The 139,347-nt window shown below is 41.9% G+C and overlaps 1 protein-coding gene across 10 annotated transcripts; it reads left to right on the forward strand.

Annotated features, from left to right (window-relative positions):
- The first annotated feature begins 4,553 nt into the window (after positions 1 to 4,553).
- On the forward strand, positions 4,554 to 121,039 carry COBLL1 (cordon-bleu WH2 repeat protein like 1). Of its 10 annotated transcripts, none has more exons than XM_077272808.1 (15): positions 4,554 to 4,712; positions 6,983 to 7,095; positions 83,102 to 83,287; positions 83,643 to 83,850; positions 84,972 to 85,200; positions 88,396 to 88,434; positions 88,598 to 88,686; positions 92,521 to 92,760; positions 96,004 to 96,178; positions 97,486 to 97,557; positions 100,221 to 100,491; positions 102,151 to 102,215; positions 105,487 to 107,255; positions 111,292 to 111,447; positions 119,826 to 121,039. In XM_077272808.1, the coding sequence occupies exons 2-15, from the start codon at positions 7,034 to 7,036 to the stop codon at positions 119,910 to 119,912; spliced, it is 3,648 nt and encodes a 1,215-aa protein (XP_077128923.1). In that variant the 5' UTR covers positions 4,554 to 4,712; positions 6,983 to 7,033; the 3' UTR covers positions 119,913 to 121,039. The 10 variants fall into 10 exon arrangements, with proteins under 10 accessions (XP_077128923.1, XP_077128925.1, XP_077128919.1 ...); XM_077272810.1 differs by having other exon boundaries at positions 4,572 to 4,910; XM_077272804.1 differs by having other exon boundaries at positions 4,576 to 4,712; positions 97,483 to 97,557.
- Positions 121,040 to 139,347: the final 18,308 nt, after the last annotated feature.

Below are 139,347 nucleotides of genomic sequence, written 5' to 3' on the forward strand. Positions count from 1 at the left end.
GTCCTCCCAGGTGTGTGCAGTGTACAGTGTGTGTCCTCCCAGGTGTGTGCAGTGCACAGTGTGTGTCCTCCCAGGTGTGTGCAGTGTACAGTGTGTCCTCCCAGGTGTGAGCAGTGTATACAGTGTGTCCTCCCAGGTGTGTGCAGTGTACAGTGTGTGTCCTCCCAGGTGTGTGCAGTGTACAGTGTGTGTCCTCCCAGGTGTGTGCAGTGTACAGTGTGTGTCCTCCCAGGTGTGAGCAGTGTACAGTGTGTGTCCTCCCAGGTGTGTGCAGTGTACAGTGTGTGTCCTCCCAGGTGTGTACAGTGTACAGTGTGTGTCCTCCCAGGTGTGTACAGTGTACAGTGTGTGTCCTCCCAGGTGTGTGCAGTGTACAGTGTGTCCTCCCAGGTGTGTGCAGTGTACAGTGTGTCCTCCCAGGTGTGTGCAGTGTACAGTGTGTCCTGCCAGGTGTGAGCAGTGTATACAGTGTGTGCCCTCCCAGGTGTGTGCAGTTTATACAGTGTGTGTCCTCCCAGGTGTGTGCAGTATGTGTCCTCCCAGGTGTATGCAGTGTACAGTGTGAGTCTGTGTGTCCTCCCAGGTGTGTGCAGTGTACAGTGTGTGTCCTCCCAGGTGTGTGCAGTGTACAGTGTGTGTCCTCCCAGGTGTGTGCAGTGTACAGTGTGTCCCACCAGGTGTGTGCAGTGTACAGTGTGTCCTCCCAGGTGTGTGCAGTGTACAGTGTGTCCTCCCAGGTGTGTGCAGTGTACAGTGTGTCCTCCCAGGTGTGTGCAGTGTATATAGTGTGTGTCCTCCCAGGTGTGTGCAGTGTACAGTGTGTCCTCCCAGGTGTGTGCAGTGTATATAGTGTGTGTCCTCCCAGGTGTGTGCAGTGTACAGTGTGTCCTCCCAGGTGTGTGCAGTGTATATAGTGTGTGTCCTCCCAGGTGTGTGCAGTGTACAGTGTGTCCTCCCAGGTGTGTGCAGTGTATATAGTGTGTGTCCTCCCAGGTGTGTGCAGTGTACAGTGTGTCCTCCCAGGTGTGTGCAGTGTATATAGTGTGTGTCCTCCCAGGTGTGTGCAGTGTACAGTGTGTGTCCTCCCAGGTGTGTGCAGTGTACAGTGTGTCCTCCCACGTGTGTGCAGTGTATATAGTGTGTGTCCTCCCAGGTGTGTGCAGTGTACAGTGTGTGTCCTCCCAGGTGTGTGCAGTGTACAGTGTGTGTCCTCCCAGGTGTGTGCAGTGTATATAGTGTGTCCTCCCAGGTGTGTGCAGTGTACAGTGTGTCCTCCCAGGTGTGTGCAGTGTATATAGTGTGTGTCCTCCCAGGTGTGTGCAGTGTACAGTGTGTCCTCCCAGGTGTGTGCAGTGTATATAGTGTGTGTCCTCCCAGGTGTGTGCAGTGTACAGTGTGTCCTCCCAGGTGTGTGCAGTGTATATAGTGTGTCCTCCCAGGTGTGTGCAGTGTACAGTGTGTCCTCCCAGGTGTGTGCAGTGTATATAGTGTGTGTCCTCCCAGGTGTGTGCAGTGTACAGTGTGTGTCCTCCCAGGTGTGTGCAGTGTACAGTGTGTCCTCCCAGGTGTGTGCAGTGTATATAGTGTGTGTCCTCCCAGGTGTGTGCAGTGTACAGTGTGTGTCCTCCCAGGTGTGAGCAGTGTACAGTGTGTGTCCTCCAAGGTGTGTGCAGTGTACAGTGTGTGTCCTCCCAGGTGTGAGCAGTGTACAGTGTGTGTCCTCCCAGGTGTGAGCAGTGTACAGTGTGTGTCCTCCCAGGTGTGAGCAGTGTACAGTGTGTGTCCTCCCAGGTGTGAGCAGTGTACAGTGTGTGTCCTCCCAGGTGTGTGCAGTGTATATAGTGTGTGTCCTCCCAGGTGTGTGCAGTGTAAAGTGTGTCCTCCCAGGTGTGTGCAGTGTACAGTGTGTCCTCCCAGGTGTGTGCAGTGTATATAGTGTGTGTCCTCCCAGGTGTGTGCAGTGTACAGTGTGTGTCCTCCCAGGTGTGTGCAGTGTACAGTGTGTGTCCTCCCAGGTGTGAGCAGTGTACAGTGTGTGTCCTCCCAGGTGTGAGCAGTGTACAGTGTGTGTCCTCCCAGGTGTGTGCAGTGTACAGTGTGTGTCCTCCCAGGTGTGTGCAGTGTACAGTGTGTCCTCCCAGGTGTGTGCAGTGTATATAGTGTGTGTCCTCCCAGGTGTGTGCAGTGTACAGTGTGTGTCCTCCCAGGTGTGAGCAGTGTACAGTGTGTGTCCTCCCAGGTGTGAGCAGTGTACAGTGTGTGTCCTCCCAGGTGTGAGCAGTGTACAGTGTGTGTCCTCCCAGGTGTGAGCAGTGTACAGTGTGTGTCCTCCCAGGTGTGAGCAGTGTACAGTGTGTGTCCTCCCAGGTGTGTGCAGTGTACAGTGTGTGTCCTCCCAGGTGTGTGCAGTGTAAAGTGTGTCCTCCCAGGTGTGTGCAGTGTACAGTGTGTCCTCCCAGGTGTGTGCAGTGTATATAGTGTGTGTCCTCCCAGGTGTGTGCAGTGTACAGTGTGTGTCCTCCCAGGTGTGTGCAGTGTACAGTGTGTGTCCTCCCAGGTGTGAGCAGTGTACAGTGTGTGTCCTCCCAGGTGTGAGCAGTGTACAGTGTGTGTCCTCCCAGGTGTGTGCAGTGTACAGTGTGTGTCCTCCCAGGTGTGAGCAGTGTACAGTGTGTGTCCTCCCAGGTGTGTGCAGTGTACAGTGTGTGTCCTCCCAGGTGTGTACAGTGTACAGTGTGTGTCCTCCCAGGTGTGAGCAGTGTACAGTGTGTGTCCTCCCAGGTGTGTGCAGTGTACAGTGTGTGTCCTCCCAGGTGTGTGCAGTGTAAAGTGTGTCCTCCCAGGTGTGTGCAGTGTACAGTGTGTCCTCCCAGGTGTGTGCAGTGTATATAGTGTGTGTCCTCCCAGGTGTGTGCAGTGTACAGTGTGTGTCCTCCCAGGTGTGTGCAGTGTACAGTGTGTGTCCTCCCAGGTGTGAGCAGTGTACTGTGTGTGTCCTCCCAGGTGTGAGCAGTGTACAGTGTGTGTCCTCCCAGGTGTGTGCAGTGTACAGTGTGTGTTCTCCCAGGTGTGAGCAGTGTACAGTGTGTGTCCTCCCAGGTGTGTGCAGTGTACAGTGTGTGTCCTCCCAGGTGTGTACAGTGTACAGTGTGTGTCCTCCCAGGTGTGTGCAGTGTACAGTGTGTGTCCTCCCAGGTGTGTGCAGTGTGTGTCCTCCCAGGTGTGTGCAGTGTACAGTGTGTGTCCTCCCAGGTGTGTGCAGTGTAAAGTGTGTGTCCTCCCAGGTGTGTACAGTGTGTGTCCTCCCAGGTGTGTGCAGTGTACAGTGTGTGTCCTCCCAGGTGTGTGCAGTGTGTGTCCTCCCAGGTGTGTGCAGTGTACAGTGTGTGTCCTCCCAGGTGTGAGCAGTGTACAGTGTGTGTCCTCCCAGGTGTGTGCAGTGTACAGTGTGAGTCTGTGTGTCCTCCCAGGTGTGAGCAGTGTACAGTGTGTGTCCTCCCAGGTGTGTGCAGTGTACAGTGTGAGTCTGTGTGTCCTCCCAGGTGTGAGCAGTGTATATAGTGTGTGTCCTCCCAGGTGTGTGCAGTGTACAGTGTGTGTCCTCCCAGGTGTGAGCAGTGTACAGTGTGTGTCCTCCCAGGTGTGTGCAGTGTACAGTGTGTGTCCTCCCAGGTGTGTGCAGTGTACAGTGTGAGTCTGTGTGTCCTCCCAGGTGTGTGCAGTGTATACAGTGTGTGTCCTCCCAGGTGTGAGCAGTGTACAGTGTGTGTCCTCCCAGGTGTGAGCAGTGTACAGTGTGTGTCCTCCCAGGTGTGTGCAGTGTACAGTGTGTGTCCTCCCAGGTGTGTGCAGTGTACAGTGTGAGTCTGTGTGTCCTCCCAGGTATGTGCAGTGTACAGTGTGTGTCCTCCCAGGTGTGTGCAGTGTACAGTGTGTGTCCTCCCAGGTGTGTGCAGTGTACAGTGTGTGTCCTCCCAGGTGTGTGCAGTGTGCAGTGTACAGTGTGTGTCCTCCCAGGTGTGTGCAGTGTACAGTGTGAGTCTGTGTGTCCTCCCAGGTGTGTGCAGTGTACAGTGTGTGTCCTCCCAGGTGTGAGCAGTGTACAGTGTGTGTCCTCCCAGGTGTGTGCAGTGTACAGTGTGTGTCCTCCCAGGTGTGTGCAGTGTACAGTGTGTGTCCTCCCAGGTGTGTGCAGTGTGCAGTGTACAGTGTGTGTCCTCCCAGGTGTGTGCAGTGTACAGTGTGAGTCTGTGTGTCCTCCCAGGTGTGTGCAGTGTACAGTGTGTGTCCTCCCAGGTGTGAGCAGTGTACAGTGTGTGTCCTCCCAGGTGTGTGCAGTGTACAGTGTGTGTCCTCCCAGGTGTGTGCAGTGTACAGTGTGTGTCCTCCCAGGTGTGTGCAGTGTGCAGTGTACAGTGTGTGTCCTCCCAGGTGTGTGCAGTGTGAGTCTGTGTGTCCTCCCAGGTGTGTGCAGTCCCCCTTGGACTTTGTACCTCCCTCCCAGCTGCAGGAACACAAGACGCTTTTTCTCCTCTGACGGACGGGAATGTGCGGGAGAGAAGACAGAACGTGGAGAATGAACAAGACCCAACTTGCATGCTAAGCTCCAGCACAGAGTGACTGGCCTCGGAGGGCGGGGGCACAGAGGCTGGCACAGCGCGGGCGCCGCACACACAGGCGGCCTCTGTTCCCAGGGAATCTCTCGGCACAAGGTTGGTCTCAGGTTTCCTTTCCCCCTTGGAGAAAGTGGCTGTAGTTTGTTGGTGGAGCAGGGGTGGACGGTGAGGTGGCCCCTGTGCAGCGCCCGACCACTGCTGGCTCTGCTGGTGCCATATGGTTGTCAGGGCAGAGCCGCCGCCACATTGTTGCCTGTGCTGGAACCAGTGATCATCACATGGAGAGGTGAGGAGGTGAGTGCTGTCCTGTTACATGGTGGCCACACTGAGACTGGGCATCCAGTAGCCGAGTGTGAGAGGGATGGCAAGCTGGGCACTGTTAACTCCTTACTTACCCGACAGCTGAGCTACAAGTCCCAGCATGCCCACCAAAAAGCTGCTGTTACACTCTCCCATCTGCCATTATGTTGCACTATTTATTATTTGTTTGTAAATATTAGTAAATAATAATGTCTGTTATCAAAAATGTGGTCTGGGTTGGCGAAATCTGAATGCGATGCCATTAATTATTGTGTGCACTGCCCTATGGTGTATGGACTTTCTAAGGTGCCAGATGGCTGTGACAAAGTGCTGGTCACACCTTGGGAACCACAAGTCCCAGCATGATAGTGCAGACAGCTCAGCTGGGTGTTGATTTTAGCTCACATGCTTATGGCGTATTCAGATAGTGTTATGCATGTGTTTTCCAGGTATGTTCTGAGAACAAGCAGAAAGTTGGGGTTTGACAGCTTTTGTTGCCAAGAGCAGGCTTCTGATTTTGCATGTGATAGTGGAATTTTTCCAAACTTGCCTGTAGACATGTGCGCAGTGTCAGAGCTGTCTGCTGGTGAGTCAGTGTCAGTCCAGGGGCAGCTGACACCAAGACCTGCTGGAAAGGGGGTGACCTGATGAGGATGGGGGGATACACTGATGATGTGGGGAAGCAAAATGGTGAGGGGTGGGTATGATAAGAAGGGGTGACACAATGAGGATGGGGGGATACACTGATGATTTGAAGGGAAATGGTGAGGGGTGGGTATGATAAGAAGGGGTGACATGATATGGATGGGGGGATACACTGACGATGTGGGGAAGCAAAATGGTGAGGGGTGCATATGATAAGAAGGGGTGACATGATATGGATGGGGGGATACACTGACGATGTGGTGGAGCAAAATGGTGACATGGTGAGGGGTGCGTATGATAAGGGGTTACAATTTGTGGATTGGGGTGCACTGATGTGGAGAGGTGACACGGTGAAGACATAGTGACATGTTGAGAGTGGGTAAAATAAGAAGGGGGTGACATGATGAGCATGAGGGGATACACTGATGATGTGGAAAGGCGACATGGTGACATGCTGAGTTTGGGGATGATAAGACATGCTGTGCTGATAATGGGGATTCATGACGCAAAAGAAGACATGAAGATATGGTGTTATGGTGAGTGATAGGACAAGGAGGGGATAACATGGCGTTAATGGGGGGATATGCTGATAAGGGAAGGGCACGAAGATAAAATGGGGTAATGCTGAAGGTTTACATGAGTTTCTCATAATAACAAGAGGGTGACATGAAAACATAGAGGTAATACGATGAAGGCTGGCTTCAGGAGAACCTGTCACTAGTTCAGAAGTACCTGTCACTAGTTCAGAAGTGACCAGTTTTTGCTCTTACTTTCTTATTTTATTCATTCTGCTATCCTGAGTATTCTGCTTTTTTTCTATAAATTTTAATACGGCTCCAGATATATAGAACTTTTTATTTAATGCTTCTTTTGATGTTGTTTTCCGAGGGGATGGGGTTCATAGATCGTCTCGGATGTGTATTTAGGCTGCTCTGTATTATTAGCCTTTGAGCACCACCCATTTGTTAAATAATAGAGCACACATGTCTGGAACAGTATGGTAGATTTAAAAAGGAAAAAAAAATCCTGATAGAGGAGGTGATGTGAAAGTCTAGAGGGTAAAACAAGATGAAGAGGAATACCATAGTATTAAATGAGTGATAGGATAATGAGGTGACAAAAGACAATGGTAAGATAATTGTATATAGGGGAAATGATAAGATAATAAGGTGTGACACGAGAAGGAGGGATGAAACACAAGGAGGGGCTGACAGGAGGACGGAGTGATAGGATATAACATTGGGTGTACTACTGAAGACTGGTAATGAGAAGAGGAAATCATGGAAGGTGAGATGCAAGAGGACACACAATGGAGACATGATGAAGGGTCAGGGGGAGGAAAGGGGACATGCTTATGTTGGTAAAGAGGGTTTTTTTGGGTGATTTGGAGCCGATACTTATCCCATTATTTTGTTACACAGCTGCTGAAATAAGGACGACTCTTCTCAGCACCCAAGGGACACTGCTGGGGAATGGACGATTCAGGATCTTGGTCTGAAAACTCCAGTCAGGACGCTTCCCTGCCGCCTACAGGGTAAGAATCATCGGAAAGTGCTAACAAGCAAATCCGTGTAAATCAGACCATGGACTTCTGACCTTGTTGTGCAAGCTTCATCTCAGGAAAATATACCCATAGCTGCAAATCGTACGCAGAAAACTAGGGAAAAGATGTCAGTGCGGAGTTCTGCTGCAATATTTCACTTTCACCTGATTTTCTGATTCTGCTGGAAATAACTGAATGTTCGTCCAGAATCTCTGAATATCTAAATTATTGCAGATAACGTGTAGTCCTGCAGATTACTAACATTCTTTGTGCTAAAGGGGTTGTGAAACCTTTTATATAGATTCATCGTCATTTGCAAAATCCCTGTTCTCGACCATGAGCTTCCTAGTAGCGAAGATCCGGTCTGACTCTAATAATGCAGATCTTTCCTCTCATCTCTAGTACATGGAGTCCGTTTAAAGCTCTAATCACACTCGCAGTTTTTGATGCGTTTATTTTTTAGCTGAAGCAAGGAGTGGATAGTAAAGAGAAGAAAAGTTGCCCATGCTTTATACTTTTCCTTCCTTTTTTTCATCCGTCCCCATCCTTAGCCATCCCTATTATCACGCCTGTGCCCCGATTTGCTCCTGATTAACTTCATACACTGTATTTAAAGGGCATTAGTATTATCTTAGAGATTGGTGGTGTCCGTTTATACAAGAATGATAATATCTGGACTTCCAGCTCCTAGTTGGGTAAAGGTCAGGGTCTGGGAGATTGTGTTCTTTGGACTGTTCCTTGTTGCTGAATGCAAAACCCGACACCTTATGTCATTTATGTAAGGTGATAATTTAATTTACAGCCAACGAGGAAGAAAATCATCATAGATGTAAAAAAAAAATTGCATAAATTCTTAGAACCTGGTTCACAAATTGTTGGGAATTCTCTTCTGCCAATTTTTTTTTACATATTTTAATGTTTATAGTGCTTTTTTGCCACTTTTTCCTGCTTTTTCTCCATGCCTTTTATTTTAAGATCAGGAGTGTTTTTTTCAGGAAAGCCATTCCGCTATGCAGATGGTGTAAAATCTGCTACACAATTAGTTACAAATTAGTGGCTTTAAACTGAATGAAATCTATTACTTGCAATGTGACAGTTTTATAAAATTAGCACATATTACGACAAAGCACATACAAAAAAGTGGTTTAAATGACAATGATAAATCTCCCTGATAAGAACTCTGGTCTCCACTAGAAACAATGAATTTAGGGGAGAATAGCTCTGACTTATGGCGTCTGATTAAGCATGCAACGTGGTATGGTATCGTCCTATACATAAACATTTGCAGAAGTGTTCACGTACCTGAGGCTGCAAAGGTTTATATCCCTGGAGTCCTGTATTTATCCAAACGATGTGTAAAAAGTTCCAATGTCATAACAAAGAATAGATTGCCTTTACAGTGGATCTGTCACGTGCCATAAATATGTAATTGTTTGAATGTGATGTAAACGTTCTCCTGAATCTTGGGCTGTTTTTCTTTTGTTCCTAGGCCTTTCGGTTCCTGAGATGTAATCCCCCCACTTGTATTTAAATCTAGTTATCCAAGTGGGCGTGATCCTCAACTTTTCTCTGTGGGTGTCATCTTGAGAACCTCACACCCACTTGGACAACAAGGCTGGAAGAGGAGAAATCCAAGAACCAGAGCACCTGACATCCTCCTTTTGGTAACTTAATTAGTACAGAAAAATCACAACCTTTCGGCCGCGCAGTGCCTTTATCAAGCCATAAAAAAGAGAGATATTCATTATTTTATGGCTTGATAAAGGCCCTGTGCAGCCGAAACGTTGTGATTTTTCTGTACTACCAAAAGGAGGATGTCTGGTGCTTTGATTCCTGGATTTCAATGTATTGCTATAACTTTGTGGAGGATTGCGCTAAGTGTGCACAGGCAGCAGAGTAGTGTACGGGACTAATCTATTGCAAATATCAGTCTATAGAAGAGAAGGTCATACGTCAGGACTGGAGAAGCACAGGAATTAAAAAAAAAACCAAGCATCAGATTCAGAAGAACAGTAGCATTTATACCGGGTAAAAATATCACATAATTTTGGCAAGTGACAGCTCGTCTTTAAATCAAGTTCCCTCGACGATGACACATTTTTTCTATAATGGTGAATGTTCATTCTTTATGTTTCGCCCAGAAATCCCCTGTTACGTATTCACATTTATTTTGGCGGCATTTATCGGAGATTAACCATATGAGAACATATTACTCATCTTGACTCTCCTTCCCCCGAATCTTCTCTCCCACCACTAGATGTTCACATCTGCTTTTCTGTTGAATTCTCCTTTCTTGTGGTTTTGCTGTTGCACAGTGGTGGGAGATGGACAGCCCCGCAGACATGAGTTGCAGATGTATTTCTACGGCTCGTGACATCTGGGCGGTTTATGAATTTGCTTGGAAAGTAATGGACTATATGTGACAATATTAGCAAGTGTTTACTGTAGGTGGATTCACTGTATGTGAGTCAAAAGTCAATACGACCTTCACTTTGACGGACAGTTAAAGAAGCCAGGCGGTCTGTCGATGAAGGTCAGAGGTTGGCGCACAAATCTTTACTGCGCAATTTTACATTCTCCATCCACTGGTACAGACACTGGTCACATTGTAGCGCTGTAGAAATTGGCACTTGGCACCCATTAATGACGAAGGTTGGACTTTGCTGCAGACTTCGCTAACTTCTGTGGTGCAGTCGAAAACTCTATTTGGTCTGTGCAGCTTCTTTTATGGGTCGGAGTTTGAGCTACAATTTAGTAAAGGACTAAAAGAGGCACGTTCATAATTACAAGCATTACTATTAACGACAATGATCTCAGCTATTTACAGTCTGTTGGTCCTTATGAGTCACACAGGAGATCTCCCTACTCAAGGAGCAGAGGAAGGAGACTCCTTATTCTTCCATACATTTTGTGCTCCCACTGCTGCAGTCGCCATCTGAATCCTCACTTTTGGCTGGATCCTTAGTGACATAATTTCCTCCCAGGTGACATCTCTCGGCTATGCTGCTCTATAGAGACATATCCACTGTTGCCATGACCAAAGCCAGTGAGTGCATGTGGCGAGGGTGGGAAAATGGGTTATGGCACACATTATGGGTTGCATCTGTTCTCTGACCAAAAATGGCACCTTCTGGTACCTTTACCTTATACCACCTCACTAAGCAGATTATATGACTCTTTTTTGGTCATTATTACTTCCATTATGGCCGTCTACTGGCTGATCACTTTGCCCCTTTTAGTGCTGCCTACCCTTCTTCCTAAAGAGCCAATGATGCCCTAACTAAAAAGAATAGAGGTTTTTCCATCCTGGATCCTAAAGGAACTTCAGAGCTGAAATCATGGAGTGATTTGTTCCTTGGAGGAGATGCAAGAGCTGTAATACGACCTGTACACTCACTGGCCACTTTATTAGGTACACCTGTCCAATTTCTTGTTAACACTTAATTTCTAATCAGCCAATCACATGGCGGCAACTCAGTGCATTTAGGCATGTAGACATGGTCAAGACAATCTCCTGCAGTTCAAACCGAGCATCAGTATGGGGAAGAAAGGTGATTTGAGTGCCTTTGAACGTGGCATGGTTGTTGGTGCCAGAAGGGCTGGTCTGAGTATTTCAGAAACTGCTGATCTACTGGGATTTTCACGCACAACCATCTCTAGGGTTTACAGAGAATGGTCCGAAAAAGAAAAAAAATCCAGTGAGCGGCAGTTCTGTGGGCGGAAATGCCTTGTTGATGCCAGAGGTCAGAGGAGAATGGGCAGACTGGTTCGAGCTGATAGAAAGGCAACAGTGACTCAAATCGCCACCCGTTACAACCAAGGTAGGCCTAAGAGCATCTCTGAACGCACAGTGCGTCGAACTTTGAGGCAGATGGGCTACAGCAGCAGAAGACCACACCGGGTACCACTCCTTTCAGCTAAGAACAGGAAACTGAGGCTACAATTTGTACAAGCTCATCGAAATTGGACAGTAGAAGATTGGAAAAACGTTGCTTGGTCTGATGAGTCTCGATTTCTGCTGCGACATTCGGATGGTAGGGTCAGAATTTGGCGTAAACAACATGAAAGCATGGATCCATCCTGCCTTGTATGGAGCATCTTTGGGATGTGCAGCCGACAAATCTGCGGCAACTGTGTGATGCCATCATGTCAATATGGACCAAAATCTCTGAGGAATGCTTCCAGCACCTTGTTGAATCTATGCCACGAAGAATTGAGGCAGTTCTGAAGGCAAAAGGGGTCCAACCCGTTACTAGCATGGTGTACCTAATAAAGTGGCCGGTGAGTGTATTACTCATGGAGATCGTCCTTTCAGAGCCAATATGGTCCTTATAGTAGTATATAGGCTTTGGAGCGCAGATGAATTGAATGGGGACATCAATGTTGGGGGAAGTAGCTAGCTTCTCCTCCTATTTATAGAAGGAAATGCAATGAAATAAAAAAAGCCATTACTGACCTGATAATTTCTCCACTGCTCCAATGGCGACATTTCCTGTTAGAAATTTTCATTTTCCGGCAGCGAAAACGAGCCGTGCATCCACATAACCACTGCAACAAGGACAGGGATTACTAGGGCGGCAGCTGTAGATTTACCAGATGATTAGTGTTTTATTTCTCTTAGATTAATTTCTTTAAACCCCTTAAGAAGAAGCACAATATTGGGTTCGGTGGATGATTACCGTCAACATCGAGGTCAGGCTTTATAGATATCGCATACAGATTTGAAGGAGACATTGTATTGTTCAGACAAAGACCGGACGGTGAATTAAAAATGCCTTGAATGTGAAAAGTGTGTTTTTAGGTTAGTAATCCTTAAATACAAGACGATGGATTGTATTTCAGTTGGGTTTGGCAGGACCTGCTAGCTGTCACATCAATAACTGTGGAGAAAATGTGCTCTCTGTTTAGTGTAAAAAATGTGCAAATTCCACTGAACACGTATATTCGTAGAGAGTGAAGTCTGAAGTCTTAAGAAAACCATGACTTGTTCAGAAAAATCTATTGAAATCATATCTTCAGGCCCCCTGATACGGGGCAATTACCGTACCAGATTCTATTCTCTTCTCACTGTTGGTTTAGTTCCTGATACTTTGTAATCTTTCTGTCTTCAATGTGATGAGGATCAGCTCTTTCCATGACTTTCAGATGAACTTGTACATGACCATTACTGTTGCACGTAATTTAATGGAATCTGAGACCAGATTTTCACATACTTAAAGTCCAGGAGCAAGGCACTTAGTAAAGTTGATGGTGATTAGTTGGCCCTCCATGACATGGAACCCCACCAATATTATATTCTAATAGTCAGACGATCTGTCATAGGCCTTGTCTGTCCCTAGGCCCAATTAGGGACCCTTCTCTATAGTTTCCCTCATTAGTCTTAATGCTCATCATGTAATGCTACATATTAGACAAGTATGATGTTCCCTCCTGTTTATAACATATCAGAAGGTTTATTTTGACCAGATTTTAATATTACAGCTCATGCAGACGAGAGTATTATCCGAGTGGGATCCTACAAAACATCAGATCGCACTTGGACCAATGTTACTCTATGAAGCCGTGCACATGTCTGACTCTTTCCTTAGACAGAGAGAAGAAAAAAAATCGCTTTATGCCAGAGTTTGATTGACCTGATACACGGATCGCACTTGGCCATGCAAGTCAATGAGTGCGTGAGAAACATTGGACTACACTCAGAAGACATTCGATTTCCGCGGCCTCACAGTATGGTGAAGATGGAGACATTTTTTTCCATCTTCTCTCCATCCGAAAGAATCAGATCACACTCTGATTATGCTCTAATCAAACTCTGATCAGACTATGAGGAGCATAATTGGACTGATTATCTTGGATGAGAGAATACATCTCTCATGTATCTCATGTATCAATGTCATCTCTCAGACGGGTCGCCTGCACCTGTCCTTGGGACTACTCCAGTAATACCACGTACTCACCCTTTCACTGTATAGATAATAACTGCTCGGATGGTGGTCCAACTGTTGAGACCACGACCAATAACCAGAATGGGAGTCCCATGTTCTTAGTTTGAGTGGTCGTCCATTTGCATGGCCATTCCATTCAAAGTCTATGGACTGACGAAGATAGGTTGGGGCCCACACCGACCTAGTAGTTATTAACTATCCTGTGAAGAGGTATAATTTGTGTGCCAAAACCAGGAATGGAACTTACAGACAAAAACTATAACTGAAAGATTTACATCTGTTCTGTGTTTTGGAGACACTCCTGGTTTTTGGCATGGAAACACTGATCAAACATTCTAATGTGTGAATAAAACCTTACGGCAGGCGAACCTGTGAGTGTAATATGGTGCTGTAGAAATTCCTTGCATCTTCATATCAGTTCCATGGTTGGCTTTGCTACATTCACAAGTCTTTAACAGGATTACTACCTGGGTTGTTGAGTCAGTAGCCAAACTTTTATCTCCAATTCCTCATTTTTCCAGACTCTGATTACAACGGATTACAACCACTTTCTCTCGGTTTTTTTTCTTCCTTTTCTTCCTATTCTTTATAAGGTAACCTATAAAGTAAGCAGTACCTAAGGCTTCTTAAAGACATAAGATTTTAGGTTGGCTCTTTCGAGAGTTTTATGGGGTCCACCAGAACATAGATGTAACGGGATGCTTTGTTTTGTTTTTTTAACTTTTCATCTTTTTCTCCATCTTTTTAAAACACATGAAAGTTTGACAAAACAAAAAGTGTGTACTGGTGGGAAGTTAAGATTAATGGCCGTCACCAAAACTATTGGTCAGCCGTCTGCTGGTTCGACTGACAGATCGTTGAATGATAGATTCCCTAATTGGTTTTGCAACTTTCTAAACCCTCTCATGTTGCTGCTACAGTAAATCCTGTCTTGTAGCCTTAAGGGTTATTTCCATGGAGTAATTATTATTTTAATCTGAATTATAATGAGCGTTTTAAACAGTAATTGCCATGTGTAACAAGTGAAGAAATCAAAGACGAGAGATAAAAGAGAAGGATTATCATCAAATGGGATCTTCCTGTGCAAAAAAAAAAAAAAAAAAAAATTTGCCCATGACGTGTTGTTTGCTTGTGTTCTACAACTTAATAAATACCAAACGAATTACTGGAGAAAGCAGGATCAAGATAAAATATCGATATTTATTGGAATTACATAATAGAACAAATTTATTTTTCAAAAATGTGTTTTACAAGTGCACATTATAAAGGTTGTAGAGATGTCCCCATAAATATATAATGACAATAAAATGACAATATAATAATACTATATATAATAATATATAATATATTATAATAATATATTACATCATAATATTAATATAATATTATATTATATACTGGTAATATAGGAATTGCAAAAATATTTAACTTGTTAAATATATTTGTTTCAATTTGTTATTTTCACCCAATATTTCATACTTTCTATTTCATTTTTATCATTCATTTACTAAGGAAGCAGAGAGCTCTGCAAGGCAGCAGCGGTGGCTTAAAATTTGCAGCGCTTACAAGCTTTTTCCTATTGAGCTTGTAAGCGCTACACTGACGTTGGCAGAGAGTGACTGCAGACTTTTCAATTTGAACCAGACAACCCCTTTAACATTATGTATAGAAAGTAACATTTTGGATTGTTAAAGGGCTCCTGTTATTATGATAGTCTCATCTTTATTTTCATTTATTGTGTTTTGAGAACCTATCCATTTTGCCTTACTGGCACGTTTCCATCTTACATACATACTACTCATTTTTGTATGTATGATTTTTACCTCTTTCATATTTTAGTGATGTCACAGACAAGTCTACTACCACAATGGAGAAATCTTCTTGTGTTTTACTGCCGATATTCTTTGTAATGGAGAGCACCTGCTGTTATAATGGGGTCTGTGTGCACTTTTATAGATCTGTTCTCCACATTCCTGACTTTGCAGATATTTACGAGCCAGGCAAATCCATGGTGTCTGGACTTCTTTGAGTATGCAAATATGTTCTGTGTTGTGATTTTACAGTGTGCGCCTACAACCTTCTCTGTCCGGTACGCTCACTAAGGCCGGTTTCACACTAGCGTTTATGTACGTAGCATAGGGCTGCGTATTCTTACCTTCAGATGCGCATACATCCGCATCCGTCCTGCATACCTATGTTTAACATTGTGTACGCAGGGACATGCGTGGTCATGTGTTGTATGCGGATGCGTCCTCGTGCGGCGTTTCGATGTGCCCACCATGTTGCGTTCGGCGGGCACATCAAAGCATTGCACGGGGACGCATCCGCATACAACTCATGACCATGCATGTCCCTGCGTACACAATGTTAAAGATAGGTATGCAGGACGGATGCGGATGTATGCGCATCTAAAGGTAAGAAGTACGCAGGCCTAATTACTGAAATGTTTGTATTTTTTAGTGGTGGTTTCTATAGCTGTAGTATATAGCAGGCAGTTATGCACTCGCTTATATTGACTATAGTGTGCTCCAACATACTCACCTGTGTCCCAGTGTCGGACTTGGGTGACAAGGGCCCACCAGTAACCAACTCCAGGGCCCCACTTCACACCTACATACTGTACAAATGTGACATTAGCCTCAATCACAAATTTATATAACAATCAACTGGGTGGATTGATAAATGAATAAGATGCCGCCTCTGTCTGTACATAGTGAATCAAGTATATTGTGTCAGGCATTGCTTATCTAAGAGGCCCTCCGGAGGATTCCCCTGTTATCCCGTGGGCCAGTCCAAGCCTGAGTACGTGATAATATTATATGTTAACTTATGTACTGATTGATATGATGTGCGGTTTTCTCACTTAATTATAATATTCTGTAAATCATTGACTTACAGTATATTTATTGTGGGGCATTGTGCTAGTTTGCGATAATATGACAATTTTTGTAAAGTGAAAGTTGGTATACCGGTTTTTGTCTAGTGAGCACTAGTGTACTTGTCTAGCGTGCAGTTATAGGCTTGCTATGTGAAGATGCAGTAATGTTCTCACTTGTGTCTGACATGTGATAGCATGCTTATGTGTGCGTAGTGTATGCTAGTGTACTCAGTCGTGTATATGGTAATATGCTCACATGTATACAGCTCTGGCAAAAATTAAGAGACCACTGCAAAATGTTCAGTTTGTCTGATTTTTCTCTTTATAGGTATATTTTTGAGTAAAATGTAAATTGTTCATTTATTCTGTAAACTTCTGACAACATGTCTCCGAAGTTCCAAGCAATAAATTTTGTTTGATTTTTCTGAAAAGCAAAAATGGTCAAAATTAAAAAAAAAAACCCCAGTGCTTTCAGACCTCAAATAATGCAAAGAGAAGTTCATAATCATTTAGAAACAACAATACTAATGTTTTAACTCAGGAAGAGTTCAGAAATCAATATTTTGTGGAATAACCATGATTTTTAATCACAGCTTTCATGCGTCTTGGCATGCTTTCCGCCAGTCTTTCACACTGCATCTGGTGCAAAAATGTAAGTGGTTCTTCTTTGTTTGATGGCTTGTGACTATCCATCATCCTCTTGATTACATTCCAGAGATTTTCAGTGGGGTTCAGGTCTGGAGATTGGGCCGCCCATGACAGGGTTTTGATGTGGTGGTCTCTTAATTTTTGCCAGAGCTGTAATGTGCGGTAATGTGCTCACTTGTATAGTCCGTTAATGTGTTTGTGTACAGTGTGCAGTAGTGCACTCGCTTGTATATATTGCCCATTAATGGGCTCATGTGCTGGCTTGTGTACAATTTGCAGTAGTGCTCACGTGTATATTTTGTCTGTTAATATGGTCGCTTGTATATATTTTCGATTAATGTGCTTGCTTGTGTATAATATGCGGTAGTGCGCTCGCTCACTGTAAATTGTGCTGTCAGTGTATTTGTAATGTGTATGACAGTGGTTCTCAGCACTTCCCCATACTTTTTAGGAGTGGTCCTAGATCCTTTGGGTCAAAAATATTCCTTGTGAGAAGGCCATTGCTATAGGGAGCAGAGATCTGTCTGCCTGGAATCAAGTTACCTCCTTAATATATAAATATTAGCATATACCTCAAATTAAAAATGTATAGTTTTTCTGATTAGCCATGTCTCTTTCCTTATGTGCAGGCATTACAGGACCTTAGGTATCCATGGTTACAGCCACTGATATAGTGACAGTTAGCTAGTTGCAAGTGGTCGTAACCATGGATACCTAAGGTCCTGCAATGCCTACACATGAGGAAATAGACATAGCAAATCAGAAAAACTACACTACATTTATAATTTATTATTATTACACCTACTACATATTGGGAAAGGATCTTGGAGATGGGAATACCCCTTTAATTCATGCATATTTGAGTTCTGGCAGAAGATGGGAAAATAGCAGACATAAGTTAAGACAAATATGTCAGCTATTGAATCTATGAGTTCAGCATCAGCTTTACGTTTAACCCAGGATTTTTTTCTGTGCCAGTTGGCAAGCGCGAGTGAGATTTTCACATATTTGACGAAGAGAAATTTAGTGCTGTGCATTTTTTGGCCCCGATTTGAGGATATCACATACAAGCTAGAAAAATTCAAGGGTTGGACCAGAAGAGATTGATACGTTTCTTTTGCCGCCAGTAATCATTTTGGATTTATTCTACATTTTACATGTGTTACGATCATAAAAGGGGCGAGCTAGGATTCTAATATATCAAATATATGGCTGCTGAATCTTAGAGGATGTTTGGCAGAGACTCCCCGAGTCCTATGTAACGTCTGTATGATCTCCTGGCTGACGATCTATGGGATTCTGAGGTCTACAAGGTCCTTGAGAACCAAACCCCTCAAGATTCCAAATCAGTTTGCAGTAATCTAAGCTCTTCTTGAAATGTTGCCATGTCAGGGAAAGAATTAGCTCTTTTCACTATGTTTGATTTCATAGGACTGGAACATAGCAAACAAAGGCACGGACTTTGAAATATTACCTATTCCACCTTTTCGGACTTTCATTGTTCCTATTCAGCGGTGTAATATAATAAACAGTGCTTGAAATGAAAAAGATCCTACACCCACTAAGGGGAAAGGATTAAAAAAAATTGCATTTTCAAGGTTCTGTTTATACGTTTATCATGGTGTCTGACCTTTTCCCGAGCAGAATGAATTGCACAGTTGATGTTTTTTCTTACGGTCAATAATTAATAGACGTTAAAGGGACTCTGCCAACAGATTTTTGCTAAGTCACCTGAGAGCAGCCAATGTAGTGGCAGAGACCCTGATTCCAGCGATGGGTCACTTACTGGTTTGCTTGCTGTAGTTTTGATAAAACATTCTTTTATCAGCCGAAGATTATTACATAGAGGACTAACAAACCTGCAACAATGAAGTCTATTATGATGAGACTAGATGGTGGCCCGATTCTAATGCATCGGGTATTCTAGAATATCTATGTATGTATGTATGTATATAGCAGCCACATAGTATATAGCACAGGCCATGTAGTATATAGCAGACAAATACTACGTGGCCTGTGCTATATACTATGTGACTGCTATATACATACATACATATTGTAGAATACCCGATGCGCTAATACAGGCCACGCAGTATATAACACAGCCCACGTACTATATAACACAGCCCACGCAGTATATAACACAGGTGACGTAGTATATAAGACAGGCCAAACAGTATTTAACACTGGCCACGTTATATATAGCACAGCCCACGCAGTATCTAACACTGGCCACGTAGTATATAGCAGCCACGCGGTATATAACACAGCCCACATAGTATATAGCAGTGTGGGCACCATATCCCTGTTAAAAAAAATATTTAAAATAAAAATTGTTATACACTCACTCTCCGGGATCCAGCGAAGCTGTGCTGATGCGCGCACGGCTGCCGCCATCTTCCTTTTCCAGGATGCATTGCAAAATTACCCAGATGACTTAGCAGTCTTGTGAGACCGCTAAGTCTTCTGTGTAATTTCGCAATGCATCTCTGGGAACGGAAGCCAGCGGCAGCCGCGTGCGCCTTGGCGGACTACGGAAGGTGAGAATAGCAGGTTTTTTGTTTTTTTATTATTTTTAACATTACATCTTTTTACTATTGATGCTGCATAGGCAGCATCAATAGTAAAAAGTTTGGGACACACAGGGTTAATAGCAGCGGTAACGGAGTGCGTTACCCTCGGCATAACGCGGTCTGTTAACGCTGGCTTTAACCCTGTGTGAGCACTGACTGGACGGGAGTATGGAGCGGGCGCCGGGCACTGACTGGACGGGAGTAGGGAGGGACTTATCGGACCGTGCTCATCGCTGATTGGTCACGGCAGTCAGGACAGACAGCTGGGGAGACCAATCAGCGACGTGGGATTTCCGGGACAGACAGACAGGCAGACGGAAGTATCCCTTAGACAATTATATAGTAGATTTGTCTACCCCTTCCCCACCCTGCATCACTGGATGTTTTCTGTCTCTGCTCAGTCTACACAGAAATCTGTCAATCAGTGGTGTGGTCAGGTTATACAGAGCTCAGTATTCAGAGAACAGGAAAATCTGTATCAGGTGAAACAATGAATTTATCAAAATGACAGCATGCGACCCAGTAAGTAACACCATACTGGAATCAGGGTCTCTGCACCTACATTATACGCCTGTCAGATGGGGCAGCGAAGACCTGGTGACAGATTTCCCATTTTTACAACTCTACAAATAGTCTTCATTTAAGTACCCATAGTTACAGACTACAAACAAACCCTGATTAGTCTGATCCTTAATGATGTAGTACTCCATTGCCTACTGTTATCTTTTTTGCTAACTTACTGTACCTGCAATGGAAGAGGGTTAGAAGAGGTGGAGTAACATAAAAACCACAGAATTGGAATACGCGGAGGAAAAAAAAAGGACTACAAAGGAGCTGTATACACAAACAGTGACATGAGTTAGAGCTGCTTCAATTTTTTGTAAATCATTGGAATTACATGTACTATTCATTGTACTGGTTCCGTAGCTATGTAATGGCTTCTTTGAGTATTTGATATTGAGGACACCCATCACTACAATTGATCAGCTCTTATTATCTTCTGCTGTGGCCAGATGCAAATGTTGAACAGAGCTGAATAGCTTATCACCTTTAATAAACTGTTTAAGTGAATTCCTTTTGGAAAAGGTGACCTGTATGTCTACAAGGAAGGTGCTGCAGAACAGCTAGTCAATACATATTGACCAGAGCCAAGCTGTTCAATGATTACATATGGCCATTCCTAGTAACAGCTGATATGTGGGGTTGTCTGGTGTCGGAGTATAAATATCATATGTTCAGACAACCTTTAACTAAGAGGATACGTTTTGGAAAAGATGACCTTTATGTCTTACAAGGGAAGTAGCCAAGACATCATGGACGATCTCCATCAAAAGCCAACCGAAACAGAATCGGAGCAATTGCTCAGAGAAACCAGATTACAGCTAATGTTTCTGAAGCCCCCAGAAAATTGGAGATCTAATTGGTTGCCGGGGGTAGCTTCTACACTTTTCCTTGGGACCAATTTGATAAATGTCCCCCAATCTAAACTTCAGATTCATTTGTCTCCCCACAGTTAACTATTACGGTATATCAATCAGATGTATCAGAAAGGTGAAATCATTTCTGGTCCGGCAGCCGATACTTCTCCCAGTTTAAAAAAGATTTAAAAAAAAATCACTGTCTTATTTTCAGTAGAGAAGAGTCTCCTTTTAATTGTCACCCCTCAATCCAGAAGAATACATGTTAAGACAACTGGTGAGGTTTCCATAACTTAATTTCAATGGTACTCTATCAAGACTAAAAAAAAAAAAAAAAGAGAGATTTTCCATACTTGAGGGTGTTTTGGACCTACGGGTAGGAATTACCATAAATGGCGCATTTGATTGACTTTTCATAAAAGTTATATATGGGGAAACCCTTGAAGTTATTACAAAACTTAAAAAAAACTTTGAAACTATACACAGTGCACTTTACTTTTCAGTTAGTAAACTTGTTACTGCGAGAGATGATCGGTTAGTGAACAATCAGCAATAATTAAAGGTAGACTGTCAGCACAAAATGACTGTTCAAACCAAGCACAGGCGCTCGGCGCACCCTTGGCTTGGTAGTTCAGTGCACCTTCCCACCTCTTGTTTTCCATCTATCTCTGTTTTTTTTTTATGTCTCCTATAAGACCAGAGCCATCAATCAAGGAAGATAAGGGCAGAGATAGATGGAAAAAAAGCAGCTAGTAATGAGTACCTGTGCTTGGTTTGCAATGTCATTTAGTGCCAGATTCCGTTCAAGTTGATTATAACTGATCATATCTTGTGACCTTAAAATTATTATTGGCCGGCAGTAGAAATGAGCGAATTAATAGCTAAATTAGTATTTTGTGGCTGCTGGACGAAAGCCCTGCAAATCGTCTCCCACCTGACAGCATTCCCAGCTCCTGCTTTGATTATCTGGCCTGTCACAATATCTTTTTGGCCTGTCACGACACAACAATGACACCATGATTTGCAGGGCTCCCTCCATCAACCACGGAGTACTGACCTGACTACTGGGACCAGGGTCCTGCGCCTTAATTTGCTCATCTCTAGTCTGCAGTCCCATGTAAAAACTAATGGTGCTGTTAACAACTATGTAAAGAGTTTCGTAAAAATGGAAAAAAAAAACAAAATCAATTTTACGCTTATTGCTTCGCTTATTGCATCGCATAAGGGCAAGTGCAGACGGCGTATATTCTCTAATCTGATTATGCAAATCACACTCTGATCAGAGTGTCAGCATAGTGCGATCTGTTTCCATCTTGGCCACTGAGTGAGGCAGCGGAAATCAGACTGCGCTCAGATGTCATCCGAGTGCAGTCTGATGTTTCCCACGCACTCATTGACCTGCATGGCCAAAGGCGATCTGAATTTTGTCGGATCGGACTCGGAACGAAAATATGACAATGTCCACGAGTCCTAAGATGAAGAAGACGAGCAGTTATTCTTTTAGTGTCAATTGGCTCTTATTTACGGGCAGAGCAATGAGTAAAATGATCCTTACAAGTGATGAGCGAGTGTGCTTGGATAAGGTGTTATCTGAGCATGCTCGGGTGCTAACCGAGTGACTTCAACGTGCTTGAAAAATATGTTTGAGTCCTCGCGGCTGTTAGACAGCCACAACGCATGCAGGGATTTACTAACATGCAGACAATCCCTGCATGTGTTGCTGCTGTCTAACAGCTATGAGACATGCAGAGGTGAGGACTCGAACATAATATTCGAGCACGCCGAAGACACTCGTTTGGACCAGAGCATGCACAGATAACACCTTATCCCAGCACGTTCACTCATCACTAGACCTTACTGAATGCAGAAACCTTTATATATGAGGCCGCAGACAGGCTAATACTTGCAGTACACGTCCATTCTGGAGACTGGAGGCAAAACCTCATAAAATGAACTCACACAATAGTTGTAAAATCAGAGTTTTATGTGTAATTATCTAAAAGGACTCGTTACACTTCACTTTACATGAAATGCTCCATTAAAATCTTATAAAGAAAGAATGTTATATTAGTTCCATATTTATGATATAAAAACTCATGTACGCACAATATTAGAATTCGTTTTTGTGTTATAAGCACAACTTGTCACATTGAGCGACACTGCTCAGCTAAATTCATGTTCTCTGATAATAAATACAACATTACAGCCTGTCCAAAGAGTTAAAAGACAAAAAAAGTCTTTGTTGCCCATAGCAACCAATCAGAGCACAGCTTTTATTTTACCACAGCAGTTTAAATAATGAAAGTTGAGCTCTGATTGGTTGCTAAGAACAACAAAGACAGCTTTAAAAAAACAAATATGCCCAATGAGGCACATTTACGTCATTGTGTAAAAGATAAACTGCGTCTTTGTTGCCCACGGGAACTCATTAGAGCTCAGCTTTCATTTCATGTGAATTTCACGTGTTTAGTGGGGATAAGAGGACATACAATACAAATTGTTGGCCTTACTTCATGGAGCTGGGTTTTGATATATGGGTGGAAAGGTGCGCTCATTATTTCTCCATTATGGCCCTTTTTATGACCATTGGGCCTATTCACTAATTGTTTGTCAATAATGCAGTTATAGGTGTTTTCCAGGACGTTACAACTGATGAGAGATAAAATACCGGGCAGCGGCCCCTCGGCGATGTACGGGGCTCCTTGGTACTTACCTGATTGCCGCTGGAGTGGATTTTAACTGATCGGTGGGGGTGCCGGGTGTCAGGCGCCCACAGATCTCATACTGAGGACCTCTCCTACAGTCAGTGGGGAATGGGAGGTAATGGCCCCCAAACACATTAGACTAAAGTCGGCCCACCTTGCGGATATTGGCAGGAGTGGACAACAGTCTAATGTGTATGTGGGCCTCTTCCCCAATAGATGATGTTGGGGGAGATAAGGAACGGTCAGCTCAATTTTCAATGCCCGATTATTTATTCTTCAAGGGATAAGCTGCCGCCAGAGCCTTTAGGCAGCTGCTTTTTCCACTCTACCCATTGAAAGAATATGGCCCTTCAGCAGACCTGAATGTTCATGTGCATTGGGGAATTGAGAGAGGTAGCTGACAGCCAAACGAGCGCTCATCTGTGAGCCATCGTATGTGTATGGCCAGCTAAGAGGACTATTCTCATGCCCTTTGTTCAGGACCACACCATTAAGAGGACTATTCTCATGCCCTTTGTTCAGGACCACACCATTAAGAGGACTATTCTCATGCCCTTTGTTCAGGACCACACCATTAAGAGGACTATACTCATGCCCTTTGTTCAGGACCACACCATAAAGAGGACTATTCTCATGCCCTTTGTTCAGGACCACACTAGTAAGAGGACTATTCCCATGCCCTGTGTTCAGGACCACACTATTAAGAGGACTATTCTCATGCCCTTTGTTCAGGACCACACTATTAAGAGGACTATTCTCATGCCCTTTGTTCAGGACCACACTATTAAGAGGACTATTCTCATGCTCTTTGTTCAGGACCACACCATTAAGAGGACTATTCTCATGCTCTTTGTTCAGGACCACACTATTAAGAGGACTATTCTCATGCCCTTTGTTCAGGACCACACTATTAAGAGGACTATTCTCATGCTCTTTGTTCAGGACCACACCATTGTTTTGCTTCCTGGCTTTTGGGTTTCTGAAGATTGTCATGTTAGATCAATGACATGGTTGCACCATTGGCCTGCACCGAGCTCTCTCACATAATGCAAGCAGAAGCGGTTTTGGAGCAGCCCACGGGCACTGCAGCTGGCCTGATCACTGGGTCTGGCTAGCTTCAGTGTAGTATTGCATGCCGTACAGTAAAGAATTTGTAAGTGAGCCCTCCTTGTCAATGAAACCATACACTTCCGCTACACTGCAGAAGTGGCCGGTAACCAAGGCAGCGACTGCAAACTCTTAAATTAAAAATCCCTCCTTTCTTGAGAATATAGTGGATTTTAACTTGCAAATGTACTTGTTTTTACAAGCTCTTTGCAGTTTTAGATGAGACATCCCCTTCTTGCTGCTACGAGACATTTTTGGCAACAACTTATCTACCCTAAAAACATAAAGATTTACAATGAAGCTGCTCAAGTGACCCTTCTCTCCCCGTACATTGTCTGTTAAGGAGTCCCCCCATACACATTAGGTGGTTGGTCTTGTCCCACCATAATAGTGGACATTATAAACTGCGGTAGCATTTGCACTTTGTTAAGAAATACAAGATGTAAAATTTGGAAGCTCTTTACACCTCCTAAAAAGGCTACAAGGGTCGAATATAAACAGCCCAGCACAACAATAAAGGCATGGAACAAAATTATGTGAAAAGAAACTGAGCAGAGGAATTTGTTTGAGCGTAGAGGGTGTAGAGACACTGATCTTTTGTGTAATGCTAGAGAGGCATTTCCTTGGAGCATGTCGGAACCTGCTCTTCTGTACATTGTCTCTGAGAACATGAAGAACTATTTGCTTAGAAGAGCAGCTCAGACACAATGAGGATCTTCTCGCATTACTCACCCATAGTGTGGTCGTTATCTGGCCGCTGTCCCAATCCATAGTGAAACATTCTCTTTTCAGATGAAATGTTTGGTATTTTCGCATTTGGTTACACTGTCAATATATTGAGAGGAGGAATCATTCACACACATGTAAAGTGCCATGGAATAAATGGCGCTATAATAATAAATAATAATAATAATTTAGCTGCATCACAAAAAAAACCCAACAACCTGCAGGTTTAATAGCATTCTGAAATTGTGCAGCCGTCTGAAATGGAAATGAACTTTATTCCTCCTGGCGGCTTCCGGCTTTCAGTCATAGAGGTGCGACCGGCGCGGCTTCAGTTACCGTTCAGTACATAGTGGCAGCTGTAACCGCACCTCCAGCACTGACTGACAGCCAGCTCTTCGGTTCATCATTGTGACTTTTGATCATAGCTTTAATCTGGTTTCAATTGGATTTGGAAAGTACCAGATTATTCTAGATTATTAGAAAATGCAGAAAAATTCACTTGTAAAGATAGGGACTGCAATCTATAAAGGAGTTATTGGGCTATAGGTTACAGCGTAGAGTGACTGCAGACTTTATCACTTTTTAGGCGAATTTCGGAGAGGATTTTTGAAAAAATGTCATGTGCACATGCCCTAATTGGTCATTTCTGTTCAGTCTTCTGAAATTCTGCATTCAGCACAAATGTTGGATTATCAGACTTTTTGGATTGTAGATTGCCAGAATAAAAGAATTGCATTGGATCAAAATTAAAAGATACATTTGTCAAGGGATTGTCCCATCTGTCGACGACAGGAGAGTATTACAGTTTAAATAAAAGTTGACCATGAAAAGCCCTTGATCCCTTCTAAGCAAAAGTCCAATTTCTAGTTGCTTTCTACTCTGGATCACGAAGGTTATGTTCCCAAACAGCGTATACCCCTTTTTTAGTATATGTGTCCTAATTTGACATATATGAAGGTGTTGTTAAAATGGAAATGTCAGAGAGCAGGATCTGTGCTCTTAGATCTCCTACATGGACTATGGAGCCTGTTCCATTTTGCTATGAACCTACTTGCTATTTCTATTGTTGGTGACTCATTTGGGCAAAACACCAAACTCATATGCCATGATCTTTCCAGCTACAAGATCTTCTTCCTAGTTTACTCATATATTTTGGGAAGTGAAGTAACCATAGTTTTTAAAGGGTTAGTCATCTTTGTACAATCCGTTTTCATTAAACATTTGCCGACCATAGCAACTTATTAGCTATCCACAGAATAGATGAAAAGTTGATGATTTGACTCTGGGGATTTGACTGCTGGGACTACCACCAAGAAAAAAAAAGCTCTGGAGTCCCCAGTTCCATTGACAATAAACTAGAGTAGTGCTGATGCTCGACCATCGGAGTGGTCCTCGTGCTCAACCATCGGAGTGGTCCTCATGGTCAACCATCGGAGTGGTCCTCATGCTCAACCATCGGAGCGGTGCTCATGCTCAGCCATCGCTTCACTCAAATAGAGAACTATAAAGCCATGTTTTCGGTGGTAATTTCAGGAGTCAAACCCCAGCAATCACAAACTCGTCACCTGTTTTGTGGGAAGAACAGATGTTCTAGAGAAGCTATCTAAAAAGAAGGGAAAAAGCACCATCACTTTCACTTGTGCTATGTGTAAGGATGGACCCCATAGGTCAAAAACGCATCAACCAAGTGACTGTTTTACTTATGATAAGCATATTGAAGGCTTTTCATTGAATTTGATAAAAAAAAAAGTGTTCGGGACTTATCATATAAGTTTAGGTGGGACAACCCTGTTACATTTCCAAAATGACCAAATATAGTAATTTTGAAGCCCCCTTTTGTAGCATGAGGCAATTATTGTATATACTACACCAATGCACATGTTTACAGATTCTTAATGGGGTTGAATGAGTAGAAGACAATCCCTTTCACTTTTCAAAATGGTGGTTAGTAGCAATCAGACTTTTTATTTAGCATTTGTCAAGGAGGTGTTGTAGGAACGACATAAATAAAGCAATAAAAAAAATTTGCATGGGGCTGAAGACGTAAAAAAATTCCCTAAATTTACACTTACTGTATAGTTACGTAGTTAATAACGGTGAAAAAAAGACAGAAACTAAAGTTCATAAAACTCATAAAATTAATCTGTATAAGGGCTAAGTTTACTGAGTTTGTATACATTAATTTAATTAGCTAATATAATGTGTCCTCGGACAAGTTGACTTCACCTCTTAGCCTCACCCAGCCCATGGTACAAGCCTCCACCCAGGGGCGAGCCTGTGCTGGTGAGTCTTTCTATTGATGTCTACGTTTCTCATTCATTCTCCCAGGCCGTATCCGTCAGTCACATGAGCGCGGGCGTGACGGCATCCGTGCAAGTTTTTGTCACTTTCACACCTTCCACATAATAAGCCTAAACAGCACATTATAAAAATAGTAACATTTTTGCTTTTCTGTGAGGTTGTGTTATTCTTAGCTACAACAATAAACGATAAGGTTGGCTTCACACGTAAGGCTAGTATTCATTTTCTGGTTTACAACTTTTTTTTTATTAGTCTGAGTTTCTGTGACAATGATGGAAAGAAAAGCGCAGAGACGTTAATGGGAACCTGATGGATCCCATTTACAGTCAAATGAATCATCAGGACTAGAGATGAGCGAACCGTAAACTTCGGGGTTCATACCGGGTGCTGAACTCCAAACACGGACTTCTCCTTGAAGAGATGTTTCCATCTCCAAAGTTCGGATCCCCATTGATTTCAATGGGGTTCGAGTACAGTTCTGGTCCCAGAACCGAACTTTGGAGTAAAGTTCGGTAGTGTACCAGAACCCGAACTTCCACAGGTCCGCTCATCCCTAATTAGGACTTATTGAGATTCACTTAAAAATCATGTATGAAGAACAGAAGCCCTAATTGTAGTGTGAACAGGACCTCACAATTTATCCTAAATTTTTAAAGGGATTTTCCATCTTTAGGGACATTTTTTTTTACTTATTTGCATGCATTTGTGAAAAAACACTGAGGCTTAAAAGAGGCTAAAAAATGACCCTTTACCAAGGTCAGTATATAGTATACAGATGCTAACTGATATTAAGGTTTTGTTCACACGTTGTGTTTTTGCTGCGTTTTTTTTTTGCAAGCAAAACTTGCTCTCTTGGCAGTAAAGAAGCTGCTTACAAAAAGCAGGTTTTGCGCGTTTTTTTTTGCCACATTTTTGTTGTCTCTTGTGCATGCTGATAAAGTTTAGTGCCCCCTCAAATATCATGATGCAACATCCTTATGGATTTTGCACCAAAAACACAGCAAAACCTGATACCTGCATTTTTAGCTGCTATTTTGCAGTTACTCATTGCCTTCTATGGGGGGGAAAACGCTGCAAAAATGACAAGCAGCAGTTTTCCAAATTAGTCAGAAAAAAAAAATGTCTGTGCATGAGATTTCTGAAATCTCATAACGTTTGCTGGTACTGTAAAACGCAGCTTAAAATTTGCAAAAAAACGCAACGTGTGAACATAGTCTAATCTAATACCGCAGTAAATTCCTGTACTATACAAGAACATTTGAAAATCTTCTGCATTTCCTATCCTTTGCTACGTATATGTTTGATTATTGTTACTTTGATACTATGGAAAAAAATCTGATATTTCAGCAAACTTCCATGAATCACACAGGAGAGAGCTGTCCGGAAGGTTGACTAATACTTCCTTGGCGTGATCAAAGCTACAAAAAGAGGTGTTTTTTTTCCTGTACCGGTAGTTATTTTTGTGCTTTAGTATTTAATGTCAGTAATTACCGAACTGCAGCAGCTTATTTAAAGCAAACCTTTCCAATGTATGCTGCAGAAACTACAGTTCTGTGTATTCATGCGGTCATAACACTGAGGCTGCCGTCACACGTTCAGTATTTGGTCAGTATTTTACATCAGTATTTGTAGCCAAAACAGGAGTGGAGCAATCAGAGGAAAAGTATAATAGAAACATATGCACCACTTCTGCATTTATCACCCACTCCTGGTTTTGGCTTACAAATACTGATGTAAAATACTGACCGAATACTGCTAGTGTGACGGCAGCCTTAAAGGGATTCTGTAACCAGGTTTTTGCTGCCTAAACAGAGAGCAGCATAATGTAGAGACAGAGACGCCGATTCCAGCAGTGTGTCATTTTCTGGGCTCCTAACTGTAGTTTTGATAAAATCCCCATTTTCTCAGCAGGAAATTATCATTAGAGGACTAGTAAACCTGCTGCAATGTATTCATGAGCTTTGTCTAGAGGTACCGTCACACTAAATGATATCGCTAGCGATCCGTGACGTTGCAGCGTCCTGGCTAGCGATATCGTTTAGTTTGACACGCAGCAGCGATCAGGATCCTGCTGTGATGTCGCTGGTCGCTGAATAAAGTTCAGAACTTTATTTGGTCCTCCGATTGCCGTGTATCGTTGTGTTTGACAGCAAAAGCAACGATACCAGCGATATTTTACACTGGTAACCAGGGTAAACATCGGGTTACTAAGTGCAGGGCCGCGCTTAGTAACCCGATGTTTACCCTGGTTACCAGCGTAAAATGTAAAAAAAACAAACAGTACATATTTACATGCGTCCCCCGGCGTCCGCTTCCCACACTGACTGAGCGCCGCAAAGTGAAAGTGAAAGCACAGCACAGCGGTGACGTCACCGCTGTGCCCTGCTACTGCCGGCGCTCAGTCAGTGCAGGAAGCGGACGCCGGGGGACGCATGTAAGTATGTACTGTTTGTTTTTTTTACATTTTACTCTGGTAACCAGGGTAAACATCGGGTTACTAAGCGCGGCCCTGCGCTTAGCAACCCGATGTTTACCCTGGTTACCCAGGGACCTCGGCATCGTTGGTCGCTGGAGAGCGGTCTGTGTGACAGCTCTCCAGCGACCAAACAGCGACGCTGCAGCGATCGGCATCGTTGTCACTATCGCTGCAGCGTCGCTTAATGTGACGGTACCTGAACCCCGCCCTCACCAATGATTGGCTGCTTTCTATGTACACAGAACTGCATTCAGAGATCTGCTAGATCTGCAGCAGAGAAAACTGTTTTTATCACAATTGCATCAAGCAACTAAATAAATGACACATAGATGGAATCAGAGTCTCTGTCCCTACTTCACACTTCTCACAGATGGGGTAGGAAACATCTGGTGAATAATTCCCTTTAAGTATAAGGCGGGTTGAACACACAGTATTCTTCTGAAAAAAAAAAATGCCACTGTTTACACCATCTAAAATTTACAATTGTTTGGCCATGAAAATGTTTTAAAAAAACTTTCCAGAATTCCAAAAGTAACAAAACAAATGAAACCTCACCGTACTGTTCCATTGGCTGGTATTGTTCCAATGCTTTCTGCAACGCATGATCTATAATGTACTTCTTGTTTGGTTTGGCCAGACATGTGACTGCTGTTGCACCCAGTGATTGGCTGCTGCAGTCACATGTTTACCTGGATGGAAGAAGAAGTGCAGAGATCGGCAGGGGACCCGAGAGGTGCCTGAAAGGGAGTTTTCTAAACCAGAGAGTTCGCATGACCATGCATTCTCCATGGATTCTGACTGACCTTGTAATATCATTTGGACCAGACCACGAATGTGGCAAGATCTTTACACGTGTGTTTTTTCACTGATTGTTCTCCTTTAACGATCACACAAGACCTTTAGATCATCATCGAGGATGCCTAGCACATTTATTCGTCATTTACTCTCATTTTTCACCTTTTCTTCTGCCTTTTGGCAGAAGACGGAAACCAATAAAAATATCAGTGCAGTCCTATGTAAAGCCATTTCCCAGAGCTTGTTCAAATATGGCTGCCAACATGTCGGAGATGCCTTCAATGGAGGACAGGTGCCAAGTGAGTTGAGGCTATAGTTCTGTGATGGCGGGACTACATTACTACAGATTAGCGCTGTGCTGGGCTGTGGTGAAGACAAGAGCTGACCGAAGAAAGGAAAGAGATAGAAAGTGTATAAATATGTTCTTTGTGTTAAAAGAAACATCCATGGAGATTTGCACCCGCTGTCCACTGTACGTACTCCTTCCTATGTTATTGCTCAGACAGTTTTAGAGTGGTGGTCTCCTTCATTGAACTTTACAGCATCTGGTCCTGGCCAGCCAAAGTCACCGGCATCATGCGATCTGCAAGGGCGTAGCACCCCAAGAGTTAAAGTCCATACACCCCGCCAGGACCCCCATTTTCATGTAGCATGCCGGGGCACAGAAGACAAGGACCTTGCCCACGGCTACCGCCCCGTGCCAAGTTACACTGCCACATTGCAGCATAATTCACGTGAATGGGGTCGCACTGCAATCCACAAGGTACTGTGACCATGTCAATAAAAACTTTTTTCTTTTTGTGCCTCCCTTGTTGCAGGAGCTGAACCTTACAGCAATCTTTAGCCTCATGATCTAGGTCAAGATCAAAAATGCCGTGTAGACCAGCATTAGGCCCATTCAGACGTCCGTACAAATCGGTCTGAGATAGGACCGCAATGAATGGACTAGCCGCGGGTCTCCCGACTCTTACAGCTTCTTTATAACCCCACCTCCCACTACTAATTAGCAGCTTTCTGCCTATGCACAGAAAAGGTGCTAATCAGTGATGTGGTCGGGATTATACAGCGCTTAGCATTTAAGGCTGCTTTTACACTTACCGGGGTTTTTGCGGCCTATTATTGCGGGCCTTTTTGGCGAGCCGTACGCCGCAATTTTCAAGGTCTACCGCAATATCGCACAGCAAAAAACTTGCAGATCGACGTTTTTCAGGTTCCCAATACTATTTCAAAAGTATTGGGAAAGAAAAAAACAGCGGTCCGCAAAAACGGAAATCACGGCACACCTTCCGTTGTTTTTGCAGCCCCATTGATTTACAATGGGGGCCGTGTCCGTAAGCCGTGAAAAATATCGATATTTTTTCACCGCCCTATATACGGCCATACGGAGTACGGCGCTCCTATGATTTTTCGCAGCCGGTGTTTGTGGCCCCATAGAATTGCATTGGGGCCGCAAAAACGGCCCGAAAAACACGGCAAGTGTGAAACGAGCCTAAGAGAACTGCAGCAGATAAACCAAGAATTTTATCAAAACTGCAGCAAGCAACCGATTAAGTGATAGATCACTGGAATCAGTGACCCCTAGATCATGCTGCTGTCATAACATAACATAACTTTACTAATCAAACCGAGTTAGTGTTGATCTTTGGTTCAGGCATTGCTTGTTTTGCTATTATTTTTGTAAAATATTTTTCAATTCTTCGTTTGGAGAAACTGAACTATAAAAAAATTAAATAAAAATATTTTTTTAGCCTCTTGTCATGTTGAGTATTACCGGTAGTTTAGCCCTAGCGTAATGTGTAGGGCTTTGTGATGATAATAAGCAGTCGTCTACCCTATATACTGTACATCCCTACTAGTGACATATGGTCGAGGTCGACCAGTGCGTCAGTTGCAACTGACTTTTCTGCTCCATCACAGCCCGGCTCATTGTCTTAGTTTCCAGCTTGTCAACAGCATTTTACAGCAGTCACCCTGACATCGGACTGGAGGGTAAACAATGGAACAATGAGATTTATTTGCTGAGCTGTAGGTGGAATATATTATTAGACTCACTAGGTATGGAGTTAATTGTATATGGCCTCAAGTCTGGGAAAACGTTAGAGCTTCCAAGGATATATTCTTTGTACTACATTTTTCTGTAGGTTAGTAAATCAGATTTATTGCGTGTCCATCTTTTAGGATCTTGCTATACCGGGCTCCAAGCCAGAATGATTTTCCTTTCTCTAAAAATAGTTACCGGTACCTGTTAAGACTCCAGTGATGGTTTACCGTCCTGCGATTGTATCTTACACCTGTATCATTGGGAGAGGGTGGTGTTATAATAATCGTAGAAAGTGCATATGGTAAATCAGCCTTCATATAAGCCAAGGAAATTACAAAATGGTGCAATAAATAGATATATAGATAATAAAGTGCTGTCTGCCAGATGTGTTGGGGCTGAGCAATATTTCTGCTGCGGTGTTTTATGGGAAAAGTGAATATTTGCTCTTAGACAGCTGCTCACAAAGAGATGGGGGAAGAAACATTTTATATTTTATTGAAAGAGTCATTTTGAATGATTTAAAGGGGTCCTCCTCACTTATTAGTTATGTAGCTGATATAGGTAGTATTCATTTTTTTATGGCTTTTTGGGCCACAGTTGATAGCGGGTAGTGTTTTATTTTAGATACATTTCCATTGTTTGCTGTGTGGCCATATTGCAAGATATCGGGAACATATGAAAATATTTTAGATGCATATGTTTACTATGCACAGGCGCTTTACTGTCCTATATGAGTACCAAAAGTTGCATGAATAAATGCACTAACTGCGTTTGTGTGTGGGGATACTAAAATAGATAATGAAGCAGATATACGTCAGTGTTGACATTGTGCCTACCTGTGTGGACGAATTGAAACATGTGGAGTCTATGTGTCAAACCGCCGGGATGGGAGGATTCTTCTATTGTCGGTAAAACGAGAGGTCCATGAAGATCCGAGGTAGGTATGTGAGGTCAGTGAATGCAGCAGTATTCATATACCTACCTCGGATCTTCATGGACCTCTCGTTTTACTGACAGTAGAAGAATCCTCCCATCCCAGCAGTTTGATCCATAGCCTTCACATGTGGACGCATAATCATCAGATGTCTTTATCAGGCAACACCTTTCATAATTCAGTTTTTTTTTTTGCTTGTTTTCGAGACCTGTTTATGCTGCTGCGACTTCTGGAGTGGGAGGTTCCATAACAAAAAGTAAAGGCGCCCATACACTTTAGATTAAAGTTGTATGAACCCATCAATTTTAGCATCTAACCATCTAATTTGTATGGAGGCTTCTCTTCGATTGTTCCTCTGTTGACAAAGACCGGCCAAACTCATTAGATGGTTGTTGGCCAAATGATCATTGGGCTGACAGCTATCTCAGCTGACTCTCCCATACACAGGAGCGCTCGTTCGGCTAGTGTGCCTGTGTTCTATATGAGAAAGCCGCCGACTTACACGTTGACCGATGCCTTATCTCATGGATAGCAGTGCTAATCGGACGTGAGCAATCGACCTCTACTCCGACCATCATTTGGCCAGCACCCCCATACACATTAGACCGTCGGCTGAACCCATTGATCTCCACGAGTTTGGCAAACATATGTCTAATTTGTATGGCCAGCTATAGGGATTGGGCGATTGGAATCCATTCACCAGATCCTCTTGTTCTGTGCGCTGCCAGATGACAATGAGCTGATCAGCGGGATGTAGTTTAGAGACTGACTGGAGACTTTGCTGGGAATCCCTGCTTTTCTAGAGGCAGGAAAAGCTGTTAACATAGCTCCTAAGTGCTAACAGTATGAATCCCCGAAAGAAAAAAAAAATCTTAAAATTTTACATGGAGATGACATAAGCTCATGTACACAATGTATGCATATAGTTTGTTTTTCCTAGAAGCACATTAGTTTTGCATGACCTTTGCTTTATATTAACCTTCAAAAAAGGCCACTTTTATAAATAGGCTCCAGATATTACCTACTTTTAGAAGTATTGCCACAATGTGACCCTTGTGCGATTTTTTTTTTTTTATTTCAATCAAAAGGTGGTTTGCAAGCTGTAGATCTAGATCTGCTGTGGGTGGTAAATAGTAGTAATAGAGAGTTGGCGCCAATAATGTGCCAGTGGTAGAAAATTCCAAATCTTGCTGTGAGATCCTATTAAGTCACATTCCCGCACTGGCATGTAGAAGAGAGATGTGAAATTCATTAGTTACCGCTCTCCCCGAAATTAACCAGTTGACAGTTTGTTAATAAAGATTGTTTTCACTTCCATTGTTCCTTGAAGTTCCCTGCTCGGTGCTTAATTAAAATTCTCAATATGACACATCGAAGAATGAAACTTTCTATGAGGCTGTTTTGGACTTTTGTCCAGTGTAGTTGTCAAGTTGTCATGTAAAAAGTCTTTCTTTCGTCAGGTTTGTTGTAATAAGTTGGTTATTTATAAAGCAAAGTCCTTTGTGTGTTTCTGAGGAATTGATTCACATTATATTGGAATCATTTTTTTCATAATAAACAATGGACATATAGACAACATTCTTTTTACAATTGGTATCTTAAGACACTTTGGTACAGATTATGGATTGGAATTGATTATTAGGGAAATAAATGTTTTTTGCCTTGTGCCATCTTACCTGTAAATGTCACAGTGTTGTATGGATAAAAGGTTTAAATCTCATTTCTGCAGTGAATAGGACATTTTGATAGACTGTCCAAACAGGGGATCCACAGGTGGCCCAGGCTTTGACACAATAATGGGCTTACTTAAGCTTATTAACCTTTATTAAAGTACTTCTGAAGCATTTTTTGAGACTTGGGACTTGTACCACCTCCATATTCCGGCACGTTGACATTACATGATCAAATAGTGCACGTGACCTTTTGCAAATGTTGTCTCTTCAGAGCCTGCCACATTGAATATCCTTCATCTGCTATGTAATTTGCTGACATTAAATACACATTCCTTTTGCTGCGATGTATTGTAGATTTCCTGACGTATGTTATTCTTATGAATTGTTCTTGTAGAACGTGGTCTATTGACATTGTACTTTCTGTAAATAAAAGTATTATACTGCGGATTGTTACACTCTATATGTGAGGCATGTGTCCTTCCACAGAAGATTTGGATAAAATAGCAGTAAAACTTGTTGGTGCAGTTTCTGCAGATGAGGTTGGCACACTCACTTTGCATCATTGCAATGAGAGAACTTTAACTCAATTGGAATTTCAGATTTCCACAAGTTTTATTGTGTACATGTATCTTCTCCGATTGGCAAGTGGAAACTGACACAAATCCCACTTATTGTTACTGTTGGGCCCTAGGCACCCCAGTCTGACACTACTGAGGCAGATGGCAACATGCAATAAAGTAAAATAGCAAAATAAAAGGCAACACTTACCATGACATCCTGTTCATTCCCAAACTTGTTCTCTCCCACATAGATTTATGATTATAACCAAGTCACAGCAGCTGCTCAGTATTTAAAAATACAGGGTGGACAGCAGTGTGAGCAGCCTCTTCTTACCTCATATCCACTGTTATCTCCAGCATTAGATCAGATAGACAGGGTGGACAGCAGTGTGAGCAGCCTCTTCTTACCTTGACCGCCCCCGGTATCTCCAGTATTCGATCAGATAGACAGGGTGGACAGCAATGTGAGCAGCCTCTTCTTACCTCAGCACCATGGTACCTCGACTATTAGATCAGATAGACAGGGTGGACCGCAGTGTGTGCAGCCTCTTCTTACCTCATCTCCACTGTTATTTCCAGCATTAGATCAGATAGACAGGGTGGACAGCAGTGTGAGCAGCCTCTTCTTATCTCAGCACTCCTGGTATCTCCAGTATTAGATCAGATAGACAGGGTGGACAGCAGTGTGAGGAGCCTTTTCTTACCTCAGCACCATGGTACCTCAACTATTAGATCAGATAGACAGGGTGGACCGCAGTGTGAGCAGCCTCTTTTTACCTCAGCACCCCTGGAATCTCCACTATTAGATCAGATAGACAGATGGACAGCAGTGTAAGCAGCCTCTCCTTACCTCAGCACCCCATGGTATCTCCAGTATTCGATCAGATAGACAGGGTGGACCGCAGTGTGAGCAGCCTCTTTTTACCTCAGCACCCCTGGAATCTCCACTATTAGATCAGATAGACAGCAGTGTGAGCAGCCTCTCCTTACCTCAGCACCCCTGGTATCTCCAGTATTCGATCAGATAGACAGGGTGGACAGCAGTGTGAGCAGCCTCTCCTTACCTCAGCACCCCTGGTATTTCCACTATTAGATCAGATAGACAGGGTGGACCGCAGTATGAGCAGCCTCTTCTTGGCTCAGCACCCCTGCTATCTCTAGCATGAGATCAAATAGGGTGGACAGCAGTGTGAGCAGTCTCTTCTTATCTCAGCACCCCTGGTATTTCCACTATTAGATCAGATAGACAGGATGTACAGCAGTGTGAGCAGCCTCTTCTTGGCTCAGCACTCCTGGTATCTCCAGTATTAGATCAGATAGACAGGGTGGACAGCAGTGTGAGGAGCCTTTTCTTACCTCAGCACCATGGTACCTCAACTATTAGATCAGATAGACAGGGTGGACCGCAGTGTGAGCAGCCTCTTTTTACCTCAGCACCCCTGGAATCTCCACTATTAGATCAGATAGACAGATGGACAGCAGTGTAAGCAGCCTCTCCTTACCTCAGCACCCCATGGTATCTCCAGTATTCGATCAGATAGACAGGGTGGACCGCAGTGTGAGCAGCCTCTTTTTACCTCAGCACCCCTGGAATCTCCACTATTAGATCAGATAGACAGCAGTGTGAGCAGCCTCTCCTTACCTCAACACCCCTGGTATCTCCAGTATTCGATCAGATAGACAGGGTGGACAGCAGTGTGAGCAGCCTCTCCTTACCTCAGCACCCCTGGTATTTCCACTATTAGATCAGATAGACAGGGTGGACCGCAGTATGAGCAGCCTCTTCTTGGCTCAGCACCCCTGCTATCTCTAGCATGAGATCAAATAGGGTGGACAGCAGTGTGAGCAGTCTCTTCTTATCTCAGCACCCCTGGTATTTCCACTATTAGATCAGATAGACAGGATGTACAGCAGTGTGAGCAGCCTCTTCTTGGCTCAGCACCACTGCTATCTTTAGCATGAGATCAAATAGGGTGGACAGCAGTGTGAGCAGCCTCTTCTTATCTCAGCACCCCTGGTATCTCCAGTATTAGATCAGATAGACAGGGTGGACAGCAGTGTGAGCAGCCTCTTCTTACTTCAGCACGCCTGGTATCTCCAAAATTAGGTCAGATAGATAAGGTGGACAGCAGTGAGCAGCCGCAGCCTCTTCTTTCCTCTGCACCCCTGGTATCTCCATTATTAGGTCAACAGATAATGTGGACAGCAGTGTGAGAAGCCTTTTATTACCTGAGCACCACTGGTATCTCCAGTTTTAGATCAGATAGACAGGGTGGACAGCAGTGTGAGCAGCCTCTTCTTACCTCAACGCCACTGGTATCTCCAGTCACGCATTGCCATATTCTCCAGTGATAATGAACTTGATGTGCTATATAGAGGACTCTACAATTGCAGGTTTTTGCTGGTAGGCAGTACATGGCGCTGTGGCCAATCACCGAAGCGGATATCCCCTTCAATTTAGCCAGACTTTTTTATTGCCAATAAATGGCCAACCTACTTACCAATGACTACCATTTCTTAAAGGGCAAAGCATAATTTAAGTCTTCAATAACATGAAATTAATATACCGTAACTATCCGCTGACTGATGGACATAGAGATCATTGTAAAGACGTAGATGGAGAATTGCTTCCTTTCACTGATAATTAGGTTTCATTTTGCTGTTAGGATTGCTCAGTGGCATTGAGAGACGGTCAATGTCACAAGGTGGGGTATTAAAAATTACGATCCCTATTCCACAGAGATATCAGTGTTGTGGAAACATGTTGTTGGTTATCTTTCCTTCTCTTGGAACATTCCTAACATTTTAAGGTGGAAATGACACCAATTGTTTTATTTGTTAAGCAAATACAAAAGCCTCTACAGAAAAATCAATTTAATCTATCATCAGTGGCACTTGACGTTCTGAATGATCAGATATTCTGGATTATCAGGCAATCATAGCAAAGTAAATACAAGGGTAGAGAAGGAAACCCAAAGTGTTAAAGGGATTGCCCAGGGCATTGGTATTGATGAACTATCCGTAGGATCGTCAGTACAGTAGTTCGGTTGGTATCAAGCAGAGATCTAGAAAACTATTAGGAATTGAACCAGAAAAGTATATAGTAAAATATTAGATATACAGTTGTAAAATGAGAAGACTGTTTTAGAAGAAATCTGTCTCGATCTGCGTTGCTTTTCTCCCTAGACTTCAAAGTGCCGGTTATGCTGATTATGAGATGAAAAAGAACCCAACGTGCCATAAAATGCAGCATTACTTTTTCATTATGTAAGGGTGCGAGGAAAATGCACATTTTTCATACATTTTTGTGAAATGTGGAAAAGTGTGAATATTTTCTTAAAGGGGTTGTCCAGAGCTTTGATATTGATGGCCAGTGATGTCATGCAGGAGCCGGAGGAACAGTGTCCTCGTTTCCGCAAACTATGGCACTTTTTAATATGAATCGCTTTGAAAAGTTGCAACATTTTTGTTAAATGCGGAATGGTTTGATGTTTTCATTTCGTTTCACCTTATCTTGGAACATTCTTCAACCCTTAAAGAGGTTGTTCATGCTTGGGGCTCAAGTCTGCAGTCACTGTACGTGCGCCGTGAGGATTCTCAGGTGCCGGTGCCAGGTTAACGCAAGTATTTAAGTTGCATACTTCCGGCCACATTTCGACTAGACATGTTCGGCCTCACTCAACTCACTTATATTGAATGAGGCAGCACACGTCTTGTCGGCATGTGACCGCATGTATGCAAATCGCATATTTGCAGTCATGTGCCTGCTCGCTCCTGTCGTTGGCACTGGAGAATCCTGACAGCGTGCACACTGCGCGCTGAGAGGATTCACAAGTCTGCAGTCACATGAAGTGACTGCAGACTTGAGCCCCCAAGCCTAAACAACTACTTTACATGAAATTGAGTAATACATATGACAAGGAGCAAACACTAAAATTTGAACTTGCCCTGCAACGTACTCTTAATGAAAAGGTGCCCACATTGTGCCTCTCAATAAATGATTAGCCACAACTCCATCTCTAGCACTCTTGATCATGGCTTCTTCCATCACCACTACTCCTATATTCAAGAATTCTCCAATGACCGTGGCAGTACAAGTAGTGATGACCATCACCCTGCGCTACATAAAAGAAAAATTATCCAGCACAAGGTCTTGGGTGTTACCCTCTATATGACACTTTATTGAGACCTGATAGGTCTTTTCTATTCTTCCAGAAAGAATGCCACGTGTGCCATGCCATTAAATGGAGCTGAGCTTGCCTATAGACAAGCATGGACTTTTTAATAACCTCATTAACCCCTTTAGTCATACGTGTTCATTTTAAGACCCTCTTTTTACCACCCATTTAGGACAGGCTAATTGACCTCATCATATCTAACTTAAATGGGTGGATACAGCAGCATGTGAGTGGTTTGCCAGTGTTGTATTTCTTTTTGGAGCCATCCTTAACATTAGCAGACATTGACGGCCAGTTTAAATAATTTCTGGGTGTGTTTCATCTGGTTTATACTGTTAAAAAAAACATGTGCAGCGTATGTGTGCAATACAGGGCGAAATCCCTCACGGCTGAGGATGATTATAATAAGTGTCAGATCTCACAGTAAATTATTTCAGAATTTAGAATATTAATGTTTTGTGATATATGCATGATGACATTATGGTGTACTAACTTCTGCCAGCTACAATACAGTTCATAAAGTCTTTTCTTCTATGGTCTTATCCGCATGGTTGTAATTATTGAATCGAAAAACATTAACCCCTTCCCGACCTCCGCCATACTATTACTGCGGAGCGCTAATGCTCCGAACAAGAATAGAGCACCAACTTTTACAACAGCCTGTATTTTTAAGTTGATTGACAGAGTACAGACTACTATAAAGGACAGCCTGTAGCGCAAGATAAGTGCATAACCGGTTTCACTAGTCTAACACTCATGATCTGCGTACAGAGCACGCCGTGTCAAGCGGCTGTGGGTCTCCTGACCCAACCATAACAGCCTCCTACATGCCTATGAGGCTATTGAGGTTTGTAGGCTCAATAATATAACAGACACCCTTGACACAGCAGATCAAACCACAGTTTATGTTTCAAGGTCATATCCAGACTTTAATATTATTGAGCATAGCATGTGCTTTTTTGGAAATAAAAATGTATTCAACGCGTTTCGGTCCTAGTAACAACTACCTGACAAAAGCGCTTCTTAGGGCTGAAACGCGTTGTATATATTTTTATTCACAATAAACGCATTCTATTTTTTTAAATATTGAGGCCTGGATGTGCCGGTGAAAAAAACCTATGTTTCAATGTGCCATGTCAAGGGTGTCAGGTATACTATTCAATCTCCATCTCTATTATTCTTGGAATCTCGTTTTTTCCACCCTTGTTTTCTTCATTGGAAGTGAATCTCTAAATTGATTCTTTTGAGTCAGTTGAGTTTCGGTCAGGAGACCCACGGCCAGTCCAAAAATCATGATCCGTAGTTAGACCATGAATATTCAAAGTGTGGAATCGACCTTAATTGGATTTCATGCAGGGTAATATTGAAATACCCCCACCTGAACATAGACAGTTTTTCTGAACAATTGTCCAACTTATTTTTTTGTTTCTCCTCACTTTAAAGTGGACGAGACGTCAAATTTAACAGTGCAAACTGTATACATTATTGGATGCATCTCTTAGACCTAGTGAGGCTGATGCACTTACTTTCAAAATTCATGTTCAGTTCTATTTACTAACTTATGCCGTTTTGCATTGTGAAACCTGGTGACATATAAGCTTTAAGATTTGCTTTTATATAGAGATGAGGAATTCGATTCAAGGTGAAAGAAATTTGCCTAGAATGTTTTGTGATTTGCTGCAAGAGACTCCAGCAAAATGGTTGTCAGATGGCTAGATTATAGACAATCTGGGTTGAGGTTTAAAAAACCCCAAAACCTTTATACTCCCTTCTACTTGGCCTTCCCCTTACTTGCCCTGGTGCTGGTCTTCCAATCAGCTTTTCTATCTTTCATTTTTGTTTCGGGCCTTTGGCCACTTCCAGCTGGGTCTTCCATTAACTCGGGCACACGCTATCATGTGGAAAACAAAGCAGGTCAATGATGTACATTGTGATGTGGGTCCTAGAGAACAGAAGACCGGGTTGGAAGTAGCTGAAGGCCCAAAACGAAGACAAATAGCTGATAGAAGGACCAGAACAGTTAGGAGGATGTGAGTGTTAGAGGGTTTTTTTTTGTTACTTCTTTCCGGCAAATTCAATTTGCATCAAATTTATTCTACAGAAATAAAAATTTCCATCCACACTTTCCCCAGGACTGAGTGATTCGAATTTTCGGGAGATTTGTTCATTTCTACTTCAGTTATCTAACCCATGTCATAGATAACGTTTGCCGGATTACACTAATACTTGCCATCCTATGTTATTATGTCTGCAGTTTCCTTTTTAGATCTCAGAAGATACACAAATATTGTAAAACTTGTCTTTTATTTTTTTTCTGACCCGGGGTAAACTTCTTCCCCCTACATATATAAGAATTTAACTTATTGTTGCTCGGAAAAAATGGTGCAATCACATAAAAAGACATCTTTAAACAACCCCCGGAACGGGGCTGACAAAGACGGCATTGTGTTGCTCTAAGACAATGCTTGAACTTCACGTCTCTCAAATGCCAGCAGTTTATATATTTGTGGCCTGTTTATTTCGTGTTTTTATACAGTATTATACTATCTGTAGTGCTGCATGGAGACACACCCTCAACGGATAGAGACCTGCCTGGAGTTTGGGAAAAATGTCTCATGCCAAATCATTTCATGAATGTTATTCTTGATATCAAATATCATTTTGATTTTTCTTTACTCCTTTCATTTCGTATCTGAACTGTATCTTGTAAATTCTTCACTGCTTTATTAGTTAGTTTTTTGTCTTACTTGTGTGGTCCACTCCCATTTTGATCACACGTATAAAAGGTCCAATATTGTAAACTGAATAATAACATCAACTCTCACTGTCACACTTATTAGAGAGAGCGATCAGGAAGTAGGGAGGCACCCTGAGAGAAATATGCAAATAGCCCTTCAGTAGTTTCCAAAAGAAAGGTCCATGCTCTTTTCTGACAAGGCCCAAAAATGAAAAGGAGATTTGCTTTCAGATGGAGCATGGGAGACATTGGAGTATTTCATTATTACGGTGCATGACCTCAAGGTCATACAATTACATGGAATAGGTTTGTTTTTATATATAAGAGGTGGTAGTTAGAAGACAGGATGGGGGGAAAGGGAATGCTTAGATTAGGGATGCCTCTGGACTAAAGGTGAAAAGTTCAAGAAGTGTGAGGACTAGAAGACAAAAAAAGGAAAAGGAGATGCAAATCAGGTCTATAAAGGCAAGTGTTGTAAAGAAGCCATAAGAGACCAGACTCTTGCTTCAGGACTTATGTATTTCAAAGAGATTCTTCTGACAAAGGTTAAAAACCTGCAACGTTCTGCAACTTTTTAGAGCGATGACATGTATCATCATTTGGGATGAGTCACTATGGAGACTGCAACGCTTAGTCTACGTTCACATTTGCGGTCTGCGCCGCAGCGTCGGTCGCCGCATGCGTCATGCGCCCCTATATTTAACATGGGGGCGCATGGACATGCGTCGCACTTGCGTTTTGCGCCGCATGCGTCACTGCGGCGCACGCGTCCGGGCGCAGAGGACGCAGCAAGTTGCATTTTTGCTGCGTCCAAAATCAATCAAAAAAAGGACGCATGCGGCGCAAATCGCAGCGTTGTGCATGCGTTTTGCTGCGTTTTTGTTTGCGTTGTGCGTTGCGGCGCCGACGCTGCGGCGCACAACGCAAATGTGAACGTAGCCTTAGCACACTCAGGAATCTTAGGAGCAGCAGGACGGATGAAGTAAAACCCAGCAAAGATGGAAGCACAGTATGCACAGAAAGTGGAGCACACTAAGCATTGAGGTCTAGAGACTGAATTCCTAGACACAGGTGTATATGTCAATGAATTTTAATTAGGTCTAAAGAGATGTTGTCAGTGATCTGGCAACCTGCATGGAGAACAGCAGAGGAAAGCGGACCCGGAGAATGTAGCAAAGCCCGGGATACCAGGGACAAGTGTGTAACAATGGGGATTTTCTTTTATCCCCAACAAGATATTTATCTCTATTTCAAAATGAAGTGGTAAGTTGGACACTTGACCGTCACTCCATTAATTCTCCATAGGACTACCAGCTGAGCGTACTGCTCGGCACCCCATATGGAAGAAATAGAGAAGTGGTTGAGTGGTCGGAGATAAAATTTCCCCATTCTGCCGATCAGTCTGGGTCCCAGAAATCAAACTCCCACTGATCAATAAGTAATCACCTATCCCTAAAAATAATGCAACACTGAAAATTTAACACCTGGCAGCCCAATCCCACAAATAATGATTTGCTTAATGTTGACTTTTGCTAAGTGGCTCAGAAATTGGAGGACTATGCTGTCACTCGCTGTTACCAATTTGTACACTTGTCAACATCTAGAAAGTGTCTCCCATCCAAAATGACCGTCTTCAGTGCAACGCCCTGTCGTAGCTGCACTCTTGAAACTCTATAATAACACGGTGGTTTCATCCTGACTGCTAAAATAAATCATAACTGGCAATGAGTAATATTTAGCTGTACTGGAAAAGAAAAAAAAAAAAAACGCCCCATGCCCATATTTATACCGACTTTACAAAGCGACAGCTGTACTGAAAACTTTTATGTAGGAACTGAGGATAAACAGAGAACCCTATAGTCATCCACTAGACGTAGAATTCCAGTTATGTAGGAGCAGATTTATATCACAGGTTGTTTAATATGTGATAAGACGGCTAGGCACGGGCATGCCTGAAGTTTGTAAGTTGGGTTTATACATAGCTATGGCCTCGTGAACCTAAAATAGTTTATTGCCAGCAGGAAAGGCTGAAGCTGGTTGTAAAATGTATTTTAGGCCAGGGCTGTATGGCAACACATTCACAATGGCAGCTCACATACGATATGGTAACTAGTGATGAGCGGGTGTGCTCGTTGCTCGGGTTTTCCCGGAGCATGCTCGGGTGGTCTCCGGGTATTTGTAACTGCTCGGAGATTTAGTTTTCCTTGCCGCGGCTGAATGATTTACAGCTACTAGCCAGCTCGATTACATGTGGGGATTCCCTAGCAACCAGGCAACCCCCACATGTACTCAGCCTGGCTAGTAGCTGTAAATCATTCAGCTGCAGGGATGAAAACTAAATCTCCAAGCAGTTACAAATACTCGGAGATCACCCGAGCGTACTCGCTCATCACTAATGGTAACCATTTTTTTGTGGGCTCTTAGTGGAAGATGTGTGTATAGGGGCAACATTAAGTATGTTTGATGTGATCACATTTTCATGCTGTATCGAGCAATATCACAATGCCATCTCTAGGGCACGCATAATTGATTTGTATCCCTGGCCTTAATAACTGGAAGACGGATGGGGGAAAAAAAAAAATAAATCTTGCTGCTTGGAAATGTTTCAGAACATAGATTTGTTGGTCTCAACAAATAAGCACAATATCAACTTTTACAGGATTTCACCATTTGCTTTTTTTGCAGCCACTAGGTTATCAGAGGGCATTGCAAAACCCTTTAGAAAGTGTTCTAATCCCAAGCAACACTCCCACAGGAGAAATAAAGCATTACACCATTGAATCAATAGGACACCCACATAGTCTTTGTAACAGAATTCCTGTCTGGGTAATAGATTAGGATTCTAAATGGTTGGATCCCATAAAAACCCAGGATTTTGCTAAAAAGGAGGCTAAAATGGATTTTCCATGTAATGGATTTTTTCCTGTGTTTGGTGCATGTTTGGGCTATATTACTTCTCAACCTTCATATTTCTGCAATTATGTCCTACAAGAGTTATCAGATGTTCTTGTTCTGGCAGGATTGTTAGCACCGGTCTGAGATTAACATCGTTCTCCTTAAAATGCTTTGCTGAGCTAAATGTTTAGATGCATAATAAAACACATAATGGTAATTGCAACAGAAAGATTAACTGATTTACTGCAATCAAAAGAACTGGTTATTCCAGACTCTTGTAAATATATCCCAGGATCAGATCTCCTAAGACCGGTATAAGGAACATCCAATCAAATGCATGTGAAACACTTTACCTTGGGTTAGGAGGTTGTATGTCAAAACTGGGTATGTCATAGGGCAAGTCTCAAACTTAAGACTAAAGTAATTTAAAGAGAAGTCATCGCTACACCGGCGGCCATGTCTGACGGTAACTGGAACCACAGGGCACATCACAATATATATTACATACGGTAATTGTCTAAGGGTCACTTCCGTCTTTCTGTCTGTCCTTCTGTCTGTCCTTCTTTCTGTCACGGATATTCATTCACTGATTGGTTTCGGCAGCTGCCTGTCATGGCTGCCGCGACCAATCAGCAACGGCCACAGTCCGATTAGTCTCTCCCTACTTCCCTGCAGTCAGTGCCCGCTCCATACTCCCCGCAGTCACCACTCACACAGGGTTAATGCCAGCGGTAACGGACCGCGTTATGCCGCGGGTAACTCACTCCGTTACCACCGCTATTAACCCTGTGTGACCAAGTTTTTACTATTGACGCAGCCTATGCATCGTCAATAGTAAAAGGATCTAATGTTAAAAATAATTAAAAAAATAAAAAAATTATTATATACTCACCTTTCCCGCTCCTCGCGACGCTCCGGTGACCTCTCCATGCAAGCGGCAGGTTCCGGTGCCAACGATGGTACGGGAGAAGGACCTGCTATGATGTCACGGTCATGTGACTGCGACGTCATTACAGGTCATGCGCGCCTGTGCGAGAAGGACCTGCCATGACGTCACAGTCATGTGACTGCGACATCATCACACCCTGGGACCGGAAGCTGCCGCCTGCACCGTGCACAGGCGATAGAACTACAAGGCACCCTCGGATCGGAAAGTGAGTATGTTTATTTTTTATTTTTTAACCTGTGACATACGTGGCTGGGCAATATACTACGTAGCTGGGCAATATACTACTTGGCTGGGCAATATACTACGTGGCTCTGTGCTGTATACTACGTCGCTGTGCAATATACTACATCACTGGGCAATATACTACGTGGCTGGGCAATATACTATGTCGCTGTGCAATATACTACGTGGCTAGGCAATATACTACGTGGCCCGGCAATATACTCCGTGGCTCGGCAATAAACTACGTGGGCTGTGCAATATACTACGTGGACATGCATATTCTAGAATACCCGATGCGTTAAAATCGGGCCACCATCTAGTATTACATAAAGCACAGTGTCATGGTTTACCGTCTTGGCCGAGATTGCATCCCAAGGTTGGACATTTGTTTTTTTAGATCCCTATTCTACAATGGAGGATCTCAACAGCCAGTATATATTACTTTGTGACAATCTCTGTTCTATATCAGCAGTTGTACAAAGCAGCCACCATTTCACCTCATTCTACGTCTGGATGCGATTATTACCTTATCAGTTGGCAAGAAAGTCAAGGGACTTGTGTTTGGGGACACCAACTTATCAGACATTTTTTGGAATATCCTATGGATATGTCTTTAAAGGAGTTGTTGACCTTAGGTTACAAGGTTGTGAATCCTCACATCGCGCACACTGCGCTGTGAGGATCCTCCAGTGCTGACATCCGGAGATGCGAGTGCGGATCTGCAAGTATGTGATTTGCATACATGCAATTAAGTGGGACCGTCAAGAAGTATGAAAAGCGCATACTTGCAGTCACATGACCACCCGCTCCCTGCGCCGAAGAATTTTCACAGCGCAGTGTGTGCGCGCGATGTGAGGATTCACAAGTCTGCAGTCACATAGAGATACTGCAGACTTGTAGCCTAAGGCCGGACAACTCCTTTAGATAGGAATACCTTTTTAACAAAATTTGTGCCAGTTAGGAAGTTGTGGTCAAACACTCAAATACCCATATGCCTTTTTCTCCATGAATGGAATCACTGTATAGTCATACTATTTGAAGGATTCATATTCTTAAGAGTTGTCACATAAAGGTCTATAAACCATCAATTAGGCCCCCTATATCGCAAAGAGGTAATGAGAAGCATGCTCCCCGCTCTACAAACATATCAGAACATGTCAGCTGCAGGAAAAACTGAACTGTACCGACTATATGCACTCCTACCTAAACTACTTATCGATGGGATGTCAGCTTGGGATTGCTCGGGTCATCATCAAAATTGGTGCTATTCATTATAGCAGAGCAAGTGAACAAACTACAGAAGGTCTATGAATTTGGATCAAATGAATGTGGAAACTGGCCACCTAAACATGTTAAGATGGCCTTGAGCATCCACGGTGTAATTAGTCGAGAATATTATGTTTTGGTGCCAATGGTGGTGCAGAAAATACTTAAAAGTCCAAAGAAAATACAAGACTTCACTCTGGTATATTGAACACTCTGGCATATTGGAAAATGTGTCACTGTAGTCATTGTGCAGTTTTGGCAGATGACGGTCACAGTGGGTTCATAACAGGTTTAGACTGGAGTCTTCACAAACTTGTAATGGAAGGGTTTTATAGCTGCATAGTTAAATGTCTTCCCAGTAGACACCTTTCTTTTCTTGAAGATTGTGCTCTACTAAATGTTGGAAAAAAATAGGCTTTATTGGATGTGGAATAATATTGCCTATATCAGTCTCCCTGTAGATTATAGACTCCGAGAGCCCCCCATTACAGTCCATGAGACTCTCATTTCTGCTTTAGGTAAAAGGTATATATTAGAGGAGAAAGGTTGCTTGAAGCTTTCCCACCCATTCCTATGACAACACATTTCTACACAGTGAAAAAAAGTTAGGCCGGCACATACTGGTTCGATTTATGCCAGATGACACTTTTTTGGCATACATGGGGAGAATGGGATCCAAAGGAAATGTTCGACGTATGCGCTAGGAGCATTCACGACGCACACGCCCTAATGTAACCTAAACACAATGTCCCACCAATTTGAGCAGTAGCAGTCGACTATCCAATGTGTATAGCGGGGACCCAACACTCAGCTGCCGCTCTTGTAAGGGTTAAGATGGCGAGTTACATGTTTAACATGCCTGACCCTTGTTCTTGCATGAGATACACTGCTGCAGAATTGAAGACACATGCACGCTCGGCCGCGCCTGATCAAGTTTACAATCTATTGATGTGAAAGTCTCATTGATACATCATAAAATAGCGCTACAATGAATATTATAATATACCGTTGCATTTAAATCTGATGAAGCCCAATGTCAAGAAATAGATATGCATCAATGCAGAACATACCTTAGAGGAAAACCTGGCAGCTGCTGTGGGGCTCTCGGAGAGATCCGGTCCAACCTTGATCAATTTCCTCTTGACTCTCTTGGCGATCTGTATTGTTAGCAAACAAGTGGCTAGGGAATTATCTCAAAGGTCATGGAGACAGCAAGGAGGGGAAAACAAGTCATATATTTCGTGTGTTATTCATTTTTATGTTAACCAACATTTACAATGCAAAATATGGGATGTGTAAAGGGAATTTTTCACAATGTTTAGCCTTACCAATCTGACAACAGCATAGGGTAGGGAGAGAGACCCTGATTTCAGCTATTTATCATTTAATAGGCTTCTTGCTTTAGTTTTCTCAAAATCACTGTTTTCTCTGCTGCAGCTCTGCTAGTATTCTCAACGATGAACTTTTTTTTCTCTGGCCCTGCCATTGATTGATTAGCTTTCTGCCCGCAACCAATCAATGATAGGTGGCAGGGATATCCGGAGTTCATGACTGTCGAGGACTATATAGCAGTGGCTCATTATTGAGAGGACTAGCAGAGCTGCAGCAGAAAATCTCTGTCCCTGTCCATACTTAATGCTGCTCTCAGGTGGGTCAGCAAAAATCTAGTGACAGATTCTCTATAAACCCCATCAAGAGTGTGTTTATGAATGCCCACAAGTTACCTAAGACTTACCCCTTATGTGGTCCAGTTTGCAGGACTGTCCCAGAAAAATCTGGATTATTGGTAAGTATGCATATTAAATGTCCACAACAACCTCGCTCGGTATCATCTGTAATCCTGATGTCATGAATGATACAGTATATTTTGAGAGGATTTTTGTGCTGCTTATGAATACAAGAATATATTGTATCTATTAGATTCATAAATCACTTATCATTAACATGTAGTTTTTTATAGGAGGTTGTTATTCGTAAGTGATTTACAGAAATAATTTGCATTCCTAAAGAAACTACTCAAAGCATTCCTTTTCAGCCACTCGCCAACACTACGAGGTGCCAAATACTGAAGTATCTCTTCAATATCTCTTGAATTTTTTAGTAAATCTTTTAGAATATGAAATGGAGTATAAATAAAGGGAATGGACATCTGTAATATCGGGTAAAATGTGTGGATATTAACATACTTTTTCGGTTATATTAACAGTGTGTCTTCCTGTTATACAAACACCAGTATGTTTGGACCCTGTATGGTGGCACATGCAGCCCCTTATTGTGCATTCATAGTCATCCTATGTCTTCCCATGCACTTATAGGAAAGGTAATAAAAATGTGATTGATGGGAGAGTCACCAATCTCTTTGTCCCTTTGGCGTATAAAGTGCTAGTGCGCATGAGTCACCACCGATCCATTCATTTGTAACAGTTCGGTTCGGTAGTGCGCATGTGCGACCACTCTTTCCATAAACAGTAAATGGCTATAAGGTTGTAGGATGTGCCTCTGGCATAACCTACTAAAACTGTTTGGGTTCACATTAAAAAGGTATTGTCCAGCAATAGTGATGAGCAAATTTAGCTAGATCAAAATAATCGAATAATTTTTGGATGTCCCCGTGGTCAAACCTTCATTGCTCATATTTAATCAATACCTATTTCCTGTGGATAATTATTAAAGGTTGTTACTGGGACAACCCTTTGAATTCAGCTTGTAATGGGGCATACGACACTTCTTTCCTTCAGATTCGTATTGAATGGCTGAGAAAAATCATTGCGCTCGCTCAACTTTTTGTCGCTATAGTTTGGTCTTACACATTTTGTCAGAAGGCTCATTAGGGAAGTTTTGAATCAATTTGTAAATCAACATTTTTGTATAAGCCCATCAAGAGAATGGACGGCCAACGGTGAAAAAGAAACAAATTCCATCTCAATTTTGCCAAAATATTGGCTTCTTCAGTTTTTCTAAATGGCCATCGTTGGTTACCATACTCTACTATTAGAGTTGGCTCCTCCAGACAATGCTAACATCTAAATGACATAACACATTTCTGGGGCCCTCAGTTTTATAGATCCATTGTACAGTAATTGAGCCGCTGCTATTTCTCAGACATTATAATTGGCTTCCAGGTAGTAAAACCTAATTGTGTTTAAAGTGGAATCGGATTATAATATAATGAGATATCGGAGTCACTTTTGGGTCCAGATTAAAGCCATTAGGCATCAACCAGACGTGTTGATGTCTAATGGCTGGGTTTCTCAACCATTCATTGTTTTATAATATTATAACATAGCACTAGCCTTAAAAATAAGCACAAAAGCTACTAAAGTATATTCTGAGAGCTTGCAGACAAGTCCAAGCTTTAGTGGAGCATTAATTCTGCTGGCATAGCAAAACGCTGTTTTCTCAGAATATGCCTTGAATGGAGATTCCATTGGGAAAACTTGAAATGCAAAAGCTTTTTGGAGATTTTCTCTAATTCTAACTCTCTACTCTTAATATATTCATGTTTTTCATGAATCCTCTCCTTTTTGATCTATCATCTTGCAGGACCTGTTCTCTGATGATCTTCAGGATGTTGACAATGGCCTTCTGCAGTTTTCGATAGGAAGAGTTTTCATGGTCAGAGATCTTGAGGATCTGAACTTGATGAGGTTCTCATTTCTCTTGATTTCTTTATTTCTCCAGATGTTTTTCCTCTAGATATCACTTATTGGGTATCCAAGTCCAAATCCAGCAGTTTCTGATCCTTTTGTCCAACAGTGAATTAAGGTTCTTAAAGGGACTCTGTCACCTGAATTTGGTGGGCTATGTAAATGCCCTGTTTTCGGTCCGATGGGTGGTGTTTCTTCTTTTTTCCTCCACTACATGCTTCCCCGCTGTCTGCAATATTTTCCAGAATTGGAGTAGGTGTCCTCCATAGTTCGCGCGTGCGCAATGCAATCTTGAAACAGAGAAATACTTCCGGAACGTAGTGCGCCGGCACATGCGCAGTAATGCTTTTCGGCTTTGCCCGCAGATGGGCAAAGCATACTGCGCGTGCGCGAGACAAGATTGCATTGCGCACGCGCGAACTATGAAGGACACCTACTCCAATTCAGGAAAATATTGCGGACAGCGGGGAAGGATGGGGTGGAGGAAAAAAGAAGAAACACCGCCCATCAGACCAAAAACAGGGCATTTACATAGCCCACCAAATTCAGGTGACAGAGTCCCTTTAATCTTCCATGATCCCTCTTCTTTTTTAAATATCCTTTTCTTTAGCATTCATTTCTTTCCATCCTTTCAAAGTGATCATAAACTCATAAATCACTTTGTTTATCATGAAACCCAAAACGACCATTGGTGCTATTGGATAGTAGCCAGAGGCAGTATCAAGCGGTTTGACCAAAATATAGATCGTACTGATGTCATCACGCCACTTATGACATAGTTCATCGTAGAGTAGGTGTTTTACATGTGGCTAGAAATAAATGAAAATTGAGAGTTCTGAGTGATTAATCCCTTGTAATACTATAGGTAACGGAAAAGTTGAGAACAAATAGTAAGCTTTCGAGTCAACTTAGGTCTCTTCATCAAATGGATTGAACTGCCCAGTTATTTCTCTAGCTGCGAGGTTGTACAACCAGGGGCGTAATAAACATAGGAAAAAAACAAAAAAAAGAATATTGTATTCACCCTATGCACATCTGTCCCATTATGCAGCTCAAATCTGATCATCTTTTTCTGTCTTGTCACTGGTGCTGTCTTTTTAAAGGAGTATTGTATCCCACAGAACTTTACATACATTACATCCATCCATTGGGGCACACAATCTAACTATCCTATCGGTATATATTGGGACTGGAGTGTGGGAGGAAATTCATGCAAACACGCGGAGAACATACAAACTCCTTGCAGATGTTGTCCTTGGTGGGATTTCAACCCAGGACCCCAGTGCTTCAAGAATACAATGCTAACCACTGAGCCAGCATGCTGCCAAAGCTACAGGGCTTTGCACATTGCAATGTCATGTAAGTTCTGGTCAAATGCACTGTGAGCAGACCGAAGGCGGTGACTGGAGTGGGACTATGTGGCACGACAGGTGAGGGCCGGGTAAGTATAATTTTTTATATTACCAATTCCCGGCCCTCTATAATTGAGCAGAATGCCATTTTGCTGGATTTGCCCAAAGCTATTCACAAAATACTCGGGTTTTTGGGAAAAATCAGAATTTTACAAAATATTCAGGAGAATTTAAAGTGCCGCAAACCAATTCACTCAAAAATGTATATTTTATCAACGGCTTGCAGATGCTGAAATTAACAAACAGCAAAACTCACCCTCTGTAGCGCCAACGATGCCTCTCTGCTGCTGCTCCTGTCTTAGGTAAAAGGACGCAAAGGCGATATAACGGCTACAGTACACATGACCGCTGCAGCCAATCACTGGTCTCAGCGGTGATGCTGATATAGACGACACTGAAAAGCGTATGAATCAGTGATACTCTTCTCACACTCTGACATCACATCATTGGTGCCCAAGATGCTGTTTAACTATTCTATATACAATCAACATGAAGAAGAAAGAATAATTGTTAAAAAAAAGTAGCTAACAGCTTGCTGAGACTTGTAGTTCTCACAATGGCATGCTTTTCTTTCAGACAATAAACCCATATTGCCCATGACAGTGCCCTGAATTATTTTCAGATGTTGGCATGGAAGGGTTCAGACTATGAGGCAAATTTGTACCATGCAGCACACAAAGTTCATGTTTTCCCTGGGCTCCGCTCGGCACTGCCAAGTCATCTGTTTAATAAAAAACATATAAAACCCGCAGTCTCCTAAAGCAGCTTGAAATGTTTCTTACTAATAAACTGCGACTATGGTTACCACATCAGGCATGGAATACCAGCTGTGCAAGATGCATGCAAATCAATGCGACATTCAGGATTTTTTAGAATTCAAGTGTAGACTTTACTTACCTACTTTGACTCTGTGGGCGTCGTGAAATTTTCTGGTAAATGCTTCGCCCTTTAATATATAAACCACACACCTAATAACTCTACATACCATGGCCCACATTTATCCAAAAATTACTTAAAAGAGAGCCTGTGACCAGGAAAACTGCTATTAAATGTGTTGTCTGGTCCAAATCAATAAGTCTGCAGACGCTTTGTGTGACTGCAGACTTATGAATCCCCCCCAGTGCGCACACTGCGCACTGTGAGGATTCGCCGGCTCCTAAGTTGGGACCGGAAGGGCTGCAGCAGAGCACACGGGCGACTGCTGCATGTTGACTTCCTGGGAAGCGAGGGACGCACCACGGTGGTCACTGACAAGGCTTTAAATCCGGGAGCCCCAGTGGGACGTTAATGAAGGCAGAGGAGGCGGAGCCCGGTGCGCAGAGTATTGAGTGACGGCTGGGAGGCGTTTGTGTCCGGGGGAAAAGACATGCCCCCAGGACAAATTCGAGGTATCAGGGACAAATTATAAAAACGATTATTTTAGCGTTGAAAGGGACCACAACTAAAAGAGCCACCTTGACAGAATGCAGCATTAGTGCTGCACAAGGTGGCTCTTTTAGTTAAAAACGCCTGGGAAGGGGTGTGACAGGTTCCCTTTAATTAAAATGTACTTTGTTCGTGGGACGGCCCCTTTATGCTGGTTTCCATATGAAAAAGTTCATTGCTATGTTTGATAAGGAAAAACTTTCTAAATTGTAGACATTTTTTTTTTTTTACATATGAAGGTTGTCTTACGACTTTGTCCAAGCTTTTAGTTTTGGTCTTCTGTGTATTTGAGTTTGACATCCGTGGTTTAAACAAACAATCGTTGCGAACTGAGCAAAATTTTGGGTATAAAGGCTATGATAAATACGTGTGCCCCATTATATTTTGTTTTGTGGCATTTTTTGGTTCAGTGTCATTTTGTTTCTAAACACAGCTCACATCCATTGGCCGTGGATTAGATCCCATTCACTGCAAAATTAGAAATCAACAGTATGTTCTGAACTCTGCCCAGATTTTTCCTGGATGTAGTTTTGTTGGTCACATTTATGTGTCGTACTCTGAATTAGGGCTTGTTTCCACTTGCGAGAAACACGTCCGTGTCTCGCATGTGAAAACCAAGCTCTGTCGCCGGCACTCCAGAGCGGAGCGTGCAGCTCCATGTATTCCTATGCGGCCGCACGCTCCGCTCTGGAGTGCCGGCGCCTGAGCTTGGTTTTCACATGCGAGACACGGACGTGTTTCTCGCAGGTGGAAACAAGCCCTACTCATACATTTTCAGAAGCAGAATCCAAATGGAAAATCTCCTAGGTCCTATTCACACTGATTTTTTTTTAATGGATAGCACATGAACCAATTATAGTTTATGGACCTTTTGACATATCCTTTTATTCTGCAAACCGATAGTCTGCAAAAGATTATACTGAGACATTTCCCAGTTTGATCTGATTTGCGGCCAACTTACCAAGTCTAGTAAATGAACCTGTTAAAGAAATGGACAGATTGCATCCATGTTGAGTCTGTCAGGTGTGTTTTCATGGACTGGATGGTAGAAGAGGCTTGGGAAAACTCCAACTGGATGACACATGAATAATAAAAACAAGACACAAAGATCAAAAACATGAGAATTGGATCCAGCACAAGAGGGATGAACAAATCAATTCTAAATCAACCGATTGGTATTAATCCAAATTTTTGGGGATTCAATTTAGGCAAATTGAGCAAAATTCAAATGATTTTGCCAAATTCAAATTTTGATAGATTAACAATTTTTTTACAGATGAAACGCAGTCTATGTTTTTGCATGAGAGAAAAAAAAAAAATCAGACTTGAGAATTCTGCCTTAGGCTATGTGCACACGTATTCTGGTCCACTGCGGATTTTTCCGCAGCGGATTTGATAAATCCGCAGTGCAAAACCGCTGCGGTTTTTACTGCGGATTTATCGCGGTTTTTAGTGCGGTTTCCTCTGCGGGTTTTCACCTGCAGATTTCTATTGGAGCAGGTGTAAACCCGCAGCGGAATCTGCACAAAGAATTGACATGCTGCGGAAAATAAACCGCTGCGTTTCTGCGCGTTTTTTTCCGCAGCATGTGCACTGCGGATTTCATTTCCCATAGCTTTACATGGTACTGTAAATGCATGGGAAACCGCTGCGGATCCGCAGCAAAATCCGCAGCGTGTGCACATACCGTTAGGCTATGTTCACACGTTGCGTTTTTGCTGCGTTTTTTTCCTAGGCAAAACCTGCTCTCTTGATTGTAAGAAACTTGCCTCAAAAAGCAGGTTTTGTATAATTTTTGTTGCTTTCTTTTCTTTTTGCACCACCCATTGCTTTCAATGGGCGAAAAATGGTGAAAAAAAGCAGAAAGAAGTGACATGCCGTATTTGTCAAAAACCAAGGTATTACACAAAATACTTAGGAAAAAAAAAAAAAAAAAAACAAGCTGTGTGCATGAGTTTTCTGAAATCTCATAGACATTGCTGGTACTGTAACATGCAGCTGAAAATTTGCATTAAAAAAAAAAGCAAGGTGTGAACATATAGCCTAATAACGTAAGCAAATAACCTAAGGCCACATTCACACTTTCAGTATTTGGTGAATTTTTTACATCAGTATTTGTAAGCCAAAACCATGGAAAAACTGAGGTAAACTACTGACCAAATACTGAATATGTGCCCGTGGCCTTAGGTTATTTGCTTACGGAGTCTTTTTGCTGATTTTTTTAAGCAGAAACTGAGCGAAAACTCCAGGTTTTTGTGATATGGAGAGTTTCTGCTCAGTGGCTGTGTGCACACAACATCTTAAACCAAGGCAAATCCAATATGTTTTTCAAGCAGAAGACTGCAGGAATCTCTGGGGTTTTCTTTTAACCGCTTGGCATTTTGAGGAACCTGAAGTGGTTAAAAGACGTTCAAAAGCCTGAACATGTGCACAAGTCATTTTTACATAGACATGATGCTTATGTTCATGCTATTGGATGTTTTTTGATCGTCTTGAAAAAAAACCTTGTGTGCACATATCCAGTTTCTGCTCAAAAAACTTGTAATAAAAATTCCATCTGCACATGTGTCTGTGTGCCCATCATGAGTTTTTGACGCTGGATCTCATCCCCACTGTGTTTTTTTTTAAATTGTCGCAAACTGATTCAAAACTGCATAACGTCTATTTCTCTTGCAGGTACGGTGAGTTTTATGTGCGGATTTCTCCCACAAACTTGGATTATGTTCACACTAGACATTTTTTCAGCGTTTTATTAATGTGTTTTTTTAATGCAAATGATCAGCTGGTTTTTTTTTTGGCATCAGGATTTTTTTTTGTGCTTTGCATGTCTTTTTTTGCACAACAGAGCATATCACTACTTTCAGCGCTTTTCTCCCATTGAAAGTAATGGGTGGTCAAAAAACGTTGGAAAAAATGCTGAAAATCCGCACCAAAAAACGCAGGTATCAGGTTTTGCATCGTTTTTTTTTTTTGTGCCAAAATCTGATTACCATAAATAGAATGAAAATTTTTTGTGCACTAAACTTTATCAGCATGCACACGAGACAAACGTAGCATGACAAAAGCGCAGGGAAAAAAAAAAATGCACAAAAACCGCAGGAAAAAAAAAAGCGCACCAAAAACGCAGGAAAACCTTGTGTTTTTGCCACAGCTTCTTTCTTGCCAATAGATCAGGTTTTGCTACAGTAAAAACGCCTAGTGTGAACACAGCCTTACATTAGATGCAGAAAATATACACATGCACTTTTAGTTTATTTCCATGCCGGAAATGCACTAAAAACCTAAGTAAATCACACATGACTATATCAATCAAGTTTTGTCAAAGCTAAATATCAGGAAGTATCAAAAACAAAGCAGCTTTATTTAAAACATGCCATCAACAAGAGACAAAACGAAGCATCAAAAATGCAATGAAAAAAAAAACAAAAAAACACAAGTGACCTAATTTACTTAATAGGTGCAGAAAATCTGCAACATAAAAAACTCACCAACAGCGCATCGTGTGAACGCAGCCTTACGATCCCCAGAAAACCGTGCAGACAGAGAATGATGGTGTTGTTTATAGCAACCAATAACTGCTTAGGCCTCGTTCAGTATTTGGTCAGTATTTTTACCTCAGTATTGTAAGCGGAAACCACGAGTGGAACAATCAGAGGAAAAGTATTATAGAAACCCATCACCACTTCTGTATTTATCACCCACTCCTGGTTTTGGCTACAAATACTGAGGTAAAATACTGACCAAATACTGAACGTGTGAACGCTGCCTTAGTGTCTATGCTAGAAAAATGAGAAGCGGCGTCTGAACGGTTTATTGGCAGCTGCTCTCCTTGCACTTAGCCCCAAGTTTATCGGTCATGTGATCACTTCTGGGCGGTCTCCTGACTCTTCCTGCAGCAGTAATGCAAAAGGGAAGGGACGGGTCTGCAAGGTGCAGCAGAACATGAGTATTTGTCCGTGCTGGTAATGTGCTGGGGTGTCCTAACATAAAGTCGTGGGCTGTAGCATTGCGCTTTGTGTGTGTGGGGTGTACAACGTGGGGTTTTATTATTAGCCTCATGGGTTCCAGCATGTCTCGCCCAGTTTGGGGCCACTTGCAGCTTTCTCAGATGAGCTGAGCATTGGGCCTGCACTGCATGGTTTGTGCTGCAGACAGCATGTCCTCTATGGCCATTATTTTCTGTGTCTGCTCTTTGGAGATTTTTTTTATTATTTTCTGACCCTGGTTCACTTTACTTCCCACCATTGTGTCTATATATGCTCAGAAATAACAAATCCAATACCTCCCACAATCTGATGATATATTCCTGACTGCACCACTGCCCTCAGGCTCAAGTTCCCACAATGACTACCTGCTCCATTTTTTTGATGCTTCAGAATTTTTGCAACATTTCTGCACCAATTTGCTAATTAAGGTTACGTGTGTATGTATATGTATATGTATATATATATATATATATATATATATATATATAATTTTTTTTCTCTTTTTGGACTGTCACGCTGTAAATAAACCTGTTTTCATACCTCGGGTTCAGATGTATGGATAAAATCTGCAGATAAAATACAGGTTTGAAATTGACATGGTGCAGATTTTGAAATTGGACTGCAGGTCACTTTCTTCTTTTTTATTTTTTTCCTCTTTTTATACACTTCATGAGATTTATTTGAATGTCATATGCTTTTGCTGGAACTGTAGTATGCTACATTTTTATTGCACAGAGTACTTAGCCAAAAAAAGTACCAAATACTCATCATGGGATCTAAGCCTGCGGATGAGAAAATTTTAAAAAAGTTTCATCCAGAAAACTGATGATCTTTGTCTGTGTGTGATCCATGTTAATGCTTCTACATTAGAAAATCAGTTTACTGGGTTTATAGAAATGTGTCCGTAAAAATCAGATGCTCTGGTTCTGTGTTGGATCTGCTTTTTTATTTTTTTTATTTTTATGCACCCATAGACTTGAATGGGTGAGTCTCATCTGATATGCAGAAAAGTAGAGCACGCTGTGATTTTTTATTTTTTTATTTTTTCTTCTTCATGGATGGTCGGACCGACCGAGACAAAAATCATTAATTTAAACAGGTCTTTTGGGTCAGTGCACTGTCTGTATGCTAACCGATCAAAAATCAGAGATTGGACATCCAATTTATACGTTCTTCTGGATGAGCCATTGACCATACATTAAGGATGAATGAACGTGCTGGGTGTTATCTGAGCATGCTCGTGTGCTCGAAAATTGTTTGAGTGCCCGCGCCTGCATGTTTTGCGGCTATTTGACAGCCGCAACAAATGTAGGGATTGCTTAAGGCTATGTGCACACTTAGAATGGTCCTCTGTGGATTTTTCCGCAGCGGATTTGATAAATCCGCAGGGCAAAAACACTGCATTTTTCCTGCGGATTTACTGCAGTTTTTGTGCGGATTCCACTGCGGTTTTACACCTGCGGTTTTCTATTATGGAGCATGTGTAAAACCGCTGCGAATTCCGCATAAAGAATTGACATGCTGCGGAATGTAAACTGCTGCATTTCCGCAGCATGGGCACAGTGTTTTTGGTTTCCCATAGGTTTACATTGTACTGTAAACTCATGGGAAACTGCTGTGGACCCGCAGCTGCGGATCCACAGCAAAATCCGCATCATGTGCACATAGCCTAACAAACTGATAATCCCTGCAACACTGTGACTTAACAGGCGTGAGACATGCAGCCACGGGAACTCGAACACGCACTCTGTTAGTACACGAGCATGCTCAGATAACACCTTATCCCTGCATGTTCGCTTATCACTACCATACATGTAAGGCAGGTATCACACACAGTCCGCGTATGGACTGGTCGTGCGTCTCCTGACTCTTATATTTTAGGCAGCCTTGTATTTCCTTATGAGTTTTTCAGTTCAAGTATTGACACCTGCAGAAAGTCTGTTCATACTTGGATCGTGAGTGTCAGATGTGTGATACCAGCCTTAATCTGTGGTCGAGGAGGGGTGAAGGGAAGCAGATGGATTTCTGCAATATGACCTGAACAGTTGTAGTAATTTCTGTGATAAATTTGCCACTTGTGAATACACTTTTAATGTACACTTCTACTGGCTGGGCTGTAAGGCCACGTTCACACGTTCAGTATTTGGTCAGTATTTTACCTCAGTATTTGTAAGCCAAAACCAGGAGTGGGTGATAAATACAGAAGTGGTGACGGGTTTCTATTATACTTTTCCTCTGATTGTTCCGCTCCTGGTTTTGGCTTACAAATACTGAGGTAAAAAACTGACCAAATACTCAATGTGCGCACGTAGCCTAAGGCTAAGGTCACTCGTTGAATGTAGATTTTTAAGCATCGTGTATGTGCTGAGTTTTGCACGTGAAGTTTTCTGCAGATTTGGTGCAGTGTGTGACATTCTCATTGAATCCTTACAAAGAATTGATATGATTTTTAAGAATCTGTACCGCAGTTCAATTTACTTGCAGATAATATGTACAGTGAGCAGTCAGCTGAAGAGAATGCTCTGAAAATTTGCGATGGGGGCAGTTTAGGCCTCTTTCACACTTCAGTCGTTTGGCGTCAGTCACTTCCGACAAAGTGACGGATCGACGGATCCGTCACAATTGTTGAAAAAACGGATGTAACGGATCCGTTTTTTTGACGGATCCGTTACTCGGGGGTTGTATATACTTTTTGGAGCATGCGCAATTGAAAAAACTTGAAAAAACGGATTGGGGCGACGGATCCGCCAAAAAACGGATCGCGACGGATCCGTCGCCCATAGGTGGCCATTCTATGAAATGACGGACGCGACGGATCCGTCGCGATCCGCCATTTCAACGGAGACAAAAAACGTCTAGATGAACGTCAATGTCTAGATGACATCCGCTAAATTTTGACGGATCCGTCGCATGACGGATGGAACGGACGACCATCCGTCACAATCCGTCGCTAATGCAAGTCTATGGGGGAAAAAACGGATCCGTCAAAAAAAAAAACGGATCCGTTTTTTGAGGAAAATGACGGTTTTAGACTGACGTCAAACAACTGAAGTGTGAAAGAGGCCTTAGGGTCAGGAGAGACCTCGGAAAATAATACACACTTTTTTGGGGGCACTTTTGATTCAGACAGAATTAATTTGGATCATATCTGTTGAGTGAATCTGGCGAGTAGAAATTTCTCAATAAGAGAATTATTAGGCGATTGCACAGATATTTTTAAAGCCTCATGGCTCGCTCACCCCAGCATATGCATCAGATGAGTGCTATCTATTGATGAGCGAACGTGCTCGGATAACGTGCTATACGAGTATTTCGGGAGTGCTTGTATATTACAGCCTGAACAAATGCAGGATTGCCTGTTGGTTAGGAAATCCCCACATGTGTTCAGGCTTTCTAACATCCCCAAATCATGCAACCGCAGGGACTCAAACGTAATTTACGAGCATCTGGGAGTGCTCATATTACACCTGAGCATGCTAAGTTAACACTTTATCCGAGGACGTTTGCTCATCACTAGTGATGTCTGATTTTTTTATTTTTTTTTTAGCACTCGGACCAGTTTTATTCTATGGGACAGTGCTGACAGAATCTGTGAAAAAAAAATAAAATAAATCACAGCACATTTTAATTTCTCTTTGAAATCAAATGCCACTTTACTAATTTCAAGTCTATGGGTGCGTATAAATGATCGGACTGCACTTGGGTTACATCTCAGTGCAGTCCCGTTTCCGCAAACTCACGGAGAAGATGGAAGAAAGTTGTTATCCGTCTACTGCTCACAGTGTGCCCTGATTCTTTTATCCGAGAGAATCTGATAGCCCTATGCTGATGCTCTGATCAGAGTTTGATCGGAGGGTCATTTGCAATCGGCCCAATCTCTCGGATGAGAGAATCTACGACCATCTAACCATATCCTTAGGCTACGTTCACACGTTCCTTTTTTTCATCCTTTTTTTTTCAGGTCCTGTTTTGAAAAACCGCAGCTAAATTCAGCGCTGATTTTAGCTGCGGTTTTTGATCCTTTTTCTTCTGCGGATTCCACTGCGGGTTTCCAAATGCAGTTTCCTATTGGTGCTGCTGGAAACCCGCAGCGGAATCTGCAGAAAGAATTGACATGGTACTTCTTTTTTCTGCAGGCAAAACCGCTGCGGATTTGCCTGTGGAAAAAAGGATCGTCGGCACAGCGGGTCCTTTTTTCCATTGGGTTACATTGTACTGTAACCTACATGGAAAACTGCTGCGGATCCGCAGTGCAATTCCGCTGCGGATCCGCAGCAAAAACCGCACCGTGTGAACATAGCCATAAACAGGTTGTCCTGTCTTTCCCATCATGGTTTTGGCTAGACACCTATTTATGCTTGACAAGCCCAAGGACAAGCCCTTTGTAGTAGTGTTGGGATGGTATACAAGCCAGGTTTGCTGGTGGACATCCCCCCATTACTATGATTTGTCTCTGAGAGACTTCCATCGTTGTGTTAGGAGCCCATTGAGCATAAATGCTCTTTTGACTTTAAAGGCTTTCAGCCCATAGAAATGTATTATTTTTATTCCTACGTCCAGTAAGGCTAGATCTATACTGTGTCATGTGTTGTGCAGCACTGAGATCGCAGTACTGAGATTGCAGTATCGCCTTGTGACACTGGATCTAAAGACCGCTCCTACCCTACGGTGGTACTTTGAAACTGACTGTAGCGCAGTCTCAACTGTTTCCAAATATGTTGTGTTTTCTTTTGCTGGTTGCAAGTTGCATGTGGATCGCTGGCCATAGACTTCATTGCAGGTTGCATGCGACTTGCCTGCAATTTGGATGCTATTTTTATGGCAAAATTTTAGGCCTAACCTAAGGAGATGGTTTCCCCAATGGGTAGTAAATCTAGTGCGGTGCTCCACACTTCTTCCACCATTGCTCATTTCATCTTCAAGAACCCATAAAATTTCTAAGATTTCATATTACTTGTAACAATAGAAGTATCGTAGGGATGAACCCACTTTTAGAAATCGACTCTGGTAATCTGTAATGTACGTTAATGTGCAATTTTTTTTTTTATGTCCCTCGTTATAAAATCTAAAAATCTCGATAAGAATGGTCGTCAGGTTTGCATGACTGAATTCCAGCCATGAGAAAAGTTGACAAGTGCGTACAAGGCATATTATTAAAGCTTCTTAAGAACCTGTGCGCTCAGTGAGGAGGATTAGTCTTTCCTCGCAGATCTGCTGCTGGTTGTGGAAGAAGGTAGAGACATATATAAAACTACGCCGTCCAACATCGCCGCTGCTAGAAAGGTGCCAACCGGAGGGTGCAGACGAGGACTGTGATCAGATGAAGGGCAAAGTATGGAAGCTGCTCTGCTGGAGGTAAGAGATTTCTTAAAGGCTGAAATGAATGTTTCCTTCTCCAAGACCTAATAAAGTAGATTCACTGGACGTACTCGAGCTATGTCATGTGGAGAATCTCCAGCGACAGCCTTGTGCTCAAAGAAAACTTGCAGATGAAACTTTGTGTAATGACACAGAAACGCTCTTTGGGATCAGAATAGTATCATATTTTTTTATTGTATATAATATGAATGAAAAAGGCGAATGTATGAGTAGAGGTTTTTTTGGCGGGAGGTGAATGCGTCACATGTTTGTCATGGAATATACCGGTATCTATAAGGAACCATATCCCATTCCTGTGGATGAGACTATAATAAACAGTGCACCCTGAGTATAGCTTTGGTTCTGGGGCAATATCTGGTCCTGGGAGCCTAAGAGGGTCCAAATGCCCATAGAATGTAAGTCCGCAAGGACAAGATCCTCGCCCCTCTGTACCAGTCTGTCATTGTAAATTCGTTTACTGTAAACAATATCTATAAACCGGTACATATCCTCTTTCTCATGTACAGCACCATGGAATTAATGGTAATATATAAAAAAATAATAATAATAAAAAATGCCCTTCTTCCAGATAAGACTACTCTCGAGTTATGAGGGGGTCATGATGGGTGGGAGATCATGTAACAGATTCTCAACTGGGGCCGTCGTCTAGAGCTTTTCTTTACACCTTTTGTTTGAGGACTACATTTTGGTAGAGACAATCAATTTTGTAACCATTGAAACCTTAAAGGTAAGGTACCGCGTTTGTAGATCATTAATAAATCACTGTAATGTAGCATAACATGCTGCTATAACCAAGTTTTAAATGCATGTGAAACAGATTTCGTGTGTTATATGTGTTTAAAGAAGGAACTGGGGGCTGACATCTTGGTTTTGCAGCAGTAGCAGGGCACTAACAGTGTCATTTTACAGCACCCCATGGACATAGGAGATAATAGACCGGCGAGGACCCTATCTATAATATTGGAGAGGCGTTAGCAGTGAGCTGGGCACGCCTCTGTGGGCTGCACAACTCACTGCTGTAGGTGTGACTAGCAGCCATTTTATTATAGCCCAGTGCTCTCTGCCCAGCTCCACTTACTCTCTATCACAGGAGCTCCATTCACGCCATTAAGCTGCATTCCCAGCCTGCAGAGAGGAGGTGACACCTGATACAATGTATCTCTCCCCTCCCTCCACAATGCCTGGCCATTCACTGCAGACCTGGAGCTCCTTCTTATTACTGAGGGATGAGTCACAGACAGCTCTGCACAGACAATGCTGCTCCATACACATCACATAAACTAACTGTGCTTCTGATGCACTAACTGCTGGTGATAGCAGATCACAGGGCAGTCACACACAAAATGGCGCTGCCCTGTGATGCTGCTCTTCATTCTGCCCCAGGGATATTAGACCACCCAAAAGGGGAGGGAAATGCTGATGTCAGCAGTTACTGCCCAGATTTTCCAGCTAACAGTAAAGCTGGTAAGTCTTACTATAGCTGCTTGAGGTCTAAAACGGAAAATGCTCCCCCTAGTGGTCAATATATATATTTGTAAGAAAATATATAATATTTTTCATATAGAAATGTTTGCAAACAGTGCAAACATTGCATTAATACATTTTATTTACTATTTTAAGCTTAATTTCACAAAAAAACAAACTACAAGAAAACTGGTGGCTCCTTCCCTTTAAGGAAGTCAATGTCTACACTCACTACAAAATTTCTTGACTCTGGTTTTTCTTACAAAATCTATACTTTTTTGTGACTTCGGTAAGGCCACTAATGAAAAATGCCTTAATTTTTTTTTTTTTTCTGATGACCTCCCCCCAAAAAAAACTAATTCCTTTTTCTTTTTTTTTTTATTTGATGTTTTGATATTTCTTGAACAAAAATCAATAAAAACAAGTGATTTAAAAAATAAAGTAAACAAAGAATTTATTTTCCCTTTTATATTTGCCTTCCCTGTTTTTTCTCTTTCAGTTACATTCCAACTCTCTCTGTTCCTATTTTTTTTCCTTTTCCTTTCAATTTTCTGGCCCTCTTATTCCGTCCCTCTTTTTTTTTTTTTTGTTCCTGTCCACTTACCGTATTTTGGTTCCCGTCCCTCTTCTTCTTCTTTCCCCCCCCCCACTCCTCGCCACATTTTACCAGGTGATCTCTCCCAAGGTTTTACATAACATGCACTTAGAATCACAAGGTTGTGTTTGTGTCTGGAAGCTGTGGCCTCAATCTGGACCTTATAACGCCTATGTGTAAAACTGTCCTAAAATACAGAGGCCCTTGTGTACACCTATGTACTTGGACAAGAATATTAGTTTTCTGAGCTCTGACGAGTCCCGCTTTTTTTTTTTTTCCTCTCCATTTCAGCACTTATCACCATCTTTCAGAACAGATTTCACACATCCTTTTTTAAACTTGCTTTGCATCTTTTAGTTTTTGTTTTTTTTTCTTCCCGTCTAAAAATAACTTCAAATAATAGGAGTGATTCAGAGGACGCCCATTTTAACATTTCTAAACAAAAGTTTCCTAAAATAAGCAGGGAGTTGTATTAGATTCAATTAGTTGTGTCTTTTCTTTCAGTTTGTGTGAACTTTGCTGGGATAACGCTATCTCGGGGGGGAAAACTTTCTCCACCATTTCCCCCTGTTGTTCTTAAAAGACAGTCAGTCTGGAGTGACATTCCTGACTAATATTTCTTCAAATGTTATTTTTTCTGCCGCCATGACCTCACCCTAATGCATAGACTTTTTTTTTTTTTTTTAACCCTTTTATTTTAACTATTTTTGCTCCTTTTGTTTTTTACTTGGCAAGAAAGTGTTTCTGAAATATTGTCCACTTATAACAGGGAATATTGAAAGATGAGCTGCTACAATATTTCTAATGCTAAAGAAGTTATACAAGAAGTTGAACTCCACATTTAAAAAAAATAAAAAATAAATCTGTTTTCATGTGATAGATGTGAAACTGCAGGAAGTCAAAGGGCAATGTGGGCATGTGATTACACTCAAACAATTTTTTTTTCTAAGCTCATCATCTGCTCTTGGATGTAATTTTCATTAATTATAACACAGTGACGGCACATGTACAAAAAAGTTTCCTTTTTTTTTTTTTTTTCCCTTTCGGGTCCATGATGCAAATTTTTTTTTTTTTTTTTTGTACTTGCGTCAGGGCTGGTGCAAAAGAGCAAAAAGTCACTAATTTTGAGAAAAGTACAATTTGTGACATATTTTGATACAAATTAATGACAGTTATTTTTTTTTACATATGATTACTTTACAATATTGTTGCTTTGTAATTGCAGTAGAATGGTGACGTGCAACATACAGTAAGTTTTGTGACTTTTTCGTTACCAAAGGGATATAATAAAGTCTTGGCACGAGTTACATGTGATCAAGTGCCACCCTAGATTAAATAATTATCTTCAACATTGTCGATCAGATGCACAAAAATATTATATTATACCCCGTGTAGTCTGATTCTGTAGTTCTTGAAATATGTTCCCTACTTCTCTTAACCTATTGGATATACAGTATGTTAGGTTGTAGTAAAGGACGTTAGGGAATATGACTGCACGATGAGACTACACAAAGTTTCTTTGTAATCTATAACCATGAAGACACACCGGTTTGCATAGGAGCTGCATACACAGTATGATATATTTTTTTGTCCTCTTTGCAAATAATTAAGGCGTTGATCTTTCACCAAATCTTTCTTGTTGAAGTGGACACGTGATTTATCAGTGGCTGCAGAGTGGAATAAATATATATATATATATATATATATATATATATATATATATATATATATATATATATATATATAATATATTTTTTTTTTATTTGGCCTCCTTTTGTGGACATATTTAGTAATGAAAGTATTTGGCAGTCAATGAGTTAATTTTTAAGTTCAAAGTGGGTGTTATCAGACAGTTTTCATTGGGAACTTGTACTTCTCCCTGTATGATGCTGACAAATCATATAGCAGGCAGCTACACTCAGGGAAGAGAAGAACTCGCCGCCACCACTATAGCCTAGAGACAGTTTCTCAATGTGTGTGATGCATTACAGATAGCTCTGATGATCCTGCATGATGGGAGCACAGATCACTTCGACCTTTCATACAAGGTCCATTTTGAGGGTAAGGACAGCACAGCTGGGTTTAGCTGTGTCACATTGCAAACCCTATTAGCAATTCTCCTCCCACAGCATGGTCAACTTTTCCGTACTGCCCCTGCCGCACACTTCTTGTCCAAAGATGTGTCAGTATCACACTTATGACTGTTGTGTACAACTTGTAGTTGCTCTGCAGTGAGATCAGAGCAGGCTGTCATTACATCTGTTTTGGTTTACTCCTGTGTGAGATGTAATGACTGCCTGCTCTGATCTCACTTCAGAGTGATTACAGGTTTTCCTGAGCACAACATACATTCGTGTGATTAGTACACATCCCCAGAAAGGCAGTGTGGGGAGAGAGACAGTACAGCAGAGATGACTGTACTATGAAAGGAGAAAAGCTCATAGAACAGTTTGTAATGTGAAACAGCTAAACTCAGCTGTGCTGCCCATCCCCTACAGGAACTTTATATGAAAGTTGTGAGTCATCAGTGTTCTAATCATACAGAATGTTAAACCAGGAAATCAAAGCTGTCTGTAATACATCTCACACACTAAGAAACCAGCTCTAAGCTAATGTGGGGGGGTGTTCTTTCTTTTTGAGTGTTGCTGCCTAGTAAGGTATTATCCTAGCATGCTCGAGTACTAACCGAGCGACTTCGGCTTGGTTGAAGATTACCGTATATTCGAATTCAAGCACCTGCATGTCTTTCAGCTGTTTTGCAGCCGCGAGACATGCAGCCGCGGGGACTCAAACATATTTTTCGAGCACGCCGAAGACACTGTGTTCACACACAAGCATGCTCGGATAATACCTTATCTGATTACGTCCGCTCTTTACTATTGCTGCCTGTTTTGATTGCTAATATCTCCACAATAGAGAGACCAAAAAAAAAAAAAACAAAACATTTTATTCTGCTCTGCAGTCACTATTATCTTATATGTCCAGTTCAACATAAAACATTTTTAACCCCTGAATATAGGGCTCTGAATATCTATAGCATTCCCTGAGAATGACATGTTCTTAAGTCACAATTTAACAATGGGTTCACTATGATGTTCGGTAGCGTCTGTCTTCTGTGATGTGATCATGCCCTAAAATGTGCTTTCTTGTATTCAAAGGTCTCCATACTGTTACTATTTTCATATTTTAGAAACCTTTAATCTAGTACATATAAGGCAAGGTTCTGCCAGGCTGTAGCATTCTAGCAAGCTTTATTTTGCAAGTCTGCTGAGGGCGATGGCGTCAACTTAATGGTATAAATTTAGACCAATATAAAAGGAAAAGTGTTAGGCTCACGCAGCGTAGGGCCATGTGACTCAGTGTCGCGTCTACTGTACTTTGGTCTTGGTACATTTTAACTGGAATGCAAAATATTTTTATGATTGTAAAGTAGGCACCATTTAACCATCTATATAAACCGCGAGCCGGATCACAATATGTTTTCAATTCGAATTTTATATATATATTTTTTTATTTTTACTAGTGCTTTAAGTGGTAAAACGTGGGATTTAAAATGCCCGCAGATAGTCTATAAGTGAGAGTCGAGACAGATTTCAACCATGTGATGTGTTGTGTTTTTTTTTTTTTTGTTTTTTTTTTCTTATAAGAACTTGGCTTTTGAACATTAAAAATCATCCTTCTTCAATTGATCTTTTGGAAAGCTGTCAGTGTCTGTTGTTTTTATGTGGTTCTCAGGAAAACCTTTCCCATCCTATTGCCTTAGTATATATTTGTAATTTGATTTATAATAACCTTATTTGTCTCACTTATGCCGTCTGTGTAATGTATAAATGAATATGGTGTACTATCTATGTATTTGCGCGCAAGTAGAGACGCAGGGGCGGACAAATGTTCTAGAACAGTATATGGGCCCCCTTACCTCTTAGACCCTGGCTGCACCAGTGGCATGTCGCCCCTGTGAAGATCTGTGTGTCGATCTGTGTGTCGATCTGTGTGTCGATCTGTGTGTCGATCTGTGTGTAATGTATTAGTGAAAATGGATCTGTGTGTCTATGCAGTGCATAAATGAAGATGGACCGGACCGGTCAATAAATGTATCTTTATAAATGTTAGGCATATATATGTGTGTATGGTATAAATAACTTTGGACCTGTGTATTTATGTATGTTTGTATGTACATGTGTATTGTTTTAGTGCAGATAGACCTGTGTGTGTACAGTGGATATAAAAAGTCTACACATCCCTATTACAATGTCAGGTTTTTTTCTGATAGACTCTAGTTGGTCCGTCTATGTATATATAAATTAATGTATTGTGTGTATGTAATATGGGCCTGTCTATGTATGTGTTGTAATAATGTAGGCGAGTATGTCAATAGAGTATAAATGAACACAGTATACACATCTGTACCTTTTTTTTTTTTTTTTTTCTTCTATTGGAGACGGGTTGTATCTATTATATTAATGAAGATGAGCCTTAATGCGGCCTTCTAACCTGGAACTGAATAGGGACTATGCATTTGTCGTGAATAATCACCCTACTGGTTGCCCTATGCCTCCTCTGCTGAGACCAACGTTCCGGTACTTCCGCATCTGAGATGGCCACCACAGTAGGATATAGGGAGCAGTGGTAAGTCTGAACCCTGCCTATACAGCACAGGAATGGCAGGTAAGACCTAGATTTAATTTACCACTGTGTTCCCCTTTGCCTCTGCAGTGGCCATCCTGCATACAGGAGGATCGGAACGTCTGTCCTAGCAGAGGAGACAACAGAGGGCACCAAGTAGGGTGACTATACATTGAAAAATATGTGGTCATTTTTCAGTGCCAAGGTGAACGGTTGTGATAAATGGATGGTCTGAAGTCCAAAGTGATTTTCCTCGTAAATGCTTATTTATTTAGAGGCATAATTAAACTAATTTCCAATATACTTGAATTATAAATTCCCTATGTACAATACCTAAATGCTTTGCTATTTATTTTTTTTTTCACTTCCTTTCTGATGACACTTCGTTTGAGAATGCCACTGCACACTGTGATACACAAATGAAGTGTCATAAGGACTGCTACAGCACCTTCCCCCACTTAAAATGAAGCGTCATCAGTGACGCTTGTTTCAGAGCTGGGCTAGTTTGTATGTGATGTGCACTGTGCGATCTGCACAATGACAGTGCACTCTCTGTTTCCGGTTAAGATCAGCGGTAATGAGCTGACAACAGAGCCTTGTCAGAATACCCAACGTGCAGAGACCAGTGACTGTGTTGGTCTCTGCATGCTGGGTATTCTTACCATGTGCTCTATTGCCTTCTCCTTACTGCTAATCTGAGCAGGTAACAATGAGTGCGCTGTCATTGTGCACAGCATGCAAGGACTAGCCCAGTCACTGATGACGCTTTGTTTCAAGGAGGGAGCATAGGCTGCTCCAGTGACTGCAGCCACTGCCCCTGATGACGCTTCATTTCAGTATCCCAGCAATAACTGGGATTTTCAAGCGAATCGTCATCAAAAAGGAAGTGGGGAGAAAAATATAGAAATGCAGTTAGTGTTGTCATGGATCCCACCGGGATCCCACCAATCTGTCACTCTTCACGGGGAAGATACCTTTATCATCCCCACCACTCACACCAATTTGTCACGAAGCAGAGTTGTTTGGTTGCCCCTGGTTCCTTCTGAAGGGGATTTATCTATATCCCACTTCCCAGTTCCGGTTTGGAACTTGCGGCTCTCTGGCACCTCCCTTACCCTCAGGTCAGTCAGGGTACTGCACCTAGGGTAATTAGTCGCCAGAAAGGCTGCCTGCTATGTGGCACGCTGCAGCGAGGGTGATATAACTACTCCCACACAGGCGGGAACGGTAATTATTAACGCCGCCGGTCGCTGAAAAGACGCCCGATTGCACAGAACAAAATATGCTGCCACCAGCTCCGATTTTCAAAGTATTGACTGGTCCGGAACCAACCCAATCAGTAGCGTAATTCACTTCAGAAGACGCAACAGTTCATTTAGAGCATGGAGAGACAAGCTAGTAATTTTATATTTTACTCCCAAAAAAAAGGTAGGCAGTGTTTACAAGGTATAAAAAAGATATTATAAACAAGACACAATCATGTGTACAATACAATTACAAATAAAATGGGATTAAAGTTCAAAAAACACATAGCATTCAGATCATTTCATCTCCTGGTTGCCCATGTGCTCAGGGGACACATCAAGATGCATATCAGGCATCTGTACAGCAGCTGGATCCCGGACAAATTACTTCAGAAGACTGCTCGCTTCACTACTTGTTTCTTAGCCTCCAGGCACTCCCCTTGCGGTGACATCACTTAGGGTATGTGTCCACGTTCAGGCTTGCTTCAGGCTTTGGTCAGGATTTTATGCAAGTAAAATCCTGCCCAAAACTGCACCTGAGGTCACTGGCAGGTCACCTGCGGTGTGCCTGCGTGTTTTGCTCATTGTAGCAACATGCTGCGTTTTGAAAAAACGCACCGCGCATGCGTTTTCGCGGCAAAAATGCATGCGTTTTTTAACGCATAGTGGAGTCGGGATTAAATGAAATCCCCTCCACTATGCTGTAACATCTGGACGCTGCGTTTTTGACGCTGCGGAAAAACGCAGCGTCAAAAACGCAGCGTTTCCTGAACGTGGACACATACCCTTAGGGGCTGAAACCTTACCTTTACTTAGCCTTAGGAAAACTTTTTTATGCCTAGCTCGTTGTAGAAATCTTGTATCCGGAATACACCTGGATCACAAGGTGCGACACGTCAGGGCTATTCTTTTAAGTGTAAGCACGGCGTACTTACATGTACATGAACCGCTTAAGGAGAAATCTATTCTTTGCACTAGTTGCGTTTAGCTACTAGCGCTTTCAGTGAGTGATAGCTCTATCGATGAACATGTGGAATGTATAATTCTTATATCCCTAGCCCGGATCGGTGCCACTATATATCACATTAATAGAACAAATAATCTCAACAAAGAAAGTACCAGTTTTGGCCAGTATTCGATGGGAGGGGGGAATGAGGAGTCTAGGGAGAATTGTCTGCCCAGCATAGAGCTATAAAAATTCTTTTGGTGGGAGGGAAAATGAGGGGTTTTGGATTGCACACACACAGACAACAGGCAGAGTGAGAAGAGGGGGGGTCGGAATGGCCCGCAGCATGTGTCTTGTAATGTTAGGTAGATACTCAAGCATGGCATATTCACATTATCGTGACAAGTGTTATTAGGGAAGGGTAGATAATTTTAATTCAAGTATATTAGAAAATAGTTTATATTATGGCATTAAATAGATAGGAATTCAGGAGGAAAATCACTGTGAACTTCCGACCACCCTTTTAAATGCTTTATTACTGAAGAAGGGCCTATACATACATGTAGTGCCTCATTGTAAAAAGACAAAAAAAAATGTAATTTCTTTGCCTATCATTGCACTTTCTGGCTGAGTTCACAGAATACTATTATTTCACCATAAAAGCAGTTATAGATACCTAGTACTATGGGAAGTAACACAGCTAAAAGGGATTTTATAGGGGTTGTCTGGCTTACAAAAGTCATTTCTTTTATGTAGTGTATTGGGTAATTCGTGGATAATAGAGAGTGACTGTCTCTGTTCTGGATACTGTTATAGTGGCGAGCAGTGATGAAGAGCTTCTCTCGCTCAGTTCTGTCCTGGTTTATTCCGGTCCCTTGATGTAAATAAGCGCAGTGTAATTCTTCATTTCTCCTGCGGTGGTGCTGAAGAGAAATAGTGCACATAGGCGACATGTAGCGCAACATCGTGCTTTGTAGCTTGTTTGTGGCTCTATAAGGATCATGCCTTTCACCTCCATTATGCCAGGAAAAAGGCGTCCTATACTATCAGTGGCTACAAGAGGCTTAAAGGAATCCGTTTCAGATCCGGTTGCAGGGTATTATCTCTGGGCTTGCCGCCTTTGTGTGCAATGAACAGAGGTATATAGATATAACCACTAGGCTATAGACCTGAATGGCCGTAGACGTGTATTGGAGCTCTGCTAAAATGAATGTCTACGGTAGCTTTGAGACAAAAGAGGACTTTTGTTTTCAGGAAGGAAATCAAGCAGGACTATTGGGGATCAAGTCAAAGAAACCGGATTTCTGATCCTGCCAATTGCCTGAAGGTGTATTGTGGTTTTACAAGGTGTCGGGAACACTGCACAGTATTATTCCAGTACTTACAAAATAATGGGAGGTTTTTTTCTTCCTCTTTGGGCTGTTTTTTTCCTCTTTTGACAGCAGGTTTGCAATTTTGCATTTGTGTATACAGCGAATATAAAGTCTACACGCCCCTTTTAAAATGCCAGGTTTTTGTCCTGTAAAAAACGAAAGTCATTTCAGTACTTTTTCCACTTTTAATGGCACCTATGATCTGTACAATTCAATCGAAAAATAAACTGAAATCTTTTCAGGTGAAAAAGGCAAGCTTAAGAACTAAAATGATGTTGTTGCATAAATAAACAAATACTTTTTTTTAAGTCTGCTTTGAAGCATTCAGTCTTTTTTTAGTCGGAGTCTATCGGCATGGCACATCTAGAATTGGCAATCTTTTCCCACTCTTCCTTGCAGTATCTTTATATCTGTGTATAGCATCCTCTTCAGGTCATACACAGATTATCAATAGAATTCATGAGTGGGCTTTTCCAAAACTTTGATCTTCTGACAAACCATTCTTTTGTTAATTTGGAAAAATATTTCGGCTATGTTCACACATTGCTTTTGTACTGTTTTTTTTTCTGTAGCCAAAACCTGATCTTTTGGTAGTAAAACAAACAAACAAAGAGGATCATAAAATTCAGCTTTGTTTCCACCTTGTAAACATGAACGGTACAAGGTATAAGGCCATCAATGCAAGACGTATGTGACACCATAAAACTTTTTTGGGGATTAAAAAAAGGCCAATTTGATCAGATTATTTAGGAGAATTTTTTTTATTTTTTTGTACGTCTGAAAATTATAGTGACCATTCTGAACGAAAAAAGCTGGATTCCTGTATGAAGTGCAACCATGAACTAAGGTTATATGAGATCATGAACAAATGCACAATTGCAAATGTAAAAACAGCAGAGGAAACTTGCATTGGTCGGGCATTGTTTACTTAGCACATTGGTAGGACATTGTTTACTTTAGCACTTACTTAGGAAAATCACAAAAATGAATGGGTTTCATATCCTACTGTCTCTGCATTTTTTATTTTTTTTTCTAATGACACAAACTCACCTCCTGCATCGGCAACTTTCCAGGGATGTCAGCGACGTGTTTTTCCCGGAATTCGTGTGACATTGCTATGCCACGTGAGCCCTACAGCTAATCAGGGGCTACTATTGTGTTGCTGTCCTTTAACTTATTTTGCTTGTCTGACACTCGTACGTGGGAAGTCTGCGTGCATCAGCCCAATAGGAAGGTCACTATGTTGTACTATGTTGTACTATGTTGTACTATGTTGTACTATGGTGTACTTATGTTGTAAAACTGGGTTGTCTAGGACGTGGACAACCTCTTTAATATCTTTTCCTTTCCGAATATATCTTGCAAATCGGGGGGGTCCAGCTCCCTATACTCCCGCCAATTGCCCAGAAAACCATTCTGCTGTGCACTGCTCAGCTGTACTGCATGAGACAAAGTGTTGCGTAAAGATGAAATCCCTCTTCCCGGAGGTTAAGAGATGCCATTTATAAGGGTGGTTGTTCCCTTTGCTTCTGATCACTGCACATCAAGTGACTGCTTTAAATCACATTACAAATTCTGATCTCTTTACTCGAAGCGCATCCACTTGGTTGGAAATGATCCAAATCACTTGATGGTTTGTTTTTTTTTCCTTCCCCCTTTTCTTCCCTTCATTAAACATGACCTAAACCTCAACTAACAAGTAATTTTGCCGTGCACAAATTACTAACATGTGAACCCGAGCCAAAGGGCATTGTAAAATGTTATTCCTCCGCCGTTATCTGCTATTTTGGGTTCATAAAGTGGAATCAAAGCTTTTTCTCTAGATTTTATGCTGCTTTCTGTTCATGAAATGTACCTGTAGATGTTAATTAATTTTATGTTTTTCTTATGGATGTTGATTGCTTTAAAAACAACAAAAAATATTCACAAATATCTTTAGAGGAATGAGTTAACACACTTTTTTTTTTCCGTAATTAAGCAATTTTTCTTTACCTGGTCTAAGTCCTTTTCTCCTGAGTCTGGTGGTATTTTTTTTGTTCCTGCACCCCTTCATTCCTGAGATATACCTCTCTTCCTTGCGTGTAAATGTAGTCTTGTTAGTCAAGTGGTTGTTCTCTTCAACTGTTCCCCATGGGGGAGTTTCTTGAGGACCTCACCCAGTTGCTTAAAGAGACTAGATTTACCTAATGATAAAAACAAGGCCAAAACTCCGGAATGGAGAGGAGCGGGAACAAAAAAGAAAAGCATCACTGGATTCAGGAGAACATCGGTATTTACACCAGGTAAAAAAGAAGGAAAATGTGTGGAATTCTGAAAATCACTGGATTGACAGCCATGGTAATGAGCTGTAAATGATTCAACAATGGAAACAACATTTTTTTTCCAAACATCTCGCTTTATTCAGTATGAAGTATGAACACCAGATGCAGAAATGCCTGCGCTTACACACCTTGTCTGCTATCAGTGAGGTTATTAATGGTTCTCTGAGGATTGTTCTGTCTCATTGAATGTACTTGGGCACGGAAATCATCAAGATCCACTGCTGGCAGCTCCCAGTGCAATGGCCGACCAATGTTATACAGACATGGGGACAAGACCAGAGCCGCTGCAGACAATGGTAGCATGTTTAGACCATGCAGGTTGTTCACAGTGGCACAAACAACTTGCGCCTGGCCTTGGACTGTGTGAAAAACTGCTCTTGTGACACTTTCACATGAGGTGAGTGGAACACCTGCTAGACATCTGGCGCATAGCCCACTGTTGTGCATGCGCCTTCTGATGTTTTTGTGTAGACATTGATTGATTCTTTAGGGTTGGTCTGTGAGGTCGAATTTCACTTGCATTACAGAATGGATCAATCGTGGATCCAGTCATGTGGCCATTTCTCCAAAGAGTCCCAGGAGTCGTTTTTCGACGTGACAACGCCAGGCTGCAGGTGGCTTGTGCTATTGTGCGCAGCCTGTTAAGCCTAAATGTGCAACCATCGCCTGCAGCGTCTCCGGACTTATCTCCCATTGAACACATCTGAGACCTCATTGGTCGGCAATTACAGAGGCAGCTGCCAGCAGCGCATCTTTATGATTTTTTTACCCTTCGCCACGACAGCACCCCACATGAGAGAGAGGGATCCGCCCATAGGAACAGGAAACCTACAGAATAAAAGGAGGCGGTCCCCTCTCCTCCTCAGTTTAGGTTTCCTGTTTCTATGGGAACCCCGAAGTACCTGCAGTCCAAAAAGGATTCCTGGGCCATGCACCCGCCTGCGTCAGTCTCTGGTGGAACGGCAGGGGCTGCGGTACCAGAGGCAGCGGCGGGGGAGCCACTGTTTGCAGCCTCCCCCCTCGTCTGTTCATCGCCATGGTCCGGGTTCGGTGCCGCTGGGCCGCCCGGATCCATGAGGACGCGCGCGCTCAGCGGCCGGCTTCTTATCCAGCAGCCGCCGCATGGTAAGGAGGAGCGGCGCGTCTAACCCGGAAGTCGCTGGAGCACTTCCGGGTTGGGTCCGGGGAGGCAGGAGATTCGGCGCCAGATTCAAAAGTGCAGCACTAGCGTCGGCCGGTGTGTGTAAGTATGGCTTCACCGGCCGATGTAGCGCACTTGTCTGCAACAGAGCAGTCTCCCAGTAAGGAGACAAGCGCCAGGAGCAGCACTAAAAGTGGAGATCGATCCCAGGAAAAGCGATCTGCCACCAAACAGAAAGGTCTTTCAGCTAAGAATCCGCCTCCAGAACCGGTACCTGTCAGCTTCACTGGGTGAGTTTTAAAAGAGTCTCTTCCCATATGCTGATATATGTTCCTCCTATATCCCCTTCCTCTAGACTAAGAAAAGGACACATAAAACCAAACACAGAGAATGTGCCTTATGCTTGCAACCCCTCCCGGACTCATATACTAAGAGGTTATGTGCAGAGTGCATCGTACTGACATTACGGCAAGAAAACGTAATGACTCCATCTGACGTTAGAGCCATAATTCGGGAAGAGATGCAAGGTCTGGCCCATACAAGTAGCACCAGTACCCGCCAGCCCAGCAGGTCCCGATCTCCAGTAAGCTCGGAGTCAGAGGTAGTGCAAAAATCCTCTGATGAAGAGGAGTCCCAGCCAAGTTCATCGGAATATGAAGGAGGGCTTTGTCTACCAAATAGCAGTGTAGACAGTTTAATTAAAGCCGTCAGGAGCACGATGGGGTGCCCAGATGAGAAGGGAAAGAAGTCAGCGCAGGACATCATGTTCGCGGGGTTAGGACAAAGAAAACGAAGGTCCTTCCCCGCCATACCCACAATTAAGGAGCTGGTTAAAAAAGAGTGGGAGAAACAACATACAAGAGGTTTTTTACCATCCTCTGCTAAAAGACGCTACCCCTTCAGTGATGAAGAACTTAATTCCTGGCAAAAGGTACCAAAAGTTGATGCTGCAGTGGCTTCAACTTCTAAACAGTCGGTCTTGCCTGTGGAGGACTCAGGGACGCTAACTGATCCGTTAGACCGGAAAGCAAAAGCCTTGCTTAAAAGGTCATGGGAGGCTAATACGGGGGCATTCAGACCAGCCATCTCTAGCACCTGTACTGCAAGGTCACTGCTAGTATGGACGGAGCAGCTGGAGGAACAAATTAGAAGTGGAGCTTCCAGAAATACAATTCTGTCGAAAATCCCTCTAATGAAAGATGCAGTAGCATTCCTAGCCGATGCCTCGGTGGATTCGCTACGCCTAACAGCCAGGTCAGCCGGCCTAGTAAACACAGCCCGGCGAGCACTCTGGTTGAAGAACTGGAAAGGGGACGCACAGGCCAAAGCAAAACTTTGTGCGATCCCCTGCCAGGGTGAGTTCCTATTCGGGAAAGCTCTGGATGAGCTCTTAAATAAAGCAGGAGAGCGGAAGAAAGGCTTCCCTAACCAGTACCTTCCCTCTTACAGGAGAGCTTTCAGGAGACGCCCCTTCACCAGGAATAAACCCACTGAGCAAAGGGAGCGCTGGGAGGCAAAGGATCCAAAACAAAAAGGTGCTCTGTTTTCCGGATCCTATAACCCAAGACGTAACAAGTACCGTTAATTATGAAGTGGGCGGTAGATTGAAATATTTCGCTGCTAAATGGAAATTAATAACATCTAGTCCTTGGATTCTGGACATTATTGGGAATGGATTAAAATTAGAATTTGATAGAATCCCTTGGGATTCTTTTATTGTAACATCTCCGAGAGGTCAACAACAACAAGAAGCTCTGGAATCAGAGATCCTATCGCTTCTATCTAAAAAAGTATTGATAGAAGTTCCCCGGGATCAAGAAGGGAGGGGGTTCTATTCCCCTTTATTCTTGATCAATAAACCAGATGGTTCATTCAGAACTATCATAAACCTCAAAAAACTAAATTCCTTTTTACGTAACCACACTTTCAAAATGGAATCCATTAGTTCTACCATCAAGCTTTTGTTCCCTAGGTGTGTCATGGCCGGGATAGACCTAAAAGATGCTTACTATCACCTTCCTATACATGCCGAACACCAGCAGTATCTAAGAGTAGCGGTCATCCTGGAGGGACAGGTTCGTCACTTCCAATATGTAGCAATGCCATTTGGGCTTTCTATGGCCCCCCGCATTTTTACAAAGGTGATGTTAGAGGTAATGGCTCATTTACGCCAACGGGACACTTTAATAATACCCTACCTGGATGACTTTCTAGTAATAGGGAATTCTGTGGCTCAATGTAAATTGCGGTTGTCTAACACAATCTCATCCCTGCAGGAGTTGGGCTGGATTATCAACTTCGAAAAGTCCAGGCTGAATCCAGACACTACTCAAATGTTTCTAGGGATCCAGCTAGACTCAGTAAGTCAAAAAAGCTTCCTCCCGCATTCAAAGAAAAGGACTATACAGTCAAAGGTGTCAGAAGCGATAAAAAACCCCTACATGACACTAAGGAAGGCTATGTCCTTACTGGGATCATTGTCCTCATGTATCCCGGCTGTACCATGGGCTCAATTCCATACCCGCCAATTACAGTACGAAGTACTGTCAGCCCAGGGACGGGAAGGACACCTAGAGAGTAAACTAACTCTCTCTAGAGATGTCATAGAATCTCTATCTTGGTGGCTAGATATGGGACACCTTTCAGGGGGTGTACCATGGATAATAGATCCATCCAAAATAATTACTACAGACGCCAGCCCTACGGGATGGGGTGCACATATGGAGGATGATGTAGTCCAGGATACCTGGAATCAGTCAGAATCATCATGTTCGTCAAATTGGAAAGAGTTAACAGCAGTAGGGAAAGCCTTAAATTATTTTCTTCCACAGATCCAAGGAGCAGATGTAAGAGTTTTCTCAGACAACTCCACCACAGTGGCCTATGTAAACCGCCAGGGCGGTACACGGTCAGGAAGTCTGATGACCATCGCAGGGGATATCTTCCAATTTGCAGAGACTCATCTTGCATCCCTAACAGCCCTACACATCAGAGGAATAGAGAATACCAAAGCGGACTACCTCAGCCGAAACAAGCTACGCCAGGGAGAATGGTCCTTAAACAGAGCCGTGTTCAGACTAATAACGAAAGCATGGGGAGTGCCTCAGATAGATCTATTTGCCACAAGAGGCAACAGACAGGTAGAAAGATTCGCTTCTCTGAACTCCATGGATCATCCAGACATGCTGGACTCTCTACACCATCCTTGGAACTTCAAACTGGCATACGCCTTTCCTCCGATGTCTCTAATTCCGCTAGTGATCAGGAAGATCAGGAGGGAGCAAGCAAGGGTAATCCTCATTGCACCCTTCTGGCCAAAAAGACCGTGGTTCTCCTGCCTCCAGACCATGTGTCTATCCGATCCATGGATTCTTCCATTGGACAAGGAACTACTGTTCCAAGGGCCGTTTTTCCACCCGCAAGTGAAAGGGCTTCACTTGACGGCGTGGAACTTGAGCGGCAATTATTAACTTCAAGGGGTTTCTCAGAACAACTAGTAAACACCCTGCTACTAAGTAGGAAAAAATCTACAACCCTGATATATAGCAGGGTATGGAAAAAATTCTTAGACTTTCATACAGTACCATTCACTAAACAGGTTCCGATAACACCTATTCTAGAATTCCTACAAAAAGGTAGAGAATTAGGACTATCAGTGAACACCTTAAGAGTCCAGATATCAGCGTTAGGAGCCTTATATGGATATAATATAGCCGCTGATAGATGGGTCTCCAGATTCATTAAGTCTTGTGAACGCAGTAACCCAGTACATATTCCCCGTCTACCTCCGTGGGATTTAAATCTAGTGCTAGAGGCCTTAACCAGCTCCCCATTTGAGCCTCTAGATTCTATACCTCTAAATGTCCTCACATATAAGGTAGCCCTCTTGGTAGCTCTGACCTCAGCCAGACGTGTTAGTGACATCCAGGCCCTATCAGTAGACCCACCATTCTTACTGATATTCCATGACCGAATAGTCCTAAAACCAGACCCCTCATACCTCCCTAAGGTAGCATCCACCTACCACAGGTCACAGGAAATATTTCTCCCTTCCTTCTTTGATTCTCCTGTAACCCCTGAACAACAGAAGTTCCACACCTTAGATGTCAGAAGAGCCATCCTGACTTATATAGAAAGGTGTCAAGCATGGAGGGAGAGTAGGGCTCTGTTTATCTCCTTTCAGGGCCACAAGAAAGGACATGGGGTCACGAGAGCTACCATATCTCGGTGGATCAGAGATGCTATCTGCTTGGCCTATACATCGAAAGGCGAGATTCCTCCAGTGGGTATTAAAGCGCACTCAACACGAGCCATGGCTTCCTCCTGGGCGGAACAAGCGGATGTCCCGATCCATCTAATATGTAAGGCCGCAACTTGGTCTACACCTTCTACCTTTTACAACCATTATAGACTTGATCTATCTTCATCTTCTGATTTGACCTTTGGTAGAGCTGTGCTTAGTACAGTAATCCCACCCGAGTAATGACTCTCTGAAAGTCTCTCATGTGGGGTGCTGTCGTGGCGAAGGGTAAAAAGCCGGATTACTCACCGGTAATGCTCTTTTAATGAGTCCACGACAGCACCCATTTACAACCCTCCCTGATTATGCACAGCCCTTTCTTTAATTCACAAATAATGGTTGTATAGAGTTTTTAAGATATTTTGCTGTATAAGAATTAATACTAAAGCTTTTGCGGTTCCCTTTTTATACTCTGTAAACTAAACTGAGGAGGAGAGGGGACCGCCTCCTTTTATTCTGTAGGTTTCCTGTTCCTATGGGCGGATCCCTCTCTCTCATGTGGGGTGCTGTCGTGGACTCATTAAAAGAGCATTACCGGTGAGTAATCCGGCTTTTCCTAAGTGCATTCAGCGTGCCATTCCTCAGACAACCATTTATAACTTTTTATTGATGGTAGCCAAAGCTGTAAGTGCAGGAACTTCTGCACGTGGAGCTCATTCTCCATGCTGAATAATTGAAGATGGTTTTTTATTTTTTTAAATTGACTTCAATTATTCATCAGTTGCATATCATGGGCATGTCTATCCATCCTGTGATTTCCATAATTTGACAACTTTTCTTTCTTGGTGCTGCAATTTCAACAATGAGGAGTGTAGATTCCTCATGAGAAAAGATTGCTGCTAGAAGGAGCTTCCCTCTTGGGCCACCTACTGGAAGCAGCAATCCTAAAAGTCAATATTAACCCTTTAATGAGCTTTAATACAAGTCAAACCAGATACTGTTTGCAGACGTGTTTCGAGGTGTTTGCCCTTCAGTAGTGTAAAGCACGAGATCTGATTTGGCTGGATGAGAAGCTTCTGACTGTCAATGTAATTTTTCAAATATTTACTGTATGTCCAATTTTATATTACCGTACATGGTATGTCTCAACATTGTATTTTTGTCTTTGCAGGAAAAAGGCCAAAGGCAAGGCTCCTCCTCCACCTGGGGAAGCCAGGTACTCGGACAATTCACCGTCATTTGATTCGGCAGACGCCGTCCACTATAACATGGACCAAAAAGAAAATATTGATCGGGACATTGAACTAAAGGTGGTTCTTCCTGGGGACAGACTCGCAGCAACCATTGTTCATGGCAGGTTGGTGTTTTTAGGGTCTTTGGTTCAAGACAATTACGGTATGTTTGGAACAGTAAGTAAGTATTTAGTCACTAAACTGAACTACAACTCCCAGCATGTTGTAATAGCCATAGAGAATAGTCTTTTAATGAAAGCCGAAGAGTTAAATTTTCCTTACGGCAGAAGAGCGCCCATTTTTCAGCAGTTACCTAATATTATACTGTTTGCCATTTCTATAAATCAGTTCTCTGACTTCCTCATATTTAATTTGTACCTCTATACATCATCCATATTTTTCTGACACATTCCCTTTAAGTCCTGTGTTGTGCACTATGCACATTTACATGTTTGCATGTGTCTTCTTGTCCTTGTGCAGTAAACCCATGATGGACCTGCTTGTCTTCCTCTGCGGACAGTACCGGCTAAACCCATCCGCCTACACGATAGATCTCATTTCGGCCGATAACGCGCAACTCAAGTTTAAACCCAACACACCCATCGGCATGCTGGATGTGGAGAGGGTTGTGCTCAAGTCCAAAAATCTGGATGAGAAAAATAAAAAGCCTGGTCCAATTGTGCCGGAGGTGAGTGCTCAGGCTGACTGTATCTGCGTGTGGTGTTTTTTTTAGCCCACAGTCATGTGGGGAGCCGTAGGGTAATCATCATGTGGTTTTCTGCTGAATGTGGCTAGTAAAATGATGAACACACAGGCTACAAATAGCTTCACTATTTTGCTTATGTTGCATATTTTAGACATAATGTACCCAAATGTGCTGCCACATTTACTATACCAGAATGCCCAAGTTATAGGGGATAAACCAATATCTACACTTACTACCTATCCTGATTAGCGGCAGTTGCTGTCATGAGACCCCCAGACATTTATCACTTAATTCTGTGTCCGTCATCAAAGCCGTAGTTTAAGGTCCCCACACATTAGAATAAAGCCATCCCAACCCACCAGCAATCTATTTAGTCTGGGGGTCTTCGGACTGCCCTCCGACAGGGTAAAAAATATGTTTAGGTATGTTGAATTACAAAGTCTTTTGTTTACCCGGGAGATAGGCTTTCTCCAGAAATGTCTGGCACCAGCTTACTCCAATCTTCCCAATGAAGACACGTGCACACTCAGCTGAGCGTGCATGTGTATCTAGGACTTGGGTGAGAGAGCTTGTTTGCCCAATCGTTACATAAGGTGTATGACCATTTTGAGCTTACGGAACAACTTTCACAGACTAAATCCTGTTTAGCGGTATTGGCATCTGCAGTAAATATCAGTTCCCTGTTTCCTCCAAAGTTATACTGAACTTTTTATATAGACTATTTGACCATGGAAATAATCTCTGTATTTGCCCTAAAGGTAGAAGTGTATCTGTATTTAAGTGCACAGCACAAATGCAAATTTGTAAGAGTCAGTAAAGTGTCCGATATTGTTAGCTTTTGTAGCTGCTGCCTGGCATTGAGTGCTACTTCCTAGTTTGTTGGTTGCTTTTTAAGCTGTGTTTTTACGGTCTATGATATTGCCATTGGTTGAGGATGTAAAGTTCTTTTGGGGATCGGCTCTAATGGTCGTGCGTCTTCCAAATGATCATTAGTTTCTAAAGAAAGTTCTCCAGCAATTAGATTATATAGACCTTGAATTTCTGGAAATGTATAGAGTCAGGAATGACTTTTTTATCATTTTTTTTTCTTTTCCCCCCTTCAGCAAACTATAAGAGTGGTTATTAACTACAAAAGAACTCAGAAGACCGTCATGAGAGTCAGCCCGTTTCTCCCACTTGAGGATCTCATTCCCTCCATTTGTCAAAAGTGTGAATTTGATCCCCGGTCTACAGTGTTACTTCAAGATTATCAATCCCAAAAGCATCTGGATATCACAAGATCTCTTAACGAGCTTGGCCTAAAGGAACTGTACGCACTGGATCACAGCAAAGGTAAAGGGCCATGATTTGGAATGTGTGCAAATTTGGGGTAGCTTGCCTCATAAATCCACTAAAGCAATAAAGAGGTTTCTGAGGCGCAACTTAGGTGGTCCATTTACAGATTTGAACTGGGGACCAGAAACTACCAGTGCAAAGAACAAAATGATCCTCTTCCTTGACATGTGTGTACAGTTGAGCAAAAAGATTCCCAGGGCTATGGTCCAATGGCCGCGTCTACTGTCCATCGGGACCAGTCCAGAGACGTCCTACCTGCCGCAATCCCCAGTGCCTTTTCTGATTAGTGAGCCATCATGAGTGCGTTGGGCCATAACGATACTGTTACCCTGGGAGTACAAATCAGAAGAGGTCCATAAGATGAAAGCATCATGGGTCTCTGGTCTGGTGACCATGGACTACTGAAGAGGTTGCTGGACAAGTGTTCTGCAAATCTGTTTGTTCAACTCTAGATTTATGCCTTTGCCCTTCAGGTACCAGGTACAATTTATGATATTGGGCCCCTCGAACACCAAGTCCCAGGAGTGACAGCCTCTTATGAACATCATCTAGTTAAAGCAAACCTCTCAGTAGGATTTTGCTATATAAACTACAGGCATTGTCATGTTGGCAGTGTTAAACTGATTAAAATGTTACCTGGGGTGAAGAATTCCGTCTTGTGGTTCTTGTGTAATCCTTGTTAGACGTTTTCATTTAATGAAATGCCCCTCCTCCTCCGGGGCGGGACTGTAGGCAGAGTCTTATCTTCCTGCTCTAAAGGTACCTTCACACTAAACGATATCGCTAGCGATCCGTGACGTTGCAGCGTCCTGGTTAGCGATATCGTTTAGTTTGACACGCAGCAGCGATCAGGATCCTGCTGTGATATCGCTGGTCGTTGAACAAAGTTCAGAACTTTATTTGGTCGTCAGACCGGCGTGTATCGTCGTGTTTGACACCAAAAGCAACGATACCAGCGATGTTTTACACTGGTAACCAGGGTAAACATCGGGTTACTAAGCGCAGGGCCGCGCTTAGTAACCTGATGTTTACCCTGGTTACCAGCGTAAAATGTAAAAAAAACCAAACAGTACATACTCACCTTCGCATCCCCCGGCGTCCGCTTCCCACACTGACTGAGCGCCGTAAAGTGAAAGTACAGCACAGCGGTGACATCACCGCTCTGCTGTTAGGGCCGGCGCTCAGTCAGTGCAGGAAGCGGACGCCGGGGGACGCGAATGTAAGTATGTAGTGTTTGTTTTTTTTACATTTTACGCTGGTAACCAGGGTAAACATCGGGTTACTAAGCGCGGCCCTGCGCTTAGCAACCCGATGTTTACCCTGGTTACCCGGGGGCCTCGGCATCGTTGGTCGCTGGAGAGCGGTCTGTGTGACAGCTCTCCAGCGATCAAACAGCGACGCTGCAGCGATCGGCATCGTTGTCGCTATCGCTGCAGCGTCGCTTAATGTGAAGGTACCTTAAGCCAGAGAAACCAAGGAAAGACCTGTCCACAGGCCAAGGATTTCTTCACCCCAGGTATCATTTTAATCAGTTTAACAACTCCATAGTGACAGTGTCTGTAGTTTCCTTAGCAAAATCCTGCTGACAGGTTCGCTTTAAGGCTATGTGCACACGTCAGGATTCTTTGCAGAAATTTCCTTAACAAAACCGGACTTTTTCCGCAGGAATTCCGCATTTGTTTTTCTCACATTTTTTGTGCATTTTTATGTGGATTTTTCATGTTTTTTTTCCGGAACTTCCCAATGCATTAAATAACGGGAAATCCGCAAATAATCCGCAAAATTAATGAACATGTTGCGTTTTTTTACCGTGATGCGTTTTTTTTGTGAAAAAAACCCCCCTGCAACATGTGCACAAAAATTGCGGATTGCATTCTATTAATATGATGCTTAATGGATGTGTTTTTATGGCGAAAAAGAACGTGAAAAATCCAGAACGTGTGCACATAGCCTCAATCCTTGCCGTCTGGGTATTGCACCCTCCATTCTTGCACCTTATTTGAAGGGAATTGACACTTTGTGAGTGAAAATAAAGAGACTCATTAGGACCCACCCAAAAGTGTCAGAATCTACCAGATTCTTTTACAAGGGTAAGGTGAATTTCTAGTTGGGGACATGGTTTGATTTGCTTTGTGTGAAAATTGCAGAGCCTTATGACCCGATTGGTCTTTTTGGACCTGAGTCTGAGAGTCTGAGATTTTTTTTTCTTGGAGTGTCTCTTCCAGTAATATAGTCTTTGCTTACATTCATTATTAGCACAGCTTCTATCCTGCAATCCTTTCCTACTTTTCTATAGCCTGTTTTCTTTACCCTTCCAGATATTGTTTGTACTTGCTCTTCTCTCCACTCTTTAGATCTGTGTCCAACCCCCTCCTTGGCTTCTATCTCTATGATTTACAAAAGGGAGTGGGGAGCAGAGATCATTCAAGAGCAAGCGCTCTGATGGATTCCTTACATTTTTGCAAAAGCATTGAGCTATAAACTGACTTGCAGGCAGTGCAGAGACAATCTTATCCTCTTTCCTCAACCTTCTGTCAGCAGGCTAAGTGAGGTGTTAAACAACAAAATGTGCTTTACTTATCCTTCCTTGGCTAAACACTGTCACTGCTTTTTTTTTTTTTGACCGCAGTGGTAATATCCCTTCTAGAACGCTGCAGCCAATCACAAATCTGCTGATGTAGGTGGTGTGTGAGCCACTGATCTCCGTGTTCGGCTGCAGGGGTGTCTAGGTAGGAGATCTAGGTAGAGCTGGACCAGGGAAGGGTAATTAAATCACAGATGTTTTGTTTTTTTCACACCTAACTGAGCATGCAATAATTAGAGCGGGAAACAAGTCAGCTACAAGAAATCGTAGAAACGAGTGAGATCCAGCATTGGGTTATTCTGTTAAAAGCCGTAATTTTATTTGTACAAAAAAAAAAAAAGTCGCAGCTCCAACATCACAAATTATTTAAAAATGAATGCAAACGAGTTTCAGACTCTATAGGTTTTACTCATTGCATTGTATGCCTTTTTCTAAAAAAATTAATAAAAATAAAAAATTGCGGCTTTTAACTAAACTTTTGGGCAGAAGATTAGTGAAAAAGGATAATCCCCTTACTAAACTTGATTTAGAAACTCGCTTAATGATTTTTTTTTTTTTTTTACTTTTTAATGCATTTATGAAAAACCTATATCTTTAATTCATTCCAGCTACATCTCCAACAGAGATAAGGCCACCGCCTTTACAAGGCAAGTATTCTGGCTTAAATATTAGTGCAGTAGCAAAATATTTTACTACATATAACTTTTATTTATCTATTGTTTTGTTTTTAAGTCGAATTCTGATATCATTTCAGATTTTATATTTATGTTATATATTTATAGAAGTTATATTGTCCATTCATATTTTCAGAGTCTTGTCTGAACGTAGACACAAAACAGAATGATGAAAAAGGATTCTTCAACTTTTTCCGCAGAAGTAGTAAAAAGAAACGTGAACAGGTAGGATTTCAGAAATATTCTTACTGGACTTGATCAAATTTATTATATACTGCATAGAAAAAGAAAATAAACATCTATGATGTGAACCCTCCCCCCCCCCCCCCCCACCCCCCCCCCCAAAAAAAAAAAAAAAGAAAAAAAAAAACACCATCATTATTTGGGATTTGTCTTTGCGTCCATCACTTGGAAAGTACCGTATAATTGACCCTACAAGTCTACTTGAAAGTAGTATCGTACTGACCATAATCAAATAAAACAAGACTTCTGTCACTTTTGTCTGAGACCCATATTTGTTTTTTTTCTCTTCTGTGGATCTGTATGAGAGCTTGTTTATTCAGCTGTAATTTTTATGATACCTTTTTGGTGTTCATAGATTAGTTCAAATATTTTTTTTTATGGGTGGGGGTGTAAATAAACTAACAAAAAACAATTCAATTTTCTTTTTTTACTTTTTGCGGGATCAATATTGTGATATATTCACTTTGTTTGTTTCTGGATATGGTAAAATAAAATCTATTTATAATATTTGTTTTTTTTTGTTTCTTTATTAAGAAAAATGGTTGTGTGTGTGTGTGTGTATGTGTGTATATATATATATATATATATATATATATATATATATATATATATATATATATATATATATATATATATATATATATATACATACACACACTTATATTTTAACAAAAAGATTAGATAACAATGAAAACACCTTTTCACATTTAGTAAGCTAAAAATAATATAGTACGGTATATTTTAAATAATTAGGGGATTTAAACCTCCTACCATTTGATTACTAGTACAGTAGTCTGCGATACTACCAGTTGGCCTGTGGAAAGGCTTAAAGGGAAGTTGTAAGTAGTAAGTAGGTTTTTGCTATCTAATCTTAGAGCAGTATAATGTAGGGCCGAGACCCTGATTCCAGGGATGACACTTACTGGGCAATGTGCTACAGTGTCAATGCAATCAAGTGTTTTATCAGCAAGAGATTATCACTACAGGACTAGGTCTCACATGCAGGTCAGTCCAGGTAATCGGTGTGACCCTGCCCCCACAATTGATTGGTAGCTTGCTGAGAGTGCATAGATGCAAGAGGCAATCAGTGGTGTGGGCGAGGTTACACTGAGCCTCAGCATTTGAGAACTGCTAGATCTCCAGCAGAGAAAACTGTGGTTCTATCAAAACTGCAGCAAGCAGCCCAGTAAGTGATGCATCGCTGGAATCGGGGTCTCTGCTTCTACATCATGCTGCTCTCGGATTACATTGCAAACATGCTGAGAGATTTTCTTTAATAGCAGACATGGAGGGTCTTCATTAAGCCCCAGGCTGCTATGACAAATCAGTGGCACCACAAAATGGCGGGAAGCAGTGGGATGACAGAGGGGCCCCTTCTCTGCCTACTAGCTCTGGAATAAAGTATCTAACGAGTTTGGATCGGAGCTAACTACCTGCATCAGTTGGGATCTGGATCAGCAGGGCTTTTCCTCTTAACTGACACTTTTTTTTGGAAATTCTTGTTTTTTTACACAAGGTGACAATTCAGGAGCATTTTTCTTTGGAACTTTGGGTTGTGCCTTTTCCTCTTTTATCCCTCCTGGAAATAGAAGAATTAATGGCAAACAAGGCAAGTCTTCATTGTTCAACCACCACAACCCCTTTGTATACCAGACCAATACCCAAACCCCATAACCTCCCTATCCAATATCACTGAAGGGGGGCTTTATTGTCTCCTCTCCAAATCGCACCTCACCACCTGTGCGCTTGACCCCATCCCATCCCACCTCCTCCCCAACCTCACCACCACACTTATCCCATCCCTAACCCACCTCGTCAACCTATCACTAACTTCTGGCACCTTCCCTTCTGCTTTCAAACATGCCACAATCACGCCTATCCTTAAAAAGCCAACCCTCGATCCCGCTGCTATGCCCAGCTATCGCCCAATATCACTGCTCCCATTCGCTTCCAAACTCCTGGAGCAGCACGTCTACTCTGAACTTTCCTCCCACCTCTCATCTAACTTGCTCTTTGACAGTCTACAATCTGGTTTCCGCCCCCATCACTCAACTGAGACAGCCCTGACCAAAGTCACTAACGACCTACTTACCGCCAAAGCTAAAGGACATTACTCTGTACTCCTCCTTCTAGACCTGTCCTCTGCTTTTGACACAGTTGACCACTGCCTCCTACTACAGATCCTCTCCTCCTTTGGCATCAAAGACCTCGCCCTATCCTGGATCTCCTCGTACCTTTCCAACTGCACATTCAGCGTCACCCACTCCACACTACCTCCTCATCCCACCCTCTCTCTGTTGGAGTCCCCCAAGGCTCTGTTCTAGGACCCCTACTCTTCTCAATCTATACACTTGGCTTGGGACAACTCATAAAGTCCCATGGATTCCAGTACCACCTCTATGCTGATGACACTCAGATCTACCTCTCTGGCCTAGACGTCACCGCTCTGCTGTCCAGAATCCCAGAGTGCCTATCAGCCATATCCTCCTTCTCCTCTCGCTTCCTCAAACTCAATGTGGACAAATCTGAACTCCTCATCTTTCCTCCATCCCATAGATCTTCCTTACCTGACCTATCTATCGCAATCGATGACATCATGCTTTCCCCCGTACCGGAAGTCCGCTGCCTCGGAGTAACCTTCGACTCTGCTCTGTCCTTCAAACCGCACATCCAAGCTCTTTCCACCTCCTGTCGCCTCCAGCTCAAAAATATCTCCAGAATCCGTCCTTTCCTCAACTGTCAATCTACTAAAATGCTTGTGCATGCCCTCATCATCTCCCGCCTTGACTACTGCAACATCCTTTTCTGCAGCCTCCCTGCTAACACCCTTGCACCTCTCCAGTCCATCCTTAACTCTGCTGCCCGACTAATTCATCTCTCTCCTCGCTACTCCTCCTCTTCCCCCCTCTGCAAATCTCTTCACTGGCTCCCATTCCCTCAGGGTATCCAGTTCAAATTACTAATACTGACCTACAAAGCCATCCATAACCTGTCTCCTCCATATATCTCTGAACTAATCTCCCGATATCTTCCCTCACGTAATCTCTGGTCCTCCCAAGACCTCCTTCTCTCCTCCACACTTATTCGCTCCTCATCCAACCGCCTCCAAGACTTCTCCCGAATATCACCCATCCCCTGTAATTCTTTGTCCCAACACGTCCGACTAGCAACCACATTCGGATCCTTCAGACGGAACCTGAAAACCCATCTCTTCAGGAAAGCCTACAGCCTGCACTGACCCCGCTGCCTCCTCATCACTACCGAAGCTACCGCCTCACCAGAGCCGGAGCTCCTGCAACCCTCAACCTATTGTCTCCTTCCCCATAATCCTGTAGAATGTAAGCCCTCAAGGGCAGGGTCCTCGCCCCTCTTTATCAGTCTGTAATTGTTAGTTTGCTTACTGTAAGTGCTATCTGTAATTTGTATGTAATCCCTTGTCATGTACAGCACCATGGAACCAATGGTGCTATATAAATAAATAATAATAATAATAATAATAATGAACATTACCAATAGTGATAGGATGTCGCTATGCAATCTTATTCTATCTGTGGTACTTGGACTGATGGGAAGGGTGACAATTGTCACATTACTAAAACATTTTCTGGAGGAATAACGGAGGAATAAAACAAAACAAGCTGGGTGGAAAAGGTGTTAAAACCAGAAGACTTTACAAATGAAATGACTTTTTTTTCTTGCCAGGATATATTTTTGACAAAACTGACTGATTGGCGTTGCTTGTTCTGTGCTCCATTGTTACTAAATCCTCCTCTTTCCACTGTTTTTTATTTTCCCTTTTTCCTGTATCTGGTGCAGACCTCTAGTGCCCCTTCCACACCGCTGCTCAATAAGCCAAGGGCACAACATATGATGCGAGCGAATACAGTCACCAAGTCTTATGATTCCAGCACGATGCCTTCTGATGTACCAAAGAAGCGGAGGGCTCCGCTGCCGCCCATGTACCCGCCTCACAACGGCTCCAGCGACATACCCCGGGGGCAGATCCGAACCTCGTCCTGTGTTGTAAAATCTGTCAGCACCGATTATTCAGAAAAGGTATGTCATTCCTATATGTTTACTTAAAAAAAAAAACAAAACAAAACAAAAAAAACCTAAATATGTGAACAAGTCATTTATTTATAAAGTAAAGGCAAAAAAAAAAAATTGTACATTTATATGTTTTTATAATATACATATAATATATATAAACTGCAAAGTTTGTAATTGTGCTGAATATACAAGTGGGTGAGAAAGAGAGAGAGGACCTCACTGACCATAAGAACGTACACTGCACAGAAGAGAGAGAGGACTCTGCTGGTCAGACAAGCTTACACTTTACAGGAGAGCGAGACAGGACCCCACTGACCATAAGAGCTTACTCTCTACAGGAGAGAGAGGACTCCACTGACCATAAGAGCTTACTCTGTACAGGAGAGAGACCTCCGCTGACCATAAGAGCTTACTCTCTACAGGAGAGAGAGAGGACCCCACTGACCATAAGAGCTTACTCTCTACAGGAGAGAGAGGACTCCACTGACCATAAGAGCTTACTCTCTACAGGAGAGAGAACTCCGCTGACCATAAGAGCTTACTCTCTACAGAAGAGAGAGAGGACTCTGCTGGTCAGACAAGCTTACACTTTACAGGAGAGAGAGACAGCACCCCACTGACCATAAGAGCTTACTCTCTACAGGAGAGAGAGGACTCCACTGACCATAAGAGCTTACTCTGTACAGGAGAGAGAGGACCCCGCTGACCATAAGAGCTTACTTTGTACAGGAGAGAGACCTCCGCTGACCATAAGAGCTTACTCTCTGCAGGAGAGAGAACTCCGCTGACCATAAGAGCTTACTCTCTACAGGAGAGAGAACTCCGCTGACCATAAGAGCTTACTCTCTACAGAAGAGAGGACTCCACTGACCATAAGAGCTTACACTCTACAGGAGAGAGACCTCCGCTGACCATAAGAGCTTACTCTCTACAGAAGAGAGGACCCCGCTGACCATAAGAGCTAACTCTCTACAGAAGAGAGAGGACTCTGCTGACCATAAGAGCTTACTCACTACAGGAGAGAGAACCCCACTGACCATAAGAGCTTACTCACTACAGAAGAGAGAACTCCGCTGACCATAAGAGCTTACACTCTACAGGAGAGAGAGGACCCCACTGTACTAATATATATATATATATATATATATATATATATATATATATATATATATATATATATATGTGTGTGTGTATATATATATGTATATATATATATATATATATATATATATATATATATATAATTTTTTTTTCACATTTACCTATAAATGTTTTAATATGCTGCAAAATATAACAAATTTCTAAATATATAACATGTACATATTTATTGGATTTATATATTTGTTTTTAGATTTTTTTGAAATATAAATTAATAAATTAAATAATTATGAAAAAAAATATACATTATATTCATATTTGTTTATTTTTTTAAACACCCATTTCTGTTGCCTTCCACTACTGGTTTTGGCTTATAACCCCCTCCCTTACCTCCTCTCCTCCGGGAAAAGAAAATAATAAAAAAATAAAAACCCTGCCAAAAACTGTACCATAGCTTTACTGTGTGAGCACAGCCTAAGTTTCCTGCTGTCACACAGCTACAGTTCTGTATCCAGTCCTCTGCCACTCCCTGGTCTCTGGAGCAGAGGGCTGAATTAAATATTATCCAAATATTTTTTTTTTCTGTGCATATGAGAAAAAACAGACTGGTTTTTCATCAGTGGGCTGGATCTGATTTTTATCTGGTTTTGGTCTGTACATATTTTTACAATTGCTGTGGCACCCTTTTTTTTTTAAATTTTTTTTTTTTTGGCGCTTATGCAAAAAAAAAAAAAAAAAAAAAAGCCAAGCATCTCCTACCCAGTAAATATTAACAACCCCCCCCCTCCAAAAAAAAACCAGAACTTGGATGACGCATGGATGGCATCTGTCTGTTTTAGACACTCATTAACTAGAATAAGTCGATTGATCCACAAATTAGAAAAAGAATGGATGTCTGTTTTTTCTTTTGGGGACAGTAATGATTCCCATAAACTATAGTGGCTGCATGTTCTATCCATGAAAAATACGGTCGTGTGAATGAAGTCTTAGTATGTGGACTCCTTTCTGACCATTAAATCTTTTTTTTTCTTACAGCTGCCATAATGCGCACTCACAATATGACAGCCCCTGCAAGACAGATTTTAAAGTAAAAAACAAATAAACAAATACTACAACATTTAAAAATAATAATTCATACATTATTATCACTCATTTAATTGCACCTGTCCTCTCAACAGCCTGTAGAACCGCATTGTCTTGCTGTCCTCATTCCCCACAAGATAAAACTGCTTTTGATTTACAGATCTAGGAACCGTGCTGATTTTTGAGGCGTGCTGATTTTTCAGTGAATGGTCCTCCATCAGCATTCTACCAGCATTATAAGAGCTGGAACTTCCCTTCATGTCCCAGCATTATGTTAGTCATTGTGTATGTCTTGCCTGCCCTGATTTTTATTTTTAAGATCAGAGGGAAGGGGGATAAGATAACATAATTTGTCAATCAAGTTTGCAGATTGTCTTTATCACATCATGTATCACATGAGATGAGATTGTCTGAAAGTACAAGAACTATTTTGTTAGTACAACTAATATGAATTACATGAGACCTTCACTTAAAGTAAAAGGTAACTTCATTAATTTGTTACTTTAATTCATCACAAATGTCTTTTTAAATGGAATGTGTCTTGAGAAAATTGCCTATAGTTTAAATCAGGTTTTTGTTTTATATTTATGTTTTACAACGTTTGGAGATACTTATACACGGAAATTCTAGAACATTCATACGTGTACCTTCAGCAATGGTCAGATTCCTATATTTAATATTGTTGCATCTAATGAGCGTGTGCAAAGGTGATTGTGAAGGAAGGGCGAGCAAGGTCAGACATGACAGCAACTGTTGTGTTTAGTCCTTTATCAGCTGTGAATAGAGGTGTTATGTCATTGTAATCAGGTCTGTGATAAGGAGACTGCTGAAAACACTTTTTGAAAGGACAGGAAATCTGAGTCTAAAATAGTGGTTAGTGGTAAAATTGCAAGTTTACAGTTTTTGTTTTTTTTTCAATCACAATCTGTGAAAAAAAACAAATGTTCATGTTTTGACTACACTTTAAAGACAATACAATACTTGGAGCCTCCATCCATGTTGCATGTAATGGGACAATCCAAATAATAGTATACATCATCTAACCCTATTGGTTTCCTTTCCTTCCAGGCACTGGGAAGATTTGACAGGTCTAGAACCGGCTCTTTTCAGCACAGCGGGACGACATCATCATCGTCGTCCTTTAATTCCTCCCTGAGGAGGACAAAGAGGAAAGCCCCGCTGCCGCCATCACCACCTGCAATAACGCCATCAGACATCGGTGACGAAAACCGTAATATCATGGGTAATATTCATAGTTTGGGATCCCACTTGATATGTAAAAAAAAAAGAAAAAAAAACACAAAGCAAAGTCCCCACTTACTAAAGCTGATGTGCCCACCTTTACCTCTACTAACTCAATGCAGCATATAATCCGACTGCAGTTTACATGATGACCACTAGGTGGCCACCTATAGGCACATATAGCATAAACATCCCCTTACAATTTTTTTTTTTTAAAGAGTGGCGATCTTGTGCCACTCCTCTCTGGATATGTGGCAGTGACCTGATCGCCTTCTGTGTCTCTGATTGGTTGGTTGTACAATATTCTGTTCTCACTGGAAACCTTCCGTAATGCTTTACACTGAAGCTCGGTGTGATCAGATGGGCTGCTGTATATAGGCACAAGTCCAGCTTGGAGTCATTTTCTGTAGGGCTCATTTCTTGTTGGGCTTGTGATTATGCTCATAGGGAGCACAGTGGCCTCCGCTTACTACCTGTTGCCTTACAGCCCTTTATTTAACTTTTAGTATGGACACTTGTTTTCTTCTGGTTCTTTGGATTCCTCCTATCCTCCAAAATCATACATACCAGTGAACTGAGTTCCTGTTCACGTGGCCCCAATTTGTTTGAAGTTATAACAAGCATGCAGGGCTGAAGTGTGAAGTATAGGGGAGAAAGTGTCACAACTCTTCCCTGTACCTACCACTAGGGGCGCCCTAGCTATCGCCACCTGGATTACACCAGGGAGAAAAGGGAGGTAAACCAAATAGGAGAGGCTGAGGATTTACACACAGCCGAAACACCAAGCAACGTCACAGATCAACACTCCAAACGCCTCTACCAACAACTGACTCCTCCACTCCACACCAGGCAGTGGAAGACTAACACTGGCAATTCAGATTGCCAAAGTGCCAAAGGCGAGTGTATGTGTGTGTGTGTGTGTGTGTGTGTGTATATATATATATATATATATATATATATATATATATATATATATATATATATATATATATATATATTTATATTTAGAGAGGAGTGGCCAACACTGAACAGCTGAGATCATCGAAGCAGAAAGCCTCAGACTCCAAACTGGACAGATTAACCCCACCACTGTTTAGTATGAATGAGAGGTGCTTCTAATCAATACAGGAGTACGTGAAATCAGAAGTTGCGGTCGTCTGGCCCCCCTCTCTCACTGTAAACCTGTGACATGTAGAATAGTAGCCTAAGCTAATGATGCTTCTTCAGACCTCTGCAGTTTGTATCCAGGCATGTGCACTTAGAAATAAATATATTATTCTATAACAGGGTTATTTCTATTCCCAACAGGATTTTCAGAAGAAATAAACCACAAGAGCGTTTCTGATGACGATGATCATAATCTTCATGAGACATCCCCAGGTATAATTTTGTTATTTTTTTTGCACTTGTTTTAAATAAGTTTTCTTATTTTAGGAACCTGAGCTACTTCAAGACTAGACGGAAAAGCCTGCTGGCATAAATTTATCTGAGGATTTTGAAGCAAATACACAGGATATCAACATATGTAGATGTGTGCCTAAGATTACCTGAAATGCATCAATAATTTATACCTGTCTTATAGATGATGTTAATGTTACCAAGTTTTCGTGAGACTTGCAATATGATTTTCTAACCACTAGGGGGAGCATTAGTAGAACTATTTTTGTTCTGCAACAAAAGTCTAGTAGTTTAATTTTTTTTTCTGTTTCAAGTTAAAGCAAAAGATATGAACAAATGTTTTAAGGGTTTACAATTGAAAAAAAATATATAAAAAAAACCCTATAACCTGATTTTCTATGCTGAAACGTTCTTGATGGGTAATACCGCGTCATTGTTTTAGCCCTTTGATAGTTCACGCAGAGCTCTAGCGACACCTGCTGGAGTCTATGGGAAATGCAGTCAAATTATATTTCCAGGAGGAAAACACACTATGTTGAATAGTTTTAGGATCAGGATGGGTTCAGACAGGCAAGTTTATTTTAGTTTTATTTTTTAACCCTAGAGAGTGTAAAAGTATAATATATCCATTTGTTGTAGTCGCTAAGAAAACCTAATTAGAAACTGCAATGTCTTACTACTTTTGCATAAGGCAAAAAACTATAAACCATAAAAAACCCTGTTATAAAAGTGGTTCAGTTGCTAGTAGACGGAACTATAGAATAAAATATCATTCTGTTTGTATTACATGGTAAATGCCGTAGAAGCAACCCTGCAAAAATTGTGGAATTGCTGTCATTCAATACATTACATGCATCCCAAAACAGTGTCTAAAAAAAAAAAAAAATACAACCTGGCCTGCAAAAAATAAACACAAATAAACCAAAACAAACCATACAGCTACTTCTACAAAAAGAAAACATAAAAACAATGTACATCTGTCAAGAAGGTAGGAATGAAAATAAACATTGTGGCTAGGATGCAGTCGAAGGGTCTTATTTTGTCACTTCTGCGTCTGAAACATATACTTCAAGGACAATGTGGTGCGGATCTAAAATTATCTTTATGATTATTATTTTTTTTTTTTACAATCCAGCAATCTGTATATTCTTGAAAGAGCAAATAACCTTTTGGGTGATATTTTGTGCCTTTTTAACTATGAAGCAAATAGTCGTGTTCTCAGTACAACATCATGGTCACTTAATAGAATATGGGCTGAAGAGCTGTGTAAAACGTAGTTATTTTTTCATTTCTCTTCTCTTTTAAAGTGTAAGTTATAATTTGGGTTCTAGTTTAGTTAAGTGTTTCCATAGATTTGTCTCTGGGGGCGTGTACTTTTTCTTCTGCATGAGGTTGACCAATCAAAAGCAGGTGGCATCATGCAGGGGAAAAGAACACGCCCCCAGGAAAGCTTTGAACAGGTTTCCTCCTATATGAGACCTGTAATGACAGTCTGATCTCACTGCAGAGCTGTGTGTGATTACAAAATGGTAGGATCACAGCACAGGGGAGAGGAGTATGATTACTAACACTTTGCAGGACAGCAGAGCTGACCGTGATGCGAGAGGACAGCTGCTTGAATCGTTTGTAATGATTTGAAGCTTAGCTCTGCTGTTCTGCCTCTCCCACCACTGGCTTCTATGAGATGAAACCTGAAGAAGTGTTAGTAATTAAGCTCCTCTCTGCTCTACTCCCAGGCATTTTGTAATTCCACACAGCTCTGCAGTGATGAGAGCAAACTGGGCGCCATTACATGTCTCTGCATGACATTGACCAATCGTAAGCATATAGGTGGAAAAATACATGCCTCCAGACGTGCTCAAACTGGTGAAAGTTTCTTATGTCTTTTTTTTTTTTTGTCCTCGACAACTTGGCTTCTTCAGATGTTTTAGACAGATTCATGAGATTAGACTTTTTAAAATGTCACTTTTTTTTGGGGGGGGGGGCTCGGCTCACTCCAGTCCATGGCTGGAGTAAAGTTCTTGGTGGATTTTTTGCCACAGTTAAAGACCATCATGTGACATTTTAAAGTATTATACGAGTGTTGTTTTCAAAAAGGCACAAAAAAGGTAATATATTTATTAAAAAATGTTATGGCGAAAATCGATTCATTGCGCCAATTGGAACAACTTGTAAAATACTGCAACAAACACAGGACAAAAAAGAAAAGTCAAATGATGAATTTGGGGCCCATGACTTCCTCTGCATCTGTATCCGCTGCACACTCCAGCCTCCTGCTCTCCTATCCCGGCCAGCGGTTTTGTACAGTCAAGCCTGCTAACGGTTTCCCTTTAATTATGGGCATCTTGTGACATTGGCTCATTAAAGGAGCTCCACATGGGCTAATATAGCTTTGTTTTGTTCATGGTTTCCATATCCTCAGTAATATTGTTGCCTATAACTGTCCTGCACAGTAATGTCTTATATCTCCCAGAATGATATTTGCAAAGTGTTGACAAACTATATAAATTTTGCCAAATTCTTATCTATCCACCAAAAATTTGCATCGTTTTCACAGATGGAAAATTGATACTAAAATATTCCTTACTATAAAAGAGTAAATGGTGGTTCTTTTTTTTTCCTTTTTTTTTACCTATCGATTGCAGTGCATTTGATCTCCGCACCAGAACTTCAAGAGATTGAGGAGAGAGAGGAATTGAGCGTCTCTCTCAAGAACGAAACAGATTCCATCTTGAAGGAAAATGTCAATGGTTCTGCCAAAGAAGAAATGAGTTTATCTTCTACTGAAGAACGTTCCGACGCCAAGACTGCAGTTGTGGATAAGAGAGCGGCTTGTGACGCACACAATTCTTCTGTGCTTTCTGATGTAGAGGAGATTTCTAAGATTACACAGGATGATGTCAGCGCCTATGGAACGTAAGCATCATATCAGAATCCATATCATTTTTTTTTTGCTATTCGCTGGGTCATATCAAGCCAAATGGCGGTCTGCCAGATTATAGAAAGGTCTAAAAAAATAAATAAATAAAAACATTATACTTACCTGGCCCTAATCTATTGTGCCACAGCCCCACTCCAATACGGTTGACTTTGTTGGTCCAGTTTGTACCTTTGTTGTATCTTTGTAGTCTATGGTCCCCAAAATGTCATGCCTGGGCCTGGTAACATAGAGAGCAAGGCCGAAAAAAGACATTTGTCCATCCAGTTCGGCCTATATTCCGTCAGAATAAATCCCCAGATCTTCGTCCTTCTAAAGAACCTAATAACTGTAAGATACAATATTGTTTGCTCCAGGAAGACATCCAGGCTTCTCTTGAACCTCTCGACCAAGTTCACCATCACCACCTCATTAGGCAAGGAATTCCAGATTCTCACTGCCCTAACAGTAAAGAATCCTCTACTATGTTGGTGGAAAAACCTTCTCTCCTCCAGACGCAGAGAATGCCCCCTGTGACCGTCACCTTCCTTGGTATAAACAGATCCTCGGAGAGATATTTGTATTGTCCACGTATATACTTATACATGGTTATTAGATCGCCCCTCAGTCGTCTTTTTTCTAGACATTTCTGGGTATTGTAGTTCCCCCATCCCCTTTATTAATTTTGTTTGGTTGGGTAATCTAATTTTTTTTTCGAAACTTCCCTTTATTATGTGGCCTTATATACATTATTTTGCATTAAATAAATTTTGATGAGAGTTGAAATTCCTGGCTAAATTCAAGCTAATTTGCCAAATTAAAATTGTGGTAAATTTACCCATCCTTAGGGCTCAGGCACACTGTAGTGATTTTCTCATACGAGGAAATTGGTCCAAGTTGCATTACTGTTTTTGGTCTGAGTGCCGTCAGATCTGATCTATCTATTACTATTTTTTGCAAAGGCACTGAGCTAGATAAAGGTCTTGCCAGGTACTCTGCGGCAGCAAAATGGTAGAACGTGCAGAGACGAAACGGTGATGTGTGCAAACATGGCATTCATTGAAACTGGTTTAGGGGGTCACCGTAAGACATCCACAACTGTACAGCACGGGTGCAACTACCAAATTATTAGTTAATATGGAAACGAGAAGATGGGGGTAGGGAGTGGGGAGCAGCTCAGGGTTGCCTCACTTCCATTGGAGGGGGCCATATTCTAGGTCTTGTTATTGAGCCCACCGGCCACAGTAGGAGATGAGCATTAGTAGCCTTATCAGACAGCCCATAGATATAGTAGCTAATTTTAGGTTGGACTTATTATCTGTGAGAAAAGTCTAGAGTGGAAACTTATGGGTGGTATGCTTTGCCTTTTAATATTAAGCCTTCTAAGCCAAACCCCCAAATAACTCCATGCACCCTTGAATCATGAGGATTGTACCCCTATGGCTCATGATGTCTTCATGCATGAATCAAAACCCAAGTTACCAGACCACAGGATTCCAGAGGACAACTCCTCAGGCCCATCGCCTCCTTGCCCAGGAGGGTTCCCATCTGGGAAAAAACAACACTGTCGTAAACTGCAATAATTGTTATGGTTTTATTGTTTTTGTTTTTAACCAATTATTTTTTTGTACTACAATTGATATCACAATGTCTCGCAGGTCAAGTCTTTTTATTAAAGATGAAGCTGCTGCTGAAAATACAACACTGGAATATGATAAGATTGGTGAGTATACAGGACAGCCAGGATTGATCTCATATACTGTGGTGTTTGGTAATGTCTCGGTTCTCATCTCTGACCACATTTCGTATAAGTTAAAGGGATTTTTTTTTTAGGTTTAAAGTGGTTGTAGCAAGTTTATAAGTTATTAACTTATTTATTGCTAGGGGTTTAACGTTGGATCCATACTGATTCCAAGAATGGAGCAGAGGTTGAGTATGTGTACCACCACTCGGCAATGGAAATGGTAAAGGACAACACTTGTCAAGTCAAATGGAGCTGCGTGAACGCTGCTCCATGCAAACAGGGCTAGGCAGAGTCACATTCTCGAGATCGGTTTGAGGTCTCTTCGGTAGGACACCCAGCAGTAAATATGTGATTGCCTATCCTATAGATAGGTGTGACTTATATACTTGGTACAACTGCTTTAAGAAACTAACGTTCTATCCACAGGATCGATCATCAATATCCGAACCGATGGTGTCAGACTCTAGGCACCACCATGATCAGTGCTTTGTAGCTCCGGTGACGGTCTAATGTAAACCGTTTATGGAGCACAGCTGTAGTGGTACAGTACCAAGGATCCTATTCACTTTATTAGGACGTGTAGCACCTGAAAAAGGCCACCACATAGTAGATGGGGCTGTTGTGTCCCGGCTCCATCCACTGTTTACATCAAACAGCTGATAGCGTGGGTGCTTTGTGCTAGAACCTTACCGGTACATTATTGATTACCTATCCTAAGTATAGATCACCATTATTTGAGGCTGGAAAACCTCTAAAACAAAATTTGGTTTAGTTTCTATCATTAAAAGGGGTTGTTCACATTTTTGTAAACCATTTTTTTTCCTCCGTTAAATGCATGACTTTTGAGCTAAAAAAAAATAATTTTTGCAATTGAGGCCCATACAAATTAAACTAATGTCGGCTGGACCTGCTGATATTGAGTGGTTCTTGGGGGCACCGGACGACTGATGGAAAGATGTCGAGATGTCAGACATGCCTGATTTTGGATTGCCGACCTTATTGTTCTTCCTGATATAAGCCGCCGGGTGACGTGTCAGTCGGCTGCTTTCTCATAGGTGCGTTTGGCTGTGAGATCGCTCCTATGTATGGGAGAATCGGTGGAGATGGCTGTCGGCCGAACGATCAGCCAAAGCAACGTTCTACTGACTCTCATCTAATATGTATGGCCAGCTTAAATCTTTGTTCTCTTTTTTTTTTTTTGTGTGTGCTCCCCTCCGCTGATTTACAACCACACACCACATCAAAATTGGGTGTGCAGGAAACCACAAAAAAAAAAATCTGTAAAATCCAAATGGTGCAACATTTTTAATTGAAACACAATTGTAAAAAAATGATACATCCACTCAAGTAAAAGTAAAAAGTCTCCGCTTTTAATAAATTTTCACGCAATCGTGGCCAACTATGATGACATTGGATTGGTGAGACATTTGATGTCATTGGGAAGGCAGCGTCCGTATTTCCAATTTGATTCTGCCTTTTCTAAACTCCAGCACTCGCTAGCAATCGTCTCCTATAAAATGCAAGGAAACTGTATGAAGTTGTTATTCCAGCTCTCAGACCTGCCATTTTTTACGTGACTTAATGTAAACGTTCCAAGTTTACTTTCCATGAGTTATGTACGATATGCATGACCAGAGAGCCTCCTCTGACACCTCCGTGGTGACGTATGGAAAATTGGATTCTCGCTTTGTTTCCTTATTCCCCTTCTATGTGGCGAAAGGCTCAGCCACACAACAGAATATTAAGCCTTATAAGACACAGTATTATATTGTTGTGAAGTCCCAGCACACTGTGATATATGCAGTAGTGACTGGCATTGTGCACATTATGGCTATATTTCTCATGCTGCAGAAACGATATCCAAGTTTGTTTGTTTTTTTTTTTTGCTTCTTCCAGTACGAATTAATCACACTCGGATTCCTACATAAATTAAATGTAATTGAGTATAAAAGTGTGGAGACATTCTGCGCTTACTGATTTAAAGGGGTATTCCATTTAAGCTAAAGTGTATGTCTGGTTAAAAAAAAGTTTACTTGAAGGAGTTGTCTAGTTGGCAAAACCCAAATAACTTATTTGGACATTCTGAGAAAATTGAAACTAGTCTCCAGACCTCCCAACTTTGGCTGTAATGACTACAAGTACAAGATGAGCAAACAAAAAAAAATTGAGCTGGAGCATATGTTGGTATAAGTGCAGTGCATAGGCGCGCATTTACACTGTGGCCAACAGACAGAACCTAAGATTGAAAAAAAAATGAGCAAATACCCTGTCGTAAGTAAATAACTAGTAATAATACAAGGGCACTTAGTTAAAAGTGTTTTGATTAAAAAAGTATAAATGCCATCCCACCACAACAAGGTGTACCCCAATCTCTGCTGTACCTAACTCTTGTAGTTCACCTCACTATGTGTCAGCAGACGTATAAATAGATAAGGGCAGAGCAGGAAAGGTTCCCGATTATTCAGGCAACTGCCCGTGGAAGGCTATGTAAAAATATTTACAAAGTCCAAAAAACTAAAACAAAACCCCCCGAAAATGAGTAAGATGTACGAGATAAAGTATAGTATTTTTTTTTAATTTAAATTATTTAAATTACGCTATTAATTCCACAGCACGTTACAGACATTATCATCACTGTCCCCATTGGGGCTCACAATCTGAATTCCCTATCAGTAGGTCTTCGGAGTGTGGGAGGAAACCGGAGAATCCGAAGGAAACCCAAGCAAACACGGGGAGAACATGCAGTCTCCTTGCAGATGTTGTCCTTGGCGGGGCTTGAACTCAGGACCCCAGCACTGCAAGGCTGTAGTTCTAACCACTGGGTCACCATGTTGCCTGTGGACTCTTTGTGTAGAAGACCTAACCTTTCTATGCACTCCATTGATTTAATTTAACTTTATATATTAACTTTATTGTACCGCTGCAGAAGAAAACATGCATGTTACTCCGTAAAATACAGCTGATCAGTGGATATCCTAACAGTGGGGCACTCTGTGATTATCTTTATTATGCTTATAAGGAAAAATATTGCCCAAAGTGGCCAGTGTCACACGTCTTAAGTCCAACAGTCAAGGTCCAAGTGTGGACCACTATGTCCAGACCGGCCGTAGGTCTTGTGACCCTAACTCAACACCCTTCTAGGAATATATGGACAGGTTGCAGATGGTATGTCCACCCTTTTTGTCTGCAAACCTGTTGAGCACATTACATGATGGAGAATCTATAACTGCTTTTGTTTTGTTTTTCTTAGGTGAAAGTGAAAACAGGACTTCTACTCCGACCAACGAACTAGAGGATCATGAAATATTTGAGAGTAAAGTTGTAGCAGTAGAGCAGGCCTCTGAGACTCTGCCATCTAAAAAGCCTTTCGAAACTACAGAATTGGTTATTGAAGACAGTGGCTACATTAATCTGACTGAAAGCAATGTGGATACAGAGCTGAAGCCTTCCATTAGTGAAAGGGGGAAAATGCAGGATTCAGCCGTTCAGACACATAATTTTGATAGCGATGTGGAGGTAACCACGGACAGGGAAGTCACTTATTCTCAGGGTTATACTTTGGCCGATAAAGTCCAATTTGAATTCAATGGTCATACAAGTACTCTGGCACAAATTCCTGACCATCAGGTGCTTCTAAGGGAAAAAGAACATGAACTTGTCCATAATGTTAGTGAAAGTGTCCAAACTCAGACTGTAAGTGTCCAGGAGGACATGGAGGAAAGTTCCTACTCACAAACATTTCATCTATATCGACAGCATTCTGATCCAAAGCCTAAGCCTTCCAATGAGATCACAAGGGACTATCTCCCCAAGGTTGGAATGACTACTTACAAAATTATACCCCAAAGATCGTTCGACGTAGAAAGGTATGTCGGTCGTGAAGGTTCACAAGACGCTGGGAAACCTGTATATCCATCAATGAATGAATATGAAACCAGCCACACTATTACACATAGCAATATAGAGCCTCATTATGGTCAGGCATATGAAAAAAATGAACCATCGCCAGTGGTTAAAAATGGAGATCTATCACCACAAGGATCAAACGTCAACACACTGGTTTCTAAAAGTACTGCTGACCAAAGTCGGAAAGTACATTTTGCACTTTCAAGAAGTTTATCTTCTGCCCATGTTCTGTCATCGGATAAACCATGTCCTCCTGAGGTCAAACCAAAGCCAAAACCTCCTAGCCCAGTGAAAGGTCCAAGTTCTTTCTACCTACAGATGCAAAGGAGAGCTTCAAGCATGTACGTAACGTCAGCTATCGCCAAGACAAAAGCTTCTGCAAATCCATCAAGCAGTACTGTTAAAATTAGAGACCTAGGAAATGAGGCTAATTCGGTGACTTTCAGACCGCTTCCTTCTAGAGTGAATGTACTAAATTTTCCTCCTCAAATGGAGGAGAAATTGCCCGAAGACAAGCCAACATTACCGGAAATATATAGTGAAATTAAAAATGGTAGCCTTGGATCCAGTTCTGAAACACACCATGCCCATGTCTCACAAACTTCCACTGAAAATTATTCTATACAAAGAGATTTTTCAAATGATTTGTCTTCTCGAGATAAGTCTTTGGGTCATGAAGAAAAAAGGCTGGATGTTACAATGCTGGAACAAAAACTTTTGGAAACCAGGAATGTGCCTACGCTCTTCTCTTCTGAGAAACCATCTCTGCTTTTGCAAAATGAATGGAAGCCCGAAGTAATTTCTACTACATCTTCAAGTAAAACTGTGCAATCCTTGATCTCTCCTACAAGCCAGAACCCTCCATTAACTTTGCCAAAATTAAGCAACTTTGTTACTCCAAGACCATTTCTAAGTTCACACTCTAATTCTTTTCCATCTTCTGTAACATCGGTGGTTAAAAGGTCTCAGTCGCTCAGTTCTGGCTCCTCGCCGACCAAATCTCCTTTAAACCTGGACTCTCCCATTGGTTGGTCTCCAGTTGCTTCTCCAACTGATGCCAAAAAGGATTCTTCAGTATTTTCAGTGATTCCCCTGGAGAAAACCGAAGATGAGGTAATGTCTAAAATAAACAGGCAAAAAAACTTAACAAATATTACTTAAAAATATTATTGCAATAATTGTATGGCTTTTATTGGGTTTGTCCAACAACTTTAAATAGTTTTTGACTTGTTCTCAAATAAAAAAAAAAATTGTGTATGTGTGTGTGTGTGTGTATGTGTATATGTGTATATATATATATATAATTTTGTAGGTACATATTAAAAACTTCAACGATGGCCGGTTTATAGCCAGCGTTGTCCTAGGAATGCAACTTCTCGGGATTTTCTGACACACTTTATTGTGATTAAGGTGGCTGACTGTCCACGTCAGTTTATTGAAAAGGGGGCTGGCGTAGTTAATAAACTGAGCCTGATGGCCAGCCCCCTTCAGTATGTCATTGACAGAGAGGGGGAGGACACCTGTTGACTTTGTCTGAGTATCACAAGAAGATACATTTCCTTGACCATCTGATATTGGTCATCCAGGAAAACTTTACACTTTGTAGATGTACAGACATTTTCTCTTGTTCTTCGTAACTTTTCCAAAAAACATTGCTACACTATTTGTGCCCACAAAGTATGGGTCCCAAGTGTTTGTCCCATGGGAATTTTATTAATTTTAATTGTGGTCTACAGAAATAAAATAAGAGACAGGTCAATGCTGAAGGGGGTTAGGCCATAAACTAAGTGCCACGTTGCTTTCATTTAGGGCATCAGTGGGATCCATGATTTAATATCCCGTCTTACATGGTACAACGTCAACATGTTAATAAACCCCCTCCCCTAACATTGCTACAGTATGTGTATGTAATAATATTGACATGTGTTTATTAATGGAGTTAATTTAATTTATATGTTCAGTTTTCAAAAATGTATTAATGTTATTAAAGGGTAATTTCCATCGATTAACTATTAATTTCCAAAAATTGACCCCTGCCACTTTCCTTACCTATGTGTACTGATTCAAGTAGGAAGTCTATGCAGTGTGAAATGTACAATGTGATCTTAGAGGTCTGTAGATACAATGACCGTGACCGCGCTGCAGGGCCACTGCATCTGTTACATGGCAGGCAATCATAGTTTAGTTAGTGGGTTTGAAAGAAGGGATCGTCAGCATGAACATTGATGTTTTCAAGGGAAGAACTCCTTTTCCACAAAAGTCAAGTGCTTCTAGGAGCTAATTTTTTTTTTCCATTGGAGGTATGCATTAAAAGGAAACAGCAGTTATTACCCCAATAAACTACGGTATTTCCATAATGCTGTAGCACACGTAAATACTATTCTAGACATATAACCCTTTGTCCCTAGAAGCACTGTAAGGTTACAATACCCCCTATACTATATGCAAATTGGGCCTTAATTGTCCAATAGGCGTATCCAGCCCTTTAAAGTGTTTCAGCCCAAACTCTGTTCTTCTTTCCTTTTTTGACATGCATATGGACAGATGTACTGTATGTGCAGAAGAAGATTGAAATCCACTGCTCACAGCAGAAAATTGTGGAAACCGGAAATCCAGAGTGGCTGTAAAGTTATAACATTCCCCATGATGTATGCAAATTAGGCCTTAAGAGTCCTTTGGGCGTGTCTGGTGGTTTCAGCCCTATTCCAGCCCTTGTTTTATTTGACAAGTACAGTGGGGAAATACGTATTTGATCCCTTGCTGATTTTGCAAGTTTGCTCACTGACAAAGACATGAACAGTCTATAATTTTAAGGGTAGGTTAATTTTAACATTGTGAGAGCGAATATCACAAATTAAAGTGATTACAGTGAGAAATAAGTATTTGATCCCTCTGGCAAACAAGACTTAATACTTGGTGGCAAAACCCTTGTTGGCAAGCACAGCAATCAGACTTTTTTTGTAGCTGATGATGAGGTTTGCGCACATGTCAGGAGGAATTTTGGTCCACTCCTCTTTGCAGATCATCTCTAAATCTTTAAGATTTTGAGGCTTTTGCTTGGCAGCTTGGAGCTTCAACTCCCTCCATAAGTTTTCTATGGGATTAAGGTCTGAAGACTGGCTAGGCCACTCCATGACCTTAATGTTGTTCTTTTTGACTCACTCCTTTGTTGCCTTGGCTGTATGTTTTGGGTCATTGTCTTGCTGGAAGACCCAGCCACGACCCATTTTTAATGTCCTGGCAGAGGGAAGGAGGTTGTCACTCAGGATTTTACAGTACATGGCTCCATCCATTCTCCCATTGATGCAGTGAAGTAGTCCTGTGCCCTTAGCAGAGAAACACCCCCCAAAACCTAATGTTTCCACCTCCATGCTTGACAGTGGGGACGGTGTTCTTTAAGTCATAGGCAGCATTTCTCTTCCTCCAAACACGGCGATTTGATTTAATGCCATATACCTCAATTTTTGTCTTATCTGACCACAACACCTTCTCCCAGTCACTCACAGAATCATCCAGGTGTTCACTGGCAAACTTCAGATGGGCCTGCACTTGAGCCTTCTTGAGCAGGGGGACCTTGCAGGCACTGCAGGATTTTAAACCTTTACGGCGTAATGTGTTACCAATGGTTTTCTTGGTGACTGGTCCTAGCTGCCTTGAGATCATTAACAAGTTCCCCCGTGTAGTTTTAGGCTGATCTCTCACCTTCCTCATGATCAAGGATACCTCTTGATTTGAGATTTTACATGGTGCCCCAGATCAATGTCGATTGACAGTCATTTTGCATTTCTTCCATTTTCTTACTATTGCACCACAAGTTGTCTCCTTCTCACCCAGAGTCTTACTTATGGTTTTGTAGCCCATTCCGGATTTGTGCAGGTCTTTGATCTTGTCCCTGACATCCTTAGAAAGCTCTTTGGTCTTGCCCATGTTGTAGAGGTTAGTCTGATTGCTTAATTGAGTGTGTGGACAGGAGTCTTTTATAAAGGTGACTATGTAAGACAGCTGTCTTTAATGCAGGTAACGAGTTGATTAGGAGCGTCTAACTGGTCTGTAGGAGCCAGAACTCTTAATACTTGGTAGGGAATCAAATACTTATTTCTCACTGCAAAATGCCAATTTATATAGTTTATACAATGTGATTTTTCTGGATTTTATTTGTGATATTCTATCTCTCAATGTTACAATTAACCAACCCTTAAAATTATAGACTGTTCATGTCTTTGTCAGTGGGCAAACTTACAAAATCAGCAAGGGATCAAACACTTTTTACCCCAACTGTATATAGGGCCTGTGCCCATAGCATATCACATACCACAAATGAAAATTTACATGATACATACTCTGGATGATTTAGAAGACGTCCTCCATGTCAATTAAGAAAATGTGTCCTGAGTTAGGGCCTGCTGAAACTTCAGTACTCTTTTGAGCTCTGGATACTTATCAGAGGCGCTATGTAAACCACCCATCATACTGTAGTACGTGTAAGTCATTCTAAAGGTTAGGGGATGTTTGCTCCTTTACATTCATATAGATAGCCTAGCAGCTCATCCATTGCAGATCACATGAACCTAGAAACTTGGGGTGTTGCTGGAACACAGTGAAGGTGTACTGTAGGTAGAGATGTGAATGGTGCCAGGAGGGATGAAATTGGAAATTACCCTTTAAAAAGACCTTTCATCAGGACAAAAGCCGCCAGTTTTTGCTCTTATTTAATCCCGGCTGTTCCCCTGATTATACCATTTTTTTTTTTCTTAATTTACCATACGGCTCCAGAGATGTGGGCTTTTTATTTAGTGCTAATGTTTATGGTCTTTAGTAATGGGGTGTGGCACACAGGATCCTCTGGGGCGTATCTTTAAGCTGCTCTGTAATATTACCCTGTCAACGCCAACCCCAAAAAGTAGCACTACATATAAAGACCTATATCTCTGGAAACATATGGTGGATTTATAAAAAAAAATCAATAAAAACCTTAATATTCAGGGGAATACAATCAGCAAAAACTAGCCACCCCTGAATAGGTGATAGGTCTTAAATATGAGTTCACATTAATCAATGTGGTGAATACATTTGTGAGACTTTTCTCAAATTTGTCATTAATATGTTTAACCCTGAGAATGTTGTCACTGTAAGAACTTTTGTTTTATAGAAACTAACCCCTGAACTAAAATACAAAGTGCACAGTCCTCCTCCCATTCCTGAAAAAAAGTCCACAGTATCTGTACAAAGTTCTGATCCAGAACAGCTCCGCCAGGATATCCTGGCTGCCATACGTTCCGGACAGGGGGCTGCCAACCTGAAAAGGGTGAGTTTGTAAGAAGGGGGGATCAGGTTTTGGAATTGTCATGTACAAGTTTCAGACTGCGTGAATTTGAGATTTCCCATGAATGCCCCGATCAATGACAGACTCCACAGGCATCAATATGAACAGGAATTATATTTAAAGCCTTTCCGAGTACTTGATGTATCCATGTGGCTAAAACAAGGTGATTATCTGTATTTATTTTGGAGACGTGCCCAGGACAAGTGGATCTCACAGCAAAAGTCTCAAAACTCAGATTTCTCATTATTTTTCTTGGTTATGCTTTTATTTGCAGTTGGTGTAACTTTTGTGTGAACATTACTTGACCGTTATTTCTTTTTGATCAATGTTTACACAATTTCACAGTATTAAAGTAATGGCCGACTTCGTGACTTAAAAAGGTCTTAATCAAGTCTATGTTCTGAGGATAGAGATGGACTGAAAGTGCTTGCAAATGCTGCAGAGAAAACCTGACCTTATTTATATTAGTTTAGCAAATCTTAATGTAGCACTATGGAAAAGATACTGCGCCAGTGCTACAAGGTGCATTACAAAAACGCTCTTTATCTAAGAAACGTTGACTTTTCCCATTGTGTTTCCTGGGACCTGAGGTTCCTTAGATCCTGGGTTTGGATTCCCCAGAAATACAGTAGAATAATTCATCAATTTTACACTTCATACGTGCAAAACCCTTAACTTTCCACCAATTTTGCTAGGATTCCAACTTCTCCTTAAATACATTGTTTCGGTTCACATCACAACCTCCTGGGTGACCACATAAAGACACATGCAGCATAAATCTCTCCTGACAAAGTATCGGAAAAATCGTATTTTTCTTTTTACTAAAAATCTGAAAATCTCATGTCATCTTAGAATATGTTGAATTAAAGGGAAGACAAATCAAATCTTGGCTAGAATATAAATAAATATGTCCTTCTCTTTATAGCTGATTAGTCAAAGGCCAAGTTCAGATGGATGTTTTTCACGGTCCATACTTGGACAACAATATCCGAACTGGTCTTCTGATCGGAACTAAGTTACAAAAGGTTGTAAGTTTGGGTTAGAGATCTAGAGGGGTCTGTAAGTTTGGACAGAAAACTTGAGAGTAGGCTTTAATGCGAACCTGTCGGCAGGGTTTTGCTAAGTAAACCACAGATATTGTCATGTTGCCGCTATTCTACTGATTGAAATGATACCTGTGGTGAAGAAATTCATCTTGTGGTTCTTGTGTAATCAGTGTTAGAAGTTTTCACTTAATGATATGCCCGTGCTCCGGGGCGGGACTGTAGGCAGTCTTATCTTCCTGTTCTAAACCAGAGAAACCAAGGAAAGACCTGTCCACAGGCCTCCCCGAGGATCAACGGTCAGTCTCTATGATGAGTGACTTGTTTGTGCTTCAGTGCAGCCTGTGGTCAGGTTTTTCCCTGGTTTCTCTGGATTAGAGTAGAAAGAGAAGACTCTGCCTACAGTCCCGCCCCGAAGCACGGGCATATCATTAACTGAAAACTTCAACAACTTTTTTTCAGCTTGGGAAGTTAAACATAGCTTAACCCCTCTCTACATTCCCCTCGTCTCGACTGGGCTATACGCTGAGCTTTGGACATTGGTTATGAATAATACAGTTGAATGCACTTTCTAGTGTTGGATGGGAGAGGATTAATGTCACGATTAGCAGTAAGTTCCCATAGAAGTCACAGGGACATATGACCAATTAGGATGCATAAACCTGTCGGTGGCTTGATAAATAGCCCCCACTGATTTTTTTTTATACCTTTAATGAAAAATAGTTCACTTTGGTCTGACATTGCCTTCCACTAATGTCAAGCCCAATGTTCTGCAGGTCTTGTGAGCAGAGAAGTATTTAAATGTCACACATAATCCTCAGTGCTTTTTAATTAAATATGAACTTTACATTACCTATGCTTGATGGAATTTGACTTTTCACATTTCTGAACCATTTTTTATGCTTGTTTACTAACCCAACACATTAGGAAGGTAGACGGCTTATTAAGATGTGTCGTCTCCTGACACCAGGGTTTCCCAAGTAATTGTATGACCTGGTAACTTTGTAAAACCTAAATTTACAAACTACGGTAATTTCATTTGTAATTTAACTCTTTGGGGCCTTTAGAAGTTGCAAACCATGTTTGATATCTGTGTGTGAAACAATGAAAAATCCAATTCTGCTGCATGTAGCAGGTTATATAAGTGACATAAATGTCATTTCTCCCATTAGTTTAGTATAATATACATCTATATATATATATATATATATATATATATATATATATATATATATATATATATATATATATATATATATATATATATATATATTTAACTTTTTTTTTTTTTTTTTTTTAAATTTTGCTGTTCAGTATTAGGCTGTGTACGCGTTGCGGATTTATCTGCAGCGTTTTTGACGCAGCGGATCTGCAGCGGTTTTCCATGTGGTGTACAGTACCATGTAAACCTATGGAAAACCAAATCCGCTGTGCAAATGTTGCGGAAAATACCGCAAAGAAACGCTGCGTTATATTTACCGCAGCATGCTCATTCTTTGCGGAATCGCGGTGGTTCCGCACACATAGGAATGCATTGCTCCGCTTACTTCCCGCATGGGGCTATGCCCACCATGCGCAAAGTAAGCGGATCATGTGTGGATGGTACCCAGTGTGGAGGAGAGGAGACTCTCCTCCAGGGCCGGGGAACCATATACCTGTTAAAAAAAGAATTAAAATAAAAAATTTTGATATTCTCGCCTTCTGGCGGCCCCCGCAGCCTTCACGCTCCTCACGATGCTCCCGTTCCCAGTGATGCTTTGCGACAATGACCTGTGATAACGTAGCGGTCTCGCGTGATGCTACGTCATCTGGGGTCATTGTCGCAAGGCATCACTGGGAACGGGAGCATCGCGAGGAGCGGAAAGGCTGTGGGGGTTGCCTGAAGGTGAGAATATCATGATGATTTTTTTTTTATTTTTAACATTATATCCTTTTAGTATTGATGCTGCATAGGCAACGCTAGCAATCTGCAAGCGAATTACGCTTGCAAAACGCTAGTGTTTAGCGGGAATACGCATACCAATTCCGCATGCATTTTACCCGCGGCAGGGAGTTGCGGAATTGCCGCGGAAATTCCTGCAACGTGTGCACATAGCTTTAAGGTGTGTGGGGGGTTGGGGAGAAGGTAAAAAAACCTTTCCTTAAATTGTAGAAGTTTCTGTTGACAGGTAATATCTCTTTTAATCATTTTAGCATGTACACTTTATTATACACTTTAGCCCTGCTTATGAATATCCGGTCTACGTATTGGGTTTTCATGTGTCAGATTATTTGCATGTTCATTTATGAATATCTTGAATTATGTCTCTTTAAGAAAAAAACAACAACATTCTAATCTCCATCAACAGCAGTTAGAATGTTTGTTAATGATTTCCATGTTAAAAAAGAGTAACTAAACCTTACCTTTTTTTAATATTTTTTTTAAAGAGGACCTGTCATTTGCTCAAAGAAATTGGTTACCGTAAAATCTTTGTGAAAATCCCCCTGTTCTCTTTAATGCATCCTTTTTTTCTGTTTTGCACTGCATCACTGCATTGCAGAGATATTCACATTTGTTGCTTTTGGAGCTCAGTATGTGAAATGGCTACTTGCAATTAAGCTGGTCATTTCTTCAGAGCCTTCTCGGGGGTCGTTCACAAATTCTTCCCAGACGCTGATGATCACAGCTCGGCAGAGCCTGAGACTGCTAGATATATGCTAAGCTGTGATTGGCAACATATGTGGGAGGTAGGAGTGAATGCGCACATTCCTAGAGAAGACTGAAGAAACGCCCAGTTGGTCTGTAAGCAGAGATTTTGCATACTGCTCTCCAAAAGCAACATATGTGGAAATCTTAGAATGTTACAGTTGGAAGGCACCTCAAGGGTCATAGTGCCCAACCTCCTGTTCATTGTGGCTCAGGATTCACTAGACCATCTCAGACAGATGTCTGTCCAGCCTCTGTTTAAAGACTTCCATTGAAGGAGAACTTGCCACCTATTGTGGCAGCCCGTTCCACTCATTGATCACCCTCACTGTCAAAAAGATTTTTTTTTCTAATCTTTATCTTCTCCCTTTTAGTTTCATTCCATTGCTTCTCGTGTTTCCATGTGCAAATGAGAATGATCCCTCTACACTGTGACAGCCCTTCAGATATTTGTAGACCGCTATTAAGTCTCCTCTTGGCCTTCTTTTTTGGAAGCTAAACATTCCCAGATCCTTTAACCATTCCTCGTAGGACATACTCTGCAGTCTGCTCACCATCCTGGTAGCTCTTCTCTGAACTTCCTCCAGTTTTTCAATGTCTTCTTTAAAATGTGATGCCCAGAACTGGACACAGTATTCCAGATGCGGCCTGACCAAGGAGGAGTAGACGGGGATAATTACTTCACATGTTCTAGACTCTATGCTTCTCTTAATACATCCTAGATCTGTTTGCCTTTTTGCTGCTGCATCACACTGTTGACTCATGTGCAGTCTGTCATCTATTGGTATACCCAAGTATTTTTCACACTTGCTGTTCTTTACTTTTATTCCTTCCATTCTGTAGATGTAATTTTTGTTTTTCTTGCCAGATGTAGAATCTTGCATTTCTTCCCGTTAAATACCATTCTATTAGTCACTGCCAATGGTTCAAGCTTATCTGGATCCTTCTGAATCCTTTGTCTGTCTTCTCTAGTGTTAGCTATCCTTCCTAACTTTGCATCATCTGAAAATTTGATCAGTTTAAGTTCAGTTCCCTTATATAGATCAATTGTACAAATGTTGAACAACACTGGGCTCAGAACAGAGCCTTGTGGCACCCCACTTGAAACTCTTCCAATTATATGAGCAACCATTTATCACCACTCTTTGAGTACAATTACTGAGCCAGTTATGACTCCACCTAACTGTAGCCTTGTCAATCCCATACTTGGTCATTTTTTTCAATAAGGATCGTATGAGATACTTTATCAAATGCTTATCAAATGTGGATATCTCTGCAATGGAGTGATGCAGTGCAAAATGGAAAATAATGGCAGATTCAGGGGAGATCATGGATTTTTACAAGTAATTTACCTCAACATTTTTGAGCAAGTTACAGGTCCTCTTTAATTGCAAGCATATCAGTGGGGATCCTTTTCCTGAGATCCCCACTAATTGCTTAAAAACATCCCTTGCATGGCTACTGCCTGAGCACCCAGAGCATGTTACAGATTCAGTAGATATTCCATGCTTTCTTTTACATCCATAATCTGCTCGATTTGCATGCTCAGGTAGAAGATGTTCGCTCTTGTCTCCTAAACTGCACTCTTGGCTGGGATCTCAGGATCCAGACCACCAACATTCTGCTTGTAGTTGAGAAATTAATTATATGGTTTAGCTAGTACTCTTTAAAGGGCATTGACACTTTTGCACTGAATTTTCTATGTTTTTACATTTTCTATCTGAGCTGCAACAGATGAAGAGTGTGACGAAGTAGGAAAGCATCCAAGTTTTCAGGAAGGGCAGATCATGCAGACTCTTTCGAACCAAAGTGTAGGTTGGTAGGAAAGCACACGCTGTAGTGTGCAGTTCTAAGAGAAGAATGAAGGTATTAGTTGTAGGAATGTAGTAAAAAGGAGAGAACCCATGGCACACTTTAAAGAGAAGGAAAAGGAAATTATACACTCATCAGCATTAATGGGGTAGTCTCCCCATCGATCCTGGGAACCAGCACTCTGAAAAGCCCCAGCTGAATTCAAGAGGTCGATCATGTGCACTGCTGATCCATTAATTTTTAATTGTACCACCGGAAATTGATGAGATTTGCACTTGGCTGATCTTTGGTACTGTCATTAAAATAAATATAGTGGCAGAATGCATGATCAGCTCAGCTCTATTCAGCCGGACCTCTTAAGAGCCCCGGTTCTCGGTATCGGTGGGGGCCCCTTTGATGAGATCGACTGGCAAGTTATCCCCTATCCTGTAACTTTCAAATTCGAGAATACCACTTTAATACTTAATGGATTAAAGAGTAGAATATCTTTTTCCTCCTGCAGAAAGAAAGATTGCATCTCTAGAGGAGATCAGCCTTCTTTACAATAAGAATTATTATTCTATGGAGTAGTCTACCTCAGGAACTGCTCATAGCGGGAACCGTTGATGATTTCAAGAAAGGTTTAAAACGACTCTGTCAACACAGAATGACAGTTGAAACGAAGTACAGGCGCTCGATGCTTCATGACATGGCCAATCATTTAATAAACACACCTCCCCACTTGCTTGGTTTCCATATATCTCCACCCTTGTCTGGACCTATGAAGCCAGAGCTGTCAATCAAAGAAGAGTGGATACTGAGGGAAAACAAACAGGTAGGAAGGTGTATTTGATTGGCCCTGCGGAGAAGCACTGAGTGGCGGGACTTAAGGTACCTTCACACGAAACGACTTTGTAACGATATCGCTAGCGATCCGTGACGTTGCAGCGTCCTGGCTAGCGATATCGTTTAGTTTGACATGCAGCAGCGATCAGGATCCTGCTGTGATGTCGCTGTTCGCTGAATAAAGTCCAGAACTTTATTTGGTCGTCCGATCGCCGTGTACCGTTGTGTTTGACAGCAAAAGCAACGATACCAGCGATGTTTTACACTGGTAACCAGGGTAAACATCGGGTTACCAAGCGCAGGGCCGCGCTTAGTAACCCGATGTTTACCCTGGTTACCAGCGTAAAAGTAAAAAAAAACAAACAGTACATACTCACCTGTGCGTCCCCCAGCGTCTGCTTCCTGACACTTACTGAGCGCCGGCCCTAAAGTGAAAGTGAAAGCACAGCGGTGACGTCACCGCTGTGCTGTTAGGGCCGGAGCTCAGTCAGTGTCAGGAAGCAGACGCTGGGGGATGCGCAGGTGAGTATGTACGGTTTGTTTTTTTTACTTTTACGCTGGTAACCAGGGTAAACATCGGGTTACTAAGCGCGGCCCTGCGCTTAGCAACCCGATGGTTACCCGGGGACCTCGGCATCGTTGGTCGCTGGAGAGCCGTCTGTGTGACAGCTCCCCAGCGATCAAACAGCGACGCTGCAGCGATCGGCATCGTTGTCGGTATCGCTGCAGCGTCGCTTCGTGTGAAGGTACCTTTAGACTCAGTTTGAACAGTCAACAAAGAGACAGCGCCACAATGGATGGTGAAAAAATAGGAGCTTACATTTATTCTGCCTCCTGTAGCGACGTTTCGGTCAACAGACCTTTATCAAGTATACAATAAATGTAAGCTCCTATTTTTTCACCATCCATTGTGACACTGTCTCTTTGTTTTTTGTGGTCCTGGTACTGTCCGGGATGGGCTCCCTGGTTTTGGACGTGCGCCCTTGTGTCCGCTGAGACCTTCAATCTTTACATAAAAGGGTGCGGTTTTGACTTTCTTTTGTTTTGACTCTGTTAGTTTGAACAGCGATCCTGTACTGACAGTCCATTTTTATCTAAATGCTTTTTATTCTTTAAAAAAAAATAGAAAATGATCTAATGGATCAACATCTGGCATTAGGTGGAAAAGATTAGCTATTTTGGGGCTGATTAGAGAATGCATTGTGTTTGTACAGATACACCTCTCCATTTTATCCTTTTCAATGCTTCAGTTGACCTTGATGGTCACTTCTGTTTTTCCACCATGTTAACCATGTAGGATTCTACAGTGACGGCGGCTGCAGCGAGCCGGTGAGTTACTGCAAGTATGTGATTTGCATACATCCGGCTAAATTCCGACTACATGGGTTTGGCCTCGCTCAATTCACTTGCATTGAGCGACGCCGCGCGCATCTAATCGCAATGTGACTGCATGTATGCAAATCGGCAGTGGAGAATCCTGACAGTGTGCACTGTGAAGATTCACAAGTCTGCAGTCACATAGTGAATCTCATGCCTGAACGACCCCTTTCATGCAACTTATTTTTGTACTCAAGGGTAACCACTAATAATTTTATTTTTATTTCAATGGTGACAATAGCATTTAAATGATTAACGGGCCTACCCAGCTATCATTCAATTTTTTTTATGGTATTGAAAAAAGGGAGTGGGGTAAAAGACTTGGCTGTTTTATTATTTGGTCTGCTATGGAAACCAATGTTCTCTGCTAAAGATGGGGCATAAAACTTTGTTTTTTTATTCCAGAATTGTTAAAGACTTGAACCTATAATATATTTTTTTCCTCACTTTTTGTATTGTCTCTTTGAGAATTTAGCAAAATATAATCATCAAAATGTAAAGGGCAAATTGGTGTGACTCTAGACACCCAACTGCATTTTTTACCAATTCTAAAAAATGTCTCGTCTTCAGGTCCAAGATTCAGTTTCGTAAACGTATCTTTTCTCTTTTTGTTCCAGATCACAGTCCGTTCAAATACGATTTCTTTTAATGGAAAATCCCGAATCGCTCATCCGGTTTTCTCAGAAACACTATCCGAAGACTAGCTATGGTGCCAAAGATCAAAAATGGTTCTACATCATCTACCATGTACCTGGTTAATAGTTTTATGTGTAAAAGTGTTGAGTTAAATTAAAGTATATATTAATATATTAAAATAATATGCAATATCATTGTTGTAACTTTCATAGGAAAGTTTAAAAAAAAAAAAAAAGAAAATATATTTTTGGGGGAATTTTGTAATTTAAGTTTGTGGCCTGCCATTTTCTATAATTGTAGACATTTAAGTTCTAATTAAAATGTAACCCAAAACTTAGAGATTTATAGGAAAAAAATCTTTATTTTCTGTTTATTTTGTAAATTTATACTCTATGCTGCAACCTTTATTTTGTTTTCTGACTACGATGTAATGAATTTACTGTATAGAACTGCCAATGTTGCCTCATTGTTCTAGATATAATTTAAATAAATCTGCGACAAGCAGTGCTGACTACAATTCTGATTAAAAAGTTACTGTACCTGTTACCTTGACCATAAATCTACTGCTTTTTTTTGTTTATTTTTTATATATCTGTATCACTGTTTGGCAAATGTTATAATGGTTCTTCACCTAAATTTATTATTGGAAAAAATTTGGATAAATTTGGCAGTAAAGTATTAAAAAGCCATTTAAATTATTTTCAAAGCTGATTATTCGGGAGTAGAAGAATTGGTCTATCGTAATACAACCTGGCTGATGCTTTGTTTCCCAGGGAGTTACACTTGGAGATGTCTGGCAGTGGTTCTCTACTCTTTTACCATTAAAACCTGGGCACCTGTCTGGGCCGAGTGTACAAGTATATGGTGGCGTTAGCATAAATCTGTCAGACTGACTGCTATTTTATATGTATGGCCTGTTTTAAAGAGAATCTGTCACCATGTTTTTGCCTCCTATCTGGGCATGATGTAGGGGCCGATACCCTGATTCCGAAAATGTATCACATAGTTTGCTGGGTGGAGCAGTAGTGATAAAATTACTGTTTTCTCTGCTTCAGAATTAGCAGTTCTCAAAATGCTGAGCATGTATAACCACGCCCACACCACTGATTGGTATTTGCAGGGTTGAGGGCGGGGTTACACAGAGCAGGAGGTCTATATAGCACAAGACACCTAGTCCTGGAGTGATAATCTCCTGCTGATAAAACACTGATTTTTATTGAAACCACAACACACATCCTAGTAAGTGACACATCGCTAGAATCGGGGTCTCAGCCCTTACTTCGTGCTACTCTCGGATTACATAACAAAAATATAGTGACAGATTCCCTTTAATTGGTCATACAGGAAAAGAAAAAAAACACGGTTGCTGTCTTCTATCTAGTTACAGTACCAATCCTTTCCATGCTTTATGATTGATCTTGCTAAATCGGCTCCCAATGAAGGTGAGGCAAAAAAAACCCCTACAGTACAACATGCAGTCAATGGACAGATGTGGTGCTATACCTGGGGACAAAAACAGCCTTGATTTCTAAATCTGCACCAGCCCTAGCCACCTGAGAATAGAGAAGCTTCTAGGCAGAATTTATCAAAATTTGGATTATTAATCAAAATTTTCCACAAATAAACATGAGCGGAGAACCTACTTAAAGAAAACGTGAGTTTTACAAAATGTTCACTACTTTTGCATTACTGTCAACCGTCAACGTACATAAGTTCACACTGTGTCTTCCACTGCCAAATAAAAGGTTTTAGCTGTTTGTGTTAGATGTTATTTCTTGTTCTTAATATGCCACATAAATATATATTTTTCAGTAATATTATATTCATTTATGGTATATGTTAAGTTTTTATTTTGTAGTTTCACAATTGTTTTTTTTGTTTGTTTGTTTAAACTACATTTATTATTTTTTTTATTATTGTTTCTTCACTAAATTTACCTTTTCCTGCTTTTTTTTTCTTTATTTTTGTTTGGAGGAAATTCATATTTGTGTCGTTGACTTAAAAAAGCTACAGATTAAAAAAATCCTTATTGTAACCAAGTCATTTTGTGGCAGTATGTTAATTGAATTGCAAAGAATACGCAAGTTAATAATGCTTTGGATTTGATTTTCTGGTTTAATTTAATTTTTTTTCTTTTTTTTTTTTTAACGGGAAAGATAAAATTAACTGTTGCATGTTTTGTATAAACTGCTTTTATATCTGTGTATTTGTTTAATATATATGTTTTGTTTAGTGTTTTTCATGGCACAAATACATTGATACATCCCAACATTTTACAATATTTTTCCTAGGGAACGCTAGGGTCAAAAAATGATGCAATATTTGTATGAGTTCTATGCTTTCTGTATTCACTTGAAAGGGAACCTGTCAGTACGTTTTTACATATGGAAGTAATGGTATATTTGTTCATTTTATTTTTTTATTTTTTTTTACAGAGATCCATTGTGTTAGGATAAATCTAGCTTTGGAGCTATATGAAAATTGGACTGTGCGTGCACTGGAGGAGTGTTAAAGACTCTGCTTTGCAGTGCACTCCCAAGTTAATTTGCATATGTGGCTTCTACGCTAAATTTCTTATGACTGGCACATTGTATCCTTACAAAAAAGGTAGCATTTTTGAGGGATAAGCATCTATACAGCCATAGCATTACTTCCGTATGTAAAAACATGGTTCCCTTTTAAAGGTACATTTGCACAAGATGTGGATTTTACCTGTGTCGGTAAAATCCATAGTAGATCACAGAGCACTTGGAATGTTTTTATGGGTTTTTATGCTTATGCTCAGGACATTTTCCGCAAAGAAATTGACCTGTGGTGTAGATTGTAAAATTTCCATCGTGTTCCGTTGCAAATTCTCACACCAGATATTGCCTGTTTCAATGTAAGTGTATTATTATTATTATACATTTTTATAGCGCCATTCATTCCATGACTCTTTACATGTGAAAAGGGGGAAAAAATACACATGCATTAAACATGAGCAAAAAACAAGGCACATGGGTACATAAGGAGGGAGGACCCTGCCCGCGAGGGCTCACAGTCTGCAGGGGATGGGTGAGGATACACTAGGAGAGAGGGTAGAGCTGGTTGTGTGGCGGTTCAGTAGGTTGAGTATCACTGCAGGCTGTTGGCTTGTCGGAAGAGGTGAGTCTTCAGGTTCTTTTTGAAGGTATCTATGGTAGGCGAGAGTCTGATGTGTTGGGGTAGAGAGTTCTAGAGTATGGGGGAAGCACGTGAGAAGTCTTGGCTGCGGTTGTGGGAAGAAGATATGAGAGGGGAGTAGAGAAGGAGATTTGAGAGGATCGGAGGTTGCGTGTAGGTAAGTATCGGGAGACCATGTCACAGATGTATGGAGGAGACAGGTTGTGGATGGCTTTGTATGTCATTGTAAGGGTTTTGAACTGGAGTTTATCACAAGCATAGTTCAGTGCTATTTTCTCTGTTTTGCCATGGCTAAATTTGCTCTATCCATACCCTCCACAACAAAGTGACTTTTATAATACTGTTATACAGGGGTTGGACAAAATAATGGAAACACCTAATGTTTTGACATCATAATCTTCGAACATGTGATAAACATGCAAACCGTGACATATGGTAATGTTTTGTAGTTGATTATTTGTGTTATGTGATATGTGTATGTAAATTAACTGTTTGTTTTGCATAATTGTAAGTACATTGATGAGAACCTGATACCAATGGCAGACCTCTCGGATTTTCAAAGAGGCCAAATTGTTGGTGCTCGTATGGCAGGCGCTAGTGTAACAATAAGCGCCCGAATGCTTGGCGTGTCAAGAGGTACTGTCTCCAAAGTAATGACTGCATTTGAAAGAGAAGGAAAAACGTCCGCAGCAAAGCACAGGTCCGGATGAAAGTCAAAGGTGACTGAGAGAGACCGTCGGACTCTAAAGCGAATTGTGAGAGAGGATCGCAAGACCACGGCTCCGAGAATCACTGCTGAGCTCAATGAACACCTACAGAACCCAGTTTCCACGAAAACTGTTTGTCGGGAGCTGCACAAATCTGGATTCCACTCAAGAGCTGCAATTAGAAAACCGCTGCTCTCAATGACAAATGATTCCAAGCGTTTAGAGTGGTGTAGAAACCTCCAGAATTGGTCCCTCGAGCAGTGGAAATGTGATATTCTCAGACGAATCATCGTTTACCCCATTTCCAACCTCCGCCTGAGTGTACGTTTGGAGACAGCCGAAAGAAGCATTCCATCCAGACTGCCTTCTCCCAACCGGAAAACATGGTGGAGGTTCTGTGATGATCTGGGGTGCTATTTTGTGGAGATCCGCAGGGCCAATGATATCCCTTCATGGAAGAATTAATAGCCGAGATTATTTAGGCATTTTGGGTGACCCAAGTGCATCCAATGGTTCAAGCACTGTTCCCGGAGGGGAACGCCATCTTTCAGGATGATAATGCACCAATTCATACAGCTAGAATCGTTAAAGCATGGCACGAGGAACATTCTCATTAAGTCGAGCATCTCATCTGGCCCCCACAATCCCCAGACCTCAACATTATTGAGCATTTATGTTTGATTTTAGAGATTCGAGTTACGGACGTCAATTTCTGCCACCATCGTCGCTCAAAGAATGGAGGGTGTTTTAACTGCAGAATGGGCTAAAATTCCTTTGGAAACCATTCACACCTTTTATGAATCCATACCTCGGAGAACTGAGGCTGTAATCGCCGCAAAAGGTGGCCCTACACCATATTACACTAACTTTTCTATTCGCCACGACAGCACCCACTGAGAGAGGGGATCCGCCCCTGGGAACAGGAAACCTACAGAGAGATAAAAGGGGCGGCCCCCCCTCGCTCCTCAGTTGGTTTCCTGTTCCTAGACGGGAACCCACAGAGAAGATTCTATGGAGTTGCTATCAAGAGGAAAACCCGCCTGGACTGCCGCCTGTACGACTCTGCTGAGCGACAGGGGCTCCAGAGCGGGTAAACAGAGACGGGGGGATGATCCTGTGGACCCCTCATCTGCTGATGCTGTCAACAGTCTCCCTGCTGGGACACTGTTGTATGAGGCCACCGATGATGCGGAGCGGCACCTACCTCGTCCAGCCCGGAGGTCCTGGGCAGGTAAGACGATATACTCCTGGTGGAGCCGCTGTGTGCTGGCGTCTCCCCGATGTCCTGCTCCCTCCGGAATGGAGGTATTGAATTGCAGCATGGCTGCAGGTGCAGCGCTTACCGGCGCGTCTTCCAGCGTGTAGCAGAGACGCCGGCGCATGCACAGTAGCATCGGCGTCCCGGAAATGCTTGGTTGAACTTCCGGGGTCGCGAGGTCGGCCGGGGCTCATCTATAGGCGCCATTGCGGTTGCCGGTAATTACTTCAAGCATCTGCGGCTGGAGAAGGAGACTGCGGGCCACACACCTGGGCTAATCGCTAATCTCCTCTATTGATCAGGTACAAAAAAAAAAGAGGGGGAGTGTTTTCTCAGCTGTGAGGCACAGGCGGTGCTATATAAGGCAGTTTAGAGCTCTCCTGGTTGCGCAACATGTCGTCCCAGGAGGATATCGAGCGCCCACTGGAGGATTTAATCCTGCCTAGTGGTGATGCCCAAAAGGGCAGTGGACACTCAAAGAGGAGTGACTCCGCTGAAAAATCGGTGAAAAAGTCAGGCCGCTCTGCACCGAAAGCTGATCGTACAACCCGGCAGACGGTATTTAACCTTACTCCTGGGTGAATGCGTAGCTGGCTTTATGGGGGCTAATGGTAGTTTCTCCTACTTCTATCTTGTAGGGTAAGCGGACGGAGAAATCTAGGCACAAGCAGTGTGCGATGTGTAATGAGCCCCTGCCGGACTCCTATATTAAGAAATTATGTCAGAGTTGCATAGATTACACCTTGCAGCAGGAGAGTTCGGTCAGGATGAAGGAGATTCGTCTCATGATAAGGGAAGAACTTCAGTCCTTGGGAGGTAGTCCGGCGGTGAATGTTGGGAAAAGAACCAGGAAGGCGCCTTCTCCTGCAGCAGACACGTCAGCAGAAAGTGGGGAGGTCAGCTCAGACGTTTCTCAGAAGTCGGGCTCCTCGGATGACGAGGATTACGTCTGTTTCCCTACAGACAGTGTAAATAATCTAATTAAGTCAGTGAGAGGTACTATGGGGGTATCAGAGTCTAAAGAACCTCAGACACCTCAGGACGCTATGTTTGCTGGTCTTTCACAGAAGAAAGGCCATGTATTTCCGGTGAATCAGGCCATCAAGGACCTGGTTAAACGGGAATGGAGTAAAGGACAAAAGGGGTTTGTGCCAGTCTCGTGTAAAAGGCGGTACCCCTTTGATGATGAGGACTTGACCACTTGGTCCAAAGTACCTAAAGTAGATGCGGCTGTGGCATCCACCTCCCGCCGTTCCTCCCTGCCAGTGGAAGATGCAGGTTCCTTATCAGATCCTATGGACAGGAAGTCTGACACAATACTTAAAAAGTCATGGGAGGCCTGTGTAACTGCCTTTAAACCTGCAATTGCAGCCACATCTACTAGCAGGTCTATGCTAGTTTGGCTCGACCAGCTGGACCAAAACATCAAAACTGGGGTATCCAGGGAAAAATTGCGCTCTGCTATTCCTTTAATTAAGGGGGCTGCGGCATTTATTTCTGATGCCTCTATTGACTCACTCCGTCTAGCGGCCAGAACGGCCAGTCTTACTAATACGGCTCATAGAGCCTTATGGCTAAAAAACTGGAAAGGAGATGCCCAGTCCAGGTCCAAATTGTGTGCCATACCCTGTCAGGGTGAGTACCTCTTCGGAACAGTATTAGATGAAATACTCACTAAGGCGGGTGAAAGGAAGAAGGGGTTCCCTAATCCCTTTATTCCTTCTTACAGAAGGGCGTTCAGGAAGCCACCATTCGGGAAGAAGGGAGGCTTTAAAGACCGGTGGAATAATAATAAAGAATTTAAACAAAAAGGGAATCTGTTCAATAAACGCCCCTTTAAGCCAGCGGATAAATTCCGTTGACCCAGTTCTGCCAGTGGGAGCTAGACTTCTAGAGTTTGCAGAGCAATGGAAGGAAATAACGGTCAATCCATGGGCCATCAATTTAGTATCTTCAGGCCTCGTTTTAGACTTCATCCAAACACCTCCGGATTCCTTCCTTCTTACATCCTTAAAATCTAGGCCTCAGCAGGAGGCCCTTGAAACGGAAATTAAATCCCTCATATCCAAACACGTATTAATAAGAGTCCCACCATCCCAGATAGGAAAGGGCTTCTACTCCCCCCTGTTTCTAATTTCTAAGCCCGACGGCTCTTTCAGAACCATAATCAATTTGAGAAAATTAAATTCCTTTATAAAACCCAGAACATTTAAAATGGAATCTATTCGTTCAGCTATTAAAAATTTGTTTCCAAATTGTTACATGGTAGTATTGGATCTTAAGGATGCTTACTACCATCTCCCCATACACCAGTTACACCAACAGTTTCTCCGGGTAGCAGTGGTTATAGATGGGCAGGTCTGTCACCTACAATACCGCGCTATGCCATTTGGTTTATCCATGGCTCCAAGGGTTTTTACCAAGTTACTATCGAAAGTAATGTCCTTCCTACGAGTAAAGGACACACTGGTAATTCCGTATCTAGATGACCTGTTGATTGTAGGTAAAGATTTCCTACAGTGTGAGAAGAGGTTGGGGGAAGTAGTATTTTCTTTGCAAAAACTGGGCTGGATTATAAACTGGGAAAAATCCAGGCTCCAGCCAGTGACATGTCAGAAATTTCTGGGGCTCCTATTGGACTCAGTTGACCAGATATGTAGGCTTCCTGATGAGAAAAAGACCACCATAATACATAAAGTGAGTATAGCCATCAGTAAGCGTAGTATGTCATTAAGGAATGCCATGTCTTTACTAGGTTCCCTGACTTCTTGTCTTCCCGCAGTCCAATGGGCGCAATTCCACACTAGACAGCTACAGAAATTTATATTACAAGAACACATTAGGAAGGAAGGGGAGCTGGATGACACAGTCGTTCTAACGTCAGATGTAATACACTCCCTTACATGGTGGTTAGATTGGGGCAATCTATCTAAGGGAGTTTTATGGGTTATCACTTCATCCACTAATGTTACCACGGATGCTAGTCCCGATGGCTGGGGGGCACACTTTCAGGATCAGGTAGCCCAGGGTCTCTGGTCTTATGCAGAGCTTGAGAATTCCTCTAATGTAAAAGAACTGAAAGCTATATTTTATTCCCTGCTCCACTTTCTCCCTCAGCTGAGAGGCTCTCACACAAGGGTCTTCTCCGACAACACAACCGCAGTGGCCTATCTGAACCGTCAAGGAGGTACTCGGTCAGAAAATCTTATGGGAGTTGCTTCGGACATCATGGAGCTAGCCGAAGGTCACCTACTATCCTTGTCGGCAGTACATATCAGAGGCATAGACAACCTTCGTGCAGACTTCCTCAGCCGCCACACTCTGCATCAGGGGGAATGGATGCTCAACAGGGAAGTGTTCAGGTTGATAACAGCCAAATGGGGTGTACCCCAGATAGACTTGTTCTCCACACGAGCAAATCGTCAGGTGAGGATGTTCGCCTCTCTATGCAGAGAGGACAATCCGGACATATTCGATGCCCTCCATATAACATGGGCATTCGACCTATCCTATGCATTCCCCCCATGGAATCTACTGCCTGTGGTCATAAGAAAGATAAGGGAAGAAGGGGCAAGAGTTCTACTGATAGCCCCATTCTGGCCCAAGAGGCCATGGTTTTCGTGGCTCAGAGCGATGTCAATTTCAGACCCCTGGATTCTGCCTCAGACCAAAGACCTTCTATCTCAGGGGCCGTTCCTACATCCTCAAGTAAAAGGAATGAACTTGACTGTCTGGAATTTGAGAGGCAGTTACTAGAGCTTAGAGGATTTTCTAGAGGATTAATAAATACCCTCATGAGGAGTAGAAAGCCTTCCACTACCAGAATTTATGTTAGGATTTGGAAGAAATTTCTTGAATTCCATACTGCACATCTCTCTTCGGAAGTTCCTATATTCTCAATATTAGAATTTCTACAGAAGGGTCTGGACTTGGGACTCTCGGTTAGCACATTAAAGGTCCAAATTTCGGCTCTAGGAGCTCTGTTCAATTCTGATGTTGCAGGCAATAGATGGATATCTAGGTTTATTTCCGCTTGCGAGAGATCAAAACCTATTAAGGTACCACAGATTCCTCAATGGGATCTGACGTTAGTCCTGGATGCATTGACACAAAGCCCTTTTGAGCCTCTTCAGACAGCCTCTCTGAAGCATGTCTCATTAAAAACGATATTACTAGTGGCATTAGTATCTGCCAGAAGGGTGAGTGATCTCCATGCCTTATCAGTAGATCCTCCATTCCTATCAGTGACTTCTGACAGAATAGTTTTAAAAACAGATCCATGTTATCTCCCTAAGGTAGCCACTAGTTTTCATAGGTCTCAGGAGATCTTGTTACCTACCTTTTATGAGAACCACTCGACTCCAGAAGAAGCTAGGCTTCATACCCTAGACGTTAAAAGAGCTATTCTAACCTATATAGAAAGAACTAGGGACTGGAGGGAGAGTAGGGCTCTCTTTGTGTCTTTCCAGGGGAAGAACAAGGGATCCAGAGTCACAAAGTGCACACTGTCGCGCTGGATCCGGGATGCTATAATCTTGGCGTACAGATCTAAGGGAAGAGATCCTCCTCTGCATATCGGAGCACATTCCACTAGGGCTGTATCGACTTCCTGGGCAGAAAGAGCGAACGTGCCAATACACCTTATATGTAAGGCTGCAACTTGGTCTTCGCCTAATACCTTCTATAAGCACTATAGACTAGACCTATCTGCTGCTTCTGATCTAACCTTTGGGGTATCGGTTCTCGGCTCAGTTAACGCACCCAATCTATAATCTCTGTAAATCTCTCAGTGGGTGCTGTCGTGGCGAATAGAAAATACCGGATTACTCACCGGTAATGCTCTTTTATAGAGCCCACGACAGCACCCATTCGATTCCCTCCCTTTTCTTTATTTAGTTGCACGTGGTGTCTTGTAGGGAGATGTATATAGTAGAGTAAGATGATATGAAGTTGTAAATATGTATATATAACTAAACCTGTTAAACTAAAAAACCTGGCGGCGGTTCCTCCTTATTCTCTGTAAAACAACTGAGGAGCGAGGGGGGGCCGCCCCTTTTATCTCTCTGTAGGTTTCCTGTTCCCAGGGGCGGATCCCCTCTCTCAGTGGGTGCTGTCGTGGGCTCTATAAAAGAGCATTACCGGTGAGTAATCCGGTATTTTGTTGGTGTTTCCAGGTGTTTCCATTATTTTGTCCAACCCCTGTACTTTTAAATGGTTGGATCGACAAAAGCTAGCCCCCTTCTTGGTCATGGCCAAAGCATAGGTAGTGGAAGAGGCTGGTTTAGCTATTCAAATGAACCAGTCATCCAGCCCCCTGTGTCCAAACCAAGCTAAAAGTGGAAATACCAGGGAGGTGAGATGGTGTTATACTGTAAGATAGTTATAGTGTGTTTTTTTTGTGAATTGACACATAAATATATAGATTGATAGAACCCATGCTTGATTGACTTGTAGAACTGGCAGGTTGCTGGAGTTCAGCATCAACTTCAAAGCTTCGAAAGCCTCTTGTTTATAAAATCAGGTCTTCAAGTGCAACGAAAAGAAATGGGTTCTAGGTCATCGCTTTATAAGAAAACTTCTCAATAATTAAGGCTAAATGTAATAGCTAATTGGTGGAAAACTGCAGCCCTCGCCTGTCGGTTGCTATGTTACATGTTGGTTTTGTATTCTCTTGGGAATTTGCTTACTTAATGTTTATATTAAATTGGCATTGACTTGATATTTTGTCTCTACTGCTATAATTAGGTCCGATGTTCTGTAAACATGGGTTTGCTTGGAAAGCTCATGATACAACATTCTGGGAACATAGGTTTTTGTAGCAGATACAATGGCAGCAATTAGTAAATACCATTTATACAGAATGGTTAATTAGAACTAGCAGACAATGGCCACAATGTGTCAAATTCTGTGGATGCTTAGAAACAATCAGATTTTCTTAAATAATTGTTATTGGCAGAATTAATTAAAAAAAATTGTTACAAGTTAGGCTAATTTTCACTGAAAATACACAAAGTAAGCAATAAATAAGAAAAGAACTACACCTATGGGTCCTCATATTCTTTGGGCAAAGCCCCTTTTAAAAACAAAAATTAAAAATGATTAACATGCCTCTTTTTTTTTTTTTTTCTGCTACTCTCCATATTTTATCTAAGTGGTAGAAGTATGTGAAGTTTGGTTTAAAAAAAAAAAAAAAAAAAAAAAAAAGTCATTAGAAAATGACCCAATGTTTAAATCAGGTATTTATGTTGTGAAAATTTTAATTATCAAAATGTGTCAATCATTTTCTATATTAAAAAAAATAATAATAATTTATAAATCTTGGATTTTTCACACTGGTATATAAGGCCTATATTAGATTTTTACATCCTCTTCTGCAAGTGGACATTAGCAGCAATAGACTGACTCAGACCCTATTGGTTTGTATAGACGCGTTATCTGCTCATGTTTTAATCTAGCCAAAAGTCCCTGTGTAGGGAGGGAGAGGAAGTGGGCTCCAACCCCAACCTTTTGTGAATGGCGGATCCTGTGTTGTCATTTTGTTTTGTCATCGTAATCCTGCCTGTGATGATCGTGAGACAGCTGAAAAGTCATCCATACAGAACAGGAATTGTGTCAAGTATAAATCCTAGTGGCCAGTGTGTAAATTGCCAAATTTTTATCACAAGTATGTAAAATTGATAAAAAATATATTGGGTTTTTATGTAAAATCTGTTGAAAAAAATGTTTAACCCCTTACTGACCTCGGACGGGATAGTACGTCCGAGGTCAGCTCCCCTGCTTTGATGCAGGGCTCCGGCGGTGAGCCCGCATCAAAGCCGGGACATGTCAGCTGTTTTGAGCAGCTGACATGTGCCCGCAATAGCGGCGAGTGAAACCGCGATTCACCCGCCGCTATTAACTAGTTAAATGCCGCTGTCAAACACAGACAGCGGCATTTACCGCATCCGGCCGGCCGGAAATGAGCGCATCGCCGACCCCTGTCACATGATCGGAGGTCGGCGATGCTTCTCCATTGTAACCATAGAGGTCCTTGAGACCTCTATGGTTACAGATCCCCGGCAGCTGTGAGCGCCACCCTGTGGTCGGCGCTCACAGCACACCTGATTTTCTGCTGCATAGCAGCGAACAGCAGATCGCTGCTATGTGGCAGAGGCGATCGTGTTGTGCCTGCTTCTAGCCTCCCATGGAGGCTATTGAAGCATGGCAAAAGTAAAAAAAAAAAAAAAAGTAAAAAAAAAATGTGATAAAAATAAAAAAAAATATAAAAGTTTAAATCACCCCCCTTTCGCCCCAATCAAAATAAATCAGTAAAAAAAAATCAAACCTACACATATTTGGTATCGTCACTTTCAGAATCGCCCGATCTATCAATAAAAAAAAGCATTAACCTGATCGCTAAACGGCGTAACGAGAAAAAAAATCGAAACGCCAGAATTACGTTTTTTTTGTCGCCGCAACATTTCATTAAAATGCAATAACGGGCGATCAAAAGAATGTATCTGCACCGAATTGGAATCCTTAAAAACGCCAGCTCGGCACGCAAAAAATAAGCCCTCAACCGACCCCAGATCATGAAAAATGGAGACGCTACGAGTATCGGAAAATGGCGCAATTTTTTTTTTTTTTTTTTTTTTTTTATACCAAAGTTTAGAATTTTTTTCACCACTTAGGTAAAAAATTACCTAGTCATGTTAGGTGTCTATGAGCTTGTAGTGACCTGGAGAATCATAATGGCAGGTCAGTTTTAGCATTTAGTGAACCTAGAAAAAAAGCCAAGCAAAAAACAAGCGTGGGATTGCATTTTTTTTGCAATTTTACCGCACTTGGAATTTTTTCCCGTTATCTAGTACACGACATGGTAAAACCAATGATGTCGTTCAAAAGTACAACTCGTCCCGCAAAAAATAAGCCCTCACATGGCCAAATTGACGGAAAAATAAAAAAGTTATGGCTCTGGAAAGGAGGGGAGTGAAAAACGAACACGGAAAAACGAAAAATCCCAAGGTCATGAAGGGGTTAAAGACTAGGTCATGTTTTGATTATATTCTTTGTTTGGTCTCTGCAAGTAACCACCAAGTCTGAGTCCATCTATTTCTCAATTTATTCTTTAAGTGTACTGAGCCCTGAAGGAAACCAGAATGAATGTCCATAGGAAAATGACATGCGCAATTGTGTTGTGCCGATGGGAGCACAGAGGGAGCTCCCTCCTTCTGTGATGCTCCACGATGTCACTGTAACTACACTGTGTTCCAAATTATTATGCAAATAATATTTCCTCATATTTTCTCTAAATTACCTATCTGAATTGCAGTCATTGTTATTTTCCAGTCATCTACTATTCTAGTATAATTGCAATGTTTTGGAACAAACTGCCTATGAAAACAGTATCTTTTAAAAAAAAATAAACACTCAAAATGCATGTTCCAAATTATTATGCACAGCAGAGTTTTCAACCTTTTTTTTTATTTTGAACAAAAAAATGGTCAATTGTGACGTTATAAGCATTATCAGCTTATTACAAAATGAAATCAAACAGTTTTCAAGTGAAAACTTTATTCTAGGTGATGTTACATTTGCACATAGGACCCCTTGTTCGAAAGAAGCTTCTGAACTCTCTCGTCCATTGAATTTGTCAGTCTTTGGATGGTTTCTGGTTGAATTGTTTTGCATGTGGACAGAATACCCTCCCAGAGCTGTTGCCTAGATGTGAACTGCCTCCCGCCATCATAGACACTCCTTTTGATGATGCTCCAGAGGTTCTCAATGGGGTTGAGGTCAGGGGAAGATGGTGGCCACACCATAAGTTTGTCCTCTTTTATGCCCATAGCAGCCAGAGATGCAGATGTGTTTTTTGCAGCATGAGATGGTGCATTATCATGCATGAAAATGATCTTGCTGCGGAAAGCACGGTTCTTCCTCTTGAACCATGGCAGGAAGTGTTGTTTTAGAAACTCCACATAGATTATGGAGTTCATCTTTACCCCTTCAGGGATCATAAAGGGGCCGACAATCTCTCTCCCCATGATTCCAGCCCAAAACATTACTCCACCTCTTCCTTGTTGGCGCCTTAGCCGTGTTTTCATGGGGTGGGCATCAACCAGCCATCCTCCACTCCATCCATCTGGACCATCGAGCGTTGCACGGCACTCATCGGTGAACCAAACAGTTTGGAAGTCAGTCTCCATGTATCGTTTGGCCCACTGGAGCCGTTTCTGCTTGTGTGCAGTGGATAGTGGTGGTCGACAGGATGGCTTACGCACCTCTGAAGGACCCTGCATCTTGTTGTTCTGGGGACGTTGGAGGCACCAGCAGCTTCAAAAACTTGTCTGCTGCTATGACAAGGCATTTTTGCAGCTGCTGTTTTAACCTTACGCAATTGCCTGTTGGAAAGAGTCCTCAATTTTTCCTTATCAGCACGCACACATGTGTGCTGGGAATCAGCTACATACTTCTTGATTGTGCGATGATCATGATGAAGTGTCTTGGCAATGTTGATTGTAGTCATGCCTTGACCTAAATACTCCACAATTTGTTGCTTCTCAGCAGCCGACACATCCTTTTTCTTTCCCATTTTGGCAAAAAATTTAGGCTGCTTAATAATGTGGAACAACCTTCTTAAGTAGTCTTGCCTTTATTTGGACACACCTGCCAAACTAATTAGCACAGGTATCTGCAATTGCTTTCAGTGATATAAAGAGCCCTGACACACATCACCATCAATGAGTTTAACTGACAAACAAAAAAATTCTAACCTTATCACTCCTAAACTCTTTGTGCATAATAATTTGGAACACAGTGTATTGACAGCGGCATCAGAAGGGTTAAATGCCCATGATCAATGCTAGCACTGATTGTGGGCGTTGTTGCAGCAGGGTGTCACCTCACCTGTAGACACCCACATTTGATCGCTTGTGAGCCTGTGATCATGGCGCCCTATGTATACAGCAATTTGTGGGAACAATATATATATATATATATATTTAGATGGTGGCCCGATTCTAATGCATCGGGCTTTCTAGAATATGTATGTAGTTTATTTATGAAGTTTTCAGAATAATGCAATTTATACACAGGATTCGGCCGGCCGGGCGCGACCAATTAGCGAAGCGTGGTTCAAATTGCGCACCAATTCGCGGCCGGACTGCGCCTGTCGCTGATTGTTCGCGGCCGGGCGTGACCAATCAGTGAAGCCAGGGCCTGCTCCAGGTTTTTGAGGGCCCCGGGTGAAAGCGTCTCTGTGGGCCCCCTTCTTTAACACATACCACGATTCATGATGCACCGATACAGCAGAAAAATATAGCACAGCCAAGTAGTATACAGCCCACGTAGTATACAGTCATGGCCAAAAGTATTCACACCCCTGCAATTCTGTCAGATAATACTCAGTTTCTTCCTGAAAATGATTGCAAACACAAATTCTTTGGTATTATTATCTTCATTTAATTTGTCTTAAATGAAAAACCACAAAAGAGAATGAAGCAAAAAGCAAATCATTGATCATTTCACACAAAACTCCAAAAATGGGCCAGACAAAAGTATTGGCACCCTCAGCCTAATACTTGGTTGCACAACCTTTAGCCAAAATAACTGCGACCAACCGCTTCCGGTAACCATCAATGAGTTTCTTACAATGCTCTGCTGGAATTTTAGACCATTCTTCTTTGGCAAACTGCTCCAGGTCCCTGATATTTGAAGGGTGCCTTCTCCAAACTGACATTTTTAGATCTCTCCATAGGTGTTCTATGGGATTCAGGTCTGTACTCATTGCTGGCCACCTTAGAAGTCTCCAGTGCTTTCTCTCAAACCATTTTCTAGTGCTTTTTGAAGTGTGTTTTGGGTCACTGTCCTGCTGGAAGACCCATGACCTCTGAGGGAGACCCAGCTTTCTCACACTGGGCCCTACATTATGCTGCAAAATTTGTTGGCAGTCTTTAGACTTCATAATGCCATGCACACGGTCAAGCAGTCCAGTGCCAGAGGCAGCAAAGCAACCCCAAAACATCAGGGAACCTCCGCCATGTTTGACTGTAGGGACCGTGTTCTTTTCTTTGAATGCCTCTTTTTTTTTTCTCCTGTAAACTCTATGTTGATGCCTTTGCCCAAAAAGCTCTACTTTTGTCTCATCTGACCAGAGAACATTCTTCCAAAACATTTTAGGCTTTTTCAGGTAAGTTTTGGCAAACTCCAGCCTGGCTTTTTTATGTCTCGGGGTTAGAAGTGGGGTCTTCCTGGGTCTCCTACCATACAGTCCCTTTTCATTCAGACGCCGATGGATAGTAAGGGTTGACACTGTTGTACCCTCGGACTGCAGGGCAGCTTGAACTTGTTTGGATGTTAGTCGAGGTTCTTTATCCAACATCCACACAATCTTGCGTTGAAATCTCTTGTCAATTTTTCTTTTCCGTCCACATCTAGGGAGGTTAGCCACAGTGCCCATGGGCTTTAAACCTCTTGATGACACTACGCACGGTAGACACAGGAACATTCAGGTCTTTGGAGATGGACTTGTAGCCTTGAGATTGCTCATGCTTCCTCACAATTTGGTTTCTCAAGTCCATAGACAGTTCTTTGGTCTTCTTTCTTTTCTCCATGCTTAATGTGGTACACACAAGGACACAGGACAGAGGTTGAGTCAACTTTAATCCATGTCAACTGGCTGCAAGTGTGATTTAGTTCTTGCCAACACCTGTTAGGTGCCACAAGTAAGTTACAGGTGCTGTTAATTACACAAATTAGAGAAGCATCACATGATTTTTCGAACAGTGCCAATACTTTTGTCCACCCCCTTTTTTATGTTTGGTGTGGAATTATATCCAATTTGGCTTTAGAACAATTCTTTTTGTGTTTTTTTTTTCATTTAAGACAAATTAAATGGGGATAATAATACCAAAGAATTTGTGTTTGCAATCATTTTCAGGAAGAAACTGAGTATTATCTGACAGAATTGCAGGGGTGTGAATACTTTTGGCCATGACTGTATAACACAGCCCACGTAGTATATTGCCCAGCCACGTAGTATATAGCTCAGCCCCCATAGTATATAGCACGGACACGTAGTATATTGCCCAGCCACATAATATATTGCACAGCCACGTAGTGTATAGCACAGCCACGTAGTATATAGCACAGAGACATAGTATATAACACAGCCCATGCAGTATAGAACACTGGCTATGTAGTATAGAGCACAGCGATGTAGTGTATTGCCCAGCCACGTAATATATACCACAGCCACGTAGTTTATAACAGCCCACGCAGTATATAACACAGCCCACGCAGTGTATAACAGCCCACGCAGTATATTACCCAGCCACGTAATATATTGCACAGCCACGTAGTATATAACAGCCCATGCAGTATATAACACAGGCCACGTAGTATAGAGCACAGCAATGTAGTATATTGCCCACCCATGTAACATATACCACAGCCACGTAGTAAATAGCACAACGACGTAGTATATAACACAGCCCATGCAGTATCTAACACAACCCACATAGTATATAGCAATGTGGGCACCATATCCCTGTTAAAAAAAAAAAAAAAAAGAATTAAAATAAATAGTTATGTACTCACCTTTCGTCGGCCCCCGGATCTAGCCCAGGCATTTACCGATGCTCCGGTCCCAAGAATGCATGCAGTGTCTGGCTGCTGTCCTGAAAGTTTAGCAAACGGGAGAAAATGAACTTTATTCCTCCCAGGAACCTCCGGCTTTCAGTCATGCAGGTGTGACTGGAGCAATTACAGTCACTGCCCTGGCATTTTGACTGACAGCTGGATCTCCAGTACATCAGTGCAGAGCCAGCTGTCCGTTACTGGCGGGTTGTGCTTATAGTCGTCCCTCTCAGTGCCGTGACTCTTGTTCCATGCATGTCTCTGCAACTGAAAGCCTGCGGTTCCTGGGAGAAATAAAGGTAATTTTCTCCCTGGTGCGGCACTTTCACTCCAGCAGTCAGGCACCTTCATCAAGCTATTAAACTGCATATTAATCCTATACTGTATATGCAGGTTAATATGGTTATCCAACATGACAAATTCCCTTTAAGGAGCTCTAAAATAATTATATTTCTGTAGGTGAAACAAGGCCTGGCGTACTCAGAGGAAAAACATTTTTTTCTATTTTGATATTAAGGGTTATTTTCTCTTTAATTTTTACTCAATGGATACAATCATATCTCAAGGATAAATTTTACTTTTCTTTTTTTTACATGCAAGAAAAGTTCAAGGTAGTTACAGCGTCTCCTACTTTGTGATAGTAGAAAATCAGGACTATTACCACATCTCAAGGAAAGGAACATATTATTCCAGCATCTGTCAGCTATATCTTCTATTATTTGCCATTTTGTTCTTGCGAGAGTTATTATTTTTATCCTGCACGGAGTTGTTTAATTTTCAAGATAAATTGAGTGAATTTATAGTCCTCTACAAATTTAGACATTTTATGTTTGGGAACGTTACAGATGTTTAGTATTTATTCTTACTGGGATGTCAAACCACATATTACTAAGACCTCAAACTCATTGGCGGGATCTGATTGTGTGGATAGTGTATGTTTAAGTCATAGTAAACATTGCCCTTCAAAATGAATGAATAAATGAGTCTGAGTGGTAATTCTTGCATGGCGTCAAGTCAGGAATGGTGTAGACTGAAGAATCTACCCAATATTGTGCCTTGATCGTTCGTTCTTCTTACACATGGGTCCTTCCTTACTTTTGCAGTTAGCTCAACATAGCTCGATATGTGTGGTGACCTTAGGGAAGAAAAAAACAACTTGATTTAGTTACTCTGTCCCAAGATATTTCTATGTTATGCCAAAAGTGTAATCCGTACCAAAATCCACATAAAAGAAAAGCTTCCCATTCATTTCAATAAGAAGACATGTCATACAATACACGTCAAATTTTTTTCCTGCCCATTTTTAATGCATGTGAAAAACTGTCATGTCAATTCTGTGTGTGTGTGTGTCTCGAGACTCCAGAAAGTTTGCTCTCCTGATCTACATGTCCCACACTGGTAAGACCCCCTTTCATTTACAATAAGTTTTGGAGGCAAAGTTTCAGGGAGATTTATGTCCGGCCCATAGTTCTTACCAGCTCATTTGCATATTCAGATGAATGTGGATTTCTCTGGAATGGGACATTGGATCGCAGATATCAGGGTATTATTTTATTCAGCTTTTTTTAACCTACATATCTATATAGATGGCTTAGAAGAGTTGATCCTATTGAATTGAACCAGAAGGGAACTGACGTAACTGGATACTTAGTCACAGTAAGCAATGTTTCTGTTTGCTTTCACTTTAACCCCTATAGTTCTTCCTACATCCCCACAGTCCCTTCAACCTATCGTCACCGATCTATCACAAATTTCCACAAC

Source organism: Ranitomeya variabilis, chromosome 7 (genome assembly GCF_051348905.1).
Source record: "Ranitomeya variabilis isolate aRanVar5 chromosome 7, aRanVar5.hap1, whole genome shotgun sequence".
NCBI classification, from domain to species: Eukaryota; Metazoa; Chordata; class Amphibia; order Anura; family Dendrobatidae; genus Ranitomeya; species Ranitomeya variabilis.

Bases quoted from the DNA above. Each gene is read 5' to 3' on its own strand.
- COBLL1 (XM_077272804.1), top strand. From the start codon at position 7,034: ATGGACGATTCAGGATCTTGGTCTGAAAACTCCAGTCAGGACGCTTCC. The intron at 7,096-83,101 runs GTAAGAATCATC...TTGTCTTTGCAG, and splicing joins GCTTCCCTGCCGCCTACAGG to GAAAAAGGCCAAAGGCAAGG. The intron at 92,761-96,003 runs GTATGTCATTCC...CTTTCCTTCCAG, and splicing joins GCACCGATTATTCAGAAAAG to GCACTGGGAAGATTTGACAG.